The following is a 110,114-nucleotide window of genomic DNA, read 5'->3' on the forward strand; positions in this document are numbered from 1 at the left end:
ATTATTAAATTATTATTATTATTCCCAGTGGATTTTGGCTTGTGGGATGGTCGCGAAAGGGTATCACGTGACTCTGGCAGACTGTCATAAATGTGAGTCGGTGGCCAAGCATCCCAATATCAACAAGGTCACCATGGAAGTAGCAACCGTCACGTTTGCGAAAAAAACAATCCTGAGTCCAAAAGATCCTAGGCACCTTTTTTTTCTCCTCAAGGCCGTTTTAACTTGCAACGGTCACTAAACAAATCGTTGTAAGTCGAGGACTAGCATAAACACACACCCCACACACAAACGTTGGCTCTTGCCTCCCCGCAGGTCCTCAATCAGCACTCCGTGCGCCTCTCCTGCAGGCTGGGAGCACCGCAGCCGCCGTTCCCCAAACCGCTCGGCTAGGAACGCGCAAATGACCCTTGGGCGGGGTGGATGGGTGGTTTCATAGATCGGGAGCAACGGGCGCAAGGGGGGGGGGTGGCGAGCAACTAGGTCAGGATAGGGGGCTGCCCGGCCCGACCACCCCTCTCCCTCGCCCGGCGGAGACAGCCGCGCGCGTCCCCTCCAGCGCGCAAGGGGGGAAAAAAGAGGTGGCGCACCGCGCACACACCTGCCAAGCCCGGGCCGCGCGCGCAAAGAGCCGCGCAAGAGGGAGGAGCCCTGCGGCGCAGGAGGAGGAGTCTGGCGGGGCTGCGCCCTCCCTTCTTTCCTTTCGCCCCCCTTTCCTCTCCCCCTCCTCGGGCTTTCCACCTGGCCCGCTAGCTCCTCGTAAACCGGAGCATCTTCGGCCCTTTTTTTTTTTTTTGGGGGGAGAGCTCCCGGGTGGGCGCACGGAGTTGGCTTCGTCTCCGCTCCGTTTAGAGCGCCGGACGGGCCGGGTGGGTTTTAAGATCTGCTGCTTGGATAGGCGGGAGAGGGGCGACCCCTCGCCGGGCAGAAGCGCTTCCCAAGGTAAGGCTGCGGGGGGTCCCCCGGCGACCCCCCTATTTTTTCCTGGGCCGCCTCTCCTGCGCGCAAAGAAGGGTCTCCAAGGATGCTCTTTCTCCGATGCGGCCCCGGTTTTGGGAGGGGTGGAAGGGGAAAAAATCAGATCAGCTGAAATGGATCCCCCGAGATCCTCAAACGCCCCCCCCCCCAAGCCCCCCAAACCCGCACCTATTTGGCTGGGGGGACCCTGACACATCCTCTCCAAACGCCAATGCTGGCGCGCCTTTCCTCCCGCGGGGTTTTCTCGCTGCCCCTCCCCACCCTTCCTTGTCAGGATGAGCGGGGTTTCCCCTCCCTTGCTCCCAGGGGGAGGGGTGTCGCCCCCTACCAATCTGCTCTTCTCCCTCCCCCCTTTCCTTTCCCGGAGGAGAAGCTGCAGAGCTGGGAATGGAAAGCGCAAGGAAAGCTTGGAAGGAAGGGGAGGAGGAAGAGGAGGAGGGGAGAGGGGAGGGAAGGCGGCAATCCCTTTGATCCTGTGTGGCACACACACACACACACACACACACCATCTGAAGACCCCTCTGGGCCTTTCTAAACCTTTCTGCCCCTCTCAAAATGCACCAATGCGTAATATTTGGATTGCCATTGTAGTGAGCTAGTCTGCATTAAGGACTATTCCCAAATCCAATCCAACCCAATCCATCTATCAGAATTATTCCTTGTCTTCCCTTCTAGGGCTTTGGAAAAATAAGTTGAGGCTACCACCTTGTACAGAGAGAGAGAGAGAGAGAGAGAGAGAGAGAGAGAGAGAGGCCGCAAGACATAGCTCCATTTCCCGGTTGATAGAAAAATATACCCTAATTTGCACCCATTCATCCTTCTGGGAGAGGAAAACTTCTATGGCGTTAGCCTGGTCCCTTCCTTCATTAAAATCGTTCCCTCTTTAATATACCTGTATTATTTTGTATAAAATGTCGATCATTTTGATTGACTGGAAAGGGTTGTGAGGTGCAGGGGGAAAAAGCTTTGTTGGATAGGAAGCAATGAGATCTGAGTTCTTTACGTTTATGGCCACCATTTCGAGCAGCCAAATTTTACGTCGCTAAGCGAGACGTTCGCTTAGCAAGTTCGCCCCGCTGTATGACTTTCCTTGCTCCAGTTGTTAAATACATACAAAGTCTGGAAGGAGTTGGGCTGCTTATATATCAATAAAATAATAATAAAATAATAATATAATATAATATAATATAATATAAATAATATATATATAATGTAATATAATATAATATAATAATATAATATAATATAATACAGTATAATATAATATAATATAATAATATTATAATAATATTATAATATAATGTAATATAATAATGTAATGTAATATAATAAAAATAAAATAAAATAAAATAAATGAAATTAAGTGAAATAAAATAATGAATGAACAAATCCTTGCATAAGTTCCATTGGTCGCATTCCGATCATTTTCTATAGAAATTTAGGCCTTTATAATGTTTTCTGCCTTGAATAGGACCCGACAACCCACTCTGATAGGTAGCATTTCCGGACGGTTTTTAGAAAATTCATTTTGATGTCATCGTAAAGCGAGAAATCACTTTCTATCCGTTTTCTCTCGGGGTGTGATATTTGGGGGTAAATGTAATATTTGTCTCCTGTTGATAATTCAGCTGTTTAACATTGCTTGCCCTGCTGAACCTCTGCGTGGTTTTAATCCCACGTAATTTATACTTGGTCTTCCATTCATATTTCAGTCGCGTCTTGCAAATGTATTTTTCGGAATATAAGACGCACTTAAAGGAGGGTGGAAATGTCGGTGCATCTTATACAGCCAGTTTTGGCCTCCCGAAGCTCCGCTTGCATCTCCATTTGCAAAAATTGGGTGCACAGAAGGTTTGGGAGGCCCCTTTTTTTCAAAAAAATTTGACCCCCAGGAGCTCTTTCCAGGCCTCCCAAATTCTCTTCCCACCCCATTAAAAAAAAAAAGTGGTGAAAATTTTAGGGGGTAAAACGGGGTGCACAGAGGGTTTGGGAGGCCTGCAGAGAGTTCCTGGGCTCGGGAGGACAAAATTTCTATTTTTTCTTACTTACCTCTTCGAAATCTTGGTGCATCTTATACACCGGTGCATCTTATAGTCCAAAAAGCTCCATCCAATGTTCTCTCTCCTATGTTAACGTTTTCCAAATTTAGTCCAACCCTTAATACAGCTAATCCTCGGTTTACAATAGTTCCATTTAGTAACTGTTCAAGAGTTACGATAGCACTGGAGAAAAATTACTTTAAGACCTGTTGTTCACAGTGGTAGCATCCCCGTGGATTCACGTGACCGAAATTCAGATACGTGGCCATTGGTTCATATTTATGTCCCAATGTTGTGTTGATCCCCTTTCGTGAGCCAAAGTCCATCAATCAGGATAGAGTTGGAAGGGACCTTGGAGGTCGTCTAGTCCAAACCCCCCTGTTCAGGCAGGAGACCCTACACCATTTCACGTCCAGTCTCTAACTTAAAAACCCTCCCATGATGGAATACACACAATACAACTTCTGGTGGCAGGCTGTTCCACTGGTTAATTGTCCTCACGGTTAGGAAGTTTCTCCTTCATTCACAGCGGGGAGAAGCCATGTTGACTACCAAATTATTATTATTATTATTTTAAAAAATATTTTATTAAATTGCAAAGACAAACAAAACATACATTGCATGTAACATTTAGTGGAGCAACAATCGCTCCTCTCAAAGTAGAAGTTATCTTTGTATTTGTAATAAGAAAAGAAAAAAAACTTTATCATTGTTTATGAAATACTTAGAAATATCATTTGTAAGATAATAGGTAAAAAACACATCTAAAACATTTAAAAATACGGTATATAGAAATTTTAAGATTATAACTTAAAATGAACTATGAAGAAAAAAAAGAGAAATAGTAGAAGGAAAAAGGAGTTTACATTTGTATTGTAAATAATCACTGGGGAAAAGGAATCCTCAATCTGAGTATTGTATCGGCAGTTCTGTGTTAGCAAATACTTCAGAAGAAAAGGATTTAGGGGTGGTGATTTCTGACAGTCTCAAAATGGGTGAACAGTGCAGGCGGTAGGGAAAGCAAGTAGGATGCTTGGCTGCATAGCTAGAGGTATAACAAGCAGGAAGAGGGAGATTATGATCCCGCTATATAGAATGCTGGTGAGACCACATTTGGAATACTGTGTTCAGTTCTGGAGACCTCACCTACAAAAAGATGTTGACAACATTGAACGGGTCCAAAGACGGGCTACAAGAATGGTGGAAGGTCTTAAGCATAAAACGTATCAGGAAAGACTTAATGAACTCAATCTGTATAGTCTGGAGGACAGAAGGAAAAGGGGGGACATGATTGAATCATTTAAATATATTAAAGGGTTAAATAAGGTCCAGGAGGGAAGTGTTTTTAATTGGAAAGTGAACACAAGGACAAGGGGACACAATCTGAAGTTAGTTGGGGGAAAGATCAAAAGCAACATGAGAAAATATTATTTTACTGAAAGAGTAGTAGATCCTTGGAACAAACTTCCAGCAGACGTGGTAGATAAATCCACAGTAACTGAATTTAAACATGCCTGGGATAAACATATATCCATCCTAAGATAAAATACAGAAAATAGTATAAGGGCAGACTAGATGGACCAGGAGGTCTTTTTCTGCCGTCAGACTTCTATGTTTCTATGTTTCTAGTACAATATAACTACCAGGTACAAATATATTTAAAATAATGTAAAAATAAGGTTATCTCTGTTTCTTTGTATCCCCCCAGATATATACCTTTTGCCAAACATCATAAAATTCTGATTCTTCTTGATTTTTTAACCTTCTCGTCATCATGTCAAGCTCAGCACATTCTAAAACTTTCTTAAATATATCTGTTTCTTTTGGGGTCTCAAAGTCTTTCCATTTTTGAGCGAAAACTATCCTAGCTGCTACTAAAATGTGGATTATTAGATAATATATATCTTTTTTGTATTTCCTTTTTGTATTTCATAATTGACTACCAAATTATGATCTGCTGCAGTGATTCACTTAACAAAATGTGGCGAGGGAGGTTGTAAGAAGGGGGCAAAACTCACGTAACAAATGTCTCGTGTAATGACAGAAATTTCGGGGGGTCAGTTGGGGCCGTAAGCCAAGAACTACCGATATCCCCCCTTGTTTTTGAAATTCCTTTGGAAGGATGCTTTTTTTAATTGGGAGGACTTCGAAACCAGAAACCATGATTTATCCACTTCTATAGCTTTTATGTACATTGAGAGCTTACACACCGAAGACACATTCCTTGTGTGTCCAATCACTCTTGACCAATATTTTATTCCATTGCATTTCACCTTCGCTTCTTCTTCCTCGTCCTCTTCTTTTCTCTTCTCTTCCTCTTCCCTTCTCTTCCTCATCCTCTTCTCTTCCTCTTCCCTCTCTCCTTCTCTTCCCTTCTCTTTCTCCTCCCCTTCCTCTTCTCTCCCTCTCCTCTCTTCCTCTTCACTTCCCTTCTCTCCTTCGTCCTCTTTTCCTTCCCTTCTCTTCTCTTATTCTTCCCATTTTCTTCCCCTTCCCCTTCTCTACTTTACTCTACTCTACTCTTCTCTTCTCTACTCTTCTCTACTCTTCTCTACTCTTCTCTACTCTTCTCTACTCTACTCTTCCTCTTCTCTTCTCTACTCTTCTCTACTCTTCCTCTTCTCTTCTTCTTCTCTTCTTCTCTTCTCTTCCTCTTCCCCCTCTCCTTCTCTTCCCTTCTCTTCCTCTTCACTTCCCTTCTCTCCTTCATGCTCTTTCCCTTCTCTTCTCTTCTTCTCCCCCTCTCCTTCTCTACCCTTCTCTTTCTCTTCCCCTTCTCTTCCTCTTCACGTCACTTCTCTCCTTCATCCTCTTTCCCTTCCCTTTTCTTCTCTCCCTCTTCCCCTTTTCTTCCCCTTCGCCTTCTCTACTCTACTCTATTCATCCTCTTCTCTACTCTTCCTCTTCTCTTCTCTACTCTTCCCTTCCCTTTTCTTCTCTACTCTACTCTTCTCTTCTTCTCACTCTCCTCTCTCCTCCTCTTCCTCTTCTTTTTTCTACTCTTCTCTTCCTCTTCTCTTCCTCTTTCCCTTCCCTTCTTTTCTCTTCCTCTTCCCTAGAATTCTTTCCTGGAATTCCATCATCTTCTATCATCTGTTTGGATTCTGAACATACCATAGGAAGGAACATCTTCCTTTTTTTCATTTTCAAATCCCCTTGTCTCGAACCTCACACCAGCGGCTCAGCAATTGGTTATCTCGTTCTTCCAGGTTGTCTTTGGAGTCCGATCCTATGAAAAAAACACCATGACCGAAGTTCAGATTGACAGCTCCTGCCTGCCACCCGTCCAGGAAGGTAGGTGAACATTCAAAATCTTCCTCCCAATTTGTTCTCCCTCCCAACTTGACTTAAAAACCGTTCAATGGTAAAAGAAAGATTGGGTAGGAAGAAAATAAATAAAACAAAGGTACCAGCCGTGGAGTACTGTTTGGACCGGTCCTATAGCGGAAGTTTCCCGCCGTTCACCAAACCAGCAGTGGTCCATAATAATAATAATAACAACAACAACAACAACAACAATAATAATAATACTGGTGGCACAAGAACAGGCCATTAGAATGCTGTCAAGGCCAGAATTGAAAAATCAACAGAGGATCCAAAGTGCAGACTCTGTAAAGAAACAGATGAAACAATCGATCACATACTCAGCTGCATAGACATGATGCTGTGGCACAGATGATCCACTGGAACTTGTGCCGGAACTACCATTTACCAGTGGCAAAGAACTGGTGGGATCATAAGCCCGAAAAAGTGGTCGAAAATGAGCAAGTAAAACTACTGTGGGACTTCCGACTGACCGAATTCTGAAGCATAACACACCAGACATTATGATCGTGGAGAAAAAGAAAGTATGGATCATCAACATCGCAATCCCAAGGGACAGTAGAATTGAGGAGAAGCAGCTAGAGAAATTAGTGAAATACGAAGATCTAAAAATCGAGCTGCAACGACTCTGACATAAGCCAGTGAAAGTGGTCCCAGTGGTACTTGGCATGCTGGGCGCAGTGCCAAAGGATCTCAGCGGACATTTGAAAACCATTGGAATTGACAAAATCTCCATCTGTCAATTGCAAAAGGCCACTTTACTGGGATCGGCAAACATAATTTGCTGCTACATCACACAGTCCTAGGTGCAACTGAGGAGTTGATGCCTGGAACTCACTACCTGACACTGTAGTATCATCACCAAATCCTCAAAACGTCACCCTCAGACTGTCCACTGTTGACCTCTCCCGATTCCTAAGAGGCGTGCATAAGTGCACCAGTGTGCCTTCCGTCCCTTGTCCTAATATTTCTCTATTACTAGTATCATGTATATCAGTGATTTTCAACCTTTTTTGAGCCGCGGCACACTTTTTACATTTACAAAATCCTGGGGCACACCACCAACCAAAATGACACAAAATGACACTCTAAGACAGTAAATATTATTTATTTATTTATTTATTCTATTTTTATGCCGCCCTTCTCCTTAGACTTTCTCTCTCTCTCATGCTTTCTCTCTCTTGTTCTTTCTCACTCTCTCTCTGTTGCTCTCTCTCGTTCTCTCTCTTCCTTTCTTCTCTGTGGAGGCCAGCAAAGGTTTCCCTTAGTTTGAATGTTGCGAGCAAGCTGGCAGGGGGATGGGAAGCAGCCCCTTTACTGACAGCCCGGGACGGGACTGTGAGAGGGCGGCTTGGAGCGGCTAGCGGCCGGATCGCCAGCGCCGCTGCAGCCACTGCTGTGGAAGAAGCCGCACCCCAAAAAAGCTGGAGAGAAGGAAGGATCGGGCGGGCGGGGACAGCCACAAGTGGAAGCCTCAGCCCTTGCGCCCCCTCTCACCCATGGCTTCTCGTCGATGCCTTTGCCTGCCCGATCCGTGGGAGTGCTAATAGCGGCGGTGGCGGGAATAGCGGCGGGGGGGGCGGCTCCTGCAAGTGGGAGCTTCAGCCCTGGAGCCCCCTCGCGCCCATGGCTTCTTGTCGATGCCTCTGCCTGCCCGATCTGCGGGAGTGCTAATAGCGGCGGCGGCGGCGGTGGGGGGCGGCTCCTGCCCGCCGCCACCGCTATTAGCACTCCCGCGGATCGGGCAGGCAGAGGCATCGACGAGAAGCCATGGGCGCGAGAGGGCTCCAGGGCTGAAGCTCCCACTTGCAGGATCCGCGCCCCCCCGCTATTGCCTGCCGCCGCCGCTATTAGCACTCCCGATGCCACAAGTGAAAGCCTCAGCCGCTGCTATTGCCCTCCCGCCGAGTCCCAAGCTCACCTGCTGCAAAGAAGGAAGGCACGAAGAAGAAAGGCGCGAAAATGAAGGTGTGAAGAAGGAAGCCGGGACACTCAACTTCCGGTTTGGGAAGCGGAACTTCGCGGCACACCTGACCTTGTCTCGCGGCACACTAGTGTGCCGCGGCACACCGGTTGGGAAACGCTGATGTATATAAACATTGTTATATCTTTGTATACCACCAATACGTACTTGAGAAAACAAACAAATAAATACATAAATGTTGAGATTTTGGAAAAAGTGCAAAAAAGAGTAAGTTGAAAACTCATTGTTTTTGTTGGCGGAAGAAGACATCAATCTTCTACAGATAGTTCTGGAGTTATGACAGACTACTATAGATCTATTTCAAGCTATTTTGCTCTCATCAGCTTGCCCTATCCTTAACCGGGATTTCAACCTGGGGCAGTCTGCCTGTAAGGCAGTAGTTTTAACCTTATATTTATATATCAATTATATTTATATAAAAATTATATATAAACCTTATATATAAATTATAATATAAATATTAAATATTTTGTATTATATAAATTAGATAGATAGATAGATAGACAGACAGGCAGACAGACAGGAGAGTAGATGGATAGATAGAAGAGGATAGATAGATAGATAGATAGACAGACAGACAGACAGACAGACAGACAGACAGACAGACAGACAGACAGACAGACAGATACCATAAGAACCTAAGAACATAAGAAGAGCCATGCTGAATCAGGCCAAAGCCCATCGAGTCCAGCATTCTGTGTAACACAGTGGCCCCCCAATTGTCCATGGGAATCTTGAGCAGAAAGAGAAGGCGAGACCTTCCCTTTCCCTTGACCCCCACCAACAAATGGGACTCCAGGGAATCCTGCCTACCTCAACCAACTTTGAGGCGGCACTTGGACATCCGTTTCAATAACCATCTATGATACACTCGGCATCCATGAATCTGTCTCATCCTGCTTTGAAGCTATCAAGGCTGATAGCTGTCACGACCTCTTCTGGAAGTGAATTCCATAAACCAACGACCCTCTGGATGAAGAAATATTTCCCTTGATTTGTCCTCACTTTTTTACTTGTGAGCTTTAGGGAGCCCCCCCCCTTCCTAGTATTGTGTGATAGAGAAAATATTTTTTCTCTATCCACCTTTTCTATCCCATGCATGATTTTATACACTTTGATCGAGTCACTCCTTTGACCAGATAGATAGACAGATAGATAGACAGACAGACAGGATAGATAGATAGATAGATAGATAGATAGATAGATAGATAGATAGATAGATAGATAGATAGATAGATAGATTGGAGAGATTAGATAGACAGATGGATAGATGGATGGATGGACAGATGGACGGACGGACAGACAGACAGACAGACAGACAGACAGACAGATAGATAGATAGATAGATAGATAGATAGATAGGAGAGATTAGATAGATAGATGGATAGATAATAGATAGATAGATAGATAGACAGACAGACAGACAGACAGACAGACAGACAGACAGACAGACAGACAGACAGATAGATAGATAGGAGAGATTAGATAGATAGATGGATAGATAATAGATAGATAGATAGATAGATAGATAGATAGATAGATAGATAGACAGACAGACAGACAGACAGACAGACAGACAGAAAGATTCAAATCCCAGTAAGGGTGTGGCTACCTGATGAAGGCAAATAAATGTGAAATAGATCTATAGTAGTCTCCCTTCCTTTTCATTATCAGCAAAAATATGTTACATACACAGACACAGACACACACATACACACGTGTGTGTGTGTGTGTGTGTCTGTGTATACACTGCTCAATGAATACTTTGTTCTGTACAAGGTTGAATATGCTGACAACAGCATGTGAAATTGATTGTCAATCAGTGTTGCTTCCTAAGTGGACAGTTTGATTTACTTGCAGTTATATTGTGTTGTTTAAGTGTTCCCTTTATTTTTTTTGAGCAGTGTGTATATATATATATACACACACATATATATATACACACACACACACACACACACATATATATATGTATATTGTTTTGTTTTTTGCTGAATTTGAAAATTAAGGGAGACTAGGATAGGTCTATTTCGGCCTTATTTTGGCCTCATCAGCTAGCCATACCCACTGGGACTTGAACCTGCAACCTTTGCCTTGTAAGGCAGAGAATTATCCTCTAGGCTACAGTATCCAATCCCTTCAGCTCTGCACCAGGGAAGGGTTACATATTTTTGTGTCGAATCACCCTGGTGTATTGAAGGAACATCACAGCTCCTATTTTTGCCTCTCGGCCCAACCCAGGGCCATTTCCAAGGCAGTTAATTTTATTGATAGCCGACAATTCTATCTATATGTGTTGTTTTGTTTTTTGCTGAATTTGAAAATTAAGGGAGACTAGGATAGATCTATTTCAGCCTTATATTATATATATTTATATTTATATTTATATTTATATTTATATTTATATTTATATTTATATTTATATTTATATTTATATTTATATTTATATTTATATTTATATTTATATTTATATTTATATTTATATTTATATTTATATTTATATTTATATTTATATTTATATTTATATTTATATTTATATTTATATTTATATTTATATTTATATTTATATTTATATTTATATTTATATTTATGTTTTCTTAGATTTTTACGGGTACAGGTATGACGGTCTTGGTATATTCGGGTTTCTTCCCGTGTAGGATTTGGAAATTTCTGGCGACGTTTCGACGAGGTCTCACTCGTCATCTTCAGGCTGGTGTTTCTGACCTTGTTCGCCTTAGAACAAGGTCAGAAACACCAGCCTGAAGATGACGAGTGAGACCTCGTCGAAACGTCGCCAGAAATTTCCAAATCCTACACGGGAAGAAACCCGAATATACCAAGACCGTCATTTTTATATATATATGTATGTATGTATGTATGTATGTATGTATGTATGTATGTATTATATATATAATTATATTATATATTATATATTATATATATAATACAAACAGTTTATATATATATATATATATATATATATATATATATATATATATATATATATATGTATGTATGTATTATATATATAATTATATTATATATTATATATTATATATATAATACAAACAGTTTATCTGCTCCAACCAAGCCGGCAGGGAGAACAAGTTCTCAAATTGGAATTCCTGTTGGGAAATCTTGAACATGTCCAGAGTTGCCTTTCCCAACTTCGAGGCTTCTCCGTCACAAACGTTTTTTGAATTTGTCCAAGGCTCCAAGATTCCAAATTGGGTGGAGACTATTCTGGGCATTCGGGGGAGGTGAATTTGGCCTGGGGGTTTCTTGGGTCCTTATAGTGTTGTTCCTGGTGCAAAAAGACATTTAGATTTTTCCTTCCCCATTTTCCAAACTCGGGATTTTCTTGAAATTTGCCCAAGAGTTTCCTATGGCGCTTTTTATGAACGTAAATCCTGCTTTGTAGGTTAGTCCTCAACTTACAACTGGATTTTCTGTCGCTATACGAGGCAGTTGTTAAAAAGTGAGCTGTGCCCACATTTTTGCAAAAACCAGACCCCTTTTTGCAAAAAACAGACCCTTTTTTGCAAAAAACAGACCCTTTTTTTTTGCAAAAAACCCAGTCCCATTTTTGAAACAGCAGACCCCTTTTTGCAAAAAACAGACACATTTTTGCAAAAAAAAACCCGGGGTGCATAGAGGATTTGTGAGGCTTGCAGATTGCTCCTGCGACCAGGGAGGACAAAAAAAATTATTTTGCCTTATTTACCTCTTGATGCATCTTATACACTGGTGCATCTTATGGTCCGAAAAAAATAGCTCCATCGGATGTTCTCTCTTCTATGTTAACATTTTTCAAATTTAGTCCGACCCTTAATACAGCTCGATTTTCAAGAAAATCTTTGTCAGGGGATGCCTGATGTCAGATTTTGGTTATTTTTTTTTTTCATTGTACATGCAGAGCCAAAAAAAAAAAAAAAATTGCCAAAATCTCTCTTGTGCTCATGTCCCTTTGCAAGATTTCAGATTTTGGCAATTTTGGCTGTTTAACCGAAGTTGGTTAGAGGTAATTTGCAAAATTTGCTCTTTTTCTTTCGTTTTTCCTCCTGCAGTTTGCCGAGATTTCGCTGTCCTAGAAGATGGAGCATTGGCCTATTGTCTACAAGAGCAAGAGAGTAAGGAGGGGATTTGGGGATGGGTGGGTCTCTGGAATTGTGAGTGGGGTCTATGACAACTTGTCGCAGCTAACATGCTTTGCCAAGTTACGCTAATATCTAAAGCAGGGGTCGGCAACCTTAAATCACTCGGAGAGCCATTTGGACCTGTTTGCCACAGAAAAGAAAACACTCAGGAGTCACAAAACTATTTCCAGAACGGCCAAAAAACCTGGCCTATTTCATTGATTCTGTGGTCTTCTGAAACTTTTATTAGATTTATCCATGGTTGATCTACTGGAAGGGTGGGGTCAGAAAGCTCAATAAATTGCACATTGTGAGTGTTGCACGTTGGCGGTTGTGATGCATATTTTGACCGATGATGGACTCGCATCAGAGCTGGATGCGGCTCCAGAGCTACATCTGGGTTGCTGACCCCTAATCTAAACTAATTGTGAAAGTAGAATCATTAAAGAAAGGATTAGAGTAGAATAACCGGCGTTGGAAGGGACCTTGGAGGTCATGTAGACCAACCCCACCGCGCTGTAACCATTTCAGATAAATGGGTGGTCCAAATCTCTTCTTTAAAAAGCTTCCTGTGTTGGAGCACCCACAACTTCTGGATTCTACTGATTATAATATAGAACCCTAGGGCTGAAAGAGATCTCAGAGGTCATCCAATCCAAACCCTGCTCAGGCAGTAAACCCTATGGCATTTCAGACCAACGGCGGTCCCGTCCTGTTCTGTCGGGCTCTCTGGTAGAATCCTCCCAAAAATTCACAGGTACAAATTTCAGACACACACACATTTGAAAATTCAAAACAATGTTCTTTATAATGAAAATCCACTTAACCTAAGCCCTCTTTTGGTATAGCAAAGAGCACTCATCTCCAAACAAACTGGTAATTTATACAAGTCCCTTATCAGTTCTATGATACTTAGTTTGCAGCTGTGAGGCAATTCACAGTCCTTCTTCTTTCACAAAGTGAAACACACTTTGCTCTGGTTTAGTTTCAAAGCGGGGGGGGGGGAGAAATCAGCACACAAAAAGTCAAAGTCAGTAAAGCAGTCACAAAACACAACGATCAGATAATCCTCCACAATGGCCAAACCCACAGGCTGCTATTTATAGCAGCCTCACTAATTACCACAGCCCCACCCAAACACAGGTGGCCTCATTTTCTTTGATAATAATCTCTCAGTTGTTGTTGCCTATGCATCGCTCTCCGCATGCGTGGCTGTATCATTAACTCTTGTTCTGAATCCAAGGAGGAGCTAGAGAATTGATCTCCTTCTGAGCTGTCTACCACACTCTCCTCCTCCCTGTCACTCATGTCTTCTTGGTCAGAGGAGCCTTCATCAGCAGATTCCACCGGGGGCAAAACAGGCCTGCAGCATGTGGATGTCTCCCCCACATCCACAGTCCTTGGGGCAGGAGCTGGGCCAGAGCTAACCACAACACGTCCCTTCTTTAAAAACTTACAGTGTTGGAGACGTTCACGACTTCTGGAGGAAACCAAAGAAGGGGGAGTAAAAAAGGAAACGCCAATGACAAATGTTTGAACGAATTTCAATAATTAAATTGAACGGTGGACAGGTCCCACCAAGGGAGTTGCGCTGTGTCGAGTTGGCAATATGTTCCCTCCCGTTGTGAATCTGTTCCTCCACTCGTTTGTTTAGCATCTCCCTCAAAATCGTCTAACGATCCCGTCGGCGTGCCCCATCTTGGTTGCATACTGGACCGATGGGGGTGATATTTTCTGGAGGCGGGATGTTGTGTCTGTGTGTCTCTCTCTGTTGTGTGTTTGTGTGTGTGTGCGTCTTTTGGCACCGTCCCCCTTTTTTTCAATTAACGAGATGGAGTCTTACCGCTTCAGGGAATCCGCCGTGCCGACAGGTTTACAAGAGTCCCGCTCTTGCCAGATGAGATGGCATTTTGAGGGCTTGTTCTCAAGGTTGCGCCCCCCCTCCCTCTCTCTTGGCAGGGAGTTTGAAAGACTGTCCTTCGCGCTGCCCGCCGGTCGCCCTTTCGTGCTCGTGAGTCATTTCGTGACGTCCGAAAGGCCCTTCGGACGTCAAAAAGCATCCAAACCTGTCCAAGTTCTGAGTCTCTTTCTCCCGCTCCTACTTTGACTGTCTGGCTGGGGATTAATGGCTTGGGAGTTTAAGGCAAGGCAAGGACTTGTCTAAACTTCAGCGTCTCTCGGCTGAGCCAGGAATGGAGGCGGGGGGGGGGGGAGGGAGAAGGCGGACGCTCCTTCCAAGGGGCCATGAATGGCTGCCCAACAGATTAGGTTATGTAGGATTAGGTGAACAGTTTGTTAACAGAAGTTATGAAGGATTAGGTGAATAGATGGTTAACCTAATCCTATGTAGCTTCTGCTCTGGTAATCTCACACTACTAACCAGAGCATACAAAACTTTCACCAGACCAACACATGAATACAGCTCATCTGTCTGGAACCCCCACCGCTTTTCGGACATAAACACTCTAGAAAATGTCCAGAGATACTTTATGAGAAGAGCCCTCCACAATGTATGTATGAATGAATAAATAAATAAATAAAATAGAAAAAGAAAGAGAAATAGAGTATAGAATAGAATAGAATAGACTAGAACAGAATAGAATACGGAATAGAAATAATAGAGTAGAGTAGAACAGAACAGAACAAAACAGAAACAGAAACAGAAATAGAAATAAAAATAATAGAAATAGGAATAGAAATGCGGAAATAGAAATGTAGAAATAGAAATAGAATAAATGTAGCAGACCAAAGTCTGCATCGGCACCAGTAGCACTGGTAAGTTCGAACCCCCAACTGACCAACAGGAATGTCCTCTCCAAAAAAAAAAAGCCACGCCAAAGTCCAAGGAAGGTGATGTGATTTTTCCCCCCCTCTGTTCCTCCCGAGGCTTCCATCTTTTCCTCCTCTCTCCTCTCAGTCGAGCTGCACTACGCTTCCAATATTCAGAAGAACCAGCTGGTCCAGAATGACCTCCGAATGGCTAAAAGGCTTCAAAACCAGGAGGTGGAAGCCCAGAAGCTTCAGGACAGCCAGCCGCCACTGAAAGAGAGGTAGGTTTCCCGATCCCTTCTCTTGGGTTCAGAAAGCTGGTCTCCAGGATGGAAAGCGTTGTGGTTCGCAAGCAGCCAGAAGAGTTTGACACCAGATTCGGACAGTGAGAGGTTGGGGAGGAACGTGGGCCAGTTCTGGAGTGTTGGGACAAGGGCTCTACATCCGAGGCAGAGATGGGGCCAGTGCTGTCTAACAGTTGTGAGCTGCCTTTGGAGTCAGACCTCAGTGTAGCAGAAGAACATCTGGAGCACCAGTGATGGGCTCCTATGGGTATGGTCAGGTACGCAGAATCGGTAGGAAAAAAAATGAATTTTTTTCTTTTTTTCCCTTCTGGGCTCCGGGTATGTTTTTCCTATTGCAGTAAATGAAGTTGAATGTGTATAATTTTAGTATAATTTGTGTGCGCGTGTGTGTACATACACATATACTTTATATAGTAGATAATGTATATTTTTGTGCACCTGTGTGTAATATGTACAGTTTGTACACATATGGCATATCTACATAGAATTAAAGAGTTAAATATTTTGGATGTTGATTAATAGTAAATAAATAGGGAAATTGTATCTCTTTGAGACAAGGAGAGGCCAGGCACCCCAACACTAACCCTTGACGTGAGTGACGTCAAGTTAACCACCTTTAAGCCAGTCACATGACCTTTAAGCCATATACCCTGGTCACATGATCGTCAAGCCACTCCCACCTGGTCACAAGGCCAGCAAACCACACCCATAAAATAAGCCACGCCCACAGTGTGGTAGTAAAAAAAATGTTTGCAGCCATTCATTGATCTGGAGCTCACTTTGTCGAATCCCTTCTGCGATCCTTTTAATTCTGTCTCGTTATTCGAGCAAAGTCTCCATTCTAATTGCCTCTTCTTCCCGCTGTTGACATGCAGCCAAGAGGGAGATCCTAAAAACGCCCCGAAAGATCTTCAGATGAAACCAAGGAAAGACGATCGGAAGAAGTCCAAAGACCAGGTAGGAAAATCCCATCAATGCCAAAAAATAATCGTGGCTTTTAACTGCTTGGACTCTCGTTGCAAACGCCAACATTGCAACAATGGATTCTTTGGTTTTTTTCGGGACATTAAGGAGAAGCTAGTGAAGATTTTTTCAGGGGTGCTTTTCAGAGTCCTCGACTTACAGAATGGAGTCCGGAATTTTTGTCGCTAAGCGAAAACATTTGCTAACCGAATGTTGCCCTCTTCTCTGTCGCAAATCCCTCAAAAATTGGAACATGTTCCCTCCCTATTGATTTTTCCTTGATAATCCAAGCAAGGAGGAGACCCTGTCCCATTGGAAGGGATCTTGGAGGTCTTCTAATTCAGCCCCCTGTTCAAGCAGAAGACCCTATGTCATCCTGGAGTCTGTCTTTCCTTCCTCCCTCCCTCCCTCCAGCTTTCTCCTTCCTTCCTTCCTTCCATCCATCCATCCAGCCATTCTGCTTTCTTTCATGCTTTCTCTTTCCTTCCTTCCACCCATCCATCCTGCTTTCCCCTTCCTTTCTTCCATCTATCTATCCTGCTTTGTTTCCTGCATTTTCCTTCCTTCCATCCATCCATCCATCTATTCTGCTTTCTTTCCTGCTTACTCTTTCCTTCCTTCCTTCCATCCAACCATCCATCTATTCATCCATCCATCCATCCATCTATTCTGCTTTCTTTCCTGCTTTCTCTTTCCTTCCTTCCTGCCTTCCTGCCTTCCTGTCTTCCATCCATCCTGCTTTGTTTCCTGCTTTTTCTTTCCTTCTTTCCTTCCTTCCATCCATCCATCCATAAGTTTCCACCCATTACTTCTTACTTGCTATACATAATGAAAAGCTTAGAATCACAGAAACGCAGAACCTAGAATCACAGGGGGATTGGAAGGGAACCTTGGAGGTCTTCTAGTCCAACCCCCTGGAGCCTGTCCCATTTCAGACAAAGGGCTCTTCAATCTCTTCTCAGGCCTCGGAACTTCTGGTGGCAAGCCGTTCCACCGGTCGATTGTTCTCACTGTCAGGCAATTTTTTTCCTTAGTCATAGCCAGCGAAAATCAGCCGCTGCTTCTTCTCTCTCCTGCTCATTCTGGGTCCGATCCAAATCCTTTGCCTTGCCCTATCAGGCTTATTCTGAACCCGGTTCCAGAACATTGAGGAACGAAATGCAAGAATAACATGACTTCACGTTGCTTTTTTACTTCGGCCCGAGATTTACTCAGTCGTAACAAGGGTGAGGTTCGCGTATGGCAAACGCATGCTTCTTTCTCGCACACGGACGAGATGCGTCGGGCAGAGAATACTACCAGAAACAATGGGTGGCATTCATCCTTCTCTCCCACGGGCCTCGCTCAGCCCCGAATGGGATAAGTAACTACTCACCCTAGCCAACTACACACCACGGGAGAATTCACTCCTGGACCATTTAACAATTCTATTGCATTATTTCAAATAAACACCCCCCAAAAAATAATTATACATGCCTCGGTTTTCTTAATACGATCCTTGGTTACGTATAAACAGAGGCCCAGGATCAAAATCACAGGGAGGGTTAGCAACCTCTGTGTAAAGTCTTAGTAAGGCCACACCTGGAATTATGACTGTATCCAGTATTGGCCACCATGTTACTATACAGTGATACCTCGTCTTACAAACGCCTCGTCATACAAACTTTTCGAGATACAAACCCGGGGTTTAAGATTTTTTTGCCTCTTCTTACAAACTATTTTCACCTTACAAACCCACCGCTGCCACTGGGATGCCCCGCCTCCGGACTTCCGTTGCCAGCGAAGCACCCGTTTTTGCACAGCTGGGATTCCCCTGAGTCTCCCCTCCATGGGAGACACCACCTCCAGACTTCCACATTTTTGCGATGTTGCAGGAGAATCCCAGCAGTGCAAAAATGGGCACTTTGCTAGCAACGGAAGTCCGGAGGTGGGGTTTCCCAGCAAGGGGAGCCTCAGCGAAGTCACAGCATCACAAAAACACGGATGTCCAGAGGTGGGGTTTCGAGGACTTCCGTGTTTTTGTGATGCTGGAATTTCACTGATGCTCCCTTCACTGGGAAACCCCACCTCTGGACTTCCGTTGCCAGCGAAGCGCTCGTTTTTGCGATGCTGGGATTCCCCTGCAGCATCGTCCGGAGGTAGGGTTTCCCATCGAGGGGAGCCTCAGGGGAATCCCAGCAGCGCAAAAACGGGCGCTTCGGCTGGCAAAAGGGGCGAATTTTGGGCTTGCACGCATTAATCGTTTTTCCATTGGTTCCTATGGGAAACATTGTTTCATCTTACAAACTTTTCACCTTAAGAACCTCGTCCCGGAACCAATTAAGTTTGTAAGACAAGGTATCACTGTATATAGAATAGAATAGAATAGAATAGAATAGAATAGAATAGAATTTTATTGGCCAAGTGTGATTGGACACACAAGGAATTTGTCTTGGTGCAGATGCTCTCAACGTACATAAAAGAAAAAGATACACTTGTCAAGAATCATGTGGTACAATACTTAATGATTGTCATAGGGGTCAAACAAGCAATGAAGAAACAATCAATATTAATAAAAATCTTAGGATACAAGCAACAACTTACAGTCATACAGTCCTAAGTGGGAGGAAAAGGAAGATAGGAATGAGGAGAAAAACTAGTAGAATAGAAGTGCAGATTTAGTAAAAAGTCTGACAGTGTGAAGGGAATTATTTGTTTAGTAGAGTGATGGCGTTCGGGAAAAAACTGTCCTTGTGTCTAGTTGTCTTGGTGTGCAGTGCTCACGTTTTGAGGGTAGGAGTTGAAACAGTTTGTGTCCAGGATGCGAAGGGTCAGTAAATATTTTGGATTGGATTGTCTTTTCACTTGTTGTGAGCCGCCCCGAGTTTTCGGAGAGGGGCGGCATACAAATCCAAATAATAAATAAATAATAAATAATAAATTTTACCCGCCCTCTTTTTGACTCGTGCAGTATACAGGTCCTCAAAGGAAGGCAGGCTGGCAGCAATTGTTTTTTCTGCAGTTCTGATTCTCCTCTGAAGTCAGTGTGGGTCCTGTTGAGTTGTAGCACCAAACCAGACAGTTATAGAGGTGCAGATGACAGACTCAATGATTCCTCTGTAGAACTGTATCAGCAGCTCCTTGGGCAGTTTCAGTTTCCTGAGGTGGTGCAGAAAGAACATTCTTTGTTGTGCTTTTTTGATGATGTTTTTGATGTTAGGTGACCATTTTAGGTCTTGAGATATGATAGAACCTAGAAATTTGAAGGTCTCTACTGTTGATACTGTGTTGTCTAGTATTGTGAGAGATGGAAGGGTGGAAGGGTTTCTCCTAAAGTCTACCACCATTTCTATGGTTTTGAGTGTGTTCAGTTCTAGATTGTTCTGGTCACACCACAAGGATAGTTGTTCAACTTCACGTCTGTATGCAGATTCATCATTGTCTCGAATGAGTCCGATCACTGTTGTATCATCAGCAAACTTCAGTAATTTAACAGATGGATCGTTTGAGATGCAGTCATTAGTGTATAGAGAGAAGAGAAGTGATGAGAGTACACAGCCGTGGGGGGCACCTGTGCTAATTGTACATGTATCTGATGTATATATAGAAACATAGAAGATTGACGGAAGAAAAAGACCTCCTGGTCCATCTAATCTGCCCTGATACTATTTCCTGTATTTTATCTTATGTTTATCCCAGGCATGTTTAAATTCAGTTCCTGTGGATTTATCAACCACGTCTGCTGGAAGTTTGTTCCAAGCATCTACTCCTCTTTCAGTAAAATAATATTTTCTCACATTGCTTCTGATCTTTCCCCCTTTCCCACCTCAGATTCTGCCCCATTTTTCTTGGGTTCACTTTCCTATTAAAAACACTTCCCTCCTGAACCTTATTTAATCTTGTAATATATTTAAGTGTTTTGATCGTGTCCCCCCTTTCCCTTCTGTTCTCCAGACTATACGGATGGAGTTCATGAAGTCTTTCCTGATACGTTTTATGCTTAAGACCTTCCACCATTTTTGTAGCCTGTCTTTGGACCCGTTCAATTTGATCCATCTCTTTTTGTAGGTGAGGTCTCCAGAACTGGACCCAGTATTATTCCCAATGGGCTCCCACCAGTGCTCTATACAGCGGAATCACCATCTCCCTCTTCCTGCTTTTGATACCTCTACCTATATAAATAAACTTTGTTTATTTATTTATATAAAAATTAGTCAGCTTTGGAAAATGCGTGAAAAAGAGTTAAGTTAAGATTATCTCAGGGACTGCCTTCTGCTGCACGAATCCCAGCGACCAGTTAGGTCCCACAGAGTGGGTCTTCTCTGGGTCCTGTCAACTAAACAATGTCACTTGGCGGGACCCAGGGGAAGAGCCTCCTCTGTGGCGGTCCCGGCCCTCTGGAACCAACTCCTCCCAGACATTAGAATTGCCCCCACCCTCCTTGCCTTTCGTAAGCTGTTTAAAACCCACCTCTACCGCCAGGCATGGGGGAATTGAGATACTCTTTCCCCCTAGGCCTTTACAATTTTATGCATGGTATGTCTGTATGTATGTTTGGTTTTTGTAATAATGGTTTTTTAACTGTTTTTAGTATGGGATTGCTATTATATATTGTTTTATTATTGTTGTTAGCCACCCCGAGTCTGTGGAGAGGGGCGGCATACAAATCCAATTAAATAAATAAATAAATAAATAAATAAATAAATAAATAAATAAATAAATAAGATAAAATAAGTTGAAACACATCATTTTCGTTGGCAGAAGAAGATACTGATCTCCTACAGCTAGTCCTTGAGTTATAAAAGTGAACAGTGAACAGTTATAACACTAAGTGAACAATCACTTAGTGACTGTTCAAAGTTACAACAGCCCTGTAGAACGTGACTGAGGACCGTTTTTCACACTTACGACCTTTCCATCATAGTCACGCGATCAAAATATAACCGTTTGACAACTGACTCATATCTATGATGGTTGACGTGTCCCCATAATCCACTTTTGCGACCGTCCAACTAAGCAAAGTCAAGGAGGAAGCCATATTTGCTTAACGAGACTATCTTAAGAACTGCATCAATTCGCTTAACAACGGTGGCAAAAAAGGTTGTAAAATGGGCGAGGGAACTAACGTAACGAATGTTTCAACTCAGGAACAGAAATCTTGGACTCAACTGTGAGTCGTCGTAATTCCAGGACTTAACCTGTATTGCTTACTCGTTGCTTGTGGGCACTCAGAGATCTACGTCAATGGGAAATCCCATTAAAAATCCCGGGTACTTATTATCACATGTGGTGGGAATGTTTTGTTTTGTTTCTCCCACCCAGGAGAGAGTCAAGCGATTCCAGAACCTGGACGAGAGCGGTCAGCCAAAGCTAAGGCCCTCGCGTGGGACGAGAGGTAAGGACGAGCTAGTTCCATGACTCTTGGGAGTGCTCCTTGTCCATCTCAGGTCACGTCAGATTCGGAGGAGGAGGAGCCATGTCCTTGATTCAGAGGAGGATACCCAGGGCCAGGGAGGTGGCCAGATAAAGCAGAGAGCGAGAGTGAGGGAGAAAGTGACCTGAGTGAGCCTGAGCAACCACTAGAGGGGGCTGATGTGACAATGCGGAAGTGGTCCCAGTCAGAGGATGAGGAAGATAGGAGAGTGGAAAGCCAGTGGATTGACCCTGGCTATAGAAGATTGCTCCGAAGATGAGAGGAGTTACAGAATAAAAGGTATTAGATTACAGCCTTAGTCTCTTTGCGGCGTGATGTCACTTCCAGGCATTATAAAGGAAAAGGATTGTGGGAAATGAGGTGTGGAGTGTCAATGTTGTTATACTTCCAGGCAGTGTAAAGGCAAAGGATTGTGGGAAATGGGGTGTGGAGAGTCAACGTTATTCAATGGAACAGATGTGAGGCTGGGAGGTGTGATTGAACAAGGCTTAAAAATCACAATTTCTGCTTCAATAAAAGACATTTGCTGTTGGATGCTAGGCTGCAAAGTTTTTGGCAGGCAAAATGCATGTGTTTAAGTAATTAATGGACTTTATCTAAGGAATGCAGATAGGCCGAGTTTTTGGCGCCCTTCCCAGACATAGAATACAGCTAGCTGATTTTTGGCCTTGAGAAAGGCCATTTTCACCCCCCGAAGGCTTCAGAGAAGCCTCCTGAAACCTCCAGAGGGCAAAAAGCAGCCCAACAGGCAAACCGGAAGTCCGTTTTTCCAAATTTCTGGTTCGGCCATGAGGATGTTTTTTGCAATCACTGGCCAGCTGATTTTCAGTCTCTGGGAAGGCTGTTTTTGCCCTCTGAAAGCTTCTGAGAAGCCTCCTGAAGCCTGAGGATGGCCAAAAATGGCCCAACGGCCCAACTGGAAGTTCGTTTCTGAATTTCCAGTTTGTGCCATTCCACTTCTATTCAAATTTTCTCCGTCCTTCGTCGCCTTTCGCTCTGTGTGCATTCAGACGGCATCCCTGAAGCCCTGCACTGGGAGATGGCCCAACTGGAACTCCAGATCCAGCAGCAGTTCCAAGAAGACGAGGAGCTGGCCCGAAAGCTGCAAGAGGAGGAAGAAGAGGAGCAAACTCGCATGGTACGTACTCAATCCTACCCGATCAGGAAGCGGATGCCGGAGCAAGCAAGGAACACCCTCCCTCTTAGAAATCCCAGTGGGAATCATCCTCCCAAAACTAGAACCATCCCCTGTCACCAGGAGCAGGAAAAAGAGAGGAGACAAAGGGGGGGGCACCCCACACCTCTATGTTGGGGTGATCCTGTTCTGCTTCTTCGCAAGCCACCAGGTTCGTTGGGACAACTTGCCACGGGCCACCTATTGGCAGGACAATGCAAGAATTTCTTTTGATTATTTGAAATATTTTTAAAATGCTTTGAATTTTGTCTCTTCTTCTTTGGCATCCTTTCTTGAAATATTCTATTCCACTATTTCTTTGATATTAGTGTAACTCTTGTCCCATGGCAAATTGACCCTGAAGAGTTGGCCATGGGGAGTTGGCCAAAGTTGGTCATGGGGAGTTGGCCATGGTTAGCCATAGAGAGTTGGCCAAAGTCTGTCATGGAGAGCTGGTCATGGTTGACCATAGAGAGTTGGCCATGGGTGGTCATGATGAGTTGGCTATGGTTGGCAATGGAAAGTTGGCAAGGAGAGTTGGACATAGTTGGCCATGGGGAATTGGCCAAAGTTGGTCATGGGGAATTGGCCACAGTTAGCCATAAAGAGTTGGCGATGGTTGGCCATGGAAAGTTGGCCAAGGAGAGTTGGCCATAGTCAGCTATGGGGAGTTGGCCATGGTTGGCCATGGGGAGTTGGCCAAACTTGGTTGGTTGGCCAAACTTGGTTGGTTGGCCAAAATTAGTCATGGGGGGTTGGCCATAGAGAGTTGGTCAAGAAATGTTGTCCATGGGGAGTTGGCAATGGTTGGCCATGGGGAGTTGCCCATGGTTGGCCATGAGGAGTTGGCTATGGTTGGCCATGGAAAGTTGGCCAAGGAGAGTTGGCCATAGTCGGTCATGGGGAATTAGCCATGGTTGCCCATGGGAAATGGGCCATAGAAAGTTGGCCATGGAGGGTTGACCATGGAAAGTGGGCCATGAAAAGTAGACCAATTCATTTGTGCTGTACCAAGATTAGTCTGCTGGGGAGTGGAATATCTCTCTGGCCCCTTGACCCAACACTTTTGTCCTTCTGCAGAGAGCCAGGAGAAACCGGGAACAAGATGATGACTACCGAGCAGCTCAAGTAGCCCAGGATGAGGTGAGTGGCTGGCAAAATGGTATGAATCCTCTCTCTCAACTCACCCTGACGTCTTTCTTGCATTTCCCTCTCCTACAACTCCCATGCTAAGGCTAACATCAGTTGGAATCCCCTCCTTGTAACCCCAACTTAGAGGTCATCCTTCACTTTACAGACAGCCATTGAAGTTATGGTGGCGGTGGGGGGGGAGGAATGGAACCCCAAACCACTCATTGGATTTAATTATTATATATTATATATTTATATATATTGTCACCATATTCCCCCATCAAGTCGTTGTGAATTCCATAGTGGCCATTTGTGACTTTCTCAGCCAACTTTTTGACAATAACAATAACAACAGAGTTGGAAGGGACCTTAGAGGTCTTCTAGTCCACCCCCCTGCTTAGGCAGGAAACCCTACACCACTTCAGACAAAAGGTTATCCAACATCTACTTCAATACTTCCAGTGTTGGAGCATTTACAAGTTCTGGAGGCAAGCTGTTCCACGGGTTAATTGTTCTAACTGTCAGGAAATTTCTCCTTAGTTCTAAGTTGCTTCTGTCCTTGTTTAGTTTAGTTTCCACCCATTGCTTCTTGTTCGACCCTCAGCTGCTTTGGAGAATAGGTTGACTCCCTCTTCTTTTGGGCAACCCCAGAGATTTTATTTATTTATTTATTAGATTTGTATGCCGCCCCTCTCCGAAGACTCGGGGCAGCTAACAACAATATAAAAAGACAATGTAAACAAATCTAATATTAAAAACAATCTAAAAAACCCCAATTTAAAAAACCACTCATACATATAAGCATACCATGTATAAATTCTATATTGGAAGACTGCTATCATGTCTCCCCTGGTCCTGCTTTTCATCAAATTTAGACATATCCAGTTCTTGCAACCATTCTTCATATGTTTTAGCCTCCAGAACCCTCATCATCTCTTCTCTGCACTTTTTCAATGGGGAATGAAAACAATTAACGAGTAATAATTTTGCCTCCTGGATCTAGGGCACATTTTCCATCCAATAAATCCTTTCTCTCTTTGCCCCCACCCCACCCGTTAGGAAATTGCACGCTACCTGCAAGATAAGGAACTCCAGACTCAGTGGGGCTCCCCACACCCGGAAAGGCAACAGCCTGAGACCCCCGGACACCCCAACCAACAAGGCCACTGCAACCCAGAGGTAAGAAGTGTCATCTGGGGCAGAGGTCTCCAACCTTAGCATCTTTAAGAGTTGTGTTCTGTCCCAGCGCCGAGCCCCCAATAACCAGATGTTGGAAGTACAGAATTCTCAAAATTTGGATCAGGCTAGCTGGGAGGTTCACACAAAACTTAAGAGGAACACAAAACTAAAAACAAGATCAAACTCAACCAAGACTCTCCATCACTGGTCTGGACCTTCTCGAGCCTTCTTTGCATTTCTCTTGTCTTGTTTTTAGAAGGACTCCTGGTCGAGTGGCCGAAGTCCAGCCTTGCTCCGAATCCAGACCCAGGAGGACACGAGTGGGACAATGAAAGGGACCTCTGCTGAGAAGAAGTCAGTGTTGCATCTGGAGGATGAATTGCTGTAATCCATTAAATTAAGGAATTAATGCCGAAGGGCAAAATTATGTGGCTGGTGCAGTGGTTAGAATGCAGGATTGGTTGGCTGACTCTGCCCCATAGCCTGCAGTTCAATCCTGACCAGCTTGAGATCGATTCAGCCTTCTGTCCTTCCGAGGTCGGTAAAATGAGGATTGTTGGAGGTAATATGGCAATACTTATCAGGAAAGACTTCATGAACTCAATCTGTAGAGTCTGGAGGACAGAAGGGAAAGTGGGGACACGATCAAAACATTTAAATATATGAAAGGGTTCAATAAGGTTCAGGAGGGAAGTGTTTTTAATAGGAAAGTGAACACAAAAACAAGGGGGCACAATTTATTTATTTATTTTATTTATTTATTTATTTTGTCCAATACATAATACACATTGAAGAGAAAGATATGTAATAATATAAGTAAAGAAAAGAATAGAAGAGAAGATATAAAAGTATAGGTGAACATATTTGAAAGAAAGAAAAGATAAATGAGATAAGGAGAGACAATTGTACAGGGGACGGAAGGCATACTGGTGCACTTATGCACGCCCCTTACTGACCTCTAAGGAACCTGGAGAGGTCAATCGTGGATAATCTAAGGGAAAAATGTTTGGGGTTAGGGGTTGACACTACTGAGTCAGGTAATGAGTTCCACGCTTCGACAACTCGGTTGCTGAAGTCATATTTTTTACAGTCAAGTTTGGAGCGGTTAATATTAAGCTTGAATCTGTTGCGTGCTCTTGTGTTGTTGTGATTGAAGCTGAAATAGTCATTGACAGGTAGAACGTTGCAGCATATGATCTTGTGGGCAATACTTAGATCGTGTTTTAGGCGACGTAGTTCTAAGTTTTCTAGACCTAGGATTGATAGTCTGCTTTCGTAGGGTATTCTGTTTCGAGTGGAGGAGTGCTCTTCTGGTGAAGTATCTTTGGACATTTTCAAGGGTGTTGATGTCCGAGATGTGGTATGGGTTCCAGACGGATGAACTGTATTCAAGGATGGGTCTGGCAAAAGTTTTGTAGGCTCTGGTGAGTAACGTGAGATTGCCAGAGCAGAAGCTGCGTAGGATCAGGTTAACAACTCTAGAAGCCTTTTTGGCGATATTGTTGCAGTGGGCTTTGGCACTTAGATCATTTGATATTAGTATTCCAAGGTCTTTTACTGAGTGGGGGTTGGCTGTGAGATTTTGTTTATTCAGTTTATATATGAGGTTCGGATTCTTTTTGCCGATGTGGAGGGTAGAACATTTGCTGGTTGATATTTGAAGTTGCCATGTGCTAGACCAATGTGCGACAGAGTCGAGGTCTTTTTGGAGAGTAGATGTGTTGTCCGTGGTGTTGAAAAGTTTTACATCGTCGGTGCATAATCTGAGGTCAGTTGGGGGAAAGATCAGAAACCACATGAGAAAATATTATTTGACTGAAAGAGTAGTAGATGCTTGGGACAAACTTCCAGCAGACATGGTGACTGAATTTCAACATGCCTGGGATAAACATAGATCCATCCTAAGATAAAATACAGGAAATAGTATAAGGGTAGACTAGATGGACCAGGAAGTCTTTTTCTGCCGTCAGTCTTCTATGTTTCTATACTGGAAACCATAGTTCCCTCTAAGCTGAGCAGTGAGCAATCGCTCACTTAAAAATCATCATCAACTCAGAGTTTTTCAAACCTGCCCAGAAGCCGAGAGGGAAGAAGAGAGAGAGGAAGAGAGGAAGAGAGAGAAACAGATAGAAAAAAGAGAAGGAAAAGAGAAAGAAAAAGAATGGGAGTAAGGAAGAGAGAAAGAAAATCAAAATCTAGTTTGAAATTTAGCTCAACTATTTAAGTGGCATTTTGATATTGATAGAGTTGCCCTATTATGAGCTCACTGTTATAGACACACAGTACAGTATTTTATTTTGAAATTCTCTGAGGCAAAACAGGGTGAGTTTTTTATTTGTTTGTTTGTTTGTTTATTTATTTATTTAATATTTCTGTGCCACCCAGTCAAAAAGGGACTGCCGCTCAGACACTATACTTTTCCGCCCACCCCCCCAAAAAATTAGAGGGAACACTGCTGGAAACCGCTTAGAGAGGCCTGTAAAAGCGGTGTAAAGCGGTCTATAAGGGCTATTACTATCGCTATCCTACCCACGACTGGAGAATTTTTTAAAAAGTGTTTTATAGTCTTGTGGTTTTGTTTTGTTTTTTTGTTTACGTAGGCCACAGTTTTGCCGAAATATCGCTGAAGTTCTGGATCCAACTTTTCAAGCCACGAAAATGGGAACGCCTTCTGATGTGATGGACCTGGGTTCAAAAGGTAACCACAGAACAATTCCTATTTATATCAGAGGACGCCCCATTGGATTTAGATTTCCGGACAGGACAGGACAGAATGTAGAGGAATAGAATAGAAGAGAAGAGAAAATAGAAAATGAAGAAAAGAGAAGAGAAAGAAAATAGAAAACAGAAAATGAATAGAATAGAATAGAAAAGAGAAAAAAATAGAAAATAGATAAAAATAGAAAACAGAAAATGAATAGGAATAGAATAGAATAGAAAATGAATAGAAGAGAAGAGAAAATAGAAAGAAAATAGAAAGTAGATAAAAATAGAAAATAGAAAATGAATAAGAATAAGAATAGAATAGAATAGAAAATGAATAGAAGAGAAGAGAAGCTGGAAGGGGCCTTGGAGATCTTCTAGTCCAGCCCCCTATAACAGAGGAATTCTGTAGGTTAACCAAGATTATGTCTAACACTGCTTTGGAAAATAACTTTAAGAAATATAATTTTTGAGAGCTTGCCAGACAAGAGAGCTTAGAGGAAGAAGAGATACTCGTACAGTGCTAACCTTTTCTTGTCCTTTTTCTTGTCTTTTCTTTTCCCTCTCTTCTCTTCCTCTCCTCTCCTCTTTCCTTTTCTGTTTCTTCTCTTCTCTGTGTGTTCAATCACTCCTGATCCATATTTTATTCCATTCCACTCCACCTCTCTTCCTCTTCTCTTTGTCTTCCCTTCCTCTTCTCTCCATCTCGTCTTCCCTTCCTCTTTCCTTCTCTTCCTCATCCTCTTCTCTTCCTCTTCCTCCTCTCCTTCCCTTCCCTTTTCTTCTCTTTCTCTTCCACTTCTCTTCCCCTTCCTCTTCTCTACTCTTCCCCATCCTCATTCTCTTCTCTACTCTTCTCTTCCCCCTCTTCTTCCCTTCCCTTCTCTTTTCTCCTTTTCTCTCCTCTCCTCTTTTCTTTTCCATCTCTAATTTTCTCATCTTGTCTCCTCTTTTCTGTCTCTCCTCTCCCTTTCTTCCTTCTTTTCTTTTCTCTTCTCTTCTCTCCACTCCTCTCCCTTCCCCTCCTCTTCTTTTTTCTTTTCTTTTCTCTCTCTTCTCTCTTCTTTTCTCCTCTTAGCACCCAGCCCAGGACCCCTGGCCCAGACGGACAGTTCCTTTGACTACCCTCAGGGGGTGTCAGCCCCCGTCTTTGTCTCCCCGACCAAACGACAGCCAGACAAGGTGGGCTGCCCGAAATCCAGCAACAAAAAAGAAGGCTGCCGACAGCAGTGAGGGGCTCCTGCCAAGGTTTCGTGTCGGTTCCTTCAACCCCACCCACCCCATCGCCACCGGCGGGGTTGAAATAGCACTGATAGTTTTTTTCCCCCCCTCCAAACATTTACACAAATGTTTTGGCTGGATTTCTGAATCTGATTTCTGAAGCTGTCAACAGGATGTCCAAGTTTTAAACCTCTTTCCTTCCTCTTTATTTCCACCCAAACTCTCTGCCCTTTTCATTTGGTGCAAAATTTAAATTCGGGCTGTCCCAATGCCGTTGAATGAACACAAAACACAAATATCCAAAAATCAGCAACACAGAAATGGGCTTTTCAAGAGAGGGAAGTTAGTCTTATTGGTGGTATTATTTATATTATTTTCTTTTGCTTTTACATTTTTGTAAAAGCTTTTACATCTTTTGTGCCACAAGGGTCTGTTCTGGGTCCTATTCTTTTCAATATGTTTGTGAGTGACAGAGGGGAAGGTTTGGTAGGGAAGGTTTGCCTATTTGCCGATGACTCTAAAGTGTGCAATAGGGTTGATATTCCTGGAGGGGTCTGTAATATGGCAAATGATCTAGCTTTACTAGAAACATGGTCAAAGCAATGGGAACTGCAGTTTAATGTTTCCAAATGTAAAATGATGGACTTGGGGGAAAGGAATCCTCAATCTGAGTATTATATCGGCAGTTCTGTGTTAGCAAAAATTTCAGAAGAAAAGGATTTAGGGTTCGTGATTCCTGACAGTCTCAAAATGGGTGAACCGTGCGGTCAGGAGTTAGGGAAAGTGAGTAGAATGCTTGGCTGCATAGCTAGAGGTATCACAAGCAGGAAGAGGGAGATTATGATCCCACTATATAGAATGCTGGTGAGACCACGTTTGGAATAATACTGTGTTCAGTTCCGTAGATCTCACCTACAAAAAGAGATCGGTCAAATTGAACGGGTCCAAAGACGGGCAACAAAAATGTTGGAAGGTCTTGAGCATCAAACTTACCAGGAAAGACTTCATGAACTCAATCTGTATAGTCTGGAGGACAGAAGGAAAAGGGGGGACACGATCGAAACATTTAAATATGTGAAAGGGTTAAATAAGGTTCAGGGGGGAAGTGTTTTTAACAGAAAAGTGAACACAAGAACAAGGGGCCCCAATCTGAGGTCATTTGGGGGAAAGATCAGAAGCAACGTGAGAAAATATTATTTGACTGAAAGAGGAGTAGATGCTTGGAACAAACGTCCAGCAGACGTGGTTGGTCAATCCACAGGAACTGAATTGAAACATGCCTGGGATAAACATAGATCCATCCTAAGATAAAATACAGGAAATAGTATACTATTTCAAGGGCAGACTGGATGGACCAGGAGGTCTTTTTCTGCTGCCAATCTTCTAGGTGTTATCAGCAAAAATATGTTGCACACACACAAATATATGCTGTATATATATATCCCTCTCTTTACCTCTTACTGTTTTTTCTCTCTCTTCTATTTCTTTCTTTCCTTCCTTCCTTCTTTCTTTCTTTCTTTCTTTCTTTCTCTTTCTCTCTCTCACACACAGACAAACATTTCTCTCTCACACACACTTTTCATCTCTGTTTCTCTCTCTCTCTTATGCACACATACACACACGCACCTCCCCTTTCTCTCTGCATGTTTTGTTCAAAGTCCTTACTAAGGCGTCAAGTTTTGAATGTCAAGAGAGTTTTGCTTTGTGTAAGTCATTTAGAAATGACTTTTGTCTCGGCCTTTCCCAGCTCTGTTGGATTTTCGAGTGCGCAGCCTTCTCAGAACTGGTCCTCGCCCTTGCGACTCGCTTCCAAGCAATGCTTAAAAATTTCAAGCAAATGTGGATGAACGGAGTTTTGCAAGTATGGGGAGGGGGGGCCTTCCCAGCAGACGGAGGTGTAGGGGGGCTCTTACTACAGATATATGTTGCAGACATATTGACTTGGTTCTTTCTTTTTGAACCAAATCTCGCCAAACTGCCCTCCCCCGCGGCCAGGGCCCCAAATATCTAAAGTCCCACAGCCTTGATACATTGTCAGATGTGGGTTTTGTGGCTGCTTTTCATCCCTTCAAAATAAGAATGCATCTGTTCTCTACGTCACTCGCCAACCATCCTGTACCGTAGGGATCCTTTTTAATCTAAATATCGTGGAAGATATAGTGGTACCTCTACCTACAAATGCCTCCACTTACAAACTTTACTAGATAAGAACCGGGTGTTCAAGATTTTTTGCCACTTAAAAACCCGAGCCTCTGAAACTGTAAATGGAAAAGGCAGGGAAAAGCCTCCGTGGGGCCTCTCTGGGAATCTCCTGGGAGGAAACAGGGCCACAAAAGATGGGGAGAAGCCTCCATGGGGCCTCTCTCGGAATCTCCTGGGAGGAAACAGGGCCGGGAAAGGTGGGGAGAAACCTCTGTGGGGCCTCTCTAGGAATCTCCTGGGAAGAAACAGGGATAGAAAAGGCGGGGCGAAGCCTCCATGGGGCCTCTCTGGGAATCTCCTGGGAGGAAACAGGGCCAGGAAAGGTGGGGAGAAGCCTCCGTGGGGCCTCTAGCAATCTCCTGGGAGGAAACAGGGCCTCCACCCTCCCTGTGGTTTCCCCAATCGCACGCCTTATTTGCTTTTTCATGGATTCCTATGGGAAAAATGGCTTCTTCTTACAAACTTTGCTACTTAAGAACCTGGTCACAGAACAAATTAATCTCATAAATAGAGGCACCACTGTAATTTATATACAAATTTGTCCTTGGCTTAGAATCCCCACCAAGCCCAAAAGTACGTCGCTAAGCGAGACCGTTGTTAAGCAAGCTTTGTCCTGTCCTACGAACTTCCTTGAATTTAAGCAAATCGCGAACATAGCCACCTGGTCATTAAGCGAATCTGGTTTTCCGCGTTGACTGAGCTTGTTGGACAGTTGCACTACGTCTGAAATACAAGTCCGTTTCCAAGCATTGGAATTTTGGGAATGCCGTGACGGTTGTGTGGAAAAACGGCTTTTTAAGTTGCTTTTTTTCTCACTTTCAATAGTCGTTAAACATAAATCTCGCCTTACAATTGTTTATTGGGTAAACTGGAGTCCATAGGTAAACCTTTGAATTAGGGTCACATGAACAATAGTATTAAGTGTGAAAAACAGCCATAAATGATTATTATTTTTTCAATGATGCTGGGTTGGAAATTCAGGTTAATTGTCAAGGTTCCAGGTAGCATCCAAACTAAATCAGTGTCAAAAATCAAAGTACAGCCATAAATGATTATTATTATTTTTTCAATGAAGCTGGGTTGGAAACTCGGGTTAATTGTCAAGGTTCCCGATAGCATCCGAACTAAACCAGAGTCAAAAGTCAAAGTACAGCCTGTTCTGTCGGGCTCTCTGGTAGACTCCTCCCCAAAATTCACAGGTACAACTTTCAGACACACACACGTTTGAAAATTCAAAACAATGTTCTTTATAATGAAAATTCACTTAAACTAAGCCCTCTTTTGGGATAGCAAAGAGCACTGTCTCCAAACAAACTGGTACTTTGTACAAGTCCCTTATCAGTTCTGTGATACTTAGCTTGCAGCTGTGAGGCAATTCACAGTCCTTCTTCTTTCATAAAATGAAACACACTTTGCTCTGGTTTAGTTTCCAAGCGGGGGAAAATCAGCACACAAAAGGTCAAAGTCAGTAAAGCAGTCACGAAACACAACGATCAGATAATCCTCCACAATGGCCAAACCCACAGGCTGCTATTTATAGCAGCCTCACTAATCACCACAGCCCCACCCAACCACAGGTGGCCTCATTTTCTTTGATAATAATCTCTCAGTTGTTGTTGCCTATGCATCGCTCTCCACATGCGTGGCTGTATCATTAACTCTTGTTCTGAATCCAAGGAGGAGCTAGATAATTGATCTCCTTCTGAGCTGTCTGCCACACTCTCCTCCCTGTCACTCATGTCATCTTGGTCAGAGGAGCCTTCATCATCAGATTCCACCGGGGGGCAAAACAGGCCTGCAGCATATGGATGTCTCCCCCACATCCACAGTCCTTGGGGCAGGAGCTGGGCCAGAGCTAACCACAACACTGGGAAACCTGAATCTTGAGTTTCCCACCCAGTTGAAAGTTCCTTGTCCATTTCCACTCACAAACTTATCATGTAGCCCGCTCAGATCGTGCCAGTGTGGGCAGTCCTCCTTCTGCTTCTGCCCAGGTGGCTGGGCATAGGATGTCCTTGGACCACTCAAAAGAATGCTTTGTGGCTACATCTGGTCCCTGATGAAAATCACCTCTCCCAAGTTTCCGTAAACATCAGGCTTCTTATAGATAGTGTTATCACCAACTTCTGCACCGGCTTGACAGATGCTGTCGTACTGTTTGACACTAAATGGACTGCGGTAACATTTAAATATGTTCAAGACTTAAATAAGGTTCAGGAGGGAAGTGTTTTTAATAGGAAAGTGAACCCAAGAACAAGGGGGCACAATCTGGGGTTAGTTGGGGGAAAGATCAGAAGCAACGTGAGAAAATATTAATTGACTGGAAGAGTAGTAGATGCTTGGAACAAACTTCCAGCAGATGTGGTTGGTCAATCCACAGGAACTGAATTGAAACATGCCTGGGATAAACATAGATCCATCCTAAGATGATGATGATAATAGTAATAATAATAGTAATAATAATAGTAATAATAATAATAATAATAATAATAATAATAATAATTTATTAGATTTGTATACCGCCCCTCTCCGCAGATAAAATACAGGAAATAGTATAAGGGCAGACTAGATGGACCAGGAGGTCTTTTTCTGCTGTCAATCTTCTATGTTTCTATTTAAAAATATATATATCCACGCGGGGCAGTTTTCTAAAGTTATCTTCGGCTTCTTTTAAACTGAAAAATGAATGAGTGACAGTACCTCCAGCATTGTGCGTGTCCCACCTGCCCAAAATAATTCGCACGTTTTTGCCCAAGAAATAAAAATGGGTTTAGGGCAGACTAAATGGACCAGGAGGTCTTATTTTGCCATCAATCTTCTGTTTCTATGTTAAGAGAAGGTCTACCTACATTTGAAGTTCTCCCTTGCTAGCAAATGAAATGATAAATATCTCGGGACAAAATTAGCTGTGGGGTTTAACTTAGAAAGGGTGTTTTTGTTTTTTTTAAAACCTTCAGAACTTTCAAAGTTCAAACCACCAGCTGCTCGGCTGGTGCATAAATATAAAACATAGGAATATCATTCTACAATCTCGTCTTGATGTTTTTCATCTATCGGTGGGCCAAGGAGCACTTGGTTCAGCAGGATGGGTGACTGACAACCCACCGACCCACCTCACCGCAGACCTTTCCATTCGGCGTCACCAACCAGGTTCATTCACGTAAAAGGAAAGGACGAGGTGGTGGTGGGGGATGAGTCATTTTTAATCTGAATTTTTTAAAAAAACACGAAAAAAGAACATCAGCCACAGCTGGGAGGATGTTCGTTGGTATGTGACAAAGCGATTGCCCATTACGATAAGCTGATTTTTTTTCACACTGAAGATGTCTGATAGGCTATTGAAAAAGAGGTTTAAGAAAACCACCAAACGCCCCCGAGAAAGTTAGGGTTTTAGGTAGTTTAAGAACTTTCTGGAGGTCGTTTCTGGACAAACCCCTTGTAAATGGGACCTCGAAAAGGTCAACAGATTCTCAAGAGCTTCTTTGGGTGGCTCTCTGCCATTCCACTAAATTATTATTATTAATTTTTAATTATTTGTTAGATGTATAGGGCACCCTTCTCCTTGCAGACTCAGGGTGGTTTACAGAAATAAAATACAGGCAAAGATAAAAGTTGCACAACACAGTTAAAAGATTAAGAAAAATTAAAAAATAAGACCAGTATAAAACCATTGATCATCCTACATTCATGCTACGGGCCGGAGCGGGACTATCATTCAACAGCCTAAAATGCGTTTTTAATGCCTTTCGGAAGGCGAGGAGAGTGGGGGCGGTATGAATCTCCAGGGGGAGTTGGTTCCAGGGGACCAGGGCCACAACAGAGAAGGCCCTTCCCCGCAGATCCACCAGTCGGCATTGTTTGGGGAACGGGATCCAAAGAAGGCCGATTCTGTGTGACTTAACTGGTTGCTGGGACATATGAGGCAAAAGATGGTCCTGTAAATAACACTACGGCAAGAGAGTGGACTTTCCTTCAACACCGTGTTTTTATTTTTGCGTGACTATTGGGCTGTGGGGTACTCTTCCCGTCGCTTTCCAGCTACCCCCTGGTTAAAAATACAGTGATACCTCTACCTAAGAATGCCTCTACTTACAAACTTTTCTAGATAAGAACTGGGTGTTCAAGATTTTTTTGCCTCTTCTCAAGAACCATTTTCCACTTACGAACCCGAGCCTCCAAAACTATAACCAGAAAAGGCAGGGAGAAGCCTCCCTGGGGCCTCTCTAGGAATCTCCTGAGAGGAAACGGGGCCGGAAAAGGCAGGGAGAAGCCTCCGTGGGGCCTCTCTAGGAATCTCCTGGGAGGAAACGGCTGGAAAAGGTGGGGAGAAGCCTCTGTGGGGCCTCTCTAGGAATCTCCTGGGAGGAAACGGGGACGGAAAAGGCAGGGAGAAGCCTCCGTGGGGCCTCTCTAGGAATCTCCTGGGAGGAAACAGGGGCGGAAAAGGCAGGGAGAAGCCTCCGTGGGGCCTCTGTAGGAATCTCCTGGGAGGAAACAGGGCCTCCACCCTCCCTGTGGTTTCCTCAATCACACACATTATTTGCTTTTACATTGATTCCTATGGGAAAAATGGCTTCTTCTTACAAACTTGTCTACTTAAGAACCTGGTCATGGAACGAATTAAGTTCGTAAGTAGAGGCACCACTGTAATTCCAGTGTGTCCCACTCTGTCGTGTTGGCTTTTTAAAAGTTCAAATGAAGGGCTTTTGGGGCAATATTCCAGTTCCACGGAGAGAGAAATTCGTTTATGGCGATTCTTCAATTGCTTCTTCGGAAGGATTCTTTCAAAAAGCAGAGTGGCTCAAATGCTTTGGGGTCTTTTGAGGGTCTTCTTTGGGTCAAGGAAGCCTTCTTGACTCTTTGACCCGGAGTTATACGTTTTATGAATAATATTTTTCCAACAGTACTCCTTTGAGACTGGAAGGCGCTTCCGTGCTTCCTCCTTCTTCTTCTTCAGGGTATCTGTAGGTGCAATCATCTACCTCCTGAGCTAACTGACCATGGGAAGCTGTGGAATGGAAGAAGGGGGAGAATTGAGACACAACACAAAACTCTCTGCGCAGGCATGGCAAGAGATCCAAGACCATGGAATGGGGCAACTCCCCAGGGCCAATTCATCATGGCCAACTCACTATGGGCAACTCTTTATAGCTAATTCCCCATGGCCAACTTGCATGGTCAACTCCCCATGGCAACTTATTATGGTCAACTCCCCATGGCCAACTCATCATGACCAATTCCCCATGGCCAACTCCCTATAGTCAACTTGGCCAACTCATATGGTCAAATCCCCATGGCCAACTCACTATAGTAAACTTGCCATGGGCAACTCTTCATAGCCAACCCCCCAGGGTCAACTCCTCATGGCCAACTCAACTTGGCCAGATCACCAGGGCCAACTCGCATGGTCAATCCCCATGGCCAACTCATCATCGTCAATTTGCCATGGTCAACTCAACACAGCCAACTGGCCATGGGTCAACTCACTGTGGCATGCGTCAACAATTCAATGTAATTATTTACAAGAGTTTTTAAATTATTTTAATTTGTATCCATCACATTTCATGTTGTCCTTCATTTTGCTGCCATTAATGGTTTCCATGCCACTATTTCTCTTGAGAGTAGTGTCACTCGAGTTGGCCGTGGTGAATTATCCGGTGGTGAGTTGGCGAGGGTGAGTTGGCGGAGAGTCCAAGCAGTGGAAGAGGAAGAGTTAAGCAGAATACCTGTATGGCCCAAACAGAGCAGGGGAATGGCCTTACGTTTGTGGGACTTCTGGTGTATCCAGGACCGGAGGAAGAGGTAGGCTAACACCATGCATGCGGCAAACAGAAAGATGGTGATGACAAAAGCAGAACTGATCAGGATCAGTAGGTTTCCCTCTTCTATGAGAAACAGAAAAAAAACACCCAGGACTCCGGCTCAGAAAAGTTAAATTAAATTTACCCATCCTAGAATACAGCTCACCTGTTTGGAACCCATACCTCATTTCTGACATTAACACCCTCAAAAATGTCCAGAGATACTTCACCAGAAGAGCCCTTCACTCCTCTACGCATAACAGAATACCCTACGAAACTAGACTTACAATCCTGGGTCTTGGAAGATTAGAACTACGACGCCTTAAACATGATCTAAGTATTGCCCACAAGATCATATGCTGCAATGTCCTGCCTGTCAAAGACTACTTCAGCTTCAACCACAACAACACAAGAGCACGCAACAGATTCAAGCTTAATATTAACGGCTCCAAACTTGACTGCGAAAAATACGACTTTAGTAATCGGGTTGTTGAAACGTGGAACTCATTACCGGACTCCATAGTATCATCCCCTAACCCCCAACATTTTTTCCCTTAGACTCTCCACAGTTGACCTCTCCATATTCCTAAGAGGTCAGTAAGGGGCGTACATAAGCGCACTAGAGTTCCTTCCGTCCCCTGTCCTATAGTCTCTTCTATATCTCATATTTCTTCTCTACTATATCCTCTATAACCTTCATTGTGTATTATTGTGTATTGGACTAAATAAATAAATAAATGGTGGAGGGTCTTAAGCATCAAACTTGTCAGGAAAGACTTTGGGGGGCAGCTCCTGAAATATTTGAAGACTGCTACAAGTCCTCCCTCTGGTCCTTCTTTTCCATAGACTGGTCATTCCCAAATCCCAGCAACTATTCTTTTCAATAACCTATTTTTTCTCTTTTTCTCTCTCCCCCTTTTCTCTTTCTCCCTTTCTTTCTCCTTTCTCTTTTCTCTCTCTCTCTCTTTCTTTCTCTCCTCCCCACCTCTCTCCCTCCCCCCTTCTGATAAGGTGGTGACCAATATCTCTGTTGCTACGTACTCAGACTTTTCTGAGGTTTCCTGATTTCTAGTTTTTAAAAAAACAAAACTATTTTTTTACTGCAGTTGGAGCCTGATTGAGATCAAAACTCTCAACCTGAGTGGGTGGGGGGAGGTTAACCCTTTCTTGGGTTCTTAATTTTTGCAAGAAAGACTAAACGGATTTTCACGAAGTCCTACCCCTTTTCAGGAGACTGAACTGTAGCTTAAGTTTAACCAGGTTTCTGGCTTCCTTGAGCCCTCAGCTGTGAGTAGACTATATTATAAACCAGGGGTGGGCAAAGTTGGCTTTCTAGGACATGTGGACTTCAACTCCCAGAATCCCTGAGCTAGCATGATTGGCTCCGGAATTCTGGGAGTTGAAGTCCACAAGTCAACTTTCCCCACCCCTGTTATAAGCTATGGTTCCAGCATAGTTGGGGGGAGGAGGTTTGGTTCTTAATATAATAATAATAATAATAATAATAATAATAATAATAATAATAATAATAATAACAACAACAATAATAATAACAATAATAATAATAATAATCCACTGGAACCTGTGCCGGAACTACCATTTCCCAGTGGCAAAGAACTGATGGGATCATAAGCCCGAAAAAGTGGTCGAAAATGAGCAAGTAAAACTACTGTGGGACTTCTAACTTCAGACTGACCGAATTCTGAAGCATAACACACCAGACATTGTGATCGTGGAGAAAAAGAAAGTATGGATCATTAACATCGCAATCCCAGGGGACAGCAGAATTGAGGAGAAGCAGCTAGAGAAATTAGTGAAATACGAAGATCTAAAAATTGAGCTGCATAAGCCAGTGAAAGTGGTCCCAATGGTACTTGGCACGCTGGGCGCAGTGCCAAAAGATCTCAGCGGATATTTGAAAACCATCGGAATTGACAAAATCTCCATCTGTCAATTGCAAAAGGCCGCTTTACTGGGATCGGCAAACATAATTCGCCGCTACATCACTCAGTCTTAGGTGCTTGGGAAGCGCCCGACTGGTGATGAAATACGAAATCCAGCCTAGTGATCTCGTTTGCTGTGTTGTATTGACATAATAATACACTGATCCAAAAAATAAAGGGAACACTCAAAGAACCCATCCTAGATCTAAATGAATGAAATATTGTCATTGAATACTTTCTTCTGTACAAAGTTGAATGTGCACAACAGCAGGTGAAATTGATTGTCAATCAGTGTTGCTTTCCTAAGTGGACAGTTTGATTTCACAGAAGTTTGATTGACTTGCAGTTATATTGTGTTGTTTAAGTGTTCCTTTTATTTTTTTGACCAAGTGTGGATTTCCTAACAACTGCCCCACCCTTTCCTCCAGAGGAAAACCCAAGCACCATTTTCTCTATTATAGAAATTGAGAATTACAAGCCTGGGTTTCCAACCCACCTTAACCACAACCTCAGCAGACATATAGCCACACTGTGTTTAAGGTTATTTTTAAATGACACAATATAAGGTGGGTTTTTTTTAAAGTTCAACCATGTAAATAAATTACGCTTTTACGAACAGCACATGTATGAAATGGGTGCATTCGGTAACGAATTAAAACAAGGTTGTGTGAATGCAGTTTTTCCCTTTTGCGACTGGAAGCCATGTATGTTGGAAACTTTTTTTCACTGCAGGGGAAAAATGGTGGTTTGTTTGAATTTAGAGTAACAGAGTCGGAAGGGACCCTGGAGGTCTTCTAGTCCAACCCCCTGCTTAGGTCGGAAACCCTACGCCACTTCAGACAAATGGTTATCCAATCTCTTCTTTAAAAATTTGCTAATGCTCCGTGCTAAATCCTAAAATAATTAGTCTAATATTGGTCAATGCTAAACACTAAAGTTCAAGGGCGAATAGTAATTTCTGCTGACGGTAGAAAAAGACCTCCTGGTCCATCTGGTCTGCCCTTATACGATTTCCTGTATTTTATTTTAGGATTAATCTATGTTTATCCCAGGCACGTTTACATTCAGTTCCTGTGGATTTACCAACCACATCTGCTGGAAGTTTGTTCCAAGCATCTACTAATGTCCGATGCTACCATGTTTCTCCAAAAATAAAACCCTGTCTTATATTTTTTTTTGAACCCTGAAATAAGTGCTTGGCCTTATTGCCATGCACTCAAAAGCCGAATTTATTATTCAGGGGATGTCTTATTTCAGAGGAAACAGGGTAATTACTAAAATAAAACCAATATTGAATCCTGAAGTACTATTTTTAATAATACTCAACACGAAACTGAATAATACTAAACCCTAAAGTCATGGTTTTAATAATGTTTGATTGTCAATACTAAATTCAGTACTAAACATTCATTAGTTTAACAACGTTCAGTTCTCAATACTAAACTAAACTCAATCCTAAAGTAATTTTTTTAAAAAATAAACATGCCAGGACTCCATTTGTAAAACTGCATTCATTGATTTAACGGTTATATATTGAACCTGTTATATATTTAGTTAGCCCCAATTATAACTTTGCCCAAAATATGTTGGTTAAATAATTTGGGGATTTCTACAATGGATATTGACCCAGAAATTAAAAAAAAGACAACATGAAGTAGAATAAATGAGCTGACTCTGTAATACCCTGAGAAAAACAAAGAACACAGAGTTTGCTAAAAAAAAATTGAACTGATTGCATATCTTCTGGAAAACAAGTGGGGAAAATAAGAATTTATTTTTTAATTTTTTAATGATATGTCTCCCATCTCCCTATTCAAAGCCACGCTTTGGAAATAAAATTTTGTCTGTTTCTTATTTCAAGACGAGAGAAAGATGCAGGAGAAACGAATTGGAAGCAGTCTGCAATTGTTGTAGATAAATTGTGGTGGGAATTAGATGGGCTTTTATATAATTTGGAGGGGGGGGAAGTTGTGATTGAGATGCCCAGTTCGTATAATATTTGAATGACTGTCGGCGGATCCCTTGACTGGCTCTACAGGCAAAGGGGAGAATGCCAATCTTAGTTTCATTTGTCTGAGCTAATCTTGTCAGTTTCCTCTCTTTGCCGATTGCGCTGCTTTTCTGGAGTTTCTAGCTGCCCTCTGTTTTTTCAACCTGGGCGATTTTTCAGAGTCCCCAAATTCCAAACTGGGGAATTCTGGGAAACTGAAGTCCACATGTCTTCAAGGTTGAGAAAGACTGGATTAAACCATGAATGAGATAAATAAATGTTCCAACAAGACTTACCTGAAACCTTAGTCACGGATGTGGAGGGTTTGGTGGTTGGTTGGATTTCTGACCCACTCCAGCAAACCACATCCCTCTCTTTGGTCCCAGCTTCCTGGATCTTATCACCTGGACACCTGCAGGAATTTGGTAGTTAGTCTCATGTTTTATACCTGGGATTTTAAAATCCATTTATTGCAGAAGTACTTACTTTCTCCATGGCCGGCATTCGCCTGTAGTCTGGTTGTTAAAAGTCTTCTCTGGACATTTCTGACACCCTTGAAAAACGCAGAAGTAGGTTTGATGTCTGGATGAGTTTGTGGCTACTAAATAATAGGGAGACCGTCCTTTCTAATTGCAGCCTACTTTTAATTCATTTCTCTTGCATTTTTCCCTTGCCTTGGCCTTGTGCTCCATCTCAGTCTGCTTTGGAAATTTATAAATATCACACATACACAAACACATGAACACATAGCAGTGGCTTGTGGCAAGTGAAAATCCCACAATTGCTGATGCTCAGGGAAAGTTCCTTTTTTTAAATAACTAAGTAAATAAATTGCATTGGTTGCCGATCAGTTTCCGGTCACAATTCAAAGTGTTGGTTATGACCTATAAAGCCCTTCATGGCACCGGACCAGATTATATCAGGGACCGCCTTCTGCTGCACGAATCCCAGCGACCGGTTAGGTCCCACAGAGTGGGTCTTCTCCGGGTCCCGTCAACTAAACAATGCCGCTTGGCGGGACCCAGGGGAAGAGCCTCCTCTGTGGTGGCCCCGGCCCTCTGGAACCAACTCCCCCCAGAGATTAGAATTGCCCCCACCCTCCTTGCCTTTCGTAAGATACTTAAAACCCACCTCTGCCGCCAGGCATGGGGGAATTGAGATGCTCTTTCCCCCTGGGCCTTTACAATTTCATGTATGGTATGTCTATATGTATGTTTGGTTTTTTATATTAATGGGTTTTTAATCTTTTTTTAGTATTTATTGGATTATTATTGTACATTGTTTTATTATTGCTGTTAGCTGCCCCGAGTCTCCAGAGAGGGGCGGCATACAAATCCAATAAATAAATAAATAAATAATAAAGAAATATTTACATTTGTACCAAATTTAAATCTATATACCAAAAATAAACAAAACCACAACATGCATACACCCCCACAAGTATACTATATAACCTCTAAGGTTATCCTGCAGCAATTTATATCGACAATATGATTCTTGCTTGCCTAATTTCTACAATTAACATCCTTTAATTCTATGATCTTTTTCATTAGCATATTTCATTTTGACTTCATAGATATATACTGCTCAAAAAAATAGTAATAAAGGAAACACTCAAAGAACACATCCTTGATCTGAGTGAATGAAATATTCTCTTTATTCTGAACAAAGTTGAATGTGCACAACGGTCTGTGAGTTGCTTCCTAAGTGGACAGTTTGATTTCACAGAAGTTTGATTTACTTGGAGTTACATTGTGTTGTTTAAGTCTTCCCTTTATTGTTTTGAGCAGTGTAGTTATATTAGAATAAAAGGACAATGGGATTAAATGGAATGGAACGGCATTAAATGAAACACGTTTTACCATTGGTTTGAAAAGAGGAAAACAAAATAAATCTGTAAATATATAATTTAATGGTAGATCTACAATTAAGTTTTCCTGAAAAACATTTTAATTAAGTTAACTTAATTAAGTTAAGTTCAGGAAAACTTCTGTCCCATCGTTAGATAAGTCGGTTTTCCAGAGCACTATGCTACAGAAAGTTCTCAACTTATGACCATCACTGAGCCGATTGACAGCCAAGACAGTTGTTAAATGAGTATTTCCTCTTTTTTAACAACCTTCCTTGACACTGTTGTGAAGCAAATAGCTGCAATTGTTTAAGTAAGTAAAGTTGAGGGGGGTTCTTAAGCAAATCTCCCTAGACTTTGTGGGTCAGGATGTCACAAAAGAGGATTGTGTGACTCTCCTTTACACACACCTTGGGATATTACAACCGTCATAAATATGAACCAGTGAGTGGCGCGGAGGCCTTAGAGGTGGAGTTCTGACCTCACAATCAGGAGGTTGTGAGTTCGATCCTAGGTAGGGGCAGATATTTCTCTTTCTGGGCACGATGAGAATATTATCTGCCGAACAAAACTCCGCAATGGCGATGGGAAATGGCAGACAGCCAGTAAACACTCCGCTCCATTCAGTTGCCTAAGATTCCAACCTGCAAGGGATTGTGTGCATGTGGGTATGTGGAATAATTAAAAGGAGATGATGATAAATATGAACCACTGGCCAAGCTTCCGAATTTTGACACGGTCGTAAGTGTAAAAACGTGTAAATTTCACACAGTTGTAAGTGTGAAAAACAGCCCGAAATCCCTTTTTTAACCCCCAGTTTTGTTGTTAAGTGGGGAGAGTCATTGTAGTTAGTGGCCACCTTACCTGTAATTGTGCGTTGCTCTCCAACACGACACGCACATGCACTGCAATTTTTGTCGCACGAATAACCCGGAGCGCATTTACAAATGGCATCTGTGGTTTGGGTACACTTCTGTTTGTACATCAAAGTTCCTTCAGGGTTAAAATATTTTTTTAGTACGATTGGGTTAATCCAAAAAATATATTTAAAAGCTTAAATATCTATAATATTGTCAAATCTCTCACAATTCAAAAGTATGCAAGGGAAAAAAATTGTAAGCAATCCTGTTATTCCTTTCGTTTAGATATACTGTACAAAATAAAATTGTTGTCTAGCAATTAACTTTGGACCATTTATGATTTAGGTAATATGACTGAAATTAATAAAGATCAAGATTTAGGTAACAAGATAAAACATAGCAATGTGAAACTAGAAGGTTGATAAAATAAAAAAAGCTGTAGCAATAATGTCAACAGGTAGTTTGGCAAATGTGTAAATTGTTGAGTGTTTAAGACTTCATATATAACTGTAATTATGAATGATGACATCTATATGTCTGTGTTATATCTAAATCTTAATCCAAAGGGATGGTGTAATTTTGAACGGTCACTAAATGGACTGTTGTAAGCAGAGGTCGTAAAGCGAGGAGTAGAGCAAGAAAAGAAAGAGAGGAACCTGATAGGAGGCTGCTGTCCTCAATGAAGAGTTGGGAATTGGAGGCTAAATATACACATACTACTCAAAAAAATAAAGAGAACACTTAAACAACACAATATAACTCCAAGTAAATCAAACTTCTGTGAAATCAAACTGTCCACAGGAAGCAGCACTGATTGATCATCAATTTGATAGATAATAGCTAGCTAGCTAGCTAGATAGATAGATAGATAGATAGATAGATAGATAGATAGATAGATAGATAGATAGATAGATAGATAGATGACGTACCACAGAAAAGATCAGAGGGGTGGGTGGATGGAGGAGAGGGAGGGAGGAAGGATGGAAGGAAAGACAGATTTCCTGACAGTGAGGACAATTAACCCATGGAGCTGCTTGCCACCAGAACTAGAAGTAGAAACTGGACTACTAGACTTCCAGCTCTATTCTGATTGATTGATTGATTGATTGATTGATTGATTGATTGATTGATTGACATGGTCTTCTAGGGCATCCTGCCTGAGCAGGGGGGTTGGACTAGAAGACCTCCAAAATCCGACTTGCTGAGCCCATCTCCACAAGGGTCTCCATCCCTTCACACAACCCAGCCACGGTGGCACCCTGGTCTGAAAGCCGAGGAAAGGTAGCTTCCAACACACACAAACACCAGGGCTGAGACCCTCCCATCCTCCCAGGAACCGCCAAAAGTCCAACTTACGGTCGCAGACCCTGCATTGCTTGCACTTCGCGTCCGGGCTGGGTCTGAAGCTGCCTGCAAGAGGAAAGGAGGAGAGTCAAGGAGCCGGCGGGGGTCTCTCCCGGCGGGGTCGGGCTAGACGACCTCGCGAGGTCCCACTCCAGCTCTTAGTGGGGCATCATCTCCGCCGCCGCCGCCGCTTACCGTGCGGGCAGTCAGAGCCGTTGCAAAAAAGCCCCGTCCCGAGGAGCAAAAGCAGCGCGCAAAAGAGCAGCTCCATCGGAGGGGAGGAAGCGCGGTTGGAAACGTTGTTCCGCGGGGCTTTTCTCCTCGCTTCTGTGCGGGGAGGACTGGGCTGGAGGAGCCCAAGGGGCCGGAGGGGCGGGGAGAGGCTGGATCCCCCCTTCTTCCCCACCCCACACACTTACATACACGGGGAGGTAACGCGTTACCCGCCAAAGAGGAGGAGGAGGAAAATTTCCGCGGTTCGGGGTTCAGTGTGGTGGCGTTTGTCATTCTTCTAATCCATCCATCAGTTCATCGGAATAGAGCCGGGAGGGACCTTGGAGGTCTTCCAGTCGAGCCCCCTGCTCAAGCAGGAAATGTTTAAAAACATAAATACAGTACAACCCTTTCCTTTCCTTTCTTCTTGTTCCTTTCCTTTCTTTTCCTTTTCTTCCCTCCTTTCCCCCTTTCCTCTTCTTCCTTTTCTTTCCACTTCTTCCTTTTCTTTTCTTTCCTCACCCTTCCTTTCTTTTCTGTTCCGTTCCTCTTCTTCCCTCTCCTCGCCCTTTCCTTTCCTCCTCTTTTTTCCTTTCCACTTCCTTTCCTTTCTTTTCCTTTACTCTTCTTCCCTCCCTTCCCCCTTTCCTCTCCTTCCTTTCCTTTCCACTTCTTCCTTCCCTTCCTTTCCTTCCTTCCCTCACCCCACCATTCCATTCCTTTCTGTTCTGTTCCTCTTCTTCCCTCTCCTCTCCCCCTCCTCCTCTTTTTTCCTTTCCACTTCCTTTCCTTTTCTTCCTCTCCTCTCCTTCCTTTCCTTTTCTCCTCTTCCTTTCCACTTCTTCCTTTCCTCTTCTTCTTTTCCTTCCCTTTCTTCTTCCTGGACTGAATTAATTGCTCTCAGTCCTATCTGGCCCGGGGTGTCAGGATTTCTCCACGGACCCCCACAATTTTCTCGCAGTCCATGGGCCACAGCTTAGCGACCCGTCGACTAGACCAGTGGTTTTCAACCTTTTTTGAGCCACGGCACATTTTTTACATTTACAAAACCATGGGGCACATTGAGGGGAGGGGGGCGGCTAAAAAAAGTTTGGACAAAAAAAATTCTCTCTTCCTTTCGCTCTATTTCTCTCTCCCTCTTTCTCTCCCTCTTTTTTTCTCTCTGCATCCCTTTCTTTCTCTCTTCCTTCTTTCCTCTTTTTTGCTCTTTCTCCCTCCCTCCCTCCCTCTATGTCTTTCTTTCTCCCACCTTCCCTCCCTCTCTCTCTCTTTCTTTCTCTCTCTTGCTCTCTCTCTTGCTTTCTTTCTCTCTTGTTCTCTTTCTCTCTCTCTTTCTTTCCTTCTCTCTCTTGCTTGCTTTCTCTCTTGTTTTCTTTCTCTCTCTCTTGCTCTTTCTTTCTTTCTCTCTCTTTCTTTCTCTTGTTTTCTTTCTCTCTCTGAGCTTCGCGGCACACCTGACCATGTCTCGCGGCACACTAGTGTGCCCCGGCACACTGGTTGAAAAACACTGGACTAGACGATCTCTCGGGTCCCTTCCAGCACTATCCGCGCCCCGTGTGGTCGGGCTCGCCTTTTGAGCTGCCTTCTCAGCCATGGTGCTCCCACGCGGAAAAGTCCCCCCGCGCGCATTGCACGGTGACCTCTTCGCATCCTCCCCCGCTTGCAAAGCTGCTCCCCCACCCGGCCCGCCCGCTGCTACACCCCCGAGTAAAGCCGGAGTAGGTCATCCTCAGCAACTCAAGGCTGCAAAAGGGTGAAAAAAGCCCCTTCGGTTCACACCGGGCAGGGAATTCCCTGCGAGCCCCCCACCCAAAATTGGGGTGGGGAGGTGTCAGGATCAGGCGCAGGAGGCGATCCAGAGGCTGCTCCAAATGTCTACGGAGGTGTTTCTCCATCCTCCGAGTCAAATTGACTTGATTTTCTTGCGTTTTCCTTTCCCCCCCCTTCTGAAGACATTTCCTACTCTGACCAAATGGCAGGTTTTTCCAATGGAAGGGTTGATTATTCAAAAATTGCTGAAATCTCCCCAAATTGCCAAAAATGGCTGAAATTTCCAGAAATCTCCAAAAAATTGCCAAAATTTTCCAAAATCTCCCAAAATCGCTGAAATTTCCAGAAATCTCCCAAAATTGCCAAAAATGGCTGAAATCTCCCAAAATTGACAAAAATTGTTGAAATTTCCAGAAATCTCCAAAAAATTGCTGAAATCTCCCAAAATTGCCAAAATCTCCCAAAATTTCCAATAATTGCTGAAATCTCCCAAAATTTCCAATAATTGCTGAAATCTCCCAAAATTTCCAAAATTGCTGAAATTTCCAGAAATCTCCCAAAAATTGCCGAAATATTGAAAAAATTGCCGAAATCTTCCAAAATTGCTGAAAACTCTAAAAATCTCCCAAAATTGCTGAAATCTCTCTCACGTATGTCCTCTCATGAGAATTTGTTCCCTGCACATGTGCAGAAGCCAAATCTGACTCCGACATGCCTGCGCCCCGTGCCCATCACCCAGAATTGCACATAAAGCTCCATTTTCACTCCCAGTACGCAGTGTGGTGCATACCGGCTAGCAACTCATTACTGACAGAGTCGTTAAAAGAAGATTATAATTTTTACTTTGGAGTCATTCAGTGGAGGCTCTTATATCTCTTTCAGAAAAGAATTCTACAAACATATCATATCTTATATGTTCATAAACCTCTTAAAATATAGCTTTTCTCCATCCAATGTTAAAACATTACAATAACTTTTACATTAATCGCTAGTCATCAAATTCACATTTTATTTTGATCTTACAATTTGTATATGTTTGATAATAATGAGACTGTCTCCGATGCGAGATATGATTGGATTGGATGAAGGGTTAAATTGGATGATATGTTAAAGGGTTAAATAAGGCTCAGGCGGGGAACAAGGGGTCACAATCTGAGGTCAGTTGGGAGAAAGATCAGAAGCAACGTGAGCAAATATTATTTGACCGAAAGAGTAGAGGCTTGGAACAAACTTCCAGCAGACGTGGTTGGTCAATCCACAGGAACTGAATGTAAACATGCCTGGGATAAACATAGATCCATCCTAAGATAAAATACAGGAAATAGTTTAAGGGCAGACTAGATGGACCAGGAGGTCTTTTTCTGCCGTCAGTCTTCTATGTTTCTATGTTTCTCTATGTTTCTATGAATGTGTGCGAATGTACATCGGGTCTTTTAAAAATGTTTTAGTACATTTTTCATATTTTATAGTTATTAGGTTTCGTATATATTGTTATATTTAATGCTGTATGCCGCCCTGAGTTGCCTCGAGAAGGACAGCGTAGAAATCAAACAAACAAATAAATAAATAAACAAACAAATAAATAAATAAATAAATCAGCTTGATTTTGTGTTCAAAATTATGTATTGTTTTAAATTTTATGCTGGAGGGGAAAAAATAAAATAAAATGCAAAAAAAAGAAGAAGATGATGATTGTAGCTTTGAACGGTCAGTAAATGAACTGTTGTAAATCCAGGACCAACTGTAATGAATGACCAATGGTGTGAGATGGTGCCGGGCATTGCTACTCTGTGCTGTTCCTGTCTGTGGACTTGTGAAAATGTGACTGCGGTTATTTTTAAGAGGGTGTTAAATTCGGGTCCCAAAATAAGGTGGCTGAAAGGTTACAACGGTGTGTGAGCGCGTCTGAAATAGGTCACCATAATGTCTGTATTTGAACCCTTTCCCTGTTGCGTAACAGGAGAAAGATGGATAGAGGCAGTCCTTGATTTATGACGGTTTGCTTAATGACCGTTTTTTTTTTAAGTTTCCAAGAAAAGCAATCTGGGGCCCTTTGGTTTCAAATTTACAACCTATCCTCAGGCTCACGTGATCCAAATTAGGGCAACTGACTCGTCTTTGCGACGGTCGCCAATGATCAAAGCACCGAAACTGGCTGACGCGATTGTGGAACGAATAGCTCTATCCAGGCAGTCCTTGATTTACAACAGTTCGTTTTGTGACCAGTTACAAGGTCCCTGGGGAAAAACAGTGACTTATGGAATGTTTTTCATCCTTTATGACCGTCGCTGTATATCTCCGCACAGTCAGGTGATCAAAATTCTGACGCTTGTTAACTGATTCATTTTACGATGGTCACAGTGCCCCCCCCCCGAGGTGTGATGTGATCTTCTGGCTGGTCAAATCAATGGGGTTCTCTTAAGGTCCGTGCAACTAATTTATCAATTGCAGCGATCCACTTAACGATGGTGGCCAGAAAGGTGGAAAATGGGGCAGAACCTCCTACATGGACTTCTCGCTTAACGACATTTGTTTGTTTTATTTTTTATTTTATTTTATTTTATTATTTTATTTTAATTTAATTTATTATTATTTTTTATTTTGTGTTGTTTTATTTTATTATTATTTTATTTTATTAATTTTTTGTTTTGTTTTGTTTTGTTTTATTTCATTTTATTATTTTATTTTATTTTAATTTATTAATGTTTTGTTTTGTTTTTTATTTTATTCGACTTCTATGCCACCCACTCCCAATGGGACTCATAACATTTGGTCATAGGTCGAGGACAACAAAAAATAAATAAAATTTCAGGTCAGCCAAAAAAAACCCCATATCCGTAGCCCAATGCTTCCCAACCTGTCTATCGGTGGACTACAATTCCCACAATTCCTCCGCTCGCATAGCTGTAAGAATTAAGGGAGTTGAAGTCCTGTAGACCCGGAAGTAGCTAACGCAAGTGAGACCCGGAAGGACCTTTTTCTCAATGAATTGTGGGAAATGTAGTTTGTTTTTAAACTATGGAGTTACCTACACAGGCCATCTACTGTATTCCTATCCTGTTTGGGTTTTCAGATTTTATTTAGCTGTTAAATTCATTTTGCTGCCTGATTTAAAAGAATAAGAAGGACGAAAGGAGTGTAAGTAGAAAATAATAGAACAATAAATAAATAAAATCAATAATAAAATAAAATAAATGATGAAAAAGAACACCAGGGGGAACATATCTATAGGATAATCACAATAATATCTATATTTGTATATACAGTATACAGAATGTACCCCAAAATATGCCAAATTTTAAAATCCACCACATGCTGAAATAATTTTAAAAAAATCAGTAAAGATTGTATTTGTTTATTCTCACTACAGGAAGTTCTGAACTTACGACCAAACTTGAGTTTCCATCATTAAGTAAGACGTTGGTTTAGGGGAGCTTGCCCCCCCCCCCCCCACTGTTTGATTTATTTAATTTAGTTTATTAAATTAATAGGCTGCCCAACACCTTGTGGACTTGTCTTTCCCCCTTAAGTGAAATCCCCTGCAGTGGTTTAAATTATGATGGTGAAGCAGTCAGTCAGAAAAGGGAATCGTAAGTGTGAGTCAAGGGCCAAGCCTCTGAATTTTATTTATCGGGTTTGCCTCTGCAACAGACAAGCCCTGCGTCCATTTTCCCCCCCTCTCCAGGGCCGCTGGGGCTTCTTTGGTCACTAAGCGGAAAATCGTAAACCGAGGACTAACCCAAATCAAAACAATTTTTTTCCACAGAAAGGAAATCCATACAGGGAAATTCACAATGACTGGCTACTTTTGGGGGGTGCTAAGCAACTCCCCTATATACTTTTGGGACTACACCCCCCGTCCATTGGAAACACCCCTCTCCCCCCTGGTAGGAGGGGCGCATGCACCCCCCCCCCTTCATTGCAAGTTTTTTGCAAGGTTGCAATTTTTTTTTGCAAGGCTGCAAAAGCTTGAGACTTGCGTGGTGGAACCTTTGCAAGGCTGGCTGTTTGGGGGCGCGTGGGAGGGGGTCCTCTGCCCTTGCTCTCGAGCCCCCCCTTTCCTCCTCCCCTCCCTGGTACCGCCCCCTCCCCAAAGGTGCCGCCCACCCACCTACCCCCCCTCCCCGTGACGCAGCACCACCGGCCCTTCGGAGCGCAGCGCTGTAACCGAGATTGCGCGTAAGAAAGCGGGGTCCCCCCTCTTGTCCCCCTCCCGCCCACCCCCTTTTCAGGGCAGGGGGCGCTCCCCACCCCCAGCCCAACGGTTCCCTCCCTTCCCTGGAACGTCTCCCCTTTTCTGGGCAGGGGTCTCTCCAAGGGGGCCCCTCCTTCCTTCCCAATCCATAGCTCCTTTTCTGGGCAGGGGTCCCTTCTTCCTTCCCTGCTCCGCCATCTCCCATTTTGGGGGGCAGGGGTCTCCCCCAATGGGTCCCTCCTTCCTTCCCTCCCCAGGCCGTCTCCCCGTTTCCGGGCAGGTGTCTCTCCAAGCACACCCTTCCTGTGACTTTTTGCGGGCGGGGGGTCTCTCCAAGGGGGTCCCTCCTTCCTTCTTTGGTCTGTCTCCCATTTTGGGGTAGGGGTCTCCCCCAATGGGTCTCTCCTTCCTTCCCTCCCCAGCCCATAACCCCTTTTTCCGGGCAGGGGTCTCTCCAAGGGGTCCCTCCTTCCTTCCTTCCTTGGTCCATCTCCCATTTTTGAGTAGGGGTCTCCCCCAACGGATCCTTCCTTCCTTCCTTCCCCCGATCCTTTCCCCTTTTCTGGGCAGAGGTCTCTAAGAGGTCCCTCCTTCCTTCCTCTCTCCTTCCAGGGGTCTCTCCAAAGGGTCCCTCCCTCCTCTCTTCCTTCCTTGGTCCATCTCCCATTTTGGGGTAGGGGCCTTCCTCAATGGGTCCTTTCTTCCTTTCCCTCCCCAGTCTGTCACCCCTTTTTCAGGCAGGGGTCTCCCCAAGGGATCCCTCCTTCCTTCCCTCCCCAGCTCGTAACCCCTTTTCTGGGCAGGGGTCTTTCTAAAAGGTTTCCTCCCTCCCTCCCTCCCTCCTTCTCCCATTTTTGAGGCAGGGGTCTCCCCCAATGGAACTTTCCCAGTCTGTCACTCTTTTTTTCTGGGCAAGGGTCCCTCCCTCCTTCCTTGGTCCATCACCCTTTTTGGGGGCAGGGGTCTCCCCCAATGGGCCCCTTCTTCCTTTCCCCCAGATCATAACTACTTTTCCGGGCAGGGGTCCCTCCCTCCATCTCTTCCCATCTGTACTCCCATTTCTGGGCAGGGGTCTCTCCTTCCTTCCTTCCTTCCCTGGTCTCTCCCATTTTGGGGGCAGCGGGTCTCCCAAACTAGACCCTCCCTCCATTCCTCCCTGGTGTGTTGCTCCTTTTTCTGGGCAGGGGTCTCCCCAACCAATCTGGGTCCTTGGGAACCCCTGGCCACCATCTTGCACACTCTTCCCCGATTGGCCAGAGGTTTCCGCCTGGGCGAGCGAGGATGGGTGGCTGGGTTCCTCCCCCCCCCAGAAAAAGGGGTTCCCCCCTGGACAGGAAGAGTAGGGCGGCTAGGGGGGTCTCTCATCATCCCCCCAATTTCTCAAGGCACTTTTGCACCCACTGCAGAATCCCCGCTTCACGATGGGTACCAAAAAAGCGCTGGTGATTTTGGCCAAAGGGGCCGAAGAGATGGAAACGGTCATCCCGACAGATCTGATGCGCAGGGCAGGAGTAAGTCCCCGTGTGAGGAGTGGAGACCCCCTCCCAAGCTCCTTGCCCCCAAATCTAGCCAAGAAAGACCCCCCTCCAAAAACTTGTTTCTACCTGGCTACAGGTGGCGAAAAAAGCATTCTTTGACGACCACTTTTCTTTGATTTTTAAAAAAATCACAAGTAGTCCTCTGACTTATGACTGCAATAGTCCTCTGACTTGTGATTGCAAAAAAAATTCTGAGAAATTAAATGAATTTTGCCCCATTTGACGACTTTTCTCGCCGCGGTTGTTAAGTGAATGGCTTCCTGTCGATAAGTTAGCAACAAGTCTGTTAAGTAAATGTGGCTTTCCTTGGCCAGAAGGTCGCAAAAGCGAGTCATGTGATAACTCCCATCCCTGACCCGTCGGAAATACAACCGTCCGAATTTTGATTCGCGGAAACTACATCCTGGTTGTAAGTCTGAAAAAGTCCCTTTTTTCTCAGCGCCCGTTGTAACTTGGAACGGTTGCTAAGTGAACGTAGCGGTAGGTCGTCCTTACGACAGGACGTTTTAGTGGCCTGGCCGTCTTAAAGTGAGACTGGGCTGAGAAACCCTCTTGGATGTTAGCTGAAATTCTGCGCTCCGCCACAAAATGGCGGTTTTCTTAACCAGATTTCTGTGACGGTAGCGGGATTGTCCGGAAAGCAGCCTGTCCAGTGCAGCCGCGATGTGGTGATTTGTCCCGATACCAGTTTGGAAGAAGCCCGGAAAAAGGTTTGTGCCCCCCATCCCCATTTTTTTAAAGCAAAGTTTGGGATCCCCTTCACTTTCCATTCAAAATGGTGGTTTTCAGCCACGGCCATTTTAAGCTGTGTGGACTTCAACTCCCAGAATTCCTGTGCCAGCCATCTTAAAAGGGAATTGGCAATGGAATTTTGGGAGTTGAAGTCCAGGGATAGAAATCTAATTAGTAAATAAATAATAATAATAATAAATAATGCATCTTAAAAATAATTGGCAGGGGAATTCTGGGAGTTGAAATCCATGTAAGTTAAAAATAGTTGGAAGTGGAATTCTGGGAGCTGAAGTCCAGGCATAGAAATCTAATTAATAAATAATACAATAAATAATAGTAATGCAGCTTAAAAATAATTGGCCACTGAATTCTGGGAGTTAAAGTCCATGCAGTTTAAAAATATTTGGTAGGGGAGTTCTGGGAGTTGAAGTCCAGGCATAGAAATCTACAGTAATTAATAAATAATAAAATAAATAATAAATAATGCAGCTTAAAAATAATTAGGGGAATTCTGGGAGTTGAAGTCCATACAGTTTAAAAATAATTAGCAGGGGAATTCTGGGGGTTGAAGTCCAGGCATAGAAATCTACAGTAATTAATAAATAATAAAATAAATAATAATAAATAATGCAGCTTAAAAATAATTAGCAGGGGAATTCTGGGAGTTGAAGTCCATACAGTTTAAAAATAATTGGTAGGGGAATTCTGGGAGTTGAAGTCCAGGCATAGAAATCTACAGTCGTTAATAAATAATAAAATAAATAATAATAAATAATGCAGCTTAAAAATAATTAGCAGGGGAATTCTGGGGGTTGAAGTCCAGGCATAGAAATCTACAGTAATTAATAAATAATAAAATAAATAATAATAAATAATGCAGCTTAAAAATAATTAGCAGGTGAATTCTGGGGGTTGAAGTCCAAGCATAGAAATCTACAGTAATTAATAAATAATAAAATAAATAATAATAAATAATGCAGCTTAAAAATAATTTGCAGGGGAATTCTGGGAGTTGAAGTCCATGCAGCTTAAAGGAGAATTTGGTGACTTTCTCTCTCTCTCTCTCTCTTTTTAGGGGCCGTATGATGTGGTGGTCTTGCCAGGAGGTAACCTGGGAGCTCAGAACTTGTCAGAGGTGAAAATGACAGTGTCAATTTTCTATCACCCGCCCACGTTCTCCTTCGCATGCTATAGATTTTAGAACATAAAGAAAGACTTTAAGATTTGAAGTGCGATGGGGAGAGTCATCTTGTTTTTCTTGCTTTTCTAAGAAATCCCTCCCCCCTCCCCGCCCTTTCAGGACTTCTAATTATTATTATTATTATTGTTATTATTATTATTGTTATTATTATTATTTTAATGATTCCCTCTCTCTTTGATCTGTTCTTGCAGTCTACCCTCGTGAAAGACGTCCTAAAGGATCAGGATAGCAGGAAAGACCTTATTGCAGCCATTTGTGCAGGTAAAGTCCCATCTTCTACCTTTGGAGAAACTCCAAGCCCTACCAGATCCGAGACCCCCGTTGGGGAAACTCAGATTTGGGGGCCTTTGCTAATGGCGGTGGCGGCGGTGGTGGTCGGGCGGATTGCAATGGCCAGACCTGGCTCTGCGGGTTTGCAATAAAATTCTAAGCATTTGGAAGCCGCAGATAAAAATTGTTAAAGCATCCAGAAGGGTGCAAATGAATTTCTCCGGATTCAGAAACTGCAAATAAAATTGTAAGAGCCCAGGAGCTGCAAATAAAAACCGCAAGCTTCCAAAAGCTGCAAATAAAAATTTTAAGCATCCAGAAGCTACAGATAAACATTGTAAGCATCCAGAATCTGCAAATAAAATTATAACAGTCCAGAAGCTGCAAATAAAATTATAACAATCCAGAAGCTGCAAATAAATTTCCGAGCATCCATAAGTTGCAAATAAAATTCCGAGCATCCATAAGTTGCAAATAAAATTCTGAGCAACCATAAGTTGCAAATAAAATTATGAGAGTCCAGAAGCTTCAAATAAATGTTCTCAGAATCCAGAAGCAGCAAATAATGTGTGATAGTGTAATGTAGAATTATAAGATTCCAGAAGCTACAAATAAAATTATAACAATCCAGAAGCTGTAAATAAAAATTGTAAGCGTCCAAAAGCTGCAAATAAAAATTCTTAAGAATTTAGACGCTGCAGATAAAATTCCAAGTATCCATAAGATGCAAATATAAATTCTAAGAATCCAGACGCAGCAAATAGTGTATCCTGCATAGTAATGTAATGTATATGCAAATGTATAACCCACGGCTCAACCCTTTTGTACCGGAACCAGCAACCCGCCCCGAGTCTGTGGAGAGGGGTGGCATACAAATCTAATAAATTATTATTATTATTATTATTATTATTATTATTATTATTATTATTAATGCCGTTTGAATCATAGCTTGTTTTTGTTTCTCCTCTTGTCGGCCTGCAGGTCCCACAGCGCTCCTGGCTCATGGAATCGGCTTTGGAACCAAAGTGACAAGTCACCCCTTGGCCAAAGACAAGATGATGACCGGGGGTCAGTATTCCACAAAACAATTGCTGGGGAGGACAAGCGGAGTGTTGTGGCTTTAACAGAGTTGGAAGGGACCTTGTAGGTCATCTAGTCCAACCCCCTAACCCTGCACCATTTCTGACAGATGGGCAGTCCTGTATCTCCTTGAAAGCTTCCATTGATGAAGCTTCCGGTTTGGCGGTATTGTTAATCTAAATTAATTAATTTAATTAATTTAGATCAGGGGGTCCCCCAACTCCCTGGCTGTGGTCCGTGACCGGCCCTTGAACCCATTCGGAACCGGGCCGCAGATGTGATGGCCAAGCGCCCCTGTTTTCTACAGGTTGTCCTCAAAACGTACGACCACAAATGAGCCCAAAATGTATGTTGCTAAGCGAGAAGCATGTTGAGGGAGTTTTGTCCCGTATTTACGACTTTTTCTTCCTGCGTTTCTTAATAAAATTCATAAGATGCAAGGAAAATTTTAAGAATGGGGAGATGCGAGTAAAGTTCTAATAGTTTGAAAGAAGCAGATGAAATTCAAAGCATTGAGAAGATGCAAGTAAAATTATAAGCGTTGAGAAGATGCAAATGAAATTCTTAGAATCCAGAAGATGCAAATTAAACTCTTAAGAACTGGAAGATGCAAATAAAATTATAAGAATTCGGAAGCTGCAAATAAAATTCTAAAGCATACAGAAGCTGCCAATAAATTTTACAATCTTTCTTTGCCATTGTGGTTAAGGAAATCCGTGCAATTGTTAAATTACTGTATGTTTGGAGTATAAGACGCACAATTTTACTCACTAAAAGAGGCTGGAACTTCAAGTGTGTCTTATGCTCTGAATGTAGCTTTTTTTCCAGCCCTAACTAGCTGCTAACAAATTTCCCAACTCTTATCTTGCAGGCTCTTTCATTCTTTCTCTCTGGGAAGAATATTTTCCAAGCCTTAAATCTTTGCAGGTTTTTTTTTCATTGCTCTACTTGCTCTGAATAAGTTTCTTTCCAGCCCTAACCAGGTGCTAACGATGTCCCCAGCTCTTACTGGCTTGCAAGCTCTTTCCTTGTTACTCTCTGCAAAGAATGCTTTCCAATCCTAGGCCTGTGCAGGTTTTTTTCATTGCTTTACTTAAAATGTCTCTTTCCAGCCCTAACCAGGTGCTAACGATGTTCCCAGCTCTTACCAGCTTGCAAGCTCTTTCCTTGTTACTCTCTGCAAAGAATGCTTTCCAATCCTAAGTCTGTGCAGGTTTTTTTCATTGCTTTACTGAAAATGTCTCTTTCCAGCCCTAACCAGGTGCTAACGATGTTCCCAGCTCTTACTGGCTTGCAAGCTCTTTCCTTGTTACTCTCTGCAAAGAATGCTTTCCAGTCCTAGGCCTGTGCAGGTTTTTTTCATTGCTTTACTTAAAATGTCTCTTTCCAGCCCTAACCAGGTGCTAACAATGTTCCCAGCTCTTACCAGCTTGCAAGCTCTTTCCTTGTTACTCTCTGCAAAGAATGCTTTCCAATCCTAGGCCTGTGCAGGTTTTTTTCATTGCTTTACTTAAAATGTCTCTTTCCAGCCCTAACCAGTTGCTAACGAGGTTCCCAGCTCTTACTGGTTTGCAAGCTCTTTCCTTGTTACTCTCTGCAAAGAATGCTTTCCAATCCTAAGTCTGTGCAGGTTTTTTTCATTGCTTTACTTAAAATGTCTCTTTCCAGCCCTAACCAGGTGCTAACGATGTTCCCAGCTCTTACTGGCTTGCAAGCTCTTTCCTTGTTACTCTCTGCAAAGAATGCTTTCCAATCCTAGGCCTGTGCAGGTTTTTTTCATTGCTTTACTTAAAATGTCTCTTTCCAGCCCTAACCAGGTGCTAACGATGTTCCCAGCTCTTACCAGCTTGCAAGCTCTTTCATTGTTACTCTCTCCTAATAGGGTTTTTTTTAAAGCCCTAACCGGGGGATAAAATAATATGCTGAATCTGAGGATGCTAGCCAGATGAATACTGTATTTGGTAGGCAGATTTACCCCCCACACACTATTTTCCTCCCCCAAAACCAAGGTGCGTCTTACACTCTGAAAAAATAGGATATATAAATATAAATTAATTGCTGTAAAATAACCCTTAGGGTTATATTGTAATTGTTGTTTGTTTGTTAATGTTTTGTCCTGGTGTGTTTCTTTTTTTTCTTTGTTTTTATTTTGTATTTTTTAAAAAAAATGTAAATAATTTAATTAAAAACTATTTACAAAAAAAACAGAGTGTTGAGGAGCCATGTAAAGTTATTGGGGAAAGCAGGTAGCTTATTTTTTATCAGCTGGAGTAACTACTACAATCTTTCTCTTCCCTTTAAGATCACTACAAGTACTCGGAGAATCGGGTGGAGAAAGATGGACACATCCTGACAAGCCGTGGACCGGGCACCAGTTTCGAATTCGGCCTTGCAATCGTGGAAACGCTGCTGGGGAAGGAAGTGGCTGCCCAGACAAGAGCACCTCTGGTCCTTAAGGACTAGAAGCCTGACACACACACCCCCCCCCGAAAGCCTCGCTGGTTTCATTTTTACGACCAGGATTTTCCTTTCCACTTCTTTAGTGGGTGAACCGTCGAAGGAACGAAGCACGGCTGCCAATATCCTTTGGCACGACTTCATTCGTGCAATAAAGAGGCAACATGTTGGATGGAATTGGGTCATAACACGAAGCAAATAAAAAAGAGTGAATAAAAAAATAAATCCTACACCCCATCTGTTCAGAATTTTTAAAAAATGACAGTGATTTTAAAAAATGACAATTGTACAATTGCAAAAGAATTATAATTATAAATATAGTAAATAATATATAAAATAAAATTATATAAAATTATATATATGACGGTCTTGGCATATTCGGGTTTCTTCCCGTGTAGGATTTGGAAATTTCTGGCGATGTTTCGACGAGGTCCCACTCGTCATCTTCAGGCTGGTACTTCTGTCCTTGTTCGCCCTAGAACAAGGACAGAAGCACCAGCCTGAAGATGACGAGTGGGACCTCGTCGAAACGTCGCCAGAAATTTCCAAATCCTACATGGAAAGAAACCCAAATATGCAAAGACCGTCATACCTGTACCCGTGAAAATCTACGAAAACATATATATGTTTTTGCTGAATTTTTAAAATTAAGGGAGACTAGGATAGCGCTATTTTGGCCTTGTTCTGGCCTCATCAGCTAGCCATACCCTTAATGGGATTTGATCCTGGGGCTTTTCCCCTATATATGAAGATTGTTCTGAGCTCTCAGAACAGTCTACATACATATACCCGTGAAAATCTACGAAAACAATATATATTTATAAAATAAATATAAAATAAATAAAAATCAGAATTATATATTTTTTTAAATATCAAAGTTTGCGCTAGGAACATCCAAGTCGTGGCCAGGAATTAAAAACAGCATTCAGCATTAATAAAACAAATTTAGCGTTTAGTATTATTTTAATACACTGCTCAAAAAAATAAAGGGAACACTCCAAGAACCCATCCTAGATCTGAATGAATGAAATATTCCCATTGAATACATTCTTCTGTACAAAGTTGATTGTGCACAACAGCAGTTGAAATTGATTGTCAATCAGTGTTGCTTCCTAAGTGGACAGTTTGATTTCACAGAAGTTTGATTTACTTGGGAGTCTTTGGAGAGGGGCAGCATACAAATATAATAAATTATTGTTGTTATTATTATTATTATATTGTGTTGTTTAAGTGTTCCCTTAATTTTTTTGAGCAACATATTTTGGCATTTTTGAGTGTTGTTCAAGAAAATTCCTCCTCGTTTGGCATCGAAGGTTATTAAGTCAATTTAGAATTCGGTTATCGAGTCTAGTTCAGGATTTAGCACAAAATAAACATTATTTTAGGGCTCAGCAACGGAGGATAATTGCAGGTAAGCCCTTGATGTACAACCGCAGTGGCACCCCAAAATTTTATGTTGCTCAGTGAAACATTGAAATGAGTTTTGTTCCAGTTTACGACCTCTCGTGCCCGAGTCATTAAGTGAATCCCTGGAGAAGGTTAAAGTTTATTTATTCATTATTTATTTATTAGATTTGTACGCCGCCCTTCTCCGAGTTAGGAACCCGGTGGTGAATAAATGAAATCTGGCTTCCTGCTTTTGACTGCAAGATTGCAAAAGGACCCTGGGACTGCCATAAATAAATCAGTTGCGAAGTGTCAGAATTTTGATCACGCAACCACAGTTGATGCCACAAACGGGTGTTAAGCGTGCAAAACCGTCATAAAGGGGAGTTGCCACGGGTCAGAATTTTGATCGTGCGATGCTGCAAATAGTTGTAAGCGTGAGAAACGATCCAGGGTCCCCCCTCCTTTTTTTTAAGCATCGTCGTAATTTTGAAATGGTCACTAAGCGAACCGTTGTAACAGCGAAGACTCGATATTCTTCATGCATAGAAAAAGTCACCTTCAAAACCACCCAAGGATGGTGGTCTTTGCAATTGGCTGGGGGACGATTCCACTGGGCAACATTTAATTCCGCCCCCACCCTATTTTTTTTGGCCAGCTGTAACGCGCAAACTGTCCACTGGAGGGCAGAGTTGGATAGGATTGGCCAGCTGTAATGCCCAAATCGTCCACTGGAGGGTAGAGTTGGCCAGAATTGCAATACTGTACTGTATTCTGGGTTCAAGATTCTGTGATCTGTGGCTAGATTCAACAAAACAGGACATCAAGCAATCGCAGAAGGAAACCGTTGTAAGTTTAGGATTATCCCCATGTGTAAACGTTGGCATAGAAAGATTTGCACCTGAATGAATTCCCTGGGAAAGTTTTAAGGTGCAAATTTCAAAGTTTAGACTCTCAAGGACACCCTTAAAACATGCGGATTAATAAGAATTGGAAGAGACCTCGGAGGTCATCTAGTCCAACCCCCAAAGCAGAAAGTAGTGGCCAAAATTGTGGAAACCTTTTGGGAAAAGTTTTTTTTTTAAAAAACTAGCCAGTACCACCACTTATTTTCGGAGTAGTAGTATAAAATTATATACTGCTCAAAAAAAAGAAAGGTTGGGGAACACTTAAATAACACACCCTAGGTCTGAATGAATGAAAAATTCTCATTGAACATTTCATTTGCACCACTATTCTATTTGCACAACAGCATGTGAAATTGATTGTCAATCAGTGTTGTTTCCTAAGTGGACAGTTTGATTTACTTGGAGTTATATTCTGTTGTTTAAGTGTTCCCTTTATTTACTTTTTTGAGCAGGGTATATCAACGGAAAGATAATTTAAATCAAGAATCTACTGCAGTAACTTTTATAAAGTATTTGCTATTAGAATCGCAATTGCCAGAAAGAATTGGTCATTGAGATTTTTGAATTGAATTGTTAATTGGCAATTTCTTTTTGAGATACACAAGAATTAGCACCATAGAAAAAAACCAGATACACAGAAATGATCACCATGTCAGTTAATACTTGGTTAACTTCTAGCATGAATTATGGCCTTACAACGTCTTCCCATGGAGTGAACCAAATCTTTTAGTTCTGCAGGTGTTATCACGTGAAACCAAGATTGAACTATTGCTTCTATTAACTGAGTTTTATTGCTGGGTGGCTTCTATAATTCTATTAACAAGTTTCTTTAGATTTCCCATTGAGTTAAGGTCTGAGCTATTCCCAGCACTGGAATATCTTGAAACTCCAAAATAAATTTATTTATTTTATTTATTTATTGAATTCGACTCCTATGTCGCCCAATCCCGAAGGACTCAATAATAAAATAAAAGTGGTGGACAAAAGGAGGACTCAAAACAAAAAATAAAAGCGGTGTTATTAGCCGTCAAATCACAAAAATACACTTCCACAATTTTGGCCACTGCTGTGAGCCATTTCTGACGGATGGCTGTCCAGTCTCCTATAACTTAGTCCTAGCAAAACCAGACCTGTGTTCAATTCCAGCGTTGGTGTATTTTCGGTGCAATGACATAAGACAACCCAAATAAAATTACCCATCAAATCTCAAAAATACACTTTTCCACAATTTTGGCCATTGCTGTGCACCATTTCTGATGGATGCCAGTTCAGTCTCTTACAACTTAGTCCCTAGCAAAACCAGACCTGTGTTCGATTCCAGCGTTGGTGTATTTTCGACATAAGGCAACTCCAATAAAATCGGAACAAGTCCGCTTGCGTGATCATATCTTAGCAGACCGTTTCATAATGCAAAGTCTTGCAGCATGACTGCAAACAGGTTTCTCTTTAGTCAGGAGGTTGCAGAGCAAAATGTGGGTGAGTATTGGTATTGGTGTTTTAGATCTAATTTTAAACCTAGATTTCTTATATACTGTATTACTGTGTTTATTTTGTTGTGAGACGCCCTGAGTCTGCGGAGAAGGGCGGTATAGAAATCTAATTAATTAATAAATAATAAATAATAAATAAAATCTATTCCTTTGCAAACCTTCCTTCCAACACCGGTTTACAAAGTGTGATTGTGTGTGTGTGTGTGTGTTGGAAAGGCCAAAATTGTCCTTTAAAGCAAAGAGTACGCAAACTTTTAGCAAAGATGACGTAACAGCCCCGAGGTTCTTTTGGACTTTTTGACGAGCTGATTGAAAAAAAAAGAAGAGGAAAATCAGATTTGCTTTAACAACAGCCATGATGACACACACACAAAATTGTGCGGTTGTTAAGACGAGGAGTTTAAAAAAATCCCCCAAAGAGGCAGCTGTCTTTTTTTTTAGGATGCATCAAACCCAGCCTACAACTTGTTGTGCAGCTGCAGCGTGGCAGACTGCCCAATGTTGATAGTAGGCACATCGTACGACGGGATTGACCAATGTGGAATGTGCAGACACATACACACCCCCAAAACACACACACACCTGAGCAGCAATTCTGTGTGGCAACTAAAAAAAAAAAGAGAACAGATCGAAGGAGAAACAGGGAGGCAACAGGGATAACCAATAAATATAGCAGCTGCACCTTTACCATAAATAAGTAGGTCATAACTTTATTAACTCCAAGACGTGACAACATATATCTATATATCTATATATCTCTCTCCAAAATACAACTCAACGCATTTCCCCCCTCGACACTACACCCAAAACCTTTTCAGTGCATTATTTCTCTGATAAACCTTCATTTCATTTGGATTAGAACGGTGGGAAAAGAGACAGAGAAAGAAAGAAAGAGAAAGAAAAGAATGAAAATGAAAGAGGAAGGGAGAGAGAATGAAAAAAGAAAAAAACAAATGAAAGAGAAAAGGAAAAAAGAAAGAATGTTGAGAAAGAAAGAGAAATATATAGAATGAAATAAATAAGAAATATATATAAAGAATGAATGAAAGATAGAAATAGAGAAAGAATTTATTTTATTATTTTATTAATCAGATTTCTATGCCGCCCTTCTCCGAAGACTCGGAGAAGGAGAGAAAGAAAGAGAGAGAGAGAGAGAGAGAAATAAAGAAAGAAAAGAAAAAATAGAAAGAAAAGAAAGAGAAAAAGAAGGAAGGAAGGAAGGAAGGAAGGAAGGAAGGAAGGAAGGAAGGAAGGAAAATGTTCCCATTTTAGCGGATGGGGAAGTGTAAACAATGGGGGGTTGTGTTAATCCCCCCAAAACAAACAAACACGGAACGGACCTCAGTCCGAGAGCCAGTTCTGGCTTCCTGCTTATTTGATCCAGTGTGCATGTTGCGTGTGAGACGGTGAAGAAGGTGAGCAAACCAACCACAACAACTCACCCATGGAATGAGACCAGATCAGAAATTATTCCCAAAAAAAAGGGGGGGAGAGCCCCAAGCAGGCTCCCAAGATTCGTGACCCACAACCCAAGGCCAGCTTCTATATCTACACAAAGGGTCCCCTTTTCAAAACAATTTGTGTGGCTGAGTTGGAATGCATTTTTTTAAAGTTGTTGGGTGGTCCCGCAAAGCCCTCCACGGCTGCAGAAGCCAGAGGAGGGGTCCCCAACTCCCCATCACACCCTGGGCCATGGCCTGTTTGGAATTGGGCTGTCCGAGCGGCAGACAATCGTACACAAGTATGCAGTTTTACTTGTGTGTGAGAGGTTGGCGCTCACGCATGAAACTTTACTTTTGCGCAAAGGTTGGGTGTTCGGCTCGGGCAATGGGCTCTGTTTGTGCGAGCCCAAACGGACGCACGAAACCTCCTCCCACCGAGGGCCAGACCACCAAGCTAAAAAGTTTGGGGACCGCTGAAGAGAGAATTATCCCGGAACAGAAATAATTTTTAAAAATCTACCTAGCGGGAAAACGTCTATTAACACCTGCAAAAAAAGAAAAAAAATTTAAAATACTGAATTTGTTTTCTTCTGGGCTTTCGGCTAAAGCCACTGGTCGCCTTTAGCCAGAACTACAATTCGGTTGTGCGAAATTAGGTGAATTTTTACATATTAGGTATATATTATATCTAGACTCGCTACCGAGCTGTGGTCCATTCAGAAGCGGGCTGGAGGAGCGGGCCTGCGCAATGCCATTTGTGCGAGTGGCAGCCGCACTTGCCCACTTCCACCCCGCCGGTTCGTAAAACCATTTAAAAATTGGAGACTGCAGCTCTAGAATATTCAATAACTGGCCAGCCGCGGTCGCGTAGGACTTGTTTCTGCTTCGAAGGGTGTTGGTGGTTGAGATGTAGCTATTGTTGTCGTCCGTTCGGGAGGTTCCGGCACGGACATATCCACCTCCCCATTTATGTCCGGGCAGCAACTAAGTCTCTACACGGGGTCCTTACGGAAGAGAATTGTCGTTGTTCTTGGATTCCAAATCGTTTTGCCGTTCGCTGAATCCTTACGGAGAAACCATACACGCCAAATGTTTGCGTTTGACCAGCCCCCCCAAGTCAGTTTTGACCAGCGCGGTGGCTCCGTGGGCCGCCTGCCTCTGTCCCTCCTCTGGCCCCAAGCTGCCTTCTTCGGCCTCCTGGAAAAACATCTCGTATTTGTCCAAATAAGGAGGTCTTTCCGGCAAGAGGTAGTAGTGAGTGGAGCTGACTTTTTTGCCGTTTTCGATGATGGGGAGAATACAGGGCACTTTGTGGGCTGACCCTTCACTGTGCTGCCTCTGGAGAGCTTTGCTGCTGACGTACTTTGGATCCGGGGCAAAACTCTGCGTCGGGGGCATGACCCCGTGGAGATACGCCGGCAATGTTTTGGGACTCGGCGTCCGAGAATGGCTCCAGGGCAGAGGTTCCCGTGGAGGCACCTTGGGTGGTTTGTCTTCATCGCTATATGCGCCGGAAGTCACCTCGGCCGACCACCTCCGATAATCGGGTTTGAGGAAGCGGGGAGGCAGCGGGACCCTGGGGGGAACCTCAGGTTTGTCGTCGTCCGAGCTGGGGGAGGAACGACAGTGGTGGCCCGAGACTCTGACCGACGGTTTGTTGAAGGAACCGGCAGGGCCAGAATGAGAGCGGCGCAGACGGCGGTGAGGTTGTTGCGGCGGTGGAGGAGGGGGAGGACAGACATTCTCTGGACAGCTGGGCTGTTGCGGTTTCCCCTCTGCCACAGCATCAAAGTAGGCGTAGTTAATTTGGCCACAGCCCCTGAAACTGCGCCGGCCCTGACCTGAAAGCTTAAAACCAGGACTCGCACAGTTCTCCAGCAAGAAGTCGGTATCCGAACTGGTCAGGAACTCCACTTCTCGATCCACTTCGTCGTGTAGGAAGTTTTCGGCGTCGGGCAGAGGGGGCAGTGGACGGGTACTTCGCTCCACCAAAGAAAGGGGGAGGGAAAGCAGCGGCCCGCTCTTCCCCAGGACTTGAGAAGGCATCTCGTCGGAAACCCGTTTTGCGGTCAGAGAGAGTCCACCGAAGGCGGAAACGAGGCGGTCTTCGGAGGCGGAAGGAGTAGTGGGGTGAAGGGGAGAAGGGCTGGCTTTCAAGAGGAAGCTGGGACCGCCGACATCTGGATCGGGACAGGAGACACGGCCTAGGAGGAAAGGTATCTTAGGATAAATAATGAATCCGAGATTTGGGATAATTGGAAATGCTGTCTCCCCACGAGCGATGGGCTTGTGTGGACCATCCCTTCTTCCCACCTATTTGTCCACGGCCCGTGCTAGACGATAAGCTAAGACAAGAGGAACACAAGACTGTCTTGCCTTCCGGTGGGATAAAAACAATTAGAACTATAGAGAGAGAGAAAGAATGGAAGAAAGAAATATATATAGAGAGAGAAAGAATGAAAGAAAGAAAAAAGAAAGAATGTATGAAAGAAAGAAAGAATGAATGAATGAATGAAAGAGAGAGAGAGAGAATGAAAGAGAAAGAATGAAAGAAAGGAAAGAAAGAAATGGACTCAGCTTTCTCAAAATGAGGAAGGAAGGAAGGAATGGACTCAGGTCAATGAATCAAAATGAGAAAGGAAAGAAGAAAGAAAGAAAGAAAGAAAGAGGAAGGAAGGAAGAAAGGAAGAAAGGAAGGAAGGAAAAAGAAAGAAGGAATGGACTCAACTCAATGAATCAAAATGAGAAAAGACAACCGGGAGAACTTTCGGAGGTACCTACCGACGGAGGTCAGAGGATGTGGTCCCGGGTTCAAGTTGCAAGCCATTGCTACGGAGTCCACGTGGAAGAAGGGACTGCGTTGTAAGAGAAAGGAGGGAGGGGAAGAGAAAAACATGAATGAAAGGGAAAACCTGGACGGTCTTGCGCGACGGGGCTGTCTAACAATCCCGGCGCGACAACACATCTGTCCCCGTCCGCCTTTTGTCTGGCACTCACTTTGCAAGCTGGCTGTTGTGATGACGGCAACAGGCCTCCAAGCTCCCATTACGGAGAAAGCTGGGGTTCAAGGAGAGGTTGACCTCCTGGGCTGCGATGCCTGTGGTGGACATGGCCTGCAGTGGGCGACTCTCGGGCCCTGTCGGGCTTTCAGAAGGAGTCCATGGTCTTCAGCAGCTACCTTGGCTCCCTGGGAAAGGAAGAGGGGAGAATGAGCCCAGGGTCCAAAGAGAAGGGGGCATGGCTCGTGTTCTCGGGCCTGAAGTAGCCAGGAACGATGCAGAGAGGATAGTGGCTGGAAGGGACCTTGGAGGTCTTCTAGTCTGACCCCCTGCTCAAGCAGGAGACCCGAAAGCTTTTCAATCAGGATAGAGCTGGAAGGGACCTTGGGGGTCATCTAGTCCAGTGTTTCCCAACCTTGGCAACTTGAAGATATTTGGACTTCAACTCCCAGAATTCCCCAGCCAGCAAATGCTGGCTGAGGAATTCTGGGAGTTGAAGTCCAAATATCTTCAAGTTGCCAAGGTTGGGAAACACTTTTCTAGTCTAACCCCCTGCTCAAGCAAGAGATCCTAGACTTTTTCAATCAATCAGGATAGAGCTTGATGGGACCTTGGAGATCTTCTAGTCTGACCCTTTGATCGAGCAGGAGACCCTAGACTATTCCAAACAATCTGAGCTGGAAGGGATCTTGGAGGTCTTCTAGTCCTGGATTATTCCAATCAATCAGAGCTGGAAGGGACCTTGGAGGTCTTCTAGTCTGACCCTTCCCTTCCAGCAGAAGACCCTAGACCTTCTTTCTTTCCCTTTCTCTTTCCTTCTCTTTCCTTCCTTCCTTCCTTTTTTCTTTCTCTTTCTCTCTCTTCTCTTTTTCCTTCTTTCTTTCCCTTTCTCTTTCCTCCTCTCTCTTTATTTCTTTCCCTTTCCTTCTTTTCTTTCTTTCTTTCTCTACCTTTTCTCTCTCTTCTCTTTCTCCTTCTTTCTTTCCCTTTCTCTTTCCTCCTCTCTCTTTATTTCTTTCCCTTTCCTTCTTTTCTTTCTTTCTTTCTTTCTCTTTCTACCCTTTCTCTCTCTTCTCTTTTTCCTTCCTTCTTTCTTTCCCTTTCTCTTTCCTCCTCTCTCTCTCTTTCTTTATTTCTTTCCCTTTCCTTCTTTTCTTTCTTTCTTTCCTTCTTTTCTTTCTTTCTCTCTCTCTCTCTCTCTCTCTCTTCTTTTCTGGTCCCTTAAAGACAAGACCGCTTTGGCCCGGCCTATCTATTCCCTCCCAACATCCTCCGTTCCTCAAAAGGGAAAACTAGATTTTTTCCCCCTGCTGGCATGTGGGAGCAAAGCGGGCTGGGAAAGGAAATTGGTCCCAGCGCCCTTCCGGCCTAGAGAAAACACCCCAAGCGCCTTAATGACACCTTGCCAGGTGTGTTATTAGTGAAAGGAAGTCGTGCCATAATGAAAGGATGGAGGAGGAGAAGATCCTGGCCAAGGGAGTGAATGGGTGGATGGATGGATGCCCAGGTCAGAGATGAGTCACCCAGAAGGACACTGGAACCCAGATCTTGATGGTAGGGAAAGCGAGGAGGATGCTTGGCTGCATAGCTAGAGGTATAACAAGCAGGAAGAGGGAGATTGTGACCCCGCTGTATAGAGCGCTGGTGGAACCACATTTGGAATAATATTCTGTCCAGTTCTGGAGACCTCACCTAAAAAAGCTATGGATCAAATTAAACGGGTCCAAAGACGGGCTACAAAAATGGTGGAAGGTCTTTAAGCATCAAACTGACCAGGAAAGACTTCATGTCTAGTCTGGAGGACCGAAGGGAAATGATCAAAGCATTTAAATATGTGAAAGGGTTAAATAAGGTTCAGGAGGGAAGTGTTTTTAATAGGAAAGTGAACACAAGAACAAGGGGGGACAATCTGAGATTTTAGTTGGGGGAAAGATCAGAAGCAACAGGAGAAAATATTGTTTTACTGAAAGAGTAGTAGATGCTTGGAACAAACTTCCAGCAGACGTGGTTGGTCAATCCACAGGAACTGAATGTAAACATGCCTGGGATAAACATCCATCCACCCTAAGATAAAATATAGGAAATGGTATAAGGGCAGGCTAGATGGACCAGGAGGTCTTTTCCTGCTGTCAATCTTCTTTGTTTCTATGTTTCTACGAACCACGGGAGGGCAGGGAGGGGACAGGCCCCTGAAGGCAGGATGAAAAGCCACGGACGGAAGCCAAACAAGGAGAGAAGCCACCCAAAGAACAAAGTAAGGAGAGCAATTTCCTGGCAAGGGAGAATAACCAGTGGAACGACTTGCCACCAGAAAGATGTGGCTAGCTCAATCGCCGGAGGCTTTTATGAAGAGATTGGACACAGATGTTGGTCTTGAACAGTCATATGGTTCTCCTGCTGGAACAAGGGGTCAGAATAGAAGACCTTCGAGGTCCCTTCCAACTCTATCCTGATTGATTGATTGATTGATTGATCAATTGATTGATTGAAAAGCAGAGGGTCAGACTAGAAGATCTCCAAGATCCCTTCCAACTCTATCCTGATTGATTGATTGATTGATCAATTGATTGATTGAAAAGCAGAGGGTCAGACTAGAAGACCTCTAAGGTCCCGTCCAGTTCTATCCTGACTGATTAAAAAGCTGTAGGGGTCTCCTGCTTGAGCAAGGGGTCAGACTAAAGACCTCCAAGGTCCTTTCCAGCTCTATTCTGATTGATTGATTGATTGAAATGGTCTAAGATCTCCTGCTTGAGCAGGGGGTCAGACTAGAAGACCTCCAAGGCCCCTTCCACCTCTATTCCGACTGGCAAACATTCAGCGGTCTTTACTAAGAGCCCACTTAAGATCCCCTCCACCCTCTGAAAGAGACCCCGAAAAATTCCTTTCACCACGACTAGCTGCTAGCCTGCAACGCAACACAACACAAGAGTTGGCCATTGTGTTCCAAACACACACACACACAACGCCCACCCTTAATTTGCAAGCCCCCTCCTCTCCCGCCTGGGCTCATCTTACTAACAAGCCATTATCTGGGATTTCGGAGGGTGGTAGCGATAGTGACCCCACATCCAAGCCAGGATTTTCTCTCCCTGTTGCTAAGCCCACCTCGGAGGAGTTGCTCCAAGATCCTTGGCAACAACACAAAGCCGAGGAGAGGAGGGGTCTTCACACAAAGAAATGTGGGGGGGGGGCTCAGAATTCCCTTGGCTGAGCTTACAAGCCCCCTCCACCACTTGGAAAAATACCCCTCCCGGCCTTCTCTTCTCCCCCTTTCCTCGTTCTTTCTCTCTTTCCCTCTGTCTCTCTATAATATCTAATATTATTAGCACAATGGCTAATTCTCCGTTTCAAGCTCCTGTTTTTCTATCTTTTCTTTCTCTTTCCTTTCTTTCCCTGTCTCTATAATATCTAATGATATTATTATTGCGACTGTAATTCTCCCTGTGTTTCAAGCTTTTCTTTCTTTCTTTCTTTCTTTCTGTTTTTCTCTCTTCCTCTCTTATAATGCCTAATGATATTAGTAATTCTCCCTATGTTTCAAGCTTGCTTTCTTTTTTTTCTTCCTTTCCCTTCTTTTTCCTTCTTCCTTTCCTTTTTTCTTTTTCTTTCTCTCCTTTCCTTCCTTTCCTTATTTCTCTCTTTCCTTCTCTCCTTCCTTCCTTCTTTCTTTCTTTCCCTGTTTCTATAATATCTAATGATATTATGTATGACTGTAATTCTCCCTGTTTCAAGCTTTTTCTTTCTCTCTTTCTCTCTTTCTTTCTTCCTTCCTTTCTTTCCCTTTCTCTCTCTCTTTCTCTCTTATAATATCTAATGATATTAGTACAATGACTAATTCTCCCTATGTTTCAAGCTTCCTTTCTCTTTTTTCTTCCTTTCCCTGTTTCTTTTTCCTTCTTTCCTTCTTTTTTCCTTCTCTCCTTCTTTCCTTCCTTTTCTTTCCTTATTACTTTCTCTTTCCTTCTTTCTTTCCCTGTTTCTATAATATCTAATGATATTAGGTATGACTGTAATTCTCCCTGTATTTCAAGCTCTTTCTTTCTTTCTTTCTTTCTTTCTTTCTTTCTTTCTTTCTTTCTTTTACTTTCTCTCTCTCTCTCTCTCTGTCTTTCTTTCCTCATTAACCTAGGTTTTTTTTCTTTTTTTGCCTACTCAGGCGGCCCAACTATCAGGAGTAAATCTCCTAAGAGGCGGGAGGGGCGTGCAGCAACACCGCTGCCAAACCAGAAGTCACCCGCCCGGCTCATCCCGGTTTGACAAGTGCCTGACATCACTTCCTCCATCTTTTGCAAACGCCTGCCAGAGGAGGAGGAATTGTAGAAGGGGAGGGGGGCACCCGTCGGAAGCCACTCCCGAGTTTAATACAGGTTTACGCGACCGCCTGCAGCGGGAAAACTCAGTAGAACTTTAAGGGCAGGAGGGCAAGGCGGGCAAGAAGGGTTAGGCGTCCAGCCAGCACCTTTCCTTCTTTTCCTTCCTTCTTTTCCTCTTTCCTTCCTCCGTTCTTTTCCTCCTTCCTTCCTTTCCTCTTTCTTTTTCTATTCTCTCTTTCCTTTGAACTTCATTCCTTTTTTCCTATTCTTCTTGTTGATCTTCCTTCCTTCCTCTTTACTTCCCCTCCTTTTTGTATGCCCCTTCTTCCTTTGACCTTCCTTCCCATTTATTTTTATTTTCTTCTTCTTAGCTCTGATTTTCCTTCCTTCCTTCCCTTCCCCTAATTTCATCTCCTTCCTTCCTTCTTTCCATTCCCTTCCCCTAATTTCATCTCATTCTTTCCTCTCTCATTTTATCTACTTCCTTCCTTCCTGCCTACCTTCCTCTCCCGTCCTACTTTTCCTCCTTCTTTCCTTCTTTTTCTATTCTCTTTTTCCTTTGAACTTCATTTTTTTCAATTCTTCCTCTCCTTCCCCTAATTTTATCTATCATTTCATCTCCTTCCCACCTACCTCCCCTTTTCTTCCCCTAATTTCATCTCCTTCCTTCCTTCCTTCCTCCCCTTCCCCTAATTCCATCTCATTTTCTTCCTTTCTCTCTCATTCCATCTACTTCCTTCCTTCCTTCTTTCTCCTTTCCCCTTCCTTCTTTTCTTCTCGTTATCCTTACCCCTTCCTTCCTTCCTCCCTTCCCCTAATTTCATCTCCTTCCTTCCTTTCTCTCTCATTCTATCTACTTCCTTCCTTCCTTCTCCTTTCCCCATCCTTCTATCCTTCTCGTTATCCTTACCCCTTCCTTCCTTCCTCCCGCCCTCCCCTTTCCTTTCCTTCACCTAATTTCATTTCATTTCCTTCCTTCCTCTCTCATTCCATCTCCTTCCTTCCTTCTCCTTTCCCCTTCCTTCTATCCTTCTCGTTATCCTTACCCCTTCCTTCCTTCCTTCCTCCCTCCCCTTTCCGTCCCTTCCCCTAATTTCATCTCATTTCCTTCCTTCCTCTCTCATTCCATCTCCTTCCTTCCTTCTCCTTTCCCCTTCCTTCCATGCTTCTCTTTATCCTTACCCCTTCCTTCCTTCCTCCCTCCCTCCCCTTTCCTTTCCCTAATTTCCTTTCCTTTCCTTCCTTCCTCTCTCATTCCATCTCCTTCCTTCCTTCTCCTTTCCCCTTCCTTCTATCCTTCTCGTTATCCTTACCCCTTCCTTCCTTCCTTCCTCCCCTTTCCTTTCCCTAATTTCATTTCATTTCCTTCCTTCCTCTCTCATTCCATCTCCTTCCTTCCTTCTCCTTTCCCCTTCCTTCTATCCTTCTCTTTATCCTTACCCCTTCCTTCCTTCCTCCCTCCCTCCCCTTTCCTTTCCCTAATTTCATTTCATTTCCTTCCTTCCTCTCTCATTCCATCTCCTTCCTTCCTTCTCCTTTCCCCTTCCTTCTATCCTTCTCTTTATCCTTACCCCTTCCTTCCTTCCTTCCTCCCTCCCCTTTCCTTTCCTTTCCCTAATTTCATTTCATTTCCTTCCTTCCTCTCTCATTCCATCTCCTTCCTTCCTTCTCCTTTCCCCTTCCTTCTATCCTTCTCTTTATCCTTACCCCTTCCTTCCTTCCTTCCTCCCTCCCTTTTCCTTTCCTTTCCCTAATTTCATCTCATTTCCTTCCTTCCTCTCTCATTCCATCTCCTTCCTTCCTTCTCCTTTCCCCTTCCTTCTACCCTTCTCGTTATCCTTACCCCTTCCTTCCTTCCTTCCTCCCTCCCCTTTCCTTTCCTTAATTTCATTTCATTTCCTTCCTTCCTCTCTCATTCCATCTCCTTCCTTCCTTCTCCTTTCCCCTTCCTTCTACCCTTCTCGTTATCCTTACCCCTTCCTTCCTTCCTTCCTCCCTCCCCTTTCCTTTCCTTAATTTCATTTCATTTCCTTCCTTCCTCTCTCATTCCATCTCCTTCCTTCCTTCTCCTTTCCCCTTCCTTCTATCCTTCTCGTTATCCTTACCCCTTCCTTCCTTCCTTCCTCCCTCCCCTTTCCGTCCCTTCCCCTAATTTCATCTCATTTCCTTCCTTCCTCTCTCATTCCATCTCCTTCCTTCCTTCTCCTTTCCCCTTCCTTCTACCCTTCTCGTTATCCTTACCCCTTCCTTCCTTCCTTCCTCCCTCCCCTTTCCGTCCCTTCCCCTAATTTCATCTCATTTCCTTCCTTCCTCTCTCATTCCATCTCCTTCCTTCCTTCTCCTTTCCCCTTCCTTCTATCCTTCTCGTTATCCTTACCCCTTCCTTCCTTCCTTCCTCCCTCCCCTTTCCGTCCCTTCCCCTAATTTCATCTCATTTCCTTCCTTCCTCTCTCATTCCATCTCCTTCCTTCCTTCTCCTTTCCCCTTCCTTCTACCCTTCTCGTTATCCTTACCCCTTCCTTCCTTCCTTCCTCCCTCCCCTTTCCGTCCCTTCCCCTAATTTCATCTCATTTCCTTCCTTCCTCTCTCATTCCATCTCCTTCCTTCCTTCTCCTTTCCCCTTCCTTCTACCCTTCTCGTTATCCTTACCCCTTCCTTCCTTCCTTCCTCCCTCCCCTTTCCTTTCCTTAATTTCATTTCATTTCCTTCCTTCCTCTCTCATTCCATCTCCTTCCTTCCTTCTCCTTTCCCCTTCCTTCTATCCTTCTCGTTATCCTTACCCCTTCCTTCCTTCCTTCCTCCCTCCCCTTTCCTTTCCTTCCCCTAATTTCATCTCATTTCCTTCCTTCCTCTCTCATTCCATCTCCTTCCTTCCTTCTCCTTTCCCCTTCCTTCTATGCTTCTCTTTATCCTTACCCCTCCCTTCCTCCCTCCCTCTAATTTCATCTCATTTCCTTCCTTCCTCTCTCATTCCATCTCCTTCCTTCCTTCTCCTTTCCCCTTCCTTCTATGCTTCTCTTTATCCTTACCCCTCCCTTCCTCCCTCCCTCCCTCTAATTTCATCTCATTTCCTTCCTTCCTCTCTCATTCCATCTCCTTCCTTCCTTCCTGCGGCGACTGCCTACAGCATCCGGAATGCAATTATGACGAAGGCGGCGATAATTACGATTATCCGCCATTTGGGGAAGGCCAGGAAACTTGGCTCTGCCCGCTGAGCGTTTCTTAAAAAGCCAGCAATCTGATTTTTTTTTTCAGCCGGCGCCGCCTGCCTGCTCTTATAATTGCCTGCCTGCCAGCCGAGCCGTCTTCTGGGCCTTGGAGGAAGGGCAGGGCGAGAAGGAGGCAAGGTTGGCGCCGCAAAGAGACCTGTCCCAGAGGGGCCGCTGAGGGCCACCCACACAGTGTACCCCCACCCACAACCGGGGACGCGACCTGGAGGGAGATTCGGGGCTGGTCATGACAGGGCGGAATGCGGTAGGGCCTAGATCAGGGGTAGGCTGAGTTGGCTCTTCTACGACATGTGGACTTCAACTCCCAGAATTCCTGAACCAATCATGCTAGCTTGGGAATTCTGGGAGTTGAAGTCCACAAGTCACAAGAATAGCCCATTCGGGCCTACCCCTGGCCTAGATGGGTTGCAAGGAAAAACACACCCACAGAGCATTAAAAACGCCACAGTCCTCCTCCTTTTCTTTCTCCTGTTCTCTGCAAACCCCAGACACTGATGGTGTTACATAGTTGGGTCATGAAGCGTCTGGCAAGGAAACTGCAAAGAGATGCACCAAGACCCCACAGTCCTCCTCCTCTTATTAGAAACCTAGAAGACTGATGGCAGAGAAAGACTTCCTGGTCCATCTAGTCTGCCCTTATACTCTTTCCTGTATTTTATCTTAGGATGGATCTATGTTTATCCCAGGCATGTTTCAATTCAGTGACTGTGGATTGACCAACCACGTCTGCTGGGAGATTGTTCCAAGCATCTACCTTTCGGTCAAATCATATTTTCTCACGTTGCTTCTGATCTTTCCCCCAACTGACCTCAGATTGTGCCCCCTTGTTCTTGGGCTCACTTTCCTGTTAAAAACACTTCCCTCCTGAACCTTATTTAACCCTTTCACATATTTAAATGTTTCGATCATGTCCCCCCTTTCCCTTCTGTCCTCCAGACTAGACAGATGGAGTTCATGAAGTCTTTCCTGATCAGTTTGATGCTGAAGACCTTCCACCATTTTTGTAGCCCGTCTTTGGACCTGTTCAATTTGATCCATCTCTTTTTGTAGGTGAGGTTTCCAGAATTGAACACAGTATTATTCCAAATGGGGTCTCACCAGCGGTCTATACGGCGGGATCACAATCTCCCTCTTCCTGCTTGTTATACCTCTAGCTATGCAGTCAAGCATTCGACTCGCTTTCCCTAACACCTGACTGCACTGTTCACCCATTTTGAGACTGTCGGAAACCACGGCCCCTAAATCCTTCTCTTCTGAAGATTTTGCTAACACAGAACTGCCAATACAAGACTCAGATTGAGGATTCCTTTTCCCCAAGTGCATCATTTTACATTTGGAAACATTAAAACTGCAGTTTCCATTGCTTTGACCACTGATTTGATAAAGCTAAATCATTTGTCATATTACAGACACCTCCAGGAATATCAACCCTATGGAACACGTTAGAGTCATTGGAAAATAGGCAAACCTTCCCTACCAAACCACAATCTCCCTCTTCCTGCTTGTGATACCTCTAGCTAGGCGTCCAATCATCCTACTCGCTTTCCCTACTGCCTGACCGAACTGTTCACCCATTTTGAGACTGTCAGAAATCACGACCCCTCAATCCTTCTCTTCTGAAGTTTTTGCTAACACAGAACTGCCAATACAATACTCAGATGGAGGATTCCTTTTCCCCATGTGCATCATTTTACATTTGGAAACATTAAACTGAAGTTTCCATTGCTTTGACCACTGATCTAGTAAAGCTAAATAATTTGCCATATTACAGACACCTCCAGGAATATCAACCCTATGGCACACGTTAGAGTCATCGGCAAATAGGCAAACCTTCCCTACCAAATCACAATGTCCCTCTTCCTGCTTGTGATACCTCTAGCTATGCAGCCAAGCATTCTACTTGCTTTCCCTACCACCTGACTGCACCCATTTGGACACGTTCGGAAATCATGACCCGTCAATCCTTTTATAAATCCTTCTCACTACCCCTAAATCATTCTCTTCCTCCTTCAAACCTCACTCTGTTCTAAACACTGATGGTGTTACATAGTTGGGTCATGAAACGTCTCCAAGGAAACTGTAAAGAGCACCAAGACCCCACTGTCCTCCCCTCCTCTTATTTTCTTCCTCCTCTTCCTCCTTCAAATCTCACCGTTCTAAGCGCTGATAATGTTACCTAGTTGGGTCATGAGACGTCTGCGGGAAATTATTGAGTGTGCAGAGATGAATATGATGACTAGGCGGTTGAAGGGCCAAGAAGAGACTGAATACTATAAAACCTGGGATAGGGTCTATGAATGACTGAATAGAAGAAATATTAAATCAATTTAAGATTACATAGAAACATAGAAGATATATACCGTATATATATATATATATATATATATATATATGTCACATGTTTTTGCTGAATTTGAAAATTAAGGGAGACAAGGATAGATCTTTTTCGGCCTTGTTCTGGCCATATCCCTGCTGGGACTTGTGTGTGTTTGTGTGTGTGTGTGTGTGTGTATAAAATAAAGGGAACTCTCAGAACAACACAATAGAACTTCAAGTAAATCAAACTCCTATGAAATCAAACTGTCAACTTAGGAAGCAACACTGATTTGACAATCAATTTCACTGGCTGTCGTGCACATTCAACTTTGTACAGAACAAAGTATTCAGTGAGAATATTTCATTCATTCAGATCTAGGATGTGTTCTTTGAGTGTTCCCTTTAGTTTTTTGAGCAGTGTGTATATATAGAAACATAGAAATATAGAAGATTGACGGCAGAAAAAGACCTCATGGTCCATCTAGTCTGCCCTTATACTATTTCCTGTATTTTATCTTAGGATGGATATATAAATCTACATAAATATATACCCATGAAAACATATGTGTGTGTGTGTAGATTGTTGTGAGTTCAGTTTTTTCCCCCGTGTAATATTTTGAGTGTCTTTTATTACACAGGAAAAAAACCGAACTCACAACAATCTACATACATATACCCATGAAAATCTACAAAAATACATACATACATACATACATACATACATACATACATACATACATACTTACATACATCAACATGGCTCGACCATCTGGCCATCAACACTATAGTCTGATTCAATTTAAAAAAAAAAAACTTTGGCAAAAGTTGAAGAGGAAAAAAATGATCCTTGGCTCTTTAAAAATTTGTTGCATCTTTTTTCCCATATCCGAGTTAGGAAATGCTTGTTAGCCCGCTCATCGCCACATTGAACTGTAAAACCCTTTAAAAAGTACGTTGTGGGTTTTTTTTAATGGTTTTCAGCCATCCACGAGATGTAAAATTGTGGGTGAGTCAGAGGTGAGTCTTCCACGCCCCCCCCTTTGTCCCTCCCAAAAGTAAAAATACTGGAATTTCACACAGCTGGATGAATAGACTATACAATCACAGGATGTTATGACCGAGTCATTCTTGTTTCTATGCGCTCGTGGGGCAGAAGATAAGGCTTGGTAAGACTCATCGGGAGAACGCTGGAAGGGACTTTGCAGGTCATCCAGTCCAACCCCCTGCTCAAACGGGAGAGACCTCCATACAGAATAAAAGGATAACAAAGTCGGAGGAGACCTTAGAGGTCATCTATTCCAGCCCCCTGCTCAAACAGGAGAGATTCCCATGCAGAATAAGAGGGTGACAAGAGTTGGAAGGGACCTTGGAGGTCATCCAGTCCAAAACCCCTGCTCACACAGGAGACCATCGACCAGTTCAATCAATCAATCAACAGAGGGGGAGTAGACTAGATGACCTTCAAGGTCCCTTCCAGCTCTATCCTGATTGGTTGAGATGGTCTAGGGCAGTGATTTTCAACCTTTTTTGAGCCGCGGCACATTTTTTACATTTACGAAACCCTGGGGCACATTGAGCTGGGGGGGGAGGAGGCTAAAAAAAGTTTGGACAAAAAAATTCTCTCTCTCTCTTCCTCCCTTTCACTCTATTTCTCTCTCCCTCCCTCTTTCTCTCCCTTCCTCTTACTTTCTCTCTCTCTCTCCATCCTTTCTTTCTCTTCCTTCCTTCCTTCCTCTCTTTTTTGCTCTCTTTCTCTCCCTCCCTACCTCCCTCTATATCTTTCTCTCTTTCTCCTTCCCTCCCTCTCTTTCTCTCTCTCTTGCTTCCTTTCTCTCTCTTGCTCTCTGTCTTTCTTTCTCTCTCTCTCTTGCTTTCTTTCTCTCTCTCTCTTGCTCTCTGTCTTTCTCTCTCTCTGTCTTTCTCTCTCTCTCTCTTGTTCTCTTTCTCTCTCTCTCTCTATTGCTTTCTTTCTCTCTCTCTTTCTTTCTCTCTCTCTTCCTTTCTGTCTCTGAGCTTCGCGGCACACCTGACCATGTCTCGCGGCACACTATTGTGCTGCGGCACACTGGTTGAAAAACACTGGTCTAGGGTCTCCTGCTCCAGCAGGAGATCAGAATGGATGACCTCCAAGGTCCCGTCCAGCTCTATCCTGCTTGGTTGAGATGCTCTAGGTTCCCCTGCTCGAGGAGGGGGGTGGACTAAATGACCTCCAAGGTCCCAATCTATCTATTCCGATTGACAATCTAGGTATACAAGGCGGCTACTTGCCTTGACCAAAGACGACCATGAACGATACCCAACTGGGGTAAGGAGCCCCACAAGGAGCCCATTCCCACAACCAAGGGCTTTGTGGCCTCACGACACCCATCTATGTTGCGTAGGTCCTACGGGACCCCCCATCCTGACTTCTGGAAAGGGGACCTTCCAAGAGAGGGAAACTGAGGCACATTACGAAGGGATAAAATGGTACCCTATGGAGACAGACTTAGAAAGTTTCACAACACGGACAAAAGACATGAATGTTAAGTTGAATTCTACTTAGAACAAGGTTTTTTCAACTTGGCCGCCTGGACTTCAACTCCCAGAATCCCTCACACTGGGCTGGGGGATTCTGGGAGTGGAAATACAGACTTTTTAAAAGTTCTGCGTGAAAAGCTACACGCAGAACGGGAACGGCTGCTGGGGAAGCGGAGGACAAGAAAATAATTACGCTTGAAATTAAAAGAAGATACCCTTCTAGGAATTTAAAAAAAAAAATAAAGAATACAATAACAGCATTAGATATACTTGGCACTGCATATAACCACAGCAGCTAGAATAACTTTTGCACAACTCTGACCAAATTCACAAACTCCTTCAGAGAATATAATACAATATAATCATTTAAAAGCGAATATAATAATTTAAAATATTAATGAATGCGCAGAAATGGATAGGCTCACAGTGGAATTACGGGACCAAAAAGAATCGGATTATTATGAACTTTGGGGGGGAAATGACAACCAGTGAATTGCGAATAGGAAAAAACAAAGGATGATAGTTAACAATATATAACATGTAAATGTATAAATGGAAAGGTTTAAGTATATGCAGAAATAAATATGTGTGATGCGATTTTGCATAGAGAAAATGGAAATATGCCATTTTGTATAAAGAAATATGTGATTTTGTATAGAAGAAATGGAAATAGGTGATTTTGTATAGAAGAAATGGAAAAATGTGATTTTGTATAAAGAAAAATGTGATTTGGTATAGAGGAAACAGAAATATGTAAACAATGCAGAATTATTCTTTTATTCTATACTGTGTCCACTGGGGAAGGGCGGCCTAGGAATGCAAATAAATAAATAAATAAATAAATAAATAAATAAATGGATGGATGGATAGACAGACAGACAGACAGACAGACAGATCAATCTCAAACTATCATTGTATCATTTTTTTCAAAGAAAAGATTGGAAACATAGTTTAAAAAAGAAATTAAAAGAACATATATAACTTCACAATAAAGTTATGAAGAGGAGAAAAAAGGCGAACAATTGGGGAATCTAATCTAAAATTAAATAAAACTGAAAGAAATAAGGGTGATTAATTTCTTCAACATAATTCATAATATCAAATCCGTCTGGTTTTTTTAAATAATATATCGAGAAATACAATTGTAGGCAGCAAATATGTGAAAGCGGCGATGGGAAGAATGGAGGAGTGGAGGGGATTGGAAGGAAGGAAGGAGGGAAGGGGAGAGGAGAAAGGCTGAGAAAGGAAGAGGTGATGATGGGAGAAGGAGGTAGAGAGGGAAAAAGAAGAGAAGGAAACAAAGATGGAAATGGCAAAACAGAAAAAGGAGGAGAGGAGAAGAGGAAGGAAGTAGGAAGGAAAAGGAGGAGAGGAAAGTAGAAAGGATAGTTTTGATTGTAAAACTTGATGTACGTGCGCGAGAGATTTTGGTGATTTTTTTTTGCTTCTGCGCCTGCGGAACGGGAGGGAGGGAAAAGAGACCAAGAGGTGATATTTGGAGGAAAAATAACTATTAAAAAATTTCAGGCACTGTCTCATCCCGCACCAGTTCAAATGCTGGCTGGACCATGAACTCTTCCTCCAAAACTTTATTATTCCCTTATCTAGTTAACACCCTTTTTAAAAGCAGTCCTTTCCATCTTAATTCCTCAAATCCTTCTTTTCACTCTCTACTTCCTCCTTCCTTCATCCCCTCTTCCTTTTTCAGCCTTTCTCCTCTCCTCTTTCCTCCTTCCTTCCTTCCAATAGCCTCCACTCCTCCATTCTTCCCGCTGTTGCTTTCAGTTATTTGCCACCTGCAATTTATTTCTGGACGTATTACTAAAAAACCCCAACAGATTAAATATTATAAATTACACTGACAATATTAATCGCCCTCGTTTCTTTCAGTTTTATTTAATCTTCGATTACCCATTCTTCGCTTTCTTTCTCCTTCATACCTTTATTGTGAAGTTATATATCCTAATTTCTTGTTTGTTATAACACAATAAAATTCCATTTTGCTTCTCAATGTTTTTTCCATTTAACTTCATGTATAGTAGGTTTTTTTTAACTTAATTTTTGCTTCTCCTTTTTCACCTAGCTAGCATCATCTTATATACACTGCTCAAAAAAATAAAGGGAACCCTTAAAGAACACAACATGACTCCAAGTCAATCAAACTTCTGTGAAATCAAACTGTCCATTTAGGAAGCAACACTGATCGACAATCAATTTCGCCTGCTGTTGTGCAAATGGAATAGTTGTGCAAATGAAATATTCAATGAGAATATTTCATTCATTCAGATCAAGGGTGTGTTCTTTGAGTGTTCCCTTTATTTTTCTGAGCAGTGTATTTATAAATATTTGGGACCATGAATTCTTGAGGATTATCCAAACACAATCTTTCCAAGTGTTCGGAAACTTCAGGTCGTGCAGAATGCAGCTGCGAGAGCTATCATGGGCTTTCCCAAATATGCCGTTACACCAACACTCCGCAGTCTGCATTGGTTGCCGATCAGTTTCCGGTCACAATTCAAAGTGTTGGTTATGACCTATAAAGCCCTTCATGGCACCGGACCAGATTACCTCAGGGACCGCCTTCTGCTGCACAAATCCCAGTGACCAGTTAGGTCCCACAGAGTGGGTCTTCTCCGGGTCCCGTCAATTAAACAATGTCGCTTGGCGGGATCCAGGAGAAGAGCCTTCTCTGTGGCGGCCCCGGCCCTCTGGAACCAACTCCCCCCAGAGATTAGAATTGCCCACACCCTCCTTGCCTTTTACAAGCTTCTTAAAACCCACCTCTGCCGCCAGGCATGGGGGAACTGAGATACTCTTTCCCCCTGGGCCTTTACAATTTTATGCATGGTATGTCTGTATGTATGTTTGGTTTTATAATAAGGGTTTTTAACTGTTTTAATATTGGATTGTGATATGCTGTTTTTATTACTGTTGTTAGCCGCCCCGAGTCTACGGAGAGGGGCGGCATACAAATCCAATGAATGAATGAATGAATGAATGAATGAATGAATGAATGAATGAATGAATGAATAATAAATAAAATAAATAAAATAAATAAAATAAATAAAATAAATAAAATAAATAAAATAAATAAAATAAATAAAATAAAATAAATAAATAAATAAATAAATAAAATAAATAAAATAAATTTGCATCCTGGCTGGCTTTACAGGGCTGTTGCAAAAGTGTACAGCTTGTTCAAGGGGATACACAAGCACACACACATACACACACGGTCCATGGTTTGGTGGGTTTCTTGCAGACATTTCATGATCCAACTAGCTTACACCATCCATGCTACAAGGGAGTGAAGTTCGGAGAGGGGGAGAGAGGGAAGGGGGAGGGTTGTGGTACACTCCTTGGTAGGGTTTTTTTGCAGACTGTTCATTAGATTAACTGGTAATAAACTCAGACCTCCTCCTTTCCGCCAACCCCCTCTGATTTCTAGCCCTGATTATATCACCTAGTTGGGTCATGAGACGTCTGCAAGAAAACCAACAAGCTCAGACAGCACCATGGACTCTGTAGTCCTCCTCCTCTCTTTATCCACCACTCCCTCTCCTTCTTCCCCTCCCCTCTGCAAACCCGACTCCCTTCTAATGCTGATGATATTGCCTACAAATCCTCCAAGGTCCTCAATTTCAAACTTGAGCAAACAAACATAGAAAACATAGAAACATAGAAGATTGACGGCAGAGAAAGACCTCCTGGTCCATCTAGTCTGCCCTTAAAATATTTTCTGTATTTTATCTTAGGATGGATCTATGTTTATCCCCAGGCATGTTTGAATTCAGTCACTGTGGATCCTTCCTTCCTTCCTTCCTTCCTTCCTTCCTTCCTTCCTTCCTTCCTTCCTTCCTTCCTTCCTTCCTCATCCCTAGAAACATAGAAGATTGACGACAGAAAAAGACCTCCTGGTCCATCTAGTCTGTTCTTATACCATTTCCTGTATTTTATTTTAGGATGGATCTATGTTTATCCCAGGCATGTTTAAATTCAGTTCCTGTGGATTTTCCAACCACGTCTGCTGGAAGTTTGTTCCAAGCATCTACGACTCTTTTGGTAAAATAATATTTTCTGACGTTGCTTCTGATCTTTTCCCCCAACTAACATCAGATGGTGACCCCTTGTTCTTGGGTTCACTTTCCTATTAAAAACACTTCCCTCCTGAACCTTACTTAACCCTTGAACGTATTTGAATGTTTCAATTGTGTACCCCCTTTCCCTTCTGTCCTCCAGACTAGATAGATTGAGTTCATGAACTCTTTCCTGATCAACCTAAGACCTTCCACCACTTTTGTCACCCGTCTTTGGACCCGTTCAATTTTATCCATCTCTTTTGGTAGGTGAGGTCTCCAGACCTGGACAGGTATTCCAAATGAGGTCCCACCTTCGCTCCATACAGCGGGATCACAATCTCCCTCTTCCTGCTTGTGATACCTCTAGCTATGCAGCCAAGCATTCTACTCGCTTTCCCCACACAAATATATATCCCTAGATCAACCGCGTAGATCCACTGCTCCAAATTCTTTTGGCACCCGCTGATCACCACTCGAGCAAAAAAAATTCCACGTTTCCGAAGGCCACCACACAAATGCTAAGTGTTGCCTTGGTGGCCCCGAATTGCAAAGGATTCCTGGATTTTTACTCCTCCCGTGGCTTTGACTGTTTCAGCTGTGGCAAAAAATGAGCACAAGCTGGCACAAAATGACAACTGACCCTTCCTGTCCTTGCGGGATGCAACAAAAGGTGTCCCCCTAAGCCAGTGTTTCCCAACCTTGGCAACTTGAAGATATTTGGACTTCAACTCCCAGAATTCCCCAGCCAGCAAATGCTCGCTGGGGAATTCTGGGAGTTGAAGTCCAAATATCTTCAAGTTGCCAAGGTTGGGAAACACTGCCCTAAGCTTTCGTATCAAAGGTTTCCGAGCAAACATTTCCTTCACTCTTTCTAACACAAGCGCCACGGGGTCCTTTGTGGGTAATTACACTGCTCCGAACGGCAAAAATCATCCATGGGTGAATTAAACAAAATTGTGGGTCAGAGGCGGCCATTTTTTAAGCTAAGATTTTTAATCAGACCGTATTCGAAGAAAAGCATGACGTTTACAAAACCTGGTTTTGGAGGACACTGAATAATAGTGGATTATTTTTTTTTTGAATCAGGGGCTGATCAGAATCAGAAGGGACCTTAGAAGTCTTCTAATCCAACCCATTGCTCCAGCAGGAGACCCTAGAGACCATTTCAATCAATCAATCAATCAATCAATCAATCAATCAGAATAAAGATGGAAGGGACCTTGGAGGACTTCTAGTCCAACCTCCTGCTCAACCATTCCAATCAATAAATCAGAATAGAGATGGAAGGGACCTTGGAGGTCTTCTAGTCCAACTCATTGCTCCAGCAGGAGACCCTAGACCATTTCAATCAATCAAACAGAACAGATTTGGAAGGAACCATTTCAATCCATCCATCCATCCATCCATCCAAATAGAGCTGGAAAGGACCTTTGGAGGTCTTCTAGTCCAATCCCCTGCTCAACCATTTCAATCAATCAATTAATCAAATAATCAGAATAGAGATGGAAGGGACCTTGGAGATCTTCTTGTCCAACTCCCTGCTCAAGCAGGCCATTCCAGACCAGGTGCAACTTGGAACTGACACTAAACAAACTCTCGTAAATCCTGTCGGACAAAACTCCCATCCTACAGTTACGGTTCTGTGCAGTCCAGCAACAAGCCCCCAGTGTCCTCCAACTGGGTTTGGGGGATTCGTTAGGTGTGTGAGTATAGGGCTCCAGGGATGGAGCACCCACAACTTCTGGTGGCAAGCCATTTCACTGGTTAATTGTCCTCACTGCGAGGAAATTTGTCCTTAATTGGAGGTTGCTTCTTCCCTTTGGTTTAGTTTCCATCCATTATTCCTTGTCTGATCTTCAGTTGCTTTGGAAAATAAATTGACCCTCTTTTTTCATGGACGCCCCTCAAATACTGGAATATTGCTCTCATGTGTCCCCCCCCCCCCCCCAATCCTTCTTTTCTCTAGACTGGCCCAAATCCTGCAACTATTCTTGCTATTTTTTACTCTCTAGTCCTTAAATTATCCCAGTTGCTCTTCTCTGCACTTTTTTCTAAACTCTCAATATAGAAACATAGAAGACTGACGGCAGAAAAAGACCTCCTGGTCCATCTAGTCTGCCCTTATACTACAGTATTTCCTGTGTTTTATCATAGGATGGATCTATGTTTATCCCAGGCATGTTTCAATTCAATTCCTGTGGATTGACCAACCATGTTTGCTGGAAGTTTGTTCCAAACATCTACCACTCTTTTAGTCAAATAATATTTTCTCACGTTGCTTCTGATCTTTCCAAGTAACCTCAGATTGTGCTCCCTTGTTCTTGTGTTCACTTTCCTGTTAAAAACACTTCCCTCCTGAACCTTATTTAACCCTTTAACATATTTAAATCTTTCAATCATGTCCCCCTTTTCCCTTCTGTCCTCCAGACTAGACATGAAGTCTTTCCTGATCAGTTTGATGCTTAAGACCTTCCACCATTTTTGTAGCCCATCTTTGGACGTCTTCAGTTTTATCAATATCTTTTTGTAGGTGAGGTCTCCAGAACTCGACACAGTATTATTCCAAATGGGGTCTCACCAGCGCTCTATACAGCGGGATCACAATCTCCCTCTTCCTGCTTGTTGTACCACCAGCTATGCAGCCAACCATTCTACTCGCTTTCCCTACCACCTGACCGCACTGTTCACCTGCACTGTCAGAAATTACGACCCCCAAATCCTTCTCTTTGGAAGTGTTTGCTAACACAGAACTGCCAATACAATACTCAGATGGAGGATTCCTTTTCCCCAAGTGCATTCTTTTACATTTGTATGCATTAAACTGCAGTTTCCATTGCTTTGTCCATTTATCTAGTTAAGTTAAATCCTTTGCCATATTACAGACGCCTCCAGGAATATCAACCCTATTGCACACTTTACAGTCATCAGCAAATAGGCAAACCTTCTGTACCAAAGCTTTCCCTATGTCACTCACAAAGATATTAAAAAGAATAGGACCTAGAACAGACCCTTGTGGCACACCGCTTGTAACCAGTCTCGGCTCAGAATACTCGCCATTAACAACAACCCTCTGATATCCACACTTTAGCCAGCTACAAACCCACTGAACTATCCAGGGATTAAGTCCAATCTTCAAAAATCTTATTTTTATTTTTTATTTGGATGTGGCATTCCAGGTGTGGCCTTACTAAGGCTTTACAAATCCTAGGAATTCAGAGAATTTATTCTCAGACCCAATTTTTCCAAGAAGAACTTCGCTCTCTCCATCCTCTCTCTCTTCTTTTGGTCTTTATCTTACCTTTTCCCCCGAAGAAATCAGGTAATTAAACGTTATCGTATCAACAAACCAGAGTCACCAGCAAGCTTAGATTAAACAGCCACATCCTTCCTTTTGCAAGGCTCCGCGGAAAAGCCCAGGGCAGCTACACCAACACGCAACTCTGGAGGAAGGGACGGAAAAGGTTTCAAGGACGGCCCTACTCACACCTAACTAACCACACAAAGCCAGTTTATTTATCTAATAAATCCTATGGGATTGGGCGGCACACAGAAGTCAAATAAATTAAATTAAATTATCTAATTTATTTATCTAATTTGTCAGAAGACCGTTGGAGGACACTGGGGGGTTTGTTGCTGGACTGCACAGAACCGAAACTGTAGGATGGGATTTTTGGCGTACAATGTCCTGGATTTACGACAGTTCGTTTAGCGTCGGTTCCAAGTTGCAACCCACCCACCCTCCCCAAGAGCGACTTATCGGCGTTTTTTCACACCGGTGATCGTTGCCACGTCCCCATGGTCACGTGGATCAGAATTCATACACTTGGCCAGTGATTCGCATTTACGACGGTGGGAGCATCCCTTTTACTTTTTATTGTATTTTTTATTATTTACTTACTTACTGGTATTTTATTGCTTACTTTTATTGCTTATTTTATTTTACTTACTTATTTTATTTATTTTATTCCAGCTACTTCCTTTTTTCCCTTCCTTCCCTACTTCCTTTCTTCCCCTAATTTCATCTCATTTCTTCCTTTCTCTCTTATTTCATCTCCTTCCTTCCCCTAATTTCATTTCCTTCCTCTCTCATTTCATTTCCTTCCTTCCATCCCTCCTTCCTTCCCTTAATTTCATCTCATTCCTTCCTTTCTCTCTCATTTCATTTCCTTCCTTCCTTCCATCCCTCTTTCCTTCCCTTAATTTCATCTCATTCCTTCCTTTCTCTCTCATTTCATCTCCTTCCTTCCCTTAATTTCATTTCATTCCTTCCTCTCTCATTTCATCTCCTTCCTTCCCTCCTTCTTTTGTTCCTTCTCTCCCTTAATTTCATCTCATTCCTTCCTTTCTCTCTCATTTCATCTCCTTCCTTCCTTCCTTCCTGCTTTTTTCTTCCTTCCTTTGTTCCTTCCTTCCATCTATCCATCCTGTTTTCTTTCCTGCTTTCCCCTTCCTTCCTTCCTTCCTTCCTTCCTTCCTTCCTTCCTATTGACTCAGCCTTCCATCCTTCTGAGGTGGGTCAAATGAAGACCCAGATTGTTGAGGGCAAGAGGCTGACTCTCCGTAAACCGCTTAGAGAGGGCTGTCAAAGCACTACGAAGCGGCATATAAGTCTAAAGGCTATTGCTAAAACGCTATTGCTATTTGACGGAAGCGTCTGTAACGGACACGGTGAGAGAGGCTGGCACCAACCGTTTCTAGAACACAGTATGTCACACACATAGCACACAATCACTGTTGGCTCCGGCAACGCTTGGTGGCAGTGTGTGTGTGGGGGGGAGGTTGGGACAGCTGGTACTTGCAGAAATCTCCCTCAATCAATCAATCAATCAGCCCAAGGGGAGAATAGGATTAATAGAACTGGAAAGGGACCTTGGAGGTCTTCTAGTCCAACCCCCTGCTCAAGCAGTAGACCCTATGGCATTTCAGACAAATGGTACTCCAATATCTTCTTTAAAACCCCCAGTGATGGAGTAAACCTACAGCTACTGGAGGGGTCAGACTAGAAGACCTCCAAGGTCCCTTCCAACTCTATTCTGATTGATTGATTGATTGAAATAGCCTAGGGTCTCCTGCTATTGTGATTGATTGAAATGTTCAATGATCTCCTGCTTGAGCAGGCGGCTGAACTAGAAGACCTCCAAGGTCCCTTTCTGCTATATTCCGATTAACTGATCAATTGAAACAATCAGGAGATTTTGTGAGGTCGATCCTAGGCAAAGGCAGTGTAAGGTCTCCCGCTCAAGCAGGGGGTTGGTCTACATGACCTCCAGGGTCCCTTTCCAGCTCTATTCTGATTGATTGATTGATTGATTGAAATGGAGTCCTGCTCAATCAGGGGGTCAGCCTAGAAGACCTCCAAGGTCCCTTCGGGCTCTATTCTGATTGACTGACTGATTGATTGAAATAGTGTCCTGCTCAAGCAGGGGGGTCAGCCTAGATAACCTCCAAGATCCCTTTCCAGCTCTATTCTGATCAACTGATTGATTGAAACAATCATGAAGTTTTGTGGGTTCGATCCTAAGTAGAAGCAGATGTAGGGTCTGCTGCTCAAGCAGGGGGCTGGACTAGAAGACCTCCAAGGTCCCTTCCGGCTCTATTCTGATTGACTGATTGAAATGGTGTCCTGCTCAAGCAGCGGGTCAGACTAGATGACTTCCAAGGACCCTTTCCAATTCTCTCCAGAGGGTCCTGGAAGGACCTTTCCGGTCGGGGAGGTTGTTGGAGGAGGGGGGGGAGAACAAGAGACAGAGAAGAGCCGCCTGGGTTGCCTATGAGCTCACCTTCCTGCCCCCGGGCGGTCTCCTAGCAACCGGGCTCGCCCTACCTGTGCTGCAGGTGCAGCCGCCTGTCGCCTCCCCGCCGCGCTTTGCAAGGGCGATGACTAAGGCTTGATTCACCAGCAGCAGCAGCCTTCCTTGTGGATCGGGCGCAAAGGGAAGGAAAGGGACCCCACCACCACCATTACCACCAATCCACCGCCGCAAGAAGAGGAGGGGGGCTTTTCTGCAACCCCCCCCCGCAGCCCCCAGACCCAATTCTCCCCCCCCCTCCCGCAGCCCTCCCCCTCCCCCCTGCCGCCCTATTTCCTCCCCTCCACTCACCTAGAGGGCGCCCGCGAGCCCCGCTTAGCAAAAGGACCAAGTCTCACGAAAGGCGACGGCGTCACTCTGAGCCCCAGCCCGAGCGAGAGGGCGCTTTTATAAGGGGAGGGCGGGGCCGGAAAGGGGAGGCGTGGCGCGAGGGGACCAGCCTTCCCCCTTTGTTCCCGCCCCGCTGTTTTCTTAAAGGGGCGATGAGTCTGGGGCAAGGGAGAGAGGGAGAGGGCCCACCGCCGCTTTTCGGTGTGCTGAGCGAGGCGCTTGGGGAATATTGATACTTTTTAATTTAACTTAATTAACTTAATTAACTTAATTTATTTTATTTTATTTATTTTATTTATTTATTTTATTTTATTTATTTTATTTTATTGACTTACTTATTTTATTTTATTGACTTACTTATTTTATTTTATTTTATTGAATTATTTTATTGACTTTCATTCTTACTTATTTTATTTACATACTTATTTTATTTTATAACTTACTTATTTATTTTATTTATTTATTTACTTACTTACTTATTTACTTATTTATTTATTTGGACTTATATGCCGCCCTACTCCCAGAGAACTCTGGGCGGCTCACAGCCAAATAGACATAAAATATTATTAATTAATCCATTCATTATTATTATTATTATTATGTATTAAATATATAGGCCGCCCAACTCCCTTACGCATTCTATACAATGTAAATACAACATAAAACCCCATTCAAAACAATAATATAAAACAATTTAAAACCCACAACAAACAACCCAAAGAGCTAAACAAAAAAAAAAAAAGCCATGCATGTCTTATAGAAATTTTTTTTTTTAGCTCTTTGGGTCGTTTGTTGTGGGCGTTAAATTGTTTTATACTGGTTTTTTTAATGGGGTTCAGTTAGTGACAGAAATATTGAGCCGTACAGTGACGACTGCCTGCATTAAAGTGCCTTGTAAATCGGGAAATGTCAAAAATCTATTTGGGAATGTTCAGATGATTTGATCGATACCAATGGTGAAATCCAATTTTTAAAACTACCGGTTCTGTGGGCGTGGCTTTGTGGGCGTGGCGTGGAGGGCGTGGCAGGGGAAGGATCCATGTGTAATTCCTGATCAATACAGTGGTACCTCTACTTCCGAACTTAATTCGTTCCGTGACCAGGTTCTTAAGTAGAAAAGTTTGTAAGAAGAAACAATTTTCCCCATAGGAATCAATGTAAAAGCAAATAATGCATGCGATTGGGGAAACCACAGGGAGGGTGGAGGCCCCGTTTCCTCCCAGGAGATACCTAGAGAGGCCCGCGGAGGCTTCTCCCTCCCCGCCTTTTCCGGCCCTGTTTCCTCCCAGGAGATTCCAAGAGAGGCCCCACGGAGGCTTCTCCCCGCCTTTTCCGGCCCTGTTTCCTCCCAGGAGATACCTAGAGAGGCCCTGCGGAGGCTTCTCCCTCCCCGCCTTTTCTGGCCCTGTTTCCTCCCAGGAGATTCCAAGAGAGGCCCCACGGAGGCTTCTCCCCGCCTTTTCCGGCCCTGTTTCCTCCCAGGAGATGCCTAGAGAGGCTCCACGGAGGCTTCTCCCTGCTTTTTCCGGCCCTGTTTCCTCCCAGGAGATTCCTAGAGAAGCCCCACGGAGGCTTCTCCCCGCCTTTTCCGGCCCTGTTTCATCCCAAGAGATTCCTAGAGAGGCCCCACGAAGGCTTCTCCCTGCCTTTTCCGGTTACAGTTTCGGAAGCTTGGGTTTGTAAGTGGAAAATGGTTCTTGAGAAGAGGCAAAAAAATCTTGAACACTGGTTTTTATCTAGAAAAGTCCGTAAGTAGAGGCACCACTGTATTCTTTAAAAGAGAAGGGAGGAAAAATTAAAGTTCAGCTTTTGCATTTGCCAAATTGGAGTTTAATTTTGCAACCGGGTTTAAGCCTATGAAATGATTCCAATCAATATGTTGACACCGGAGATGAACTTGGCACATGGATTCTCTGACTCATTCTTATATAAGTAAACTTAAAAGCAGCATATTCGGAGGAGGCACCCAGGGCAAAAAAATATTAAAATATTCTAATAATGAGGTGGAGAGTTCTTTTTTAATTTATTTTTATGGCTTTTTTAATTAATAACCAAAATAATAATCACCATCATCCACAAACATCAGAAGGGAGAGGCTTACACGTCATCCTGGACTTAACCGAGTCTGCGGAGAGGGGCGGCATACAAATCCAATAAATAATAATAATAATAATAATAATAATAATAATAATAATTATTATTATTATTATTATTATTATTATTATTAACCAGCAAGATGGAAACCGATATTTCTGCTGTTAAATGAGACGTTTTGTTCCATTTTACGACCTCTCTTCTCACAGTTGTTAAGTGAATTGCTGCAGGGCTTGGCATGGCTGTTAAGTGAATCTGGATTCCCGAATTGAGTTTGGACGTAATGGTACAGGGTTTACTTCCTGAGAAGGGGGTTGGGCTAGAAGACCTCCAAGGTCCCTTCCAACTCTTTTATTGAGTAAGGGGTTGGACTAGAAGGGTTCACTTCTGGAGACCTCACCTACAAAAAGAGATGGATCAAATTGAACGGGTCCAAAGATGGTCTACAAAAATGCTGGTAAGGTCTTAAGCATAAAACCTATCAGGAAAGTCTCCATGAACTCCACCTGTCTAGTCTGGAGGACAGAAGGCCCCTTTCCCAATCGAAACATTTAAATATGTCAAAGGGTTCAATAAGGTTCAGAAGGGAAGTGCTTTTAATAGGAAAGTGAACCCAAGAACAAGGGGGCACAATCTGTGGTTAGTTGGGGGAAAGATCAGAAGCAACGTGAGAAAATATTCTTTGACCGAAAGAGTAGTAGATGCTTGGAACAAACTTCCAGCAGACGTGGTTGGTAAATCCACAGGAACTGAATGTAAACATGCCTGGGATAAACATAGATCCATCCTAAGATAAAATACACGGAATAGAGTAGTATAAGAGCAGACTAGGTGGACCAGGAGGTCTTTTTCTACCGTCAATTTTCTATGTTTCTTTCTATGTTTCTACCTCCAAGGTCCCTTTGAACTCTCTCACTGAGAGCGGGATGGACTAGAAGACCTCCAAGGTCCCTTCCACCTCTCTTATTCCGTTATATTCTAAGCCTAATCCCTGTTGCCTTTGCACGCATAACCGTGTTGAGATATGGGCACACTTTCCCTAAATTCGATTAGGAACTGAAAACACCGAGCATTGCAGAAAAGCCTCCTAGCTGAAGAAATATTCCATTCAAGGCAGTTTTCCAAAATTGTTCACGGATTTGGGCTGCTTAATTTAATTTCATAATTAAAATGCATTAAAAGTACATAAAAAGTGCAAAGAAGAACAAACAAATACATTCAATTTATTTAACTTTTAAGCCTTGCGGATTCTGGGCGGTGTACGATCATAGGCAATATAATAAATAAGATAACCAATAATAAATGTAAACTAGTAAATAAAAAAAAACCAATACAACATTCATTCAATAACATTGAATGAACAATCAGGAACAAAAGCCAAGAATAAATAGATAACATGAATCAAGGTACGCGTGAATTTATGGCAGGCTAACCGCACGTAACCAGCAACCACACAAAATCATGTGAAGGGTTAGTAACCGCTTTGTAAAGGCTGAGTAAGGCCACACTGAGAGTGCTTCATCCAAGTTTTCATCACCGCCACATTATAAAAAAAAGATGTTGAAGAGCGAAGAAGAGCAAACAAGATGATGGAATTAAAACATAAATTAAATCAATACATAAATAAAATAAATAAACCTAAGAAAAACGGTTGCAGGTTTGGGGTTTAGCTAGTCTTTGGGGAAATATGATAGCATGGTCCAGTTTTTGATGGGGTTACCCAAAGAAGAGGGGGTCAACTTATCTTCCAAAGCTCCTGAAGGCAGAACAAGAAGCAATGGGTGGAAACTAATCAAGGAGAGAAGCAACGTAGAATTAAAAAGAAACTTCCTAACATTAAGAACAATTAACCAGCGGAACTGCTTGCCACCAGAAATTGTGGGTGCTCCATAGCTAGAGGTTTTCAAGAAGAGCCTGGACAGTCACCGGTCTGGAATGGTCGCCTGCCTCTAGTGGCAAGCTGTTCCACTGGTTAATCATCCCAACCGTCAGGAAATATCTCCTTAGTTTTAAGTTGCTTCTCTCCTTGTTTAGTTCCCACCCATTGCTTCTTGTCTTACCCTATTTACGAACCCCATTGTGCTGAGAAATAATTTTTGTGTGTGTGTGTGTGTGAAATCTTCCTCTACTCTCTCCCGTTGCCCGGAAAACGTTCAACTCTTGGCCCGTTTTTTTGGCTGCCACACAGTGGAGCTTTTTTTACACACAACGCGCACACACACACATTGTCGCTTTGATTCCTCGGTTTTGCCTTTTAACGAGATTTCCCACTTGGCTTGCTCTTTAGAATAGGTTCAAAAAGCCATTGAAGATTTCCTTGGGCGGCACATCCTTGGTGCATACTGATGGAGACTAAAGAACGCGAGCTAGGTTTCAAGCCACGATCGCGATCCCAGTTTAAAACAGGTCTCGCCGGGACTCCTGCGTCCTGGCCTAAGTTTGCAAAATTGTCCAGAAGCTCGTCGGATTCATTCACACATCAACACAGCCTTCCGAAGTAGTGGGAGCTTCGTCCCCTTGGAGAAAGGGTGTAGGGTCTCCGGCTTGGCTCATGGCTTTGGACCAGACTACCTCCGGAACCGCCTGCTACCGCACGAATCCCAGCGACCAATAAGGTCCCACAGAGTTGGCCTTCTCCGGGTCCCATCAACTAAACAATGTCGTTTGGTGGGCCCCAGGGGAAGAGTCTTCTCTGTGGCGGCCCCGGCCCTCTGGAACCAACTCCCCCCAGAGATTAGAATTGCCCCCACCCTCCCTGTCTTTCGTAAACTACGCAGGACTCATTTATACCGCCAGGCATGGGGGAGTTGAGACATTCCTTCCCCCTAGGCCATTACAAGTTATGCATGGTATGTCTGTGTGTATGTTTGGTTTTATAATAAGGGTTTTTAGTTGTTTTATTATTGGATTGTCACATGCTGTTTTTATCATTGTTGTTAGCCGCCCCGAGTCTACGGAGAGGGGCGGCATACAAATCCAATAAATTATTATTATTATTATTATTATTATTATTATTATTATTATTATTATTAATTGGGTAGAGGGTTGGACTAGATGATCTCCAAGGTCCCTTCCATTGAGCCATTGAGCTATGCCACTCTGCTCTGTCCAGAAGGAGTGGAATGTGTTATTGAATGAACATTGTGGGATTTTATATAATGTTTTACGCTGTTTTTAATTGTTTCTTTTATATTGTGGGTGCTCCTATCACTGGAGACTTTTAAGAAGGAGGGGGCTAGACTAGAAGACCTCCAAGGTCCCTTCCAACTCTCTCGTTTAGCAGAGGGATGGACTAATTGACCTCCAAGGTCCCTTCTAGCTCTCTTTGTTCTACCCTGTCCTTCTCATACTTTTCTCCACAACTTCGTAAGGAAGTTTTGGGTTTATTGGGAGATGAAACTAGTATGGAAGTTTTGCATTTTGCAATTATTATTTTTCCCCGAGTTGCTGGAATTTTACCATTTCTGTTCCGACCTTGAACAGCTTGTTCTACCCAGGTATGTGCAAGGGGGCTGAACGTGGACTTAGCCAAACTAAATAAAAATCCAAATATTTGTCCCTAGCTTACGTTCAAACAGAACCTGCGTGACCCATTGACCCACCAAGATGGTACTGCTGACGTCAAATTTCGGGGAATTAACTCGATTCGAAAAATGCTCTTTGCAAAAATCACAAAATATAAGCTGAATCTTCTTTGCTCATTTCCCAGAAAAATAATATTAAAATTATAATAAAAATATAATATAATTAATATAGTATAATGTAATGTATACTACTACTATTACTAGTAGTACTATTACTACTACTACTGCTGCTGATAATAATAATAATAATAATAATAATAATAATAATAATAATAATAATAATAATAATAATTGTATTTATTTATTTATTTATTCTATTTTAGAATATTGTGTCATTTGGCTGGTCAACAGTTTGAGAAACACTACTTTAGAGATACAACAGAGAGGAACAACACCAGTGGCCAATAGTCCCAGTATTTTGGGCCATGGTGTTGCCTCAGTTTTGCAAGGTCTCAATTATAGCATAAGGTGAACACACACAGGAGATACCCTAGTAGATGGTGACAATTCAATTGTGATTGTGATTCAATTCAGAATAGAACTGGAAGGGACTTTGGAGATCTTCTAGTCCAACCCCCTGTGACCTGGAAATAAGGAGAAAATTCCTAATTTAACCAGTGGAACAGCTTGCTTCCATAAGTGGTAGATGGCTCTATCACTTTCTACTATTATTACTACAACAACTTCTTCTTCTTCTTCTTCTTCTTCTTCTTCTTCTTCTTCTTCTTCTTCTTCTTCTTCTTCTTCTTCTTCTTCCTCCTCCTCCTCTTCTTCTTCTTCCTCCTCCTCTTCTTCCTCCTCCTCTTCCTCCTCCTTCTCCTCTTCCTCCTCCTCTTCTTCTTCCTTTATTTATTTATTTTATTTATTTATTAGATTTGTATGCCGCCCCTCTCCGAAGACTCAGGGCGGCTAACAACAATATAAAAAGAGAATGTAAACAAATCTAATATTAAAAATAATCTTAAAAACCCCAATTTAAAGAACCACTCATACATACAAGCATACCATGTATAAATTCTATAAGCCGAGGGGGAAGGGAAGTTTCAATTCCCCCATGCCTGATGACAGAGGTGGGTTTTAAGGAGCTTGCGAAAGGCAAGGAGGGTGGGGGCAACTCTGATATCTGGGGGGAGCTGGTTGTTATTATTATTACTATTATTACTATTATTACTATTATTACTATTATTACTATTATTACTATTATTACTATTATTACTATTATTACTATTATTACTATTATTATTATTATTATTATTATTATTATTATTATTATTATTATTATTATTATAGAAGAGACTGGAGAGCCATTTTGTGTAGACCGGTATAGGTCTGCTGTTTGAGCCAAGGGGCTGGACTAGAAGACCTCCAAGATCCCTTCCAGCTCTATTCAGATCGATGGAAATGGTCAAGGGATGGAGAACCATTTTAAAATTAATCTATTAATTTCTGTATTCAGAGACGCCGTGCCGAACTGTTACGTGTCATATGACGGTAAGACGCGATTATGAAACGCACGCACAGGGCACAGGAGAACTTCCCCTGTCTCGCACTTGTCCCCCGCCATTGCCTCCATGTTATACTTTGTGTTTACTTCCAACAGAAATACGAAATTATTTCTTTTTCAGTGAAGATTCTCCTCAGGTAAGTCCAATTCACGTTTCATTAATTCCTTCATTCAGTTTTATACAACCCTGCTTTCCACACAAGGGTAAAGCAATTTAAAGGCGGATTTAGGGAAGTTTTCTCTCTTTTGTTACTCAAGTTTTAGTTTTAATTATTAATTTTATTTATTCAGAATGACAGAAACGTTTCATTTTATTTATGTGGCACTTTTTTCTAACTTTTTTCGTCCTCCTTTTCATTGTAATAAAAAATTGGTCGCCTTACGTTTCCGGCCTCTGGAGGCTTCAGCGAGGCCTGCTAGGCCCAAAACACAATACGGGGAAGGGGGGGTGCGCATGTGTGCAGGAGGGGGGGGGGCAATGTGGGGGCGGGGTTGAATTATGGCTGTGGGAGCACACGCACCTGAGGGGGAAAAGGTGAGCCATCACTGGTCTAGAGTCTCCTGCTTGAGTAGAGGGCTTGTTTAGAGGACCTCCAAGTAACCTTCCGTCTCCATTCTGAGGGATTGAAATGGTCTCTAGGGCCGTGATAGCGAATGTACGACCAAATCCTACTGGAGGGCCTGCAAGGTATTGTCCTATGTCAACTCCAGCAGCATGCATGCGTTGGCCAGTTGGTTTTCAGCCTTGGGTAGTAGTAGTAGTAGTAGTAGTAGTAGTAGTAGTAGTAGTAGCAGCAGCAGCAGCAGCAGCAGCAGCAATAATAATAATAATAATAATAATAATAATAATAATAATAATAATAACAATTTATTAGATTTGTATGCCTCCCTTCTCCGAGGCTGTTTTTGCCTTCTGGAGGCTTACGGAAAGCTTCCCTAAAACTACAGGGTGCAAAAAATGACCCAACGGGCAAACCGGAAGTTCGGAAAAACACACTTCCGGTTTGTCCATTATGTTGTTTTTTTAAAATTTTGGAACCTTCCAGGAAGCCTCCAGAGTGCGAAAAACAGCACAACGGGCAAACCGGAAGTGCGTTTTTCCAAACTTCCTGTTTTGCCCATTCAGCGAAACCTGTGCGCATGTGTGGGGACGGGGGGGATTTGCGCATGTGCGGGGGCAGCTTGGGGGGGCGCATGCGTGGGGGGGAATGGATGTGGGCACAAGCACGCATGCTAGCACTTGCACACGCACCCCTTTTTGGCAGGCGGACCAAAAAAGGTTCACCATCGCTGGTCTAAGGTCTCTTGCTCTGTTATTCTGATTGATTGATTATTGATTGATTTATATGCTCTAGGTTCTCCTCAGGGGTGGATTCTGGATTCTTCTACTACCGGTTTGCTCAGGGACGCACCGCATGGATGGTGTGTTCACCGCAGTATTTATTTTTTAAAAGACAAGGTGGGAATTCAAAGCCATGGCAGTTACTAATAAGTTACTAACAGTTCTATAAAACCACTTCCGCCCAGGTGGTGGATATAGGATGACCTTGAACCCCTGAAAATAATGCTTTGTGGCTGTGTCGGCGCCCTCCTGAAAATACCCCCTCCCAAGTTCCCTTCAACATCAGGCCTTCTGCAGATAGTGTGGCAAGCTGGGCAACTCCTCCTTCTGCTTCGGCCCAAGTGGTGGACATAGGATGACCTGGAACCCCTCAAATGGATGCTTTGTGGCTGCGTTGGCTCCCTCCTGAAAATCCCCCCTCCCAAGTTCCCATCAACATCAGGCCTTGTGCAGATAGTGTGGCAAGCTTGGCAAGTCCTCCTTCTGCTTCCGCCCAGGTGGTGGACATAGGCTGACCTTGAACCCCTCAAATGAATGCTTTGTGGCTGCGTCAGCTCCCTCCTGAAAATCCCCTTCTAGGCCTTTTACGGATAGTATGGCAAGCCGTTGATTTATCCCCAATTTTTGCACCGGGGGTATATACACACACCACAAACACCCCTACATTTACTCGCTGAGTTTCTCCCTTTCACACTGATGGAGAACGGGATGGCATGGTGCGTAAGTGTTTATAATGTTAATAGCTATTGCTATTAGTAATCAGCCCCTGTTTTCTTTCAGTTTCCAGACGATCTAAAAACCAGAATGTAGAAAAACTGACGCTCCTTCGTCTTGACTAAGGGGAGGAAACTGAGTCACGGACTTGAGAGCAGCGAAGAGAGAGAAAGAGAAAGAGAGAGAGAGAGAGAGAAATGAGGCAGGAACTTGAATTACTCAAGGGCAGTACTAGGAAAGCCGCATGAATCACTTCCTATCCGGCCCCGTAGATTTAATCATGCGTGGGAGCACATGGCTACGATTTGCTCGCCAGCAAATTCTTGGCAAGGGACCCAAGAACATCGGTTGCATAAGCCTGCCCAGACCAGCACTCGATGTTCGTGTACATATGAATGTTTTGGCAGCCGACAGGTCTTCTGTTTACAACCAATTTGCCAGTTGCTGGTATGAGGGGAAAGAGGAGGAGGGATTGGGATTGGAAGTGCCTTCCGTCCCCGGTCCTAATGTTTCTCTTCTACTACTGTCATGCATATAAATATTATTATATCTTTGTATACCACCAACACGTACTTGACAAAACAAACAAATAAAATAAAAAATAAATAAATAAAATAAAATAAATAGAATAGAATACAGAATGGAATAGAATAGAATAGAATATAGAATAAAATAGAATGTAGAATGTAGAGTAGAATATAGAATAGAATAGAGTAGAGTAGAATAGAACAGAACAGAGTAGAATAGAATAGTATAATATAGTAGTATAGTATAATATAGTATACAGTTAGTGTTAGTGTTAGTGTTAGTAATAGTACAGTACAGTACAGTACAATATAGTATAGAGTAGAATAAAAAATGAGATAGAATAGAAAATGGGATAGAATATGGAATAGGATAAATGTAGAATAGAGTAGAGCAGAGTAGAGTAGAATAGAATAGATGTAGAATAGAACAGAGTAGAGCAGAGCAGAGTAGAGTAGAATAGAATAAATGTAGAATAGAATAGAGTAGAGTAGAGCAGAGCAGAGCAGAATAGAGTAGAATAGAATAAATGTAGAATAGAGTAGAGCAGAGCAGAGTAGAGTAGAATAGAATAAATGTATAGAATAGAGTAGAGCAGAGTAGAGTAGAATAGAATAAATGTAGAATAGAATAGAGTAGAGCAGAGCAGAGTAGAGTAGAATAGAATAAATGTATAGAATAGAGTAGAGCAGAGTAGAGTAGAATAGAATAAATGTAGAATAGAATAGAGTAGAGCAGAGCAGAGTAGAGTAGAATAGAATAAATGTAGAATAGAGTAGAGTAGAGCAGAGCAGAGTAGAGTAGAATAGAATAAATGTAGAATAGAATAGAGCAGAGCAGAGCAGAGCAGAGTAGAGTAGAATAGAATAAATGTAGAGTAGAGTAGAGCAGAGCAGAGCAGAGTAGAGTAGAATAGAATAAATGTAGAATAGAATAGAGCAGAGCAGAGCAGAGTAGAATAGAATAAATGTAGAATAGAATAGAGTAGAGCAGAGCAGAGTAGAGTAGAATAGAATAAATGTATAGAATAGAGTACAGCAGAGTAGAGTAGAATAGAATAAATGTAGAATAGAGTAGAGCAGAGCAGAGTAGAGTAGAATAGAATACATGTAGAATAGAATAGAGTAGAGCAGAGCAGAGCAGAGTAGAGTAGAATAGAATAAATGTATAGAATAGAGTACAGCAGAGTAGAGTAGAATAGAATAAATGTAGAATAGAGTAGAGCAGAGCAGAGTAGAATAGAATAAATGTAGAATAGAATAGAGCAGAGCAGAGTAGAGTAGAATAGAATAAATGTAGAATAGAATAGAGTAGAGCAGAGTAGAGTAGAATAGAATAAATGTAGAATAGAATAGAGCAGAGTAGAGTAGAATAGAATAAATGTAGAATAGAATAGAGCAGAGTAGAGTAGAATAGAATAAATGTAGAATAGAATAGAGTAGAGCAGAGTAGAGTAGAATAGAATAAATGTATAGAATAGAGTAGAGCAGAGTAGAGTAGAATAGAATAAATGTAGAATAGAATAGAGTAGAGCAGAGCAGAATAGAATAGAATAAATGTAGAATAGAATAGAGTAGAGCAGAGCAGAGCAGAGCAGAGTAGAGTAGAATAGAATAAATGTAGAATAGAGTAGAGTAGAGCAGAGCAGAGTAGAATAGAATAAATGTAGAATAGAATAGAGTAGAGCAGAGCAGAGTAGAATAGAATAAATGTAGAATAGAATAGAGCAGAGCAGAGCAGAGCAGAGTAGAATAGAATAAATGTAGAATAGAATAGAGTAGAGTAGAGCAGAGCAGAGCAGAGTAGAGTAGAGTAGACTAGAATAAATGTAGAATAGAATAGAGTAGAGCAGAGCAGAGTAGAGTAGAATAGAATAAATGTATAGAATAGAGTAGAGCAGAGTAGAGTAGAATAGAATAGATGTAGAATAGAGTAGAGTAGAGTAGAGCAGAGCAGAGCAGAGTAGAGTAGAATAGAATAAATGTATAGAATAGAGTAGAGCAGAGTAGAGTAGAATAGAATAGATGTAGAATAGAGTAGAGTAGAGTAGAGCAGAGCAGAACAGAGTAGAGTAGAATAGAATAAATGTAGAATAGAATAGAGCAGAGCAGAGTAGACTAGAATAGATGTAGAATAGAATAGAATAGAGTCTCCTGCTCAAGCAGGGGGTTGGACTAGAAGACCTCCAAGGTCCCTCCCAGCTCTATTCTGATTAATTGATTCGATTTGAATACATTGGGTCTCCTGCTTGATCAGAGGGTTGGACTACAAGACCTCCAGAGGTCCCCCCATGGCTCTATTTCCAATGGATGGATTGTCCCTCCCAACCTTCCTGCTGTCGGTTCAGGTCCTCCTTCCCTCCTCCATATAAGGCAGTTCCTTCCACTCAAGAGGTGCAAGACTCCTCCTTCTCCTCTTCCTCCGTGACTCATATATCCACTCCACCCGCTCTCCCCCCCACTCCGCAGCCCCCTAAACCAGAGTGGGGCTGAATCCAGCCAGAGGACATGGGGGCTCCTTCCTTTGGTTTTAGGAAATCTTCAGCACTGAGTCACCCATTATCCCAGCGTCCCATCCTTTTAGCCACGGTGTGGATGTCACTTCCATTGGTGAATCATTCCGGAACAAAAAATAATTGAAGATTAGATTCCTAGAAATACCGGGAAAGACAAATCTCCCCCATTCTCTGAACTCAGAGCATTCAGAGTTCAGAGTATTTCGTGAAGGTGATGTGAAGGTCTGCTGAACTAAAGCCTACAAAGAGGACCCTAGCGTAGGTCTTTGGAGATTCAAGTTGTTGTTGGCGGAGGAGGAAGGAGGAAGAAGAAGAGGAGGAGGAAGAAGAGGAGGAGGAGGAGGAAGGAAGAGGAAGAAGAGGAGAAGGAAGAAGGAAGAAGAGGAGGAGGAGGAAGATGAGAAGGAGGAGGAGGAGAAGTAGAAGAAAGAAGGAGGAAGGAAGAAGAGGAGGAAGGAAGGAAGAAGGAAGGAAGAAGGAAGAAGAGGAGGAGGAAATGGAGAAGGGGGAGGGAGAGGAGGAGGAGGAGGAGAAGTAGAAGAAAGAAGGAGGAAGGAAGAAGAGGAGGAGGAGGGAGGAAGAAGGAAGGAGGAAGAAGAGGAGGAGGAGGAAGGAAGAAGAGGAGGAGAAGGAGAAGAAGGAAGGGAGAAGGAAAAAGGAAGGAAGAAGGGGAAGAAGAAGAGGAGGAGGAGAAAGGAAGGAGGAAGAAGAGGAGGAAGAGGAGAAGGAGGAGGAAGAGGTGGAAGAAGAAGAAAGAGCAAGAAGAAGAAGAAGAAGAAGAAGAAGAAGAAGAAGAAGAAGAAGAAGAAGAAGAAGAAGAAGAAGAAGAAGAAGAAAAACCTCAGTTGGCACAGCTGGATGGGAGAGATCTCTATCTGGCAGGCTGGAGGAGAGGGGGGGGGGGAAAGACCCTGATTTATAGCTTTGCATCTTTTGAACTCACTTCTCATGTCTGCTAACCAAGCAAGGTGGTTTGTGTTGCAGAGCTTGTTAAACGTCTAACCATGGGGCCATTTCCACATTCTCTCTGTTTGAAAAGCCCCCCCCCTCCTGTTTTCAAACTCTCCTTTGAGGGAGGGGGGTGTCAACCATTCTCCCCCCCCTTCTCCCCAGAAAGCTCAACCAAGAAGAACCCCGACAAACTTGCATTGTTAGTTTTCCCCCGGCTAAGCATCTTGATCCAATATAACCCAGTTTGTTTGTCGACTGACTCTGCCAACTACCCTGGGCTAATCAGTCACCAAAGTTCAGTTCTATTGACAAACACGCTGCTCGACACGTAGGATACAACCTGCTAGTAAAGCCGCACGTAAAGTCAACTTTGCCTTTCGAAATAAGGAAGAGAGAAAGCCAAGGTTACAGAAATGCGGCCGAGCCGGTCTCCAAGGGATGCCCCTTGTTTATTCATCCACCCAAAAGGTGTGAGTGGATACTTTGCTGTTGTTTGCCGCCACCTGGTGGCGAAACCCTCAAATGGTCAATCTGCAGTAGGAAAGGTGGCTTCTAGGAGATGATCCTCGACTTATAGAAACACAGAAACATAGAAGATTGACGGTAGAAAAAGACCTCCTGGTCCATCTAGTCTGCCCTTATACTATTTCCTGTATTTTATCTTAGGATGGATCTATGTTTATCCCAGGCATGTTTAGATTCAGTTCCTGTGGATTGACCAAGCATGTCTGCTGGACGTTTGTTCCCAGCCTCTACTACTCTTTCATTCAAATCATATTTTCTCACATTGCTTCTGATCTTTCCCCCAACTAACTTCAGATTGTGCCCCCTTGTTCTTGGGTTCACTTTCCTATTAAAAACACTTCCCTCCTGAATCTTATTTAACCCTTTTACATATTGAAATGTTTCGATCGTCTCCCCCCTTTCTCTCCTGTCCTCCAGAAGTTCACAAAGTCTTTCCTGATAAGTTTGATGCTTAAGACCTTCCACCGTTTTTGTAGCCCGTCTTTGGACCCTTTCAATTTGATCCATCTCTTTTTGTAGGTGAGATCTCCAGAACTGGACACAGTATAATTCCAAATGGGGTCTCACCAGCGCTCTATACAGAGGGATTACAATCTCGCTCTTCCTGCTTGTTGTACCTCTAGCTATGCAGCCAAGCATTCGACTCGCTTTCCCTACCACCTGACCGCACTGTTCACCTATTTGGAGACTGTCAGAAGTCACGACCCGTCAATCCTTCTCTTCTGAAGCTTTTGCTAACACAGAACCGCCAATACAAAACTCAGATGGAGGATTCCTTTTGCCCAAGTGCATTATTTTACATTTGGAAACATTAAACTGCAGTTTCCATTGCTTTGACCACTTATCTAGTAAAGCTAAATCATTCACCATATTACAGACGCCTCCAGGAATATCAACCCTATGGCACACATTACAGTCATCGGCAAATAGGCAAAATGGAGCCTCAGAGTGATGTCGCTAAGAGAGACATCGGGGGAGCGAGCTTTGCTTTGAGGCTTTTCTTGCAGCATTTGTTAAGTGAGTCATGGCAGTTGTTAAGTGGAGCCAGCTCTTCCCGACACACACACACACCCTGCGTTGCTGGTGAAGAGGTCGCAAAAGGGGATCGGGTGGCCGTCATAAATAGGAGCTGGTGGCCAAGCACCCAAATTTGGATCCTGCGACCTAGAGGAGGTTGCGATGGTCATAAGTTTGGGAAAAAGTCATAAATCCCTTTTTTTAAACGCTGTTGCATCTTTGAATGGTCACTAAATGAACCATCATAAGTCAAAGACTACCTGTATAGCCTTAGAACAGTTCATTTGGTGATTTAAGGTTGTAAAATGGGGCAAAAACTCATTTAGTCACTGTTTTGCTTAGCGACATAAATTTGGGGCTCCTAAATTGAGGACAGCCTGATCGATACAGGGGATCCTTGACTTACGACCGTAATTGAGCCCCAAATGTATGTTGCTAAGCAAGACAGCTGACCCCAGCGATACCACATTGGTCGTAAGTGTGGAAAACGGTCTTAAGTGGCTTTTGTTCAGGGCCGTTGTAACTTTGAACAGTCACTAAGTGAATGTCAGGCCTTGGAAGAAGGCCAAGATTTGGACTCGGATTTATTTCTTGGATGTTAATTGGGATGCTGACAGCAAACTGTTGTAATTGGAGGATTAATCTCTCCTGTTTTTTTCTGAATCCCCAAGTTAGCTACACACACATACACACATATACAAACATCTTATGGAGAGAAACAAGGAGAAAGAGAGGAGGGTAGAGAGAGGAAAGAGAAAGAGAGAGATAGAAGGAGAAAGAGAGGAGAAGGAGAAAAAGAGAGGAGATACAGGGAAAGAGGAAAGAGGCGAGAGAGAAAGAGAGAGAGAAAGAGAAAAGAGTAGCGAGAGAGAGAGAGGGAGAGAAGGGGAAAGAGAGGGCAAGGAGAAAAAGAGAGAGAAAAGAAAAAGAGGAGAGAGAGAGAGAGGGAGAGAGGAGAGAGAGAAGGAGAAAGATAGAAGGAGATAGAGGGAAGGAGAAAGAGAGGGATAGAAGGAGAGAGAGAGGGAGAGAAGGCAAAAAACAGAGAGAGAAAGAGAGAGAAACAGAGGAGAGAAAGAGAGAGATGAGACAGAAGGAGTGAAAGAAGGAGAAAGAGAGAGAGAGAAAGAAAGAAAGAAAGAAAGAAAGAGAGATATACTGTATATTTTTACCAGAAACATGTACCATACATATGGGGATATTCTCATGGTTGTAAGTGTGAAAAACTGGGTGGGAAAAACCCGTTGTAACTTCGGAACAGTCACAAAATGAATCGTGGGAAATCGAGGATCACTTTGACCTTCCTCCTCAAAAAATGGTCTCATAAATCCCGGACAAAACCTGACGCTTTCTCCAAAATTTCCATACCATCTGGAAACTGGACGAAGTTCATATAGCAGAGGTTGATGATGCCGTGGAAACCTTGCTGGGCGTGGAACCACGAAACCTTCACCCCGTTGTCCTCCAGCCGCTTCTTGTAGAGCAGCGCATCGTCACGCAGGACGTCGTACTCACAGCTGGCGATGAAGGTCTCTGGGTAGCGGCTCAAGGTGGCATCGTCGACGAAGAGGGAGGAGAAGGTGTCGTGGAGGAGGTTCGGCACTTGGTCGTGGACCTCTGGCTTGTATCGTCCCAGCAAGCATCGCCGGTAGCCGCGGCGTCGAAAACGCTCAGGGATGTTATCCGGACTGAGCCATTTCTCGTACTTCGCTCGAAACTCGTCGGGGACGTGACAACCCTTCAAAAGGTCACTGGTCAGCGCGCCGTCTCTCGAGAGGAACTTCAGGCCATAGAAGACCACGCTCTCCTGGAACAAGATGGGGACGGAGGCGTTCTGTTGATACGACGGGAGGTTGAAATCCAATGCTTGGAGGCCCGGATAGATGAGGACTTGCGCGCGGAGTTTGGGGAGGTCCGGACGGTCCAGCAGTTCTCGGGTGACGACGGTGGCAAAGTTGCCTCCGGCACTGTCCCCGCCAACGACGATGCACGAAGGGTCCACGCCGTAGTCCTCGGCGTGCTTCATGAAGTGGACGGTGGCGGTCAGGCAGTCCTGCCACTGGGTGGGGAAGGGGTTCTCCGGGGAGAGGCGGTAGCTGGAAAGACAGCGGATGAAGGGTTACGGTTTGGGTTGGATTTGGGGTTGAGTGAGTGGGAGGGGGTCTCTGGGGTACCTTGGAGGTAGATGAAGAGGGAGAGGAGACCTCCCTGCTCACCCAGCGCTGAGGATGTTCCCTAACTGGGTAGTGAAAGGTCTGCAAGAAGATAATCAAGCTCAGAGATCAGCCAGGGTCCCGGAATTCTCCCCCCCTCCTCCTCCTCTTTGTAAATCAGACTCCCTTCTCACACTGATGATGTTATCTAGTTGGGTCATGAAATGTCTTAAGAAAACAACCAAGCTCAGAGATCACCAAGGACCCCCAGTCATTGTTCTCCTCCTTCCTCCTCCTCCTCTTCCTCCTCCTCCCCCTCCCAAACACAATTCCCTTCTAACACTGATTTATTTATTTGTTTGTTTGTTTACTTACTTACTTATTTACTTATTTGTTTATTTATTTATTTATTCATTCATTCATTCATTCAATTTTTATGCCGCCCTTCTCCTTAGACTCAGGGCAACTTACAACATGTTAGCAATAGCACTTTTTAACACAGCCAGCCTATTGCCCCCACAATCCGGGTCCTCATTTTACCCACCTCGGAAGGATGGAAGGCTGAGTCAACCCTGAGCCGGTGATGAGATTTGAACCGCTGACCTACAGATCTACAAGTCAGCTTCAGTGGCCTGCAGTACAGCACTCTACCTGCTGCGCCACCCCGGCTCATGATGTTCCCTAGCTGAGTCATGAAGGAAACAACTCAGCTCATAGAGTACCAAGAATCCCATAGCCGTTGTCATCATTGTTCTCCTCCTCCTCCTCCTCTTCCTCCTCCTCCTCCTCCTTCCCCTCCTCCTCCTCCTCCTCCTCTGCCTCGCTGCAAATCAGACTCCATTCTAACACTGATGCTGTTAGCTAGCTGGGTCCAGGTAGCCTTTGACCTACCACATTTCACTCAGTGACTGTCGGACGTTAAAAGAAAGAGTGACCTGGGACCGTTCTTCACACTTAACAACAATTGCACCGTCCCCCGTTGTGGTCCCGTGATCAAAATGCAGACGCTCGGCAACTGAACATCCATTTACGACAGTCGCCGTGTTCCCCCCTTTCATGGTCACTAAACAAACCGCCGTAAGCCAGGGTCTTTGCCGTAACGGGCTAGCTTCCTCTTGGGCACCTGAGCCACTGCGTTTCACACGGGAGAAGCATGGGCTGTTACTCACCCGACCACGACCACCACCGCTTCGCTCTCCTTGGCAATTTTACTGGTGATGTCCTCGTAGTAACCTGGGAGGAGCGACATTAAGGGAGACAACCCATCAAAGCCATTGCAAGGCAAACTACAGAGCAAGGCGCCTATTTTGTAATTGTGGCAAAGGAAAATTGAGACACGTGTCTTTAAATTTCTTTTCCACACCGTGTTTTTTCCTTCCTTCCTTCCTTCCTTCCTTCCTTCCTTCCATCCATCCATCCTGTTTTCTTTCCTGCTTTCCCCTTCCTTCCTTCCCTCCCTCTCTCTTTCTCCCCTTTCTTTCTCTCTAGCTCTATAAATTTTCTACGGTATTATCTACAATATACTTTCTATCCCTCTATTTTTTCTTCCCCTTCCTTCCTTCCTTCCTTCCTCCTCCACCTCCTCTTCATCTCCTTCCTTCCTTCCTCCTCCATCTCCTCTTCATCTCCTCCCTCCCTCCCTTCCTTCTCTCTTTCTCCCCTTTCTTTCTCTCTAGTTCTATTTATCTTCTATGGTATTATCTACAATATACTTTCTATCCCTCTATTTTTCCTTCCATCCTTCCTTCCTTCCCTCCCTCCCTCTCTCTTTCTCCCCTTTCTTTCTCTCTAGCTCTATTTATCTTCTACGGTATTATCTACAATATACTTTCTATCCCTCTATTTTTTCTTCCCTTTCCTTCCTTCCTTCCTCCTCCATCTCCTCTTCATCTCCTCCCTCCCTCCCTCCCTTCTCTCTTTCTCCCCTTTCTTTCTCTCTAGCTCTATTTATCTTCTACGTTATTATCTACAATATACTTTCTATCCCTCTATTTTTTCTTCCCTTTCCTTCCTTCCTTCCTTCCTTCCTCCTCCATCTCTTCTTCATCTCCTCCCTCCCTCCCTTCTCTCTTTCTCCCCTTTCTTTCTCTCTAGTTCTATTTATCTTCTATGGTATTATCTACAATATACTTTCTATCCCTCTATTTTTCCTTCCTTCCTTCCCTCATAATTATCCCCCATAATTATCCCCCACTTACGGATGCTGCCGATCATTCCCGCCCCTCCGTGGTAGAAGACAAATCCTTTCCTCTGGCCGCTTATAGGGGTTTTGGGGTAATAAACCCGGACGGGGACCCCGTCGAAGACGAAATCTCTGGCGGAAACCCCTGGGTGGATCTTGGATTTCTTGAAACGGATCAGGAAGCGGATGAAGGCCACTTGCCTGCATAGACGCAACACTTCCAAAGTCTTCCCCTGGTTGCAAAAAAGAAAAAAAAAGGATGGGGGAGAAATTAAGAAGGATTTGGTGGGGTCCCCGACCAGAAGGGACCTTGGAAGTCTTCGTGTCCAGCCCCCTGCCTAGACTATTCCAATCAATCAATCAATCAATCAAACAATCAATCAATCAATCAAATAAATTAAATCAAAATCAAATAACTTAAATCAATCAATCCATCAGAATAGAGTTGGAAGGGACCTTGGAGGTCTTCTAGCCCAACCCAAGCAAGAGATACTGTATCAATCAATCAATCAATCAATCAAGTGAATTAAATAAAAATCAAATCAATCAATCAATCCATCAGAATAGTTGGAAGGGACCTTGGAGATCTTCTAACCCAACCCAAGCAGGAAATACTGTATCAATCAATCAATCAATCAAATAAATTAAATCAGAATTGAATAAATCCAATCAATCAATCAGAATAGAGTTGGAAGGGACCTTGGATAACTTCTAGCCCTACCCAAGCAGGAGATACTGTATCAATCAATCAGACAATCAATCAATCAATCAATCAATCAATTAAATAAATTAAATCAAAATCGAATAAATCCAATCATTCAATCAATCAATCAATCAATCAGAATAGGAATAGAAGGGACTTGGAGGTCTTCTAGCCCAACCCAAGTAGGAGATACCGTATCAATCAATAATCAATCAATCAATCAATCAAATAAATTAAATCAAAATTGAATAAATTAAATCAAAGACCTTGGAGGTATTCTAGCCCAACACAAGCAGGAGGTACTGTATCAATCAATCAATCGATCAATCAATCAATCAATCAATCAATCATAATAGAGGTGGAAGGGACCTTGGACATCTTCTAGTCCAGCCCCCTGCTCAAGCAGGAGACCTTAGACCATATCAATCAATCAATCAATCAATCAATCAGTCAGTCAGTCAGTCAGTCAATCAGAATAAAGCTGGAAGGGACCTTGGAGGTCTTCTAGTCCAGCCCCTTGCTCAAGCAGGAGACCAAATACTAACCCAGATAAATGTTTGCCCACTCTCTCCTTGAAGACCTGCAATGATGGACCACCACCCTAACTTCTAATGGCAAGTTGTTCCACTGGTTAATTGTCCTAACTGTCAGGAAATTTCTCCTTAGTTCTAAATTGCTTCTCTCCTGGTTTAGTTTCCACCCATTGCATCTTGATCTACTT

At 43.2% G+C, this 110,114-nt stretch overlaps 5 protein-coding genes across 7 annotated transcripts; 2 read left to right on the forward strand and 3 right to left on the reverse strand.

The window, feature by feature from the left end:
• Window positions 1-630: 630 nt before the first annotated feature.
• LOC139171164 (coiled-coil domain-containing protein 50-like) lies at window positions 631-29,533 on the forward strand. Of its 2 annotated transcripts, none has more exons than XM_070759057.1 (12): window positions 631-942; window positions 6,227-6,311; window positions 12,393-12,455; window positions 15,379-15,511; window positions 16,411-16,492; window positions 21,800-21,872; window positions 22,922-23,049; window positions 24,166-24,228; window positions 25,276-25,395; window positions 25,655-25,749; window positions 27,996-28,093; window positions 29,177-29,533. In XM_070759057.1, the coding sequence occupies exons 2-12, from the start codon at window positions 6,263-6,265 to the stop codon at window positions 29,329-29,331; spliced, it is 1,059 nt and encodes a 352-aa protein (XP_070615158.1). In that variant the 5' UTR covers window positions 631-942; window positions 6,227-6,262; the 3' UTR covers window positions 29,332-29,533. The 2 variants fall into 2 exon arrangements, with proteins under 2 accessions (XP_070615158.1, XP_070615157.1); XM_070759056.1 differs by having other exon boundaries at window positions 642-942; window positions 25,652-25,749.
• A 5,498-nt stretch (window positions 29,534-35,031) lies between these two features.
• Window positions 35,032-45,633, reverse strand: TNFRSF9 (TNF receptor superfamily member 9). The gene is made up of 7 exons (XM_070758235.1): window positions 45,504-45,633; window positions 45,321-45,374; window positions 43,969-44,097; window positions 41,742-41,808; window positions 41,552-41,667; window positions 37,284-37,406; window positions 35,032-36,529 (listed from the first exon to the last, which is right to left on the reverse strand). Exons 1-7 carry the CDS (start codon window positions 45,577-45,579, stop codon window positions 36,402-36,404), a joined length of 693 nt encoding a protein of 230 aa, XP_070614336.1. The 5' UTR covers window positions 45,580-45,633; the 3' UTR covers window positions 35,032-36,401.
• A 4,711-nt stretch (window positions 45,634-50,344) lies between these two features.
• On the forward strand, window positions 50,345-58,994 carry PARK7 (Parkinsonism associated deglycase). Of its 2 annotated transcripts, none has more exons than XM_070759059.1 (7): window positions 50,345-50,429; window positions 52,893-52,997; window positions 53,633-53,734; window positions 54,832-54,891; window positions 55,149-55,218; window positions 56,209-56,295; window positions 58,610-58,994. In XM_070759059.1, the coding sequence occupies exons 2-7, from the start codon at window positions 52,908-52,910 to the stop codon at window positions 58,768-58,770; spliced, it is 570 nt and encodes a 189-aa protein (XP_070615160.1). In that variant the 5' UTR covers window positions 50,345-50,429; window positions 52,893-52,907; the 3' UTR covers window positions 58,771-58,994. The 2 variants fall into 2 exon arrangements, with proteins under 2 accessions (XP_070615160.1, XP_070615159.1); XM_070759058.1 differs by lacking the exon at window positions 50,345-50,429 and adding an exon at window positions 51,374-51,470.
• Window positions 58,995-63,231: 4,237 nt separating this feature from the next.
• Window positions 63,232-89,621, reverse strand: ERRFI1 (ERBB receptor feedback inhibitor 1). Its single transcript, XM_070759060.1, has 4 exons — window positions 89,546-89,621; window positions 66,988-67,177; window positions 66,772-66,845; window positions 63,232-66,194 (listed from the first exon to the last, which is right to left on the reverse strand). Exons 2-4 carry the CDS (start codon window positions 67,098-67,100, stop codon window positions 65,056-65,058), a joined length of 1,326 nt encoding a protein of 441 aa, XP_070615161.1. The 5' UTR covers window positions 67,101-67,177; window positions 89,546-89,621; the 3' UTR covers window positions 63,232-65,055.
• Window positions 89,622-104,922: 15,301 nt separating this feature from the next.
• On the reverse strand, window positions 104,923-108,919 carry LOC139170742 (arylacetamide deacetylase-like 3). Its single transcript, XM_070758236.1, has 3 exons — window positions 108,707-108,919; window positions 107,678-107,741; window positions 104,923-106,451 (listed from the first exon to the last, which is right to left on the reverse strand). The coding sequence occupies exons 1-3, from the start codon at window positions 108,720-108,722 to the stop codon at window positions 105,677-105,679; spliced, it is 855 nt and encodes a 284-aa protein (XP_070614337.1). The 5' UTR covers window positions 108,723-108,919; the 3' UTR covers window positions 104,923-105,676.
• Window positions 108,920-110,114: the final 1,195 nt, after the last annotated feature.

Source organism: Erythrolamprus reginae, chromosome 8, assembly GCF_031021105.1.
Source record: "Erythrolamprus reginae isolate rEryReg1 chromosome 8, rEryReg1.hap1, whole genome shotgun sequence".
Taxonomy (NCBI): Eukaryota; Metazoa; Chordata; class Lepidosauria; order Squamata; family Dipsadidae; genus Erythrolamprus; species Erythrolamprus reginae.

Bases quoted from the DNA above. Each gene is read 5' to 3' on its own strand.
- LOC139171164 (XM_070759056.1), top strand. From the start codon at position 6,263: ATGACCGAAGTTCAGATTGACAGCTCCTGCCTGCCACCCGTCCAGGAA. The intron at 12,456-15,378 runs GTAAGGAGGGGA...CTCTCCTCTCAG, and splicing joins TTGTCTACAAGAGCAAGAGA to TCGAGCTGCACTACGCTTCC. The intron at 16,493-21,799 runs GTAGGAAAATCC...TCTCCCACCCAG, and splicing joins GGAAGAAGTCCAAAGACCAG to GAGAGAGTCAAGCGATTCCA.
- TNFRSF9 (XM_070758235.1), bottom strand. From the start codon at position 45,579: ATGGAGCTGCTCTTTTGCGCGCTGCTTTTGCTCCTCGGGACGGGGCTT. The intron at 41,809-43,968 runs GTAAGGTGGCCA...GCGTTTTTCAAG, and splicing joins AGAGCAACGCACAATTACAG to GGTGTCAGAAATGTCCAGAG. The intron at 41,668-41,741 runs GTAAGTACTTCT...AAATTCCTGCAG, and splicing joins GAATGCCGGCCATGGAGAAA to GTGTCCAGGTGATAAGATCC.
- PARK7 (XM_070759059.1), top strand. From the start codon at position 52,908: ATGGGTACCAAAAAAGCGCTGGTGATTTTGGCCAAAGGGGCCGAAGAG. The intron at 55,219-56,208 runs GTAAAGTCCCAT...GTCGGCCTGCAG, and splicing joins TATTGCAGCCATTTGTGCAG to GTCCCACAGCGCTCCTGGCT. The intron at 56,296-58,609 runs GTCAGTATTCCA...CTTCCCTTTAAG, and splicing joins AGACAAGATGATGACCGGGG to ATCACTACAAGTACTCGGAG.
- ERRFI1 (XM_070759060.1), bottom strand. From the start codon at position 67,100: ATGTCCACCACAGGCATCGCAGCCCAGGAGGTCAACCTCTCCTTGAAC. The intron at 66,846-66,987 runs GTGAGTGCCAGA...CTTACAACGCAG, and splicing joins CACAACAGCCAGCTTGCAAA to TCCCTTCTTCCACGTGGACT. The intron at 66,195-66,771 runs GTAGGTACCTCC...CTTTCCTCCTAG, and splicing joins ACATCCTCTGACCTCCGTCG to GCCGTGTCTCCTGTCCCGAT.
- LOC139170742 (XM_070758236.1), bottom strand. The intron at 106,452-107,677 runs GTGAGTAACAGC...CTGTCTTTCCAG, and splicing joins GCGGTGGTGGTCGTGGTCGG to CTACCGCCTCTCCCCGGAGA.